The sequence below is a fragment of the Hakea prostrata genome, chromosome 6 (assembly GCF_041222555.1).
Source record: "Hakea prostrata isolate BN-2017 chromosome 6, UWA_Hpros_2, whole genome shotgun sequence".
NCBI classification, from domain to species: domain Eukaryota; kingdom Viridiplantae; phylum Streptophyta; class Magnoliopsida; order Proteales; family Proteaceae; genus Hakea; species Hakea prostrata.
The window spans coordinates 6,698,143-6,842,321 of NC_142605.1; the positions used below are offsets into that span (position 1 = coordinate 6,698,143).

The following is a 144,179-nucleotide window of genomic DNA, read 5'->3' on the forward strand; positions in this document are numbered from 1 at the left end:
TGATGCCTTCAAAGACTATCATGATTAATTGATGACATTGTTAGGATGAGTCTAGATTGCATGGCTAGGTACCCCACATGCTACTACCCTTTCGGTAGGGGAATTGAAACCGAGTGACCCGTGATGACAGTGATGTGACTTGGTGGTCCACTGTTGGTCATGAAATGGTAGGGTTGCATATGTTAGGGTTGGGCTCATGGATGTCCAAGGACCGGACCGGGTGTCGGGAGGAATCATGAGAGCATCCGCCCCAATGATATGTGGATGACCATAGGGTTAAGGAGTAGAGTCCAACAGAGGTAGCCAGTCCGTGAGGATTCTTACTCCTAGGTTGCGAAGGATACTGAACCGAGTTGGTCGGTGCCATAGGGGATGTATTTGGACTTCATGTAGACATGTAACCATTATGACCTTGCATTGGATTAGAAACCCAGACATGCGCCAATACTCATTACCAATGGTCGTGGTGAGAGAGTGTGGACTTAACCCCTAACCATGGTTTGTGAGCCAGGTGTGGACTTTCCCTTTTTCCCTGGATCCCTACAGAGGTAACCAGTCCTTGCCGGATCAGAGTGATGAGACTTACCCAGAGGAGGGCTGGTGTTTATCTTAAAGCATGTCAGCTATTAGAGACTTGCATAGTTAGAAATCATAGCATCATTCATGTTTTGCATTCATTCATATTACTGTTGTATCATGGCATTTTTGGATGATGGATGAGATATATGATTGTTTCTTATCGAGTTCTTTAGAACTCATTCCTTTATTCTTTGTATGTTTTTAGCCTATACGAAGAAGGATTTGTATTCGAAGATGGGCTGGTTCCCTATGAAGGAACCATCCCGTTTGAAGAAGATGTGGCACCGCCAGTGGGAGATGGAAATAGCATGTGCGGGAGTTCCTGCGGGTGCATGGAGTGCGCTTATCGCACCGGTTGATGGTCAGCGGCGAAAGGTGGTCAGGCAGTTCGCACTGAGACTGGAGATGAATTGGAGAACCCCTCACCTTATTAAACTTGAATCTAAGTTCATTGAGTTAGAGAAACAAACTGGAAAGAAACTGATTTAAATACTTTTATTCCGCTGCCCTCATTTTTGATTTATTTGTTATTCTTTATTTTCTTTCCTTTGTTATTGGAGCATTTTGGGCTTCTGTAATTCATTTAATTCAGTTATTGAATATTCTGGCTCATGATTATCTGTATTTGTCTTAAATATTGTTAATAGACTAGAACCTTGGATCTTGTGACGGATCGCACCCACGGGTTGTCGGGCGGGTAACCGAGACCGACGGGTGGGGTGTGACACAAGGTCAGACCTTCTTTTATTCGCATAAGACTTCTGTCGAGACTAAGCAGTTTTGATCCTTTCTCTAATCATATCCACCATGGTACCGGTAGTTTCGATTAGATCAGGGCCAAGAACACGCCTTTCCCCAACTTCATCCCAATACAGAGGAGTTCTACAAGTCTTTCTATACAGAGCTTTAAATGGGGCCATTCCAATAGTAGACTGATAACTGTTATTATAAGCAAACTCCACCAAGGCTAGGTGGTCATCCCAGTTACCACTCATATCTATGACGCACGCTCGAAGCATATCTTCCAAAATCTGTATGGTCCTTTCCGATTGGCCATCGGTCTGAGGATGATGAGCAGTATTCAAATTTAGCTGAGTACCCAGAGCTTTCTGCAGACTATTCCAGAAACGCGAAGTAAACCTCGGGTCTCTATCTGACACAATGCTAACAGGAACACCATGCAGTCTCACCACATTATCAACATAAAGCCAGGCCAATTTATCCATAGAATAGGTGATCTTCATCGAAATAAAGTGTGCCGATTTGGTTAATCGGTCCACTACCACCCACACTGAGTCATTCCCTTTGCTAGTTCGGGGTAGACCTGTGACAAAGTCCATAGCAATGTCTTCCCACTTCCAACTAGGTACTGGAAGAGGTTGCGGAAGGCCAGACGAAGGCTGCCGGACAGCTTTCACACGTTGACAAGTTCCACACTTAGGAATGAAGTCTTCTACATCATTCTTCATGCCAAACCACCAAAAATACCCTTTCATATCATGGTACATCTTCACACTTCCGGGATGAATAGTAAAGATGGACTGATGAGCATCAGTCAAGATTTCATTTCTGAGGTCTTCAACAGCAGGAACACAAACTCTCTCTCTAAAAACAAGAGCACCATCAAAGGCTAGGGAGAAATCTTCCACATCCTTAGTCTTCGAAGCGATCAGGTCAATCTTCTTCTTCAATTCCGGATCAGTCAACTGCAGAGCAACAATTCGGTCCCTCAAACTCGGTCGAACTGACACAGCTGCCAATATAGCACCGGAACCTTCTGACAAAATCTCAAGTTCAAAACTGACAACGGAGAACAATAAGGGCTTACTAAGAGATGTCAGAACCACACTTCCTCGATTACTCTTTCTACTCAAAGCATCAGCAACCACATTACCTTTCCTGGATGATACTGAATATCACAATCATAGTCCTTCACCAGTTCTAGCCATCTTTTCTATCTCATATTCAACTCCTTTTGAGTAAAGAAATACTTGAGACTCTTGTGGTCAGTGAAAATCGATATCTTTTCACCATAAAGATAGTGACGCCAGATCTTCAGAGCAAAAACCACAGCTGCCAATTCCAAGTCATTAGTAGGATAGTTATGTTCATAGTTCTTCAACTGCCTAGAAGCATAAGCTACAACCTTCCCATTCTGCATCAAAATGCAACCCAAACCAACTTTAGAGGCATCGGTATACACTATCAAACCTCCAGAGTCATCTGGTATCGTCAACACAGGAGCGTTAGTCAACCTTTTCTTGAGTTCTTGGAAACTCTTTTCACAGGCTTCATTCCATTCAAACTTGATTCCTTTTCTGGTAAGCTTAGTCATAGGAGCTGAGAGTCTAGAGAAATTCTCAATGAAGCGCCTATAATATCCCGCCATACCAAGAAAACTTCGAATCTCAGTGATTGACTTAGGTCAGTCCCAATCGGCAACAGCTTGAACCTTTGCAGGGTCAACCTTAATACCGTAAGCAGAAACAATGTGACCTAGGAACATAACTTTAGGTAACCAAAAGTCACATTTACTGAACTTGGCAAACAACTTATTCTCTCTCGAACGTTGCAGAGCAAAACTCAAGTGCACAACATGTTCTTCTTCGCTCTTTGAATAAATCAGAATGTCATCAATAAATACAATGATAAACTTATCCAAGACATCCTGAAATACTCGGTTCATCAAATCCATGAATGCTGCCGGAGCATTAGTAAGACCAAAAGGCATAACTCAAAATTCATAATGCCCATATCTAGTCCTAAATGCAATCCTGCAGACATCACTAGACTTTACTCTTAACTGATGATACCCAGAATCTCGATTGATCTTTGAGAACACAGAGGCACCTTTCAACTGATCAAACAAGTCGTCGATCCTAGGAAGAGGATATTTATTTTTAAACGTCAACTTGTTCAATTCCCGATAGTCTATGCACATTTGCATACTACCGTCCTTCTTCTTCAAAAACAACAACGGGGCTCCCCAAGGCGAAACACTGGGTTGGATAAACCCTTTGCTTGACAAATCATTTAACTGAGTCTAAAGTTCCTTCAACTTAGTCGGAGCCATCCGATACGGAGCTTTCGACACAGGGGCTGCTCCAGGAATTAGATCAATTGAAAACTCTAACTCCCTCTCTGGAGGCAAACCAGACAAATCATCTGGGAAAACATCATGAAAGTCCCTGACAACTTCAATATCAGACAACTGTTTCACACCTTCCGAGACATCCACAGAAGAGGAAAGAAGTCCAACATCCTTAGTCCACTGCCTGACTTTCACAATCGCAGCCACTATCTTCTTGCTCAACTTCCCTTGACTACTTTGATACTCAAACGGACTATCATTCTTAGGATGAAACAGTACCTTCCTTTCAGAACAAAGGATGATTGCGCCATACTTAGATAACCAATCCATTCCAAGTATCACATCAAAATCAGACATATCCAACTTGATCAAACGGGCTTCAAGGGTTTTACCAGCAATAACAACCGAACAAGATTCAACCACTTCATCTAATCTAACAACAGATCTGGTAGGAGTACTAATAACTAATCCTCTTTCCAACTTTGCAAGTGTAACAGGAATACTGTCACATCCTCCCAGCCGGTACCCTAACTGGCATACCCGAGAGTGTGATCCACAGCCCTAAAGACCAAGTTTAGGAACGATCATATCCATTTCGCACAATAACATAATCAAAAGCAAGAACAAATCATAATGTTCAAGTAATTTATAATAAAAGTCAAGAAAGGATCTCAGAAGGATCACTAAGAATATCAGAGTGCAGAAAACAAGATACCAAATCAAAAGACTACTGTAGAGTATAGCGGAAATATACTCCACAACATATGCGGAAGGTAGATCGAAATCGAAGTAAACCTCTAAGCTAATACAAGTAAAGTAAAAGATAAGTCTAGAAGAAACAAGAGAAATCTAATACACATCTTCAGTCGGCTCTTCTTCACCTTGCGCTTCCTTATATGAACCGCCATCGTATTCCAAACCTGCAGAGAAGTCTAACAACAAATATGGTACAAAAGGAGTGAGTTTCGAAAGAAACTCAGTAAGGCAGTTAAATCCATAATAACATAAATGGCAGGATTTCAAAACAAACATAAATGCAATATGGTATGAGACAAACAATGAATGTATGAATCTAACTCTATGTATGCTGGTCTCTATTGGCAGACATGCTTTAAGTCATAGCACCATACTTCTTTAGGAAAGTCTCATTCACTCATCATCAGTTGGTAATGGGTCCGGCATCCCTCGGGACATTCCATGGCTGGGGGTTAAGTCACCTCTCTCTCACATCACCATTGGTCTAAGTACTGGCGCATGTCAGGGTTAAGCCTAGCCAAATGCAAGTCTTCTACTTAGTTATATCAAGTCAGATCCAGATACGTCCATTCCTCGCCCCTGGCGATCCTTTCCGGTATCCTTCACACTAGAGTCCTCATAGTCCCTGACTACGGACTCATCAACCCTATTGGTTATCCACATATGGTAAACGGGAAGCTCTCACGTCCCCTCACGGGTTGGTTACCGGTCTTGAGCGCCCGTGAGCCCAAGTCTATCCATATGCAACCCTCCAATAAATGGCCCCCACAATGTGATTCCTGTCCTCTCACGGGTTGGTTACCGGTCTTGAGCGCCCATGAATCCCCATTGCTACCACGGGTCGTTCGGTCTCAATACCCTTCCGAATCGGGTCTGATATAACGGGGTATTCCTAGCCAAACATTGCTAGACAGCCCTAGGTATGAAAATCAATAATTCAGGAAGGTGTCAATGGGCATCTTCGGAGAACATCCCATACTATTCCCTTCGATGTCCAAGGACAGAAGTGTCAAAAGGACACCTCTCCTTCCCGAACCATACTTAATCAATCACAATCACAAATCAATCATATCATGTACATTTACAATATATAGAAAATATACCATAATAAGATCCATCTCATATACAGTTGACAAATAAAGACTTTCATAAACTAAGGAAAGCAAGTAAATAATGCTATTGTAATTGAAGTAAATACAACAGTAATATATTCATAAAAGAATCTAATTATGGTAACAAATCCAAAAGATTCTAATGTAGAAACTAAAATCACACAATCTATGCTATTATAGAAGTAACCATCCTTACCTTATATAACTTGAAGAGAATCTCCAAGGATCAAGGAAGATCATCCTAAACTTGGCAAGAAAGTCCTAAACAAGTATACATATTATATTAGGAAAGAAACCTAGAAGGTAAGAGATCAAATCATCCAAAATAGACCAAATATGAGGTTACTGTCCTCATTGGTCGATTGACTTGGTCTACTGCCTCAGTCGACCAATGAGTCGACCAATAGAGACAGTGGCCTACAAAATCAGAGTTTTAATAATAAAGAACCGAATTTGGTGGTTCAAAAGGGTACTAAACAAGGGGGAAACTACTATGACAGTATCCTAGTATATAAAGGACTTCAAAACACTAATCAAATCAAGTCTTCAAGTTACAAATTAGGAAACAAAAGTTACCATAATTAGATCAATCATGGTTCTTGAAGAATTCATAGTAAAAATCATGGACAAGAACAATAGGATGATGGATCATTGATTGTGATAGAGAAATCATGAAAAGCATGCATAGATCCTCAAGAAAAATAGATCTAAGACTAAAGAACATGAATCTAAATAAGGAAACAAAACTTACCATAAATGTATTAGTCATGGTTCTTGGAGAAAGCATGGTATGATCAAGAAGAAAGAACTAGAGATTGATAGGTTACAACTCTTGTAAAGAAAACACAGCGATTGACTACTAATATGATCAATAAAACAGATCTAAGAAGAGCAGAATTTGAATCAAAAGATGAACAAAGACAAGATCATGATTTAGATCATGATTCCTTCAAAAGCTTGCAATGATCATGGTTAAGATCATCGCATTAGCCATTAATCCTTAGGAAGATCATGAGAGATGAGTAGAGAGATGTTTGCAACAGAGAATGCAACATCTTCTCTACTGTCTCAGCCCAAAAAGGAAATAAAAACAAAGATGGAGAAGAAGAAGAGAGTGTAGACATACCTTTGATGCAAGAGGAAGAAGATTACTTGAGTTCTTGCGAGGGATCAACCAAGGATGCAAGGAAATTGATTAGAATGGAGTTCTAACTCGTTCCGAGAGGCTTAGGAGGCAGAGGAGACGAACTAATCCCGAGATTGGACTTAAATAGAGCAAGAAAGACCTAAATCTGGAAAACAGATCTCATTGGTCGATTGGATTGGTCTATCGCCCAACGACCAATCAATCGACCAATGGAGACAGCAAGGTACAGATTGCACTGTTTTGGTCATAACTTCTTCGTTTGAAGTCCGATTGATCCGAAATTCGAAAGGGAACTTCACACAAACATACTAAGACTATCTAGCATGAATTGGGCATCATCCATGGTCCAAAAATCAGTACTTTATGAATTGGGAACATGAGTTTCTAAATTGGAAACAACATGGTTCTCATAGCAAACTCACCATGGATTCAAGGGAAGAATTAGAGAGAACAAGGCTTCTCTCTAATGGAATATCAAGAACATATCAAAGGCAAGAATAACTAAATAGAAAATCAAAAGAATACTAATCCTAGAATGAGAGGAATCAAAAATAGAAACTTACTAGAATGCTTATATCAATGGTCAACATAGAAGGCTAAAATGGCTAGAAAGAAAGGGGAATTGATTCAAGGAGATGAAACACATTGGAACAGCAGTAAAGGCTAAGATCAAACATGTTAAACATTAATTAGAAAAGAAGCTACAGTAGAATGATCATGCTGTCCAAAACTCAACCAAAATCAGTGAAGAATTGAGGAGTTTCACCATGTGGTTTCAAGGAATGCATAAAGTGATTGGGAGTTCACTCTAAGACATAAGGAGATTAGAGAATAGGTAGTTATAGTAGTGTAACACCTTCTCCACAATCAAAACATCAAGATAGAATAGTAAGAAGAAGAAAAGAGAGAAGAAGGAGACAGAACACTGAAATCAAGGTCCAACTTCAAGATGTAACATTAAACTAACCTTTCTTCACCCAAAATAGATAGGGTGTCCTGGCTAGGTTTGGGCTGGATTTCACAAATACGACTCACAAAAGAAGATACTATGAATGAATGAGATGCACCAGTATCAAATAATACGAAAGCAAAGGTAGATGATACTGAAATAATACTTGTCACAACATCGTGATCTGTCTCAGATTCTGAACCAACAACATTGAACACTTTTCCAGAGGGAACATTCGAAGCAGGCTTCAAAGCTGACATCTGAGAATTCGGCTTCTAAGTGCAGTTACGAGAATAATGACCCGGCTTTCCGCAGTTAAAGCAGATCAAATCCCTACCACTCACAGTAGCTGCTGAAGGAGGATATGCAGGTCTCTGGTTATTAACCACTGGAAGAGGGTTAACATAGATCGATCCAGTACCCTGACTACCTGCAACAGGACGCACCGGTGCACTGCTAGAACCATAGCTCGAGGCAGAGCTAAAACTGGAACTAGCTCCTCTAGGCTGAAATGAAGGGGCAGAATAAGGAGTAGGCCTAGAGAATCTCCGGTTACAGTCAACCAAATGATTCATGTTCGCAACAGAATGCTAGAGCATATAATTCTCTTTCTCATTATCTTCTACCTTCTTCGCATTCTGTACCATCTCAGCATAATCCACAATCGGATGAATCGCCAGGTAAGTCTTCAGTGACGACCTCAAACCTTTGAAGAACTTCTTTGCCTTCTCACGATCACCTTTGAAAGTGGCCGGGGCAAGGTAGAACAAATCTTCAAACTTCTTCTGGTACTCCAGAACAGTACTAGGTCCTTGTGTGAGTGCCATAAACTCAGCTTCTTTAGCATCTCTCACAGACCTCGGAAAATAATTCTTGCAAAATGCATCCTTGAAAATTTCCCAAGTAAGAACTGGGTGCGAAGCTTCCAAAATAGGTCTGGTAGCATTCCACCACGCATCAGCTTCATGCTGCAGTCTCTGTTCTGCACATAGAATCTTCTGAGCTTCATTGCAACGGAGGTTGCGAAAAGCTTTTTCCATCTCTCGGATCCACTTGTTAGGGAACAATGCATCCGACAAAATACCAGTAAAAGCAGGGATCTGAAGCTTCAAGAAATGCTCCATCAACCTTGCATGTGGACCAGGGGCAAAACCATCCACAAAAGTACCAGCTCCATTAGGGTTAAGAGATGCCTGGGCATTCTGCTGAGTTGTCGCAAAACCTTGCATCATAGTAGTAAATTGATTCTGCTGCTGATGCATCATGTTTCCCAGAATATTCATCACATCCTGGATAGAGACTACTTGTGGTGCACGCGGAGGATTTTTGCCAATAGAAGGAATTTCAACTCGGGGAGGCTCAGTTCCAGTGTTTACGACAGGTATCTCAACACGGTTCTGATCTTCTCCTTCTTCTTCACCACCTTGACCATTAATAGCACGATTCCTTAATTGAACCATTCTGCGAAAAGAATTCCAGAAATTAGCAACACTAGATGATCAAGTCCGGAAAAAGATTCCTCAAGTCAAAGTAACTCCACAACATGGTCAACATTCACAAACAGAAGCAACAACAAGCACAAAGTCCAAAAAGAATCATAACAGAGCCAAAATCCAAAAATATGTGCAACAGTAACTGGGCCAATCGCTTAAATCAATAAACCGCCCCAAAATACGGGCGACAGCAATGCTTCAACTACGGTTTTGGGCCTCATTTGCACTTCTACACCTCTCAAAACAGTACTAGGGCTCTGGGGATTTCGTGCTAAAGGTTAGGAAAGCATTTTGGAGACTCATTTGGCTTTGGATCTACTTCCCACTTGACTTCTACACGCTACATAGGTAATCTTCTCACAAAACCCTTCATTTCCATGGTTTGCATGTAAGAAACTACAATGTGTAACTATTTCTAGGTTTTCTTTGATGTAAAATGCTTCTTTCACTTCCCATAACATGTTTAGGCATAGATCTACAGTTCACTATGCATTTTTACGCTAACAGGTAATTATTGGACATCTCATGGCTCTCATTTTGCATCTTTTTTGCCTAAAAACAGATTTTCTCACTAGATGGCTGCACGCGGAGGTAGGAGAGTACCAATTCGCGGCCGAGGTCGTGGTCCAGGTAGAGGTGACGCACATGACCCCGTCCATCCAGACTACTTCAGGTCACTGGAGATGTACTTCGGCCACTTCAGTCAGCGCCAGATCGAGTATGGTCGACCGGTAGTGACTTCAGAGGTCGAGCAGTTCCAGATCGAGAGTAGATTTGCGGTTGTGGGCTGGAGAGGTACCTTGTTCTTGAATGAGGATGCCTATCCAAAGCTAGTCAGGTTATTCTACAGCAACCTGACATTCCACAGAGAGAGGGTGGGAGAGCATGACACTAGGCTGGTGATAGAAAGCCGGGTGAAGACTAATGACATACGCTTCACCACAGAGGAGCTGGCTCACATCCTAGACGTGCCATACATCCACAGTGATCGGAGATGGTTTGAGCTGGGGGCTGAGTTAGACGATGTCATCCACTGGGAGGAGAGAGCTCTCGTCTACTCGAGCATCTGCATACAGGAGTGCAGCGGGGTAGAGTTAGTGACCGAGCTACTTCCTTCATGCAGGATCATCTCACAAATCATACCACGGAACCTGCTGCCTAAGGTAGGTCATCAGAGTGAGATTTCACTCATGCAGGCTATGATGACCTTCTCTGTGTACACCCACTACCAGATAGACTTGGCTTACATAATCCAGAATGCCATGATCTATCAAGTGGCTTATCCGAGGGACGCAGACCTTGGATACGGGAGAATTCTGACACGGATCTTCGAGCACTTCGGGGTCGACCTAGAGGGAGAGGAGGCTATTCAGGTTGGGCATGGCTGCACGATAGGTCACAGATTGGTCGCTCAGATGCACTTACTGGGCGGACCAAACTCACCAGAGATGCCAGTTGAGCCGGAGGACATGGATGTAGAGGTTGATGATGAGGATCATGCAGACTCGCCACCACCTTCTCAGTTCGAGACAGGAGGCACATCCGGGGCTCAGGATACTTCGGAGGTCGCACTACCTTGGGCTAGAGGTCTCTTCAACCGAATGGACTAGTTCGAGCAGGGGCAGGTAGAGATGAGGGGCCAGATAGCAGAGTGCCTTGATATGCTCCGCCAGATGAGACTAGCACCACCACCTCCTCCACCACAGTAGTAGATAGACTTAGACTTTGATCCATTTTGATTCAGTACTGACTTTAGGGTTTAGATATGTTTATTGTAGTTTTTATTCAGCACATGTTCATTTCCTATCATTTTGTAAAGCGTAGAGTACGCTCCAAATTATGTAAAGCTTTATCTTATTAATGAAGTACAGTTATGTTTGTTGCATTTATATTATTGTCTCTTATGCACTTTCTTGATAATTAACATGTGAGAATATGTTTCAGTTGACTTATAGTAAGTTATCCAAAAGAAAGGTTCACTTACTTTCTTAGTTTGTTTCTAACGAGAGATGTTCTATTATTCACTCTAGTTCTTTTGAGTCACTTCTGGATCTATGACTCAGATTGCTCATCTAACACTTGTATTAAGTATTATTTGACTTTGTAAAACCATAGCTTTGATACCACTCTGTCACACCCCACCGCCGGTCTCGGTTATCCGCCCGACAACCCGTGGGAGTGATCCGTCACTGGATCCACGGTTTTAGTCTATCAACAATATTAAATACAAATAAAGATAATCAAGAGCAAAAATGTTCAATAAATGAATTAAAGGAATTACAGGAGTCCAAATACTCCAATAAAAATAATAAAAGAGAGAATAATGAATAAAACGAATACGAGTTCAGCGGAAGCAATCAAAAGAATTATATCAATTTCTTTTCAGATTCCTTTTCTAAGGTTAAATAGTGTTTTTCATGAATTTCAATATAGGGTGACCTCCAGTTATTCTCCATTCGCTGAGCGAACTGTCTAGCCACTTTTTGTCTCTGACCATCAATAGGTGCGATAAGCGCACTCCATGCACCCGCAGGAGCTCCCGCACAGGCTATCTCCATTTCCCACTGACGGTGCCACATCCTCTTCATACGGGATGGTTCCTTCATAGGAAACCAGTCCATCTTCTGGTACAATTCCTTCTTCTATGCAGGCTAATAAACATATACAAAATAAAGGAGTGAGTTCTAGAGAACTCAGTAAGAAACAATCACAAATCCCATCAATTATCCAACAAAGCATAAATGCATAAATGATATGAATGAGTGCAAACTATGAATGATACTATGATTTCTAACAAAGCAACTCTCTAACAGCTGACATGCTTTAAGATATACACCAACTCTCCTCTGGGGAAGTCTAGTCACACTGATCCGGCAAGGACTGGTTATCTCTGTAGGGATCCTGGGCAAAAAGGGAAAGTCCACACCTGGCTCTCAAACCATGGCTGGGGTTAAGTCAACACTCTCTCACCATGACCATTGGTAATGAGTACTGGCGCATGTCGAGGTTTCTAATCCAATGCAAGGTCATACTGGTAACATGAAGTCCAGATACATCCCCTATGGCACCAACCAACTCGGTTCAGTATCCTTCGCAACCAAGGAATGAGAATCCTCACGGACTGGCTACTGCTGTTGGACTCCACTCCTTAACCCTATGATAATCCACATATTATTGGTGCTGGTGCTATTTCTGCCGATCGCCTCGAACCATAGTTTTCCGCACCGAACTCCTCAGATCTGATTCGATCTGGTTTGCTCTTCGATCGATCAACCTCTCACTCCTGAAAGAAACAGAATACCAGTAAGAAATGGAGCCGATCGTCTTGATCGGCGTCTCGTCTCCGACGATCTAGTCAGTATGGTGTCGATGGTGTTTCAGAGCTCTCTGGAGCTTCTAAAATGCTAGTAATGGAGTTCAATCAGAGTGAGCTTAGAGTTTTGGTTGATTCTCGAGACTTACCTTCTTACGGATCTTCCCTCGCTTTTATACTAGCTTTCCCGCTTATAATACTCTTTCAATCATGGCCATCGGATCATCGCTCCTCTTTGGACGTCTTTGATCATCTTATTTTTATCTCTCAATCGAACCTGGCTGAGGTTGGTTTGGCCGGTATGAACCGGCAGTGGATATATTAGTTACAACAATTGGGGCGGAAGCTCTCATGATTCCTCACGACACCCGGTCCGTTCCTTGGACGTCCATGAGCCCAACCCTACCATTTATATGACTAACAGTGGACCAACGTCACATCACTATCATCACGGGTCACTCAGTTTCAATCCCGCTACCGAAAAGGTAGTAGCATGTGGGGTACCTTGCCATGCAATTCTAAACTCTACCTAAGAATGTCATCCAATAGTCACGATAGTGCTGGAGACATCAACAGGCATGTGTCCCATCCCATAGCCTTCTGATATCCCAAGCTAAGATATCCCAAAAGAATACCTCATCCATCAGGACCATATACTAACCATCATCAGTACATAACATTCATAATCAACAAAGTATATTTGTAAACAAGACAAACAGCAGTAATATAACAAGATTTATATATAAAGTATGACTACAACAACATATATAAAGAAAGACTAATGCTAACAAACACTGGACTAGCATGTTCAAGTCTATTCATAAAGATAGGACTTGAAAGTCCTTACCTACATATAAGTAAACTGTCCGTAAAAAGAGATCCGTTAACTATTACAAGACTTTCTTTTCAAACAGAGTATACCTAAACACAGGGTTACAATAATATATAAGTTAATTGAATCAAGGTGGATCAAAACCAAAAGTCATTTGGTCACTGTTTACCAGCCGGTCGCTCGTGCCGGTCGCTTAGGTTGAGCGACCGGCACTAGTGACCGCCCCAAAAACAGAGAGTTTGAATCCTAAACTCAAGCTTCTAATCACCCGTTTTCAATATGAATTTCGAGTGATCATGACCTAAACCTCGAATCTAACACTCCTAAAGCCAAAGGGTGAAGGAATCCTAACAATTACCATCATTGGATTACCCAGAACTCTCCCCTTGACTGGATTATCCTTTTCATGAAAGCAGGGTTTCGTTTTTGGATGAATCACATCAAGTAGATTGGAGAGAGAGAGTCACAATTGAATTAAAAGGGTAACCACCATGATGAGGGAATGGGTTAACACTAAATTAAAGACAAAGGAGATAAAGAATGAAGGGTGAATTCATTACCTCACTTCAGAATACCAGAAAAAGGGAAGGATTGATCTCTAGATCACTGCCAGCACTTCAGATCCACTTTTGGCACTTCTCCGCAGCCGTCTAACCTCCAAAATTAGTAACCACGAATAAAATATTCGTTAATTGGACGAGGGTTACCTTTTATAGAAGTCAGGGGGCAAAATAGGGCAAAACCCAGAAAACAGACCGGGCAGTCGCTCCAGGCGGTCGCTTGGTTTGATCGACCGCCACTAGCAACCACCCCCATGTAATTTGCCATACAAGGGTGCTTTTGCTAGGGGGTTGATATCCAAGTACAACCTAGCCCTAAAGAAGAGATGGGGGAGATCTTACCTTCATTCCGGACATCTCTGAACAACACTTGTCTTCCAGAAGACCAACTACCAAGCAAGGCAGGCTCTTCAGACAGAGGATCCAGATCCATGGGTTCAGGGTATAGATCATGGACTTCTATCCGAACACTCCACAAACTTACCCGACTAGACCTTCGGGTTCTCGGACCTGCAATACGGATCTTGGGTTAGAATTATGGGAGTTGTTACACTTTAAGTCATAGCACCATACTTCTTTGGGTAGGTCTCAATCACTCAAGCCGGTGGGAATTGGGTCCTGAAACCTTCCGGACAACCTTGGCTGGGGTTTCGGTCACTGTTCTCTCACATCACCATTTGGTCTAAGTATTGGCGCATGTCAAGGTAAAGCCTAGCCCAATTCAAGTCATCTACTCAGTCATATCATGTCAGATCCAGATACGTCCATTCCTCGCCCCGGGAGATCCTTTCTGGTATCCTTCACACTAGAGTCAGCATAGTCCCAGACTACGGACTTATCAACCCTATTGGTCATCCACAAATAATAGACGAGAAGCTCTCACGTCCTCTCATGGGTTGGTTACCGGTCTTGAGCGCCCGTGAGCCCAAGTCTAGCTATTTGCAACCCTACCAATAAATGGCCCCTTTCGGGTATCCGTAATATGGTTTATGTCCTTTCATGGGTTGGTTACCAGTCTTGAGCGCCCATCAAACCATACCCTACCACGGGTCGTTCGGTCTTAATGCCCTTCCAATTCGGGTCTGATACGACAGGGACATCCTAGCCGAACAACTAGACAATCCTATGTATGTCATCCAATAACTCGGGAAAGTGTCGATGGGCACCTTCGGAGAACATCCCATACTATTCCCTCCGATGCCCAACGACAGAAGCGTTAATAGAACACTCCCCAATCCCAAGTTATACATAAGCAACCACATACTCAAGTCCAACATCTCACATACATTTGATACATCATCATAATGGAAGTTCAGTCATAATATTGAAATGATTCATCATAAGTATGAGTGACAATAATAATTAATCATTATAACAAGAATATATGAAATCACAATACTACTGTTCTAAAGCATGTATAATAGTCCTATGATGTTCAAAAGTAATAAAGAGACCATGTTCACCAAGTTATGAAAATCAAGGCATAAGCACATAGCCTATGTATTTATGGCGATAACCATCCTTACCTTAATCGAATCGAAACTAATCCCAAAGATCACTTAGAATAGTCCCAAACTTAGTGCTTGAACCCTAAACAACACATGTGCCACATTAGAGAAGAAAACAATCAAATTGGAGGTCAAACGGAGCAATTAGGGCTAGTACAGAGTTGCTATCATATCTTGGTCGACTGGCTGGTCGACTGTCAGTCGACCAGAGCAACCAGTAACGGGGAGAAATGGAGATTTGGCCAGAAATTGATCTTCCGGTGCTCCGATCGATCCGAAACTTGGAGGGAATGATTATGGCAATATAAGAACACTATACACTAAGTTTCATCAAGATCCAATGGTCCAATTAGGAATACCCAAATTGAAACCCTAGGTTCTATATGCTAAACATCAAGAATTGAATTGGAATTGATTGCAATTGCAAGGAATGATGGGGAATCAATTAAGGGAATGATAAGAACTAACTTAGAACCATAAATCCATAGTAATTTAGACCTAGCATACATCTACTCATCGGTTTGAATTAAAGAATAGGTTGAAATGAAAGAAATCATGGAATTGCATGTAAGTAATCATAATGGAAGTATATCATAGCAAGAATGAAGTGAGATTGATGGAAATGAAAGGGGAAGCTCATGGCCAAATGTTTGCAAGGTTGCAGCACTTCAGCCATGGTCCCAAGAGTATAAATTAATAGGAGATTGAGTAGATTAGAAGAAGAAGAAGAGAATCCATACCTTGAAGAAGTGATTCAGATGGAATGCCAATGATTAGAGCCAATAATCTTCACAAACACCAAGAGATGGCCTAGGGAGTGTCACTCCTCGTTCTATGGAGTGCCAATGATTAGGCTAGACCTTCATTCACGAGTTCCAAAAAGGTAGGGTCAAAATAGTCAAGATTTTTGTTAATTTTCGAAGTTAACAATTTCTGGTTGACTGGCCAGTCGACCAGACAAGAACAGTAACTTTGGACAGGGATTTGGAGGGCTATACGGGGTCAAAATGAGTGGGGTTTTCTCCTACAAGTCAATCAAGAAGTCTAGTTTCTAGAAATACCTTCGGATTGAGCATGGGAGTTCATTAGGTCCACCAACTAAGCTCATCTTCATCAGGCTGCAGATTCTTAACTAACACTGACAATGCATCCAAGTATGGAGCACCATCAACCACATCCATGGGTTTCGGGTCAAATACCATGTTTTCCACCAAGAGGGCCCATAGAGACCTCTTCCTTCACTTCGAGACATGGACCTACCCTAAGGGAAAGATCTGACATGACTTCCTAAGGTTTTCAAAGATAGTAACACTGAAATCAAGGTCCAACATCAAGGTCTAACATTAAACAAGTCTTTCTTCACCCAAAATAAATAGGGTGCCCTGAACTAGGTTTGGGCTGGGTTTCACAGTTGCTGTAGCATCCACAGCCCAAATTCAGGGGAGGGGAAATTGATTCCCAATATTTATTCCACTTATTTTAGTTCTTTCAGTTGTGTGCTCTACATTTAGGATATATAGTTTAGTTAATCTGTCATTCGTTTATTTAGTTCATTCACAAAGTAATTTTGTCAATTTTGTTTAAATTAGTCTTCCTTTTACATTGATAGTTAATGATAAAATTCTCCATGGGATCGATATTCTACTTATTATTTACTACTTGATTGCGACATGTGCACTTGCGTAGCATTTTTAGACACAAGCAAACAAGTTTTTGTCCTCACAACTTTCGTCCGCTCCTTGGATGTCTATGAGCTGAAACCCTAACATATGCAACCCTACCATTGCATGATCAACAATGGACCACTGAATCTCCGCATGGACTGGTTACCGCTGTAGGATGAAACAGAGTTACATCGCTACTATCACGGGTCATTCGGCTTCAATACCCCTACTGAAAGGGTATTAGCATGTACGGGTACTTAGTCATGCAATCTAAACTCTCTAGGTATGTCATCCAACAATCATGATAGTGCTGGGGGCATCAGTAAGCATGTGTCCCATACCACAGCCCTCTGATATCCTAAGCTATGGATACCCTTCCATCACAATTACATCACATCACCGACCATTATAACATAATCATTCATTCTATATCACAAAGTAATAAAGTACATATAAACATCATTTACAGCATACATTCAACTACTAATCAATGAATATACAATTATAGCAAGTTACAATAGCAATGATATATATAAGAATTAAACAGTTCATCATAGAACATATCATCGCATTTATATAAGAATGTGTCATTACCTGTAAATATGTAAAAGCTTACGAAAATGCAAATAATCTTCACCCACAATAGTTTTAGAGAACCTCAGAGATCACCTAAATATAGAGTTGCAAAAATATATAGAAGGCATGAGTCAAATCAGAGCAAATACCAACTTCATAAAGCTATTGTGACCCAGTCGGTCGCTTTGGGTGGTTGGTTGGATCAAGCAACCGCCCCTATTCTAGACTACTTCTAAATCCGGAGCTTCGACTTTTGATCTCCCAAATTTAATCTGATTTTGGGAAGATTTAAATCCGAATTTTGTCCTTAAGGAGCCTATAACACAAGCACGAAACAGAATCCTAAAATTATAAAGAGTCAATATTCAAATCATCTCCTTCGATTAGATCTGTCCTTTATTCGAATGCAAGGATTTGTTTTCGGACATGATCTAATCAAATTCATTGATGGGGAACAGAACCAATACAATTAACTAACTACCAACCTAAAGGAAATAGATCCACACCACTCCAAAAGATGATGAAAGAAAATAGAGAATGTGATATTACTTATCTCCACTTGATTCGCAAAATTGAAGAAGTATTGGATCTTCTTTGCAAACTATGCTTCTCTCACCTTCCAGCACGTGTTTTCTGCCTCCTAACCGTCAACAACAGCAACCCCAAATAGAATAATGAGTAAAAAGGTCAGGGTTTGCTATATATATAGGATTGTGGGCAAATTAGGGTAAAAACCTTGCAAGCATACATGGCGGTCGCTTTGGGCAGTTGATTGGTCAATCAACCACCTTAAGAAACCGCCCCCTAGTTGTGAAATCCGGCCCAAACCTAGCCAGGGCACCCTATTTGTTTTGGGATAAAGAAAGACTTGTTTAATGTTAGACCTTGAAGTCGGACCTTGATTTCAATGTTGCTATCCTTGAAAGCCTTAGGAGGCCATGTTCGGCCTTATCCTAACCTTGACCCGGCCCGGAATCTGTTATGTTCGTAGGTCCGAAGACCTGTGGGGGAAAAAGAGACTTGTGGATCCTTTTGGTTGATAATTTGGTGTCGAAACCCAAGCCCATGGACATTGACGATGATGCCCCTCACTTGAGAGCATTCTCAGTGTTAGTTTTGAATCTGCGCACCGAAGAGGGGTGAATTAGTTGAAATACCTAATGAACTTCTATACTCAATCTGAAAGTATTTCCTAAAACTAGACTTCTTGATGGACTTGTGGGAGAAAACCCCACTCAATTTGACCCCATATAGCCCTCCAAATCCCTGTCCGAAGTTGCTGAACTATGTCTGGCAAATCCTGCTTGCGCATCGAAGAAGGTGAGCTTAGTTGGTGGACCTAATGAACTCCCTTGATCCAAAGGTATTTCTGGAAACTAGACTTCTTGATTGACTTGTATAAGAAAACCTCACTCAATTTGACCTTGTATAGCCCTTCGTATTCGCATCCGAAGTTGCTGAACTATTCCTAAAAATTCTGTTGAAACTACTTTGGGTCGATACTGTTGGTCGATACCATCAACCCAAGGATACCATCCATGGTACACTGTGTCGGCGATATATCGCCGTGTCGCTGGGAGGCGACACGACTCCCCCCAGCGACACGATATTTACAATATATCTGCAATATATCGGCCTGTGTCAGCGATATATCTCCGAAATGTCGATATATAGCCGAAAAATCGGTGATATATTGCTACATTCGCATATATAACAATATTTCATTCGTTTTTCGCCGATTTTTGCCAAAGTGACATAGGACCTCTATAGGCTCCGGGGGCGCTGCCCCCACACCCCCGCCGAGGTGGCCATGTCCGTCAACAACAATATGTGAAGTGTGAGCCATACTCAACATAATTGTATAATGAATTGTAAACTTTAATACATCTATTTACTAGTTGTGTATTTGTGTTCTGTTTACATATTTACATTAGTTTATATGAATTTTTCAAACTTCTAGTTTTGCCTGCATATAGCCGGACATGTTCTAATTATAAACTTTAGATTATGTGATGTTTTAGGTCAAAATAACACTCCCAATGTGTTTATTGGCCTCAAATTAGGCTACATGTCAAATTTCAGGTCAAAATGACTTGAAATACCCTTCAAAACAGGGGTTCGATTTTTCATCGAACCCCTGCCAAAAGTCGGCCGACATCTGGTGATTGTTGCCCGAGTCGCCGTGTCGCCATGGTCCGACACGGCGACACCGACCGACATGTCGGACCATGGTTCCATCCGGTTCCGATCTGGTTCATTCTTAGTCGACTCTGGTCGGTCTGTCTAAAGTCGATCCTATCACTTATATATCCATAATAATATAATTGTTACAGAAAAGAAAAAACCCATAATATAATATTTTAGCCAACACAGACTTCTCAGCTACCGAGTTGATAAACATGCGACGTAGTAAACCAAACGTGGTTGGGAGGTCAGACTGCCAGTGGGACCCACACGATCTTGGAAAGCAAAACAGACGTAATCGATGAGTCACAGCCAGCCTATGGAGTAACTAACCTTTCGTCTTCCAGATTTTGGCTCCTGAAATCCCTTTAATTTATAGTTTGCATGCCTTGGATATCATTTCTTACTCCATTCTTCGTTGACCAGCTGCGAATCTCTGAAAGCCTGAAAGGTGTGTGTTTCTTCTTCTTCTTCTTCTTCTTCTTCTTCATAAGTGATGTATTCTCTGCTTCGACCGAAAAACCAAAAAAAGTAAAGTGATGTATTCTCTGCAACTGTTGAAATGAGCTCTCTCATGATTTAATTCGGTTTTTCCCTCTTCCCCCACACTTTTTGCAGTTTATATGGTGAGAAGAAGAAAAGGAACAACTCGTGCATTTAAGGCAAACTACTACTTGTTCTTCTGCTCTAATTGTTGTCATTCTCTCTCTCTAACTCTCTCGTTCATGGTTGGCTTCAGTTTCTTCACTCGCAACTCATCCTTGATTAGGCTCTGTCGATTTCTAGTTGAAGCGTGACTGGAAGAAGTGGTAATGGAAGTGAAGGGGCGGGCCAGAAAAAAAGCAGTAGAAGAAAAGGGACTAGTGATGCATCTCCCACTTGGTGAATGCGCATCAACTTTCAATCTCGGAAAGGCTGTTTGCAACCATGGGTTCTTCATGATGGCTCCAAATCAATGGATTCCATCTACCAAAACCCTTCAACGCCCCTTGCTCCTAGCTGACTCCACAACCTCAGTGCTTGTTCGAATTTCTCATCCCAGAAGCAAACACCCTTCTCTCCATCTCCTCGTTCTTGGGATCCAATTCCTCTCCCCAGAAGACCAAACAGTTTTGTGTGTGAGCATTCTTCTTTATTGAATCCAGCAAAGTTTTACATTTGATGTCATGTATGAATATGAATCTGCATGCACAGTAAAATTAAGAAATACGTACCTGCTGCAGGATCAGGTGGCTCGAATGCTAAGGATATCAAAGGAGGATGAAGAGCAGAAAAGAAAATTCCATGAGATCCATTCCAAAGCCAGGAAGAAAGGGTTCGCCCATCTTTTTCGCTCCCCGTCCCTTTTCGAAGATATGGTGAAGTCAATCCTCCTCTGCAATTGCACGTCAGTCAGTTGTCTTACTTATTCATTTTTCTTCTCTCTTTATTGATTAATTCATTGCTTCAAGTAATTATATATGAATTATTTGCTTTGCTTCAATTACTGGTAAGTACTGATATATAACTGACCATATATACTACTAAAACTTATTTCGTTCTGTAGGTGGAAGAGGACTTTAGATATGGCTAAAGCACTTTGTGAGCTTCAAATGGCATTTAAAGGTGGTTTAGTTGATGAATCTTCGAGCTCAGATCCTAAAGGTGAATCCATGATGACGAGGGGGCTGAAAATAAAAAATGGATCCCATGAAGAAGCCACCATTATCAATAATACTGATGATGATAGACAGATGGTTACCTCTAACCCTAGCTCGTTTGAAGGAAGAAGACTATATGGAAATTTCCCTACCTCGAAAGAAATAGCTAAGCTTGATGTTGAACTACTAAATAAACATTGCAACCTTGGGTACAGAGCTAGCTACATATTGCACCTTGCCCAAGAATTTGAGAGTGGTGGAATCAAGCTGGATGAAGATGAAGACTCTTATGATGATGATGATGATGAATTGTATATGAAGTTGAAATGCTTGAAGGGTTTTGGCTCATTTGCATGTGACAATGTGATGATGTGCTTAGGATTTTATAAGAGGATTCCAATTGATACGGAAACTGTAAAGCATTTGCAGAAGGTATGTTTGTATTTCCTTTATTTTTTTTTTTTTTAATTAATTCCCTTCTGATTCTTCATTAATGCATTTCCTAAGTAAATAGGAAAATGACTACACTCTTAATCAAGTTTTGTGGCTGCAGTTTCATGGAAGAAAAGATTGCAGTTTAAAGAATGCAGAAAAGTACATTAAGAAAATATATGGGAAGTTTGAACCTTTCCAATGTTTGGCATATTGGTACGAGATGCACATTTCCACTTAGGTAGTGATGACTACATCGTAGATACTGGTCAGCTGAAACAAGATTCCTTGTTACTTTGTGTTTGTTTGTTTGTTTCTTTTACAGGTTGGAGTTATTGGAGTTCTACGAAAAGAAATTTGGGAAGCTAAGCAAGTTGCCTTGTTCTAGATATCATATTGTAACTGGTTCCTTTAACACACCGATATCTCCAGCGAAGATTAATCTTGAAGATGACGCAGAGATGTAAGCAATTCGCAACGGTTACTTACTAGTGCAAAAGCAATAGCTTATGGGCTTATAGCTATAGCTCATCTCAGGGCTAGCTTTCTTCTCTAGGTGTTTCTACCAATTTTGTGTCTGAGTTCTACGAATTGATCCTTGGGCTGGCAAAGGTTTTTCATGTAATGAAGTTTTGGACTGGAAGTAACTCAGTTGTGCGGGCAGCATGAAACTTAATTTGTCTGTTCTATTTTTTGGAAGGTAACCCAAAATAACAGAGAAATTAACCAATCCTGTGGCTGATTTGGCGAAACTGAAGTTACATTTTAGATGCATGTTGGATCCTTGAATTTCTTGGCTTGTGTCTGTGGGAGGTGACCTCAACATTGATTCTTTTCACCGTTATGGGTTTACAAAGTTTCCAAGTCTTGTTGTTTTTGTAGTTATTTATTTATTTTTTAATTAATCAATTAATTAGTTTTTACAATAACTCTCAAGGTTCGACATGTCGGCCGTGTCGCCGTGTCGGACCCTGGTGACATGGCGACTCGGGCGACATGTCGCCAAAAGTCGCCCGACTTTTGGTTTCATCGAACCCCTATTTCGATTGAAATTCACTCTGTTGCTTCTTGTCTGAGATGGCTCTTTCCATAACTCCAAGAGTTTTTTTCTCGCCGGCAACTGGAGATTTGAAACCTTCCTCTTTCTGTAGTTGCAAGGTTTCTTTTTCTTACTTGTTTACCGTCGTTCTTGGTGTAGGAAGCCGAAAGGTTGTGGAGCGACAACCACGGTCAGTGAAAGGATGGCGGTAGCAAAGTACAGAGGAACATGGATGAGAGAGAAGAAGCTGACGGAGATGATAGAGAAGAAAGTGATGGAAGCGGAAGTGTTGTGCGAAGGAAACGAAGCGTCGGATGAGTGCAGGGTTGGGTGGGATGAAGTGGAAAGTACCAACTTCTCACCTAACGATTCTCCATTGCATCGGACTCGGAGAGTACCAACTTCTCACCTTCATTTTGCTATCGCTGCCGCGGCCTCCGGTAGGTTGTGCAGGAGGTTCAAAGAAAGAAGAAACTCCTATCAATTTGGATCTTCTCATCGTCTTCACTACATATTAGGGTTTCTTATATTCTGTGCCTTCGTCTGTATCTCTTTTGAGATCTATTGCATTTGCCGGTGGAAATGCGAGAAAATTGGTTGCAAGGGGTTACAGATTCAGAAAGCCATGGAATTCGATATACTGTTGCAAACGGAGGAAGACTGCTTGAAATCTTCTTCCAAGGTCATCGATAATCTGCCTGTAAAGATGGGACCGAAGGGAATCCTGATTACGAGTGCCTGAGATCTGAGCTTAGAAGGTTATCGATGGATTCTGGTGATTCAACGGCGATATATCGACCATCGGCGATATATCGCAGATAAGTCGGCGATATATCACCGACTTTTGGTAAAGTCGGTGTTGCTGGGGGGTTTCGTGTAGCCCCCAGCAACATGGCGAAAAATTGCCCTGTGTCGGCGATAAATCGCTGACACAAGGTACCGTGATAACTCTCCATGATTTCAAGGTTTTTTTTTTCCTTCTTTCTTTCTTTCTTTCTTTCTTTTCCCGAAAGGGGAGAATGCGGTTCATCTGGGTTAGCTTACATTTAGCTAGAATAGGATTAACAATCATTTGCAGTTCAACAGCAGAAAGCAATGCGCAGAAGATGCAAAATATAGGGTTAAGATTAAAAAACTCCAAATCATAATGTTTAAACCCTTAGTGTTAAGCAGAGATATGTGCATAGCAAACAATTTTTATCCCTTCAACTACATCTTTGAGATAGTTCTTATTCAAATATACAGAAGTCCTTCGCCCCTAGCTCTAAGAAAATTCTTCTGACCATAAGGTGGGAATTGCCCATCCCCCCAGCCGTTTTTATTTCTTTATTACTTACTGTTTATCCTATTTTCCTTTTCCAACACAATCTACCTTTTAGCTAAAATAAAAAATAAAAAATAAAAAACAGTCTTGAGATCTATTAATTTGGCTTTAGAACTAGAAACACAAAAAAGGAAACCCCCAGTGACCATATTCTCTTAAAAGCTCTTCATTCATATGGCTGTGGCTATCATGCAAATGTATGCCCTTCCCTTCTTGTATATTGTACTCCTGTGCTAAGGAGTTAAAAGAGAGTAGAAAGGAGTGAATTGCATAATGTATCGGAATCTTCCTGTTACAATATGTCTGGGCCATGAACATTTCCTTGGGACTTCAATGCAGTATCTCATTGGGGGGGGGGGGGGGCGAATGTATGTGGCCCAATGTGGGACCCACTGTAGGTCCCATCTAAGAATATATTATTATATTTTAATGTGGAGTCTACATTAAAAATTAGGTAAATTAATAAAAAATTCGTGAGTGTGAGAGAGAGAAAAGAATAATTTGAGAAAGAGAGAGTGAATACTTGATGTGGAGAAGATTTAGGAAAATTCCAAAATTTGCCAACTACTTCAATATTTTGTGAGATGTGTGAGAAAAAATAAGAATAAAAGAGGAGATTCATGAGAGAATAAATAGAAATGAAAATATGAGAGAATATATGAGGAGAAATTCATGGATTCATGAGTTAGTTTTTAAGTTAGTTTTTAATTAGAATTTAACGTTTTATTCCTTAAAACTAGGGATTTAATGATAACCATTAGATAAAACAAGGATATTTATAATTTAAAAAAATCCGGGGGGCTTGGCCCCCTCTGGTCCCAACGTGGCTCTGCCATGCTTGCAAGCTTGATATAATATTTTCCTGCGTTGTTTGGCAACAATTAATCCATCAATTTGTCTGTTCTCAGAAGACATAGCTTGTATTTAAACCATTCAAAAATTTCAAAACTTCGAATCCATCTTAAAAGAAATTTATTAAAATTGTTATGAGAGGAGCGAATCCAGTGCCATATAGGCATCCGCTCAAGCAGAGACAAGAGAAGATAATTTCCCTAGCATTTTTTTGGCTGAGAAACACTGAAGACCAAATCTATGGTATGGACTGTTGTCTAATACCAATTTCTCTTTTTTTGGGTTGGTCTAATACCATTTGTTTAACTTCAAATTTTCAAATTTTCTCCTTCGATCGTTGCATTACCAAATAAATAAAGAACAATGAGTCGAGTGAAAACATATTATAATTAATGATTATATTTTTTTCATTATAAAGTTGATGGGTCTAAGATAAGTATCTCCGTTGAGAATGGGTCAATGATTTCAAGATAAATTTGAGATTAATTTATAGACGCCTATAAGAACATACATTTTATTAATAAATATCTTGTTTCATCAAAAAGAATTCAATCCTAGGAGTTATCTCAACCGTACTTGCGTAGTACAATTATAACTAATTAGCATGAACTCATTGATAGGCCGGTGTAATCAATTTACAATGTGTAATAGTATTAGGTCCCAGTACATTAGGTTGAATATGTATCTATATTGTATCGTATCAGTTGTATCTAATAGACTAGTATTGTATTGTATCATAAGATGCTTTTAATCTTGGTAAGAATTCTGTGTGTGTATTTTTGAATGCATGCTTTTGAACCTTCTAAGGAAGGCACTAACTTTACTTTGTTAGCACTCTGTTTCAATCTACCTCTCTATGATCTCTCGTTCTATCACCTTACTTTATTGAATATGCTATGGTGGGGGGGGAATCTACCTTATTAATATTCAGAGGTGAGTCTTCCACTTGAATATGCAATGAAGATGGTGTGATATCAAGGGTAGGGTATCCTTCAATATCCACTTGGATCTTTCAATAATATGGAGAGAATCATTCCATCTCTCATCCATATTTCACTAAAATCACGTTTAGCTCACTCAACACCTCTTAATGTAGAGATCAAGGATTCAATTCTCCTTAGATATATGTAATATTCCCCATTACCCCCAAAAAAAAAAAATGTAATATTCCCCACAACACCCACCCTCTTTTCTCTTTGACCACACCCCCCACAAAAAAAAGGAAGTCCACGTGGTATATTTTATGTGAAGGCCTCGTATCAGTTCACGTACAGTGTGATGATTCAAAGGAACTGCTTTCGTTTACAATCCCAAATTCTAAGAATCTAATGTTGTAATCTAACCAGTCAGACAAACGGGGATCTATTCCAAGCCTGTAAATGTACACAAAAGCCAAAACACTGCTTTCTGTTTACTGCCGGGAAGGAGCAAGGGCAACAGAAGATTGAACAGGTTTCAATATTCTATATAAATAAAAAAAAATTTAAAAAGAGAAAAAGAGAAAAAGACGATGAGAAAATTATAACATCAATTTACAATCAAAGCACCTGATCATAAGAATAAATCAACTTCCACGCAGGAGGAAGAATCCATGGCTTCAAAAAGCCTTCTCAGGAACGACTACCTGGATAGAAGTACTCAACACCATTTTCCTTGATGTTGAAATGAAGATTACATATTCTGTTCTCTAAACTCCCATTCTCATCAATAAGTCCCTTGTTAGTAACCGTCAACTGCAACAAAGAAAACCAGTACCGATTAATCATCAAAGAACAAAAGAAATAGAGTATGATTAGAATTATACCTAAATACCACACCTTATCCTAAAAAAGACCATGAACATGATCAACCACAATCCATAACAATCTCTATCAATTTCATAGTCAATTGTGTAAAGGATGATCAGAGTTCTACTCAAACTTCATCTTCACAGACATTATCAAGATCCCACTAAAACTCAAACTCAAACTCAAAAAGGCAAAACCTTGACTTGCAATCCATCTTGATTGTGTAACCGTAGTTACACTCAAATCATTATTTTCTTGTATTATTCATACTCTCAACTCTTTAATACAAACACTAAAAATAAATTTGGTCTAGCTGTGAAATCTAGCCCAAACCCTAACTCGGAAACCCATTTGTTTGTAGGTCCGAAGACCCGAAGTGAAGGTAGAAGACAATTATGGGTCATCTCAATGGAAGACATGGTGTTTAATCAAGAACCCATAAAGATTGATGATGGAGTTCCATACTTGCAAACCTTGTCAAAGTTGGAGAAGAAACTGCACCTTGAAGATGAAGAGCTTAATTGATGGACTTGAGGCCTAGTTGGACAAGGTTTGAAGGGTCCCTCAATGCTAGGTGAGTTGCTTGTTGAGTTGGGAGAAGCCCCATCAAAAATCTTGAGGTTTGGAGCTTCATTTCCCTGATTTGGGCTTGTTGTCAGCCTGGGTTGATTGGGCCAATTGACCCATCCAGTCAGCCCACAGTCACAGGGGCTTATGCGTGAAATTCTGATTTCTAGGGTTTTTTATGCTCTATTTAATGGAATTATGTGGTTTTCAACCCCAACGTGGGAAGCCTCTCTCAAGCCTATTCTTTCGAGTTGTGGAAGATCCTTTGCGAATTCTCAAGCTTTTCGGCGAATTTTCTTCATTAAGGTTAGTAATCACTCATAATCTTTCATTGATCTATTCTTCTTTTGATCTCTTCTTATCTCCGTGATTATGGAGATGGTTTTGTATCATTACAAATACCTTTTCCTTAATCTCTATTGTTGTGAGTGAATTTCCATTCACTCCAATGCTTCTGTGATCTACACACCTGATTTTAGGATGAGATCTTATGAGATTTTCGTAGATGTATGATCTTTCAATGTTTTTGAATTCTAAAGCATGCTAGATTCATTCCTATATTTATTTCTATCTAAAATCTATTATTCCTTTCTTTCTAGAGTGAATTCTCGTTCTCTCTAACCTCTCTGTATAATTCAAGATTGTTTTCTTTGAAAACCTAGTTTTGATTAATTTAGAATTCTATCATTTTGATAATTGTTGATGCCTAATCTATGCTAGATAGTCTTAGACTACTGTTCTAGAGTTTCCCTTAAATTTTCGGAGTGTTTCGAATCCCGGAAGTTGAGTTTCGGATCAAAATTGGGTTTTTCTTCCCATACTTTGTTGCACAGGTCGACTGCTCAGCTGCCTGCCAGCCCGATCAGCCCACAAGGATGAGTTGTTTTTGTTGTCTTTTTTGATCCGTTTGACTTCCAATCTTTGAGGGTTAGTTTCTAATGATTGAACTATGCTTATATAGGGTTTATTTGCTAACCTTGGACCTATCCTCTTTGTTCCTCCGGAATTCTTCGAAGCTAATTAAGGTTAAGGACGGTTGATTTTCTAATAACCTAAAATGCATGATTACTTGTGTTTGAATTCAGATTGCATGATCATACTGCTGTTCTTATAATTTTCATATAATTATATTACTGCTGTAAGTATTGTAATTACAGTAGGTCTTGTTCATGTAATTCTTTTATTATTTTGATAATGTAGGAATGGTTATTTCCCAATGTATTGATTCATCAGTTGTGTTTGTGAATGACTGATTGGGAATGTGATTGCTTAAGTATAATTGGGGAATGGAAAATGTCCTTTTGACATTTCTTTCTTTGGACATCAGTGGAGGTGGTATAGGACGCTTTCCAATGATGCCCCTTAACTCTTTCCCAGATTATTGGTTGACATACCTAGGGCTTGTCTAGCAGTGTTTGGCTAGGATGTCCCTATTATATCAGACTCGGTTCGGAAGGATATTGAGACCGAGTAACCCATGGCAGCAATGGGGTTTGTGGGCGCTCAAGATCGATAACCAACCCGTGAGAAGACATGAATCACATTATGGGGTCATACATTGGTAGGGTTGCAGTAGTAGACTTGGGCTAATGGGCGCTCAAGACGGGTAACCAACCTGTGAGGGAACATGAAAGCTTCTCGTTTACTATTTGTGAATGACCAATAGGGTTGATGAATCCGTAGTTTGAGTTGGTTGTAGCCATAGGACACGCTGACTCTAGTGAGAATGATACCGAAAAGGATCGCGAGAGGCAAGGAATGGAAGTATCTGACTCTAAGTTGATATAACTAAGTAGAAGACTTGCATTAGGCTAAGTTTAACCTTGACATACACCAATACTCAAACCAATGGTAATGTGAGAGAACGGTGACCTAAACCCCAGCCATGGAATGTCCGAGAGGGATGCAAGACCCAATTACCACTGAAGAACCCAACATACCGAGATGGTTGAGAGAGAGTGATTTGAGACCTACCCAGAGGAGTGTGGTGCTATGACTTAAGGCATGTCTACCAATAGAGACCAGCATACACAGAGTTAGAATCATACTTGCATGTCTATTTTATATCATATTGCATCCTGTATGTTTTGCTATCATGCTTTATTGGGTTATTGTGGAATGACTGATTTGCTGATTTCTTTTGAACTCACTCCTTTTTACAATTTTGTTAGATCTATCTGCAGGTGTTGATGATTATGATGGATCAGTATATGAGATTGCCCCGGATGACTCATACTACACCCAAGGTGCTAGCTACGATGATTACAACGGTGAAGACTATCATGGTGACGGAGGAGCGTATCATGATTAGTCGTACTCATGTGCTAGTATAATGTAATTTGGATATAGAGACCTTTACTTTTAGAAGTGTTCTCTTTAGACTTGAAGAAAAATTAGTTTGGATTTTAATTACTTCTTTTCTTTTCCTTTTATTTTGGGAATAGGTTGTAATCTTTCTTTTTAGTTTTGATATACTTTTCCGCTGCTACTATAGAGTGATTTTCCACTACACTCTACATTTTATTTATTCTATTGGTATCATTTTTCGCACTCTGATTATATTATGTATTCTTTGAATCTTATCTTGATCTCTCAGTTAATATAGTTAACATTGATTTTGCCTTGTTTATGATTATATTATTGTAAATGTGGGAGGTTGATTTTCTTGATACTGATCTTTGGGGCTGTGGATCACACATTCGGGTATGCCAGATAGGGTACCGGTTGGGTGGATGTGACACTAGCTCACATACAACTAACGGCCAATACAATATTTTCTATTCCGTAGCATCATCGTGTCTTTGACCATCATCCAAAAAAATAAAAAACCAAAATAGAAGAAGTGCACAACAACGTTCTTCTTCTCTCTTCATCTTTGGATCACATTGTTCATCTAAATTCTCTTCTTTTCTTCTCCCTCACTCAGATTGGTGCAATTACTGCAAATTGTTGGGGGGGGGGGGGGGGACACACGTAGACACTTGCCTCCTTGGTGCGGTTCCTGTTGGGGGGGGGGGGGGAGGATAGAAGAAGAAGAAGAAAAAAGGAAAATTGTAAGGCATCATGTCTACCACCACGTCCTCTTCTTCTGTGACTTCTCTCATCTATCCCTCAATCACGGCATCTTCCCATTAAACTGGACAGCACCAATTTTCTCCAATGGTGTGCACAGTTCATGCCTTTACTTCTTGCTCACGACTTTTAGGGTATGTTCATGGGAGCTTTCCATCCCCATCGCCTACAAATCCAGAACACGCCCTCTAGAAATGATAGGATCAGCTCATTCTAAGTTGGGTTATTTCTTCTCTCATTGCGCAATCCATGGCTCATATTGCTGGTTTATCCATTTCTCGAGCAACAAGGCTCCCTCTTGAACGCACCTATGCTTCCCACTCTCAAGCACGAATTATGCAGCTCAAATGTCAGCTAATGCAAATTAAAAAGGGCTCCTCCTCCATGGTTGGCTATCTTCAAAAGGTCAGAGAAATTGTTGCAAATTTAGCTACTGCTTCTCACCCTGTTTTTGTTGCATACACTATTATGACCATTCTATGTGGCCTTGGCACTGAATATGAATCTTTTGCGACCTCAATCACAACTTGTACTAATCCTCTTAGCCTTGATGACTTCATTGGTCCTCTTTTTAGTCGAGAAATTCTCAAAGAGTAGCATTCTCCTATTTTGGATCTTCCATTGGCTGAAGCAAACATAGCAGCCAAACCACCTTCCTCTCAACCATAGGCCGCTTACAATTACTCTTCTGGTCATAGCCGCAAGTACCTTGATAGCCATGGATGTGGCCATGGACGCTTCCTGCCTAACCCTACTCATCAAGGAGCCTCTACTCTTTGTCGGATGTGTCAACGTGGCAATCAATCTGCTCTCAACTGCTACGACAAGTATAATCGAATTTTCAAAGGCCACTAGTCATGGATCTCCTACAAGCTTGCTAGCAACCCCTTTTGTCAGATGCAGCGTGGTACCCTTAGTCAGGCCTGCTTCTTCACTGGACAATTTACATACTAGAACTCTCTACAGTGGATCTGACCAAGTTAAAGTTGGTAACGGTGAAGGTTTGGCAAAAACACACACTAGACATTCTATTCTTTCCACCCCAACTCATTCTTCTCATTTATATGATGTTGAAGTATACGCAGGGACTGTGGACTATTTTACTGTTCATCTGAATGTTAACGTGAACAGTATTATGCCAATGATGTTTGTTTCCTTTTTAGATATGCAACTCTACTTTCTATTTCTAATGTAGGAATCTTGCTACACAAGTTTTGGGAGTTTCAACAAAGCATAGTTTCTATTTTATGTTAGTTACTAATTTCAGAACTTTCATTTTTTATTACTTTCTATTTTAGACAGATTTTAGGAATTAGAAGACTAGAAAATTATGTCCATAAGTCGTACTCTTCATTTCCTTTTTTAGAGGGCAAGATGGCTTGCTTCTCAAGTTGTAATCTAGACTATTGATATCTATAAATAAGAGGCTATGATTCTGGGAGTGCAAAGCTAGAATTGCACGCTTTTGTGATTTCTATCATTCTTTTTCTTTCTTCTTCTCTTTTCTACTTATCAATTCTTCTTGTCGCTGCACTGTTTTGGTTCATTAAAGTTTATTTTCTAACAAATGACATTCTTCATGTCCCTAAAATTACAAAATATCTGCTCTCTGTTAGTAAATTCACCTCGATAAACAGAGGGACTTGAGATCCTTCCACCTAAAGGAGATACAAGAATATGTACCAACTGTACAAGCAAAGTGGAGGAGACAACACGTGGACGGCTTTGTTGGTCCTGCACTATTCCAGGATATTTTTCCAGTGAATTGGCCAAACTGCAGCAACCAAGCCAATGTTGGAGTTACCAGGCTAAGTTTGCAAAATATTGTCAAAGGTGGGGTACCTCCCTCTGAGTGAACAAATTAGTTCTTTTGAAAGCAGCCTTCAAGACACCATCAAGGCTGATGCATCGGCTTCACAACCATCACCCCATGCGGATGCCATTGGCTTAGCAATTAGATTATTTGAGGCTAAACTATGTCACAGAGGTGTTCCACCCATCCATTGAGCAGCATAAGTTTATACAGAACAATCAAAGATTTGTCGAGTGGGGCTTCCCTGTTGTCTGTTAACATATGATGGCCACCAAAATCCAATAACAAGGGCCAGTGGTTTGTATTATAATTGCTACAAATGTTTCATACTGGTTTACAAATGTAAGAGACTGCTCAATTAAGCAATGTGAAGCAATGAAGAAAAATAACCCAATCTAGAGGACAAAGATGTTTGGGCTAAAGTTTTGGTGAAAGCTAGTACAAGATTGAGCCAGGCTCCGATTGATGGTTATGGTGGGTTTTAAGGCTGATTTTGACGAATTTTTATTTGCAGCTGCTGCTGCTGGCAGCAGCTGACGGTTGAGATTCATCCATGTCATCAAACTTACATTTAATGGTCCAGATTAAAACTGAAAAGTATTATATATAAATATAAATTTCTTTTTGCATTTTAAGGGTTTCAGAGTTTTTAAATTTACAAACTCAATCCCTGGTAATAGCCGAATCCAAACCCAGTTGAAAGATTGATTCTCGCGGTTGGAAAATCCGCCGGCACTGATACCCCAACAACATTATGAGATCCCTGTGCCAAAGATTCCGGTAATTCTGGCGACCTTGCATCTTCTCTATTGCATCCTTCGACACCATGGTTGCTTTACTTGGAAGTTGGAACCTTCTTCTTCCCTGACACTGTCTCAGAGATTTAACTTTCTGTCTCAGAGATTTTTAAAGAAAGAGTTCTCTCAAGACTCTCTGGGTCTGGGAGAAGGTTATGAAACGAAGTAGATCAAGAACGTGAAGCCCTCTCCTTCTAGGTTCTCCACTTCTCCTCCAACGAAGATGAAGCAAAAAAGAATAACTATTGGTGTTTTAATTATAAGCTTTTTTTCTTCTTCTTTTCTTACTTGACTTCGCCATTGCCGAATAGCAAGAAGGAACAAGCAACGACAGCTAAGAAATCGTTGGGAAGACGGCCGGCCGTCATGATCTTATGCATCGTCGGTTACAAGCTACATGGTGACATCGTAAACCGTTAGATATGCGATCAGTTGAATGTTGCCGGGGTATCAGTGGTGGCAGATTTTCCGACCACGAGAATCAATCTTTCAACTGGGTTTGGATTCGGCTATTGCCGGGGACTGAGTTTGTAAATTTAAAAACTCTAAAGCCCTTAAAATGCAAAAAGGTAATTTATATTTATATAGAATACTTTTCAGCTTTTAATCTGGACCATTAAATGTAAGTTTGATGACATGGATGCATCTCAACCGTCAGTTGCTGCCAGCAACAGCAGCTGTAAATAAAAATCCGATTTTGACATTGTTTTTGGTAGACATTCTATTTTAAGGCCACCAAACACATTTCTAAAGTTATTATTTACTAAAACATAATACAAACTGGTCTACTTGATTCTCACATGCTTGGTTGAAGTACAAATTAACATAAATGAGAAGCAATTCAATTGAAAATCAAGAAAACATTGAAACTTCATTAAAATGTGCATGACAAACACATAAAACATAAGCAAAACATTCCAGAAGTAATCAAATGTTAATACAATTTACAAGTACAAAACCCCCCAAAATTCTTGAAATTTCACTGAGATTTCACTGGAATTTATGAGACCTCATCGAAATCCAAGTTTTAGTCAATGGCAACATCATTTCATAGTTGTATCTTATCTTAGTGACCCCGAGATACTCAATCTCATGAAATTTCAGAGAGTTTTCATACCATGGTTGGGACATGAGACAATGCATGTCACAGAGAGGTAGCATCATATGGCAATCATTGTTTTGATACACTAGGGCAAATTACACAATTTCTTGAGTTTGAAATTGACAAAAAAGAGGCTCTCTCCAAAGCAGCCAGCCATCAGAGGTCATCGTTACCTTAGGTCAAAAATTTTCAAGCCCTAGTATGTGTATTAAATGTTGTTGTTCAATTGAGTTTCTATTTGTGTATTAAATCTGTGGAGATTGGGTGGTTATGAGCATGGAACGAAGTTTCGATAATTTCGCCCGGTTTGCTACCCAGCGAACCGGGTGATATGGCGAAAAATCGGCGAGATTTCGCTGCCATTAAAAGCTTTATTCAAAAACACTGCAGTTTGAATTTCGCTAAAACCAAAACCTGCATTTATTGTTCTGACTTCTGAGATGTATTGTACAAGTTATAAAAGTATTATTAATTATCCATTAATGTAAGAATGAAGCAAACACATACAGAACTCTTCATTAATTGCGTTTTTTTTCTCATTTCTTCTCGCAGGCAGAGTGCGGAAACCCATCTCAAACCGCCATCACCGTCGCCATCTCCGGCAACCAACCTCTTCTTAGTCTCTCCATCGCCATCTCAAACCTCCATCGTCAGTCTCTCCATCGTTCAGAGAAAGTTCTCTCTTTCTTTCTTCTTCTTCTTCACCTTCAACGATCCGGCAGCGATGTTCGTTCGTTTTCAGCGACGGGCGATGGCTTACACACAATACAGGTCTCCGTTTGGTGACACAACTTATACGAAGGTGTTCGTTGGGGGTTTAGCTTGGGAGACCCAAACTGAAGAAATGAGGAAATATTTTGAACAGTTTGGAGATATTCTTGAAGCTGTTATCATCACAGATAAGAACACCGGAAGGTCTAAAGGCTATGGATTCGTAAGCTTTCATCGATCCGTCAGCGATGAAGATGAAGTTTTGCCGACGATTTTCCAGCGAAATCTTGAAGTTTCGCTAGAAAATCGTGGTATCGCCGGAAAATCGTCGGCAAAAAGTTGAAATCTCGGTTTCGGTCCATTTTTTATTTCGCCCATTGACGATATGGGCGAATTTCGCCGATATTTCCGCGAAATTCGCCGAAATAAAGTTCCATGGTTATGAGGCAGTATCAAGCATTGAGTGGTTGCAATTTTGGGGCCTATTACTTGGGACTTCACCAACTTCATTATCACTTTTGAACTAAATGGCAACCTAATCAACCTTAAAGGGAAAACCATTGGAAAAGATAAGGTTGTGGCTGATCCTATGAACAGGGTTTTGTTACAACTTTGCTCCATCGCGGCTTCCACTCAACAAGTAGAGGGATCCACTTCTGGATCACTGAAACAGTTCCTTGACAATTTCAGTGATGTGTTTGCTGAAGCTTAATGCTTACCTCCCAACCAGCTACATGATCACTGAATGCCTCTCAAGCCAGGTTCTTAACTAGTTTGCACAAAGGCGTATTGTCACCCCTACCTTCAAGAGAGAGAGAGAGTGAGAGAGAGAGAGAAACGGGGTGTCTGAAATGCTTTCAATTGACACCATAAGACCCAGCAATAGTCCTTATTGTGCTCCAGTCATATCGGTGAAAGCATGACAATTCTTGGCATGTTTAGTGTTGCTCTGTTTGCCTAGGCAATGCCTTAGTTTTTATTCACCCTGGCACGCCTTGACATCTAGAAGCTGTGACAACTATGATAACTGTTGCAGGTGGCTATGGATCCTTGTAACATTTCTGTAATGGCAAGCTGGCCTAAGCCTAAAAAGGAGAGGATTGCAAGGGGTATGTGGGGATTTCTTTGCCTAACATGATATCACCAGAAGTCTATTCAAAACTACAGTAAGGTAGTCGCTCCTCTAAAAAAGACGCTCAAGAAAACCATGCTCTAAACTATGTTTAGCAGAAACCTGAACCATTTGACAAAAACCCAAATCATGTCAATTCTGGGAATCTCTGAAATGAAAAAAAAAAAAAAAAAAAACTCGGTTTACCTTGGAACCAATCTTCTCCAAGGGAAGGCGAGATAAAAAATAAAAATAAAAAGCTTAATTTTTCTTTGAAAAAGATCACAAGCCGATTTGCTTCATGGAAAGCCTCCTCCCTCTCCTTTGCTAGAAGAGAAGTTCGCATCAAATCTGTACTACAACCTCTGTCTTTGTACCATATGCATTGCTTTAGCTTTCCAAAGACTTTATGCAGGCAAATTGATTCCATGTGCCAAAGATTCTGGCTAGGGAATCCCAATAAGAGTAAGCAGTTAACTCTAATCTCTTGGGACCGATGCTGCCGTCTAAAATGTCTAGGAGGACTTGGGTTTAAGAAAATGGAAGATGTCAACAGTGCTCTCCTCCTGAAGCAAGGGCGGGGGATGATTAATGAGCCCCATATTCAGTGGGTGAAATCCATAAAGGCCAAGTATTTTCCCAACTCTCATTTTTCTTTCCAAAAGCAAGAAAAAAGAATGGATTTTGGCCATGGAAAAGCATTTGCAGCATTATCCCATTCCCAACTCTCGAGAGCATGGTACGTAGACAGGTGGGTAACAGGAAAGACCTCCTTCTGGTTCGATCCATGGTGTCAAGTACCATGAGTGTCCACAAAGAAAATCAAGATGCAGAAATCTAGGCACCTGAAACAACAATGGCACAAATGTCACAAAATGTCAATATGAACAGGGAGTATCTCTCAGCTCTTACCAATCCCAGTTCATTTCTATCTATTTTATCTCTTAACCAATCTCTTGATAGATGGCTTTCCTTAATATCAACCATTGGCGAGTTCTCAACCAAACTTGCGGGACAAGCATTGGTGAAAGAAAAACTCCGCAATCTTTCTACTGAATTCAAGCAGTGGTGGAATTGCCTCTGGAATTTACCGTTACATCCTAAATTTGGATTCTTCTTTTGGCATCTCTTGAATGCAGGGTAACCAGTTAAATCTACTTTACCCAAATGGACGGAGATGCATCCTATATGTGAATTTTGCGGAGATAATGGAGAGAATCTTTGGCATGTTTTCTTATTATGTGAATGGACCAAGAGAATTTGGACAGCAGAACAGCTAGGACCGTGAACAAAAAAGTTATCCCAAGAATCAATGTTGTATCTGTGTAACTCCTTTCTACTCATAGACTAGATAACAAAACAAAACGGTGGTTCTTTCAGTTTTAATCATAACCTACTATTTCCTGTGGCTAGAAAGAAACTCTTTGGTTTTCAAGAAGTTGTTACATAATATTAGCAATTGAATGAGCATGCTTAATGTAGATATATCTAAGAGAGAGGAAGTTAGAGATGCACGAGCTTAGATAATGAAACTAACAGTGTAGTCTTGCCTATGTAACCCACTGCATGACATAAACATATTTCACTCGCGTCTTATTATATGCAGGGAAATCTAATGAATGCATGAGCAACACAGGGTGGAGTGTGGAAATTGTTGGGAAAAGAAAAGTTCAGTTTATTAAGGCAGAGATAATGAAAAATGCCAACTGTTAGGAAGCCGTACTCCTAGCGGTTTGGGATGGTTAGACCAAGCTCAATTACTCAACCTACACACCAAGGAAATCTAGTGCAATTGTGGGGAGCTGATCGAACTACTACCCAAACATACACATGGTGCATGGCCTTTGGAGCCAACTCTGGTTTTGGTAGAAATAATAACATCATCTCATAATACCCCCTTTTGTAACTTCAAATCCCCGCACTACTAGATAATCTTATTAATATAGCTAGTAAGGCTGCAAGAAGCTATAATGGAAGTACGAACCTAGATGACATATGTAACTGTAACTGCACTTAGAGACTTCTAATGAATTTCTCCTCATTCTTAAAAAAAAAAAAAAAGGGGAGAAAGAAAAAGAGAGGATACTAGTGGCAAAAGAAACCTTTCAGAGGTTGAAGAATGCCAATGATGTCTACACCACTCCCAACATTACCTGAGTTTTGATTACCCTTTATATGAATACAACATAAGTGAGTATCGGTGTTGTTAGTCCTGAATCTGCTCAGCTCCTGGGTTGGTTCAAAGATATCCTGAGTCAGCTCCAAACCAATTACGTGCAAACAAGAAGAACCGCAAGAGTGGGCCGCCTCTGTGGACGGGAAGCCACTTTGGACGATCTAGTCAGATTTCGGATAACACATTCCCTCTTAGTGAGGAGTTAAAGCTTCAAGGATTCTTGATTCCTTGGATGGTTGCAGAAAGTTAATGTTCTGATAATTCTGGCTTACCTTCTTTCTTTAATCCTTGGCCTTTATACTAAGGTTTCATATCACACCCCTAGAGAAGACTCTCTCCTCTCCTTAGATTAGCATATACCAAATAAAGGGCCTGGATTGAACGTGACGCCAAACTTGTTGGAGAAGACAAAGTCCAAATCTTCGTGGAGAAGCTAAGAGCTTGATACACTTGGCTCCAAATATTATCAAGAATCCAAACCCATGTAACCCCTTGATTTGACGAGTTCACTTGCAAACACCTGACAGGTCATCAGGAAGCAGTCCCAAGGAGATTAGGATGGATTAGTATCCTTATGATGAATGTTAAGTACTTAGGGTAGTGGAGTAGAGGCATTAAATGCCGAATTTAATGCTTTGATGCGTCTTTAGCCAAACTCCAGTTGTCCTCCATCTCCCTGTTACCTCTTCCGAGAAGTAACATCTCAAAAGATATCTTTTAAACACCCATACCATCATGTCCCTATGTCCACATGGCACCGTTGCAATGGTGGCCTTTATGAGAAGTCACTTGACAACAAGAATATGCCCCACTAGTTTTCCCACGCTCTTCAAATTGGGTTGAAATCAAAACAATTTGCACCAAACTGAATGGTCCATCCCGATTCGTTGGTTTAAGAAAATATGGCATAACATAAGCCCACTTAGTTTCTGGGTTTGGAGCATTGAAATCCAACTGTCGCCAAGTTGAGGCAACTGCAAGACTGGAGGGAGCTAGTAGTGAGCTAGAGGTGGCAAAGAAAAAGTTGGGTGAGGTTGTAGCCAACTCCAGATATCATAAAAAGGGAAAGGAGGAGGCCAGGAAAGGGGAGAAGGAAGCCCTTAAGCCCAAGGATGCTGCTACCAAGGAGAAGGTTAAGGTCCAAGCTGATCTGGCCAAAAAAGCGGAGGAGGTAGAGGGTCTAGAGCAAGAGGTGGTCAAGCTCCAGAATGATAATGCATTCCTGATTGCACAAAACTTGAGGTTGGGCTCTGAGAAGAAATCTCTCAAAGATGAACTTCGAAGACTCAATCACCAAGTTACTGATCTTAAGGAGAACGCCAGCAAAGTTGAGGACAGGGTTATGGGGAACTTAAAGGCTTCTCAAGAATACAAGGATGAAATCATCAAGGTAGCCATGTTAGGTTTTGAGCAAGGCCTTGACACAGCCTTCTCATTTCTAGTTGAGAAGCTGCCTGTAGAGATGCTCAAACAGTTCAATCCATTTCCCTTCAATGCCAACACCTGCCTGAGGCTAAACATGCCAATGTTTAGCTGGATGGCTCCTCCTACAATTGTTGCTCTGGGCCCCTTAACCTCTAAAGATCCATTCCAAGAAGGACTTCCCCCTTTCACGCCTTTTCCTGATGTGGTGGAGGAAGGCCTCCTTGAAAATAAGCCAGAAGAAGTGCCCCCAACTGAGTCTGGAATGAAAGATGTTGGACTAGGAACCTGAGAATGCTCCCAAGGAACCAGATATTTCTACCACTGCTGTTGTGTGAAGACCCATCTTTTCTTTTGTTGCCCACAGTTTTTGTAAACCAGTACTTTGTACATTTGTACATTTTACTTCAATGGCAATTGGATCTTTTTGTTGAATTATATCTATATTGTATCTATCTCTTTTATTATGTCATTTCTCTAAAACTATGCCTTTCTTTAGATTAGATTAAGCAACTTGGCACTCTAAGTAAGTAGCCAGTCAAACATTGGAAAGAAAGGGAAAATGAAAGGCTAAATTTTCTAAGTATACATACCCGGCAAGTTTCGAGTAGCTACTTTACAAAACATTAAGGTACGTCGACAAGTTACTTATCAACTGCCACAAATATGCCGACAAGTTGCTTATCACTTGCCACAATTTTATTGATAAAATTTCCTCAGATGCATGGCATTCCATGCTCGAGTATGTGACTTACTGGTCTTAGGATCTTGAAGCTTGTACGTTCATGGCTGCAGCTCACGATCCACCAGATAAGGACCTTCCCATCTTGGGGATAACTTATTCCTCCCTCGTGGATTAGAGATGTCAGCTTGGCGGAGCACTAAGTCACCTCTCCAGAAAGTCCTGCTCCGCACTCTAAAGTTATAATACTTAGCAACCCTTTTTTGATAAACACATTTGAAAGAAAGCAGCTTCTTGGACTTCATCCAAAAACTCCAAAATGACTCTTATACCCTCTTCATTTACCTTTTCATCATATTGAGATGACCTTAAAGAGCCTACCAACACTTCCATAGGTACCAAGGTGTCAGTTCCATAGGATAACTTAAAGGGAGTCTCCCTTGTTGGAGTTTTTGAAGAAGTCCGATAAGCCCATAGTACAAGATATAACTCCTCCAGCCACTACTTGTTGCTTTTGTCAGACGCCTCTTAATTCCATCAAGTAAGGTTCTATTAGTGATTTCAACTTGACCATTACATTGCGGATAAGCAACTACTTCTCTTCTGAAATCAATTAGATACTTCTAACAAAACTCCTTAAAAGATGTATTGTCGAATTGAGTTTCATTATCTATGATAAGTATCTTTGGAAGACCAAGTCTATAGATGATTTTAGTTAAAACGAACTTCTCCGTTTGTTTTTCCGTTATGGAGGCCATAGGTTCAGCTTCCACCCACTTAGTAAAATAATCAATAGCTCCTATAAGAAACTTTCTGCCTATTGATGTTGAGGGAAAGGGACCTAGTATGTCCATTCCCCACCTTGCGAAAGGAACTAGACTTAAAATTGACACCAATGGTACTGTTGGGGTCCTCTGAATAGGCGAATGGACCTGACAAGGCAGGCAACTTCGTACATAATCCTGAGCATCTTTAAGCATAGTGACCTAGTAGATTCCTTGCCTCAGGATTTTGAAAGCTAAGGCCTTGGCTCCCATATGTCCTCCACAGATGCCTTCATGCACTTCAACCAAGTCATATTGAGCCCTTGCAAGCCCTACACATTTTAGGAGAGGTCCCTCAATTGATTGTTTGTAGAGTGCACCCTTTACCATTGTGAATTTAGTTGCTCTCCTCCGAATGGTACGAGCTTGCTCTTTATCCTTTGGCATATGTTCATCTTTGAGATAAGAGATTAAAGGATCCATCCAAGAGGGGTCCTCTTCATCTATATCCATCAATTCCAACTCTTCAATACTTGTTTCTTGAAGTACTTCTTGATAAGCTGATGCCTTAATATCTTCGAACCCCGCAGAAGCCAACTTAGTCAATATATCAGCCTTAGCATTACTTTCCCTGGGGATTTGATTGATGACAAAGTTCAGGAAATGACCTCTTAACTCAGTGACTTTGGCTTTAATATTGAGACATTCTTTACAGTTGAAGAACTCAACTTAAGCTTAAGATCTTCAAAAGCCTTCTGACACTCTTTAGTCCAAGCTATCTCCTTTGTCGAGTTGAGAGACTTTAAAGCTATAAAGAAAGGTAGGTTTTATCTCTGAAGCATGAAATGAAGTGGCTAAGAGTAGCTATTCTTCCAGTTAGACATTGAATCTCCTTCACTATTCTTGGGGGCTGCATTACAAAAATGGCCCTAATTTTCTCCAGGTTGGCCTCAATGCCTCTTTCTGAAACCATGAAGCCTAAGAACTTTCCACATGAAACTCCAAAGGCACACTTCTCGGGATTGAGACACATTTCTGTGCTCTAAGCACCCCCAAAGACTTCTCTTCTCGGGATTGAGACACATTTCATGTCCTCTGAGCACCCCCAAAGACTTCTGTCAAATCGTTGATGTGATCTCGTCACTTTACACTTTTCACCAACATGTCATCGACATAAACTTCCATGTTACACCCAATCTGTTGGCAAAAGATCTTGTTTACAGCTCTTTGATAAGTGGCTCCAGCGTTTTTCAAACCAAATGGCATGATAGCTTAATAGTAACTTTCTCTATTGGTCATGAAGGCAATATGAATCTCATCGTTCGGATTCATGAGAATTTGACTGTAGACTAAGTAAGCATCCATGAAGCTCAGTGCTTCATGACCGGCAGTGGCATCAATCAACAAATCAATTTTAGGAAGTGGATAACAATCTTTGGGGCATGATTTGTTGAGATCTGTATGATCAGTACACATCCTCTACTTCCCATTTGCTCTCTTCGCCATCACAACGTTCGCCAGCCACTTAGGACATTCAATGGGTTGAATAAAACCATATTTCTCCAGTTTATCAACTTCTGTTTGAACGGCTAGATGTTTCTTAAGGGAAAGATTCCTCCTTTGGATGATTGGTGTTACCCCTTTATCAATCCACAATTTATGCTCAGCTACATTTCAATCAATTTCGAGCATATCCATCGCTGACCAAGCAAAAACGTATGCATTCTGTGCCAAAAATGCTGCAAGCTTTTGCTTGAACTCCTCCTTTTGCTCAGAGCCTATCATGGTGCCATGCTCTCGGTTGGAAACACTTAGCAGAACTCTCTGAAGACTTTCCACTGGCTCTCCTATCTACATCTAACTTTCATCCGTATCATCCCGTACCTCGACCTTCAGCACAATGCCACCTACTAGTGTTGATGGTTGTTTTTGGATGAAGTTGAAATAACAGTTTTTGGACTGCCTTTGATCAGTCTTACAAACGCCAACACCTTCCTCAATTGGGAGCTTGATCATCATATGTCTGGGAGAAACTATAGCTCCCAACGCACTCAAGGTTGGCCTCCCTAGAATGATGTTGTAGGCTGAAATATTGCGCACAACCATAAACATAGTAGGCAATATCACTTGACCTGGATAAGTGCCCACTGTTATATCAAGTTGGATGTTCCCTTCCACTGTGGTCAAACTTCCCGCAGACCCATAAATGAGGGTTGTCGTTGGCATCAACGTCTCTTGATCTATCTTGAGGAGACGGAAAGCATTTAGAGATAAAACATCTGTTGATGATCCTGAATCCACCAATACTCTGTAGGGTATATGGTTGGCCAACTTGACCTTGATGACTATAGCATCATCCTACGGAGTACGAACATCCACTAACTCTTCTTCAGCAAATGTGATTGGTTTGCAGTGAGTAAAACGTGTTTTTGGAGGGCCCAATGGTGCCCACCACACGCATGCTCCTTTTTGCTTGGCGAAGGGTTGGTCTCCCAAAGATTGTATTGATATTGGGAAGATCCTTGTCCTGAGAGGTTGTTGGGGCCTTCCCTCTAAATTCATCTCTTTGCCTAAGAGGAATTTTGTTGCGTCTCCTCGAAGGGGATCTTTCTCCTTGATGGCTAGACTTAACGTACTGGTTCAAGTGTCCCCCAACAATTAGCTTTTCTATCTTAATCTTGAGCATGCAGCAATTTTTGGTATGATTCGCTTTGTCCCTATACTAAAGACAATACTTTGACAAGTTGGCCCTATTTTCTGGCCTGGCATGTAACTTGCCGGACTTCTTCAGCAATCCTATGTCTCAGATTTGCATTATAATGGCATATCGTGACCTATTGAGAGGAGGAAAGGCCTCATCACATCATCATCAATACGTTTGCTCCGTCATTCTTGCTTCCCTTTCTCTCTTTTTAGGGGTTTTAGGTTAAAGCTTCCCTCTCGAACAGTCTTGTAATCACTTTGATTTGCCTCCCAGACTTCTTCCACTGTCACCATCTCGTATCCCAAATCTAAAAGTTCAGCCAAGGTCTTGGGCTTTCTCTCCACTATGGAAGTCAACAATTTTTCGTTGGTAAAAGCTCTCTTAAATGAGGTGAAAGCCGTCTTGTCATCCAAGTCCTTGATAAAAATTGAGATGTTGTTGAAGCGAATTATGAACTCGCAAATCGACTCAGAACGCCCTTGCTTTAAGGCCAAAAGGTTGTCTTTTGTCTTGTCTTTCTTGATTCCACTCTTAAAATGAGCTGCAAAGGCATAGCCCAACTCAGTGAATTTTTTAATGGAGTGCATTGGTAGACGTGAGTACCAAGTTGTGGCCGGACCCATCAGAGATGAAAGAAAACATCTACACTTTAACGCATCTCCTCCTCCACACATCGTTATGATGGTGTTAAATGGCTAACACGAGCCATCGGATCTGTTGTCACATCATATATTGTGAAGGTAGGAGTGCGAGATCCCATAGGCAGTGGGGCTGCCATAATCTCAGGAACAAAAGGATCTTGGTTGAGAACCAACTGTATTTCATCTGGGACCTTCTTATCCAGTTGGTAGAGACAATCATTCAAGTCTTTAATCTATTGATAGAGGTGATCGTCCCATCTCACCGGAGAAGCTTTAGACCCTCCATCAGCCGCCATGGATGCACTTGATTCAGCTAAACGTTCCCTGGGAGCCTTCCTAACCTTTGGGAGTTGGCACCCATTGGCAGTGGCTTGGGGGAATGAGTGTCTATCATGCTGAGTGCCCAATCTGTCGAAAACTAAACGATGGGCCACTTCATGGTGATCCTTCCTACAATCATCCACTATGTTCTTGCCTGAAGTAGTGGGGAGCAAAGGCACTCCATCTCCCTGGGCCCCATCTTGGTGATCGATTGGGGAGGGGACCACTATTTCAGGCAAAACAACAGTTGGGCCTGTCAGAGGCATAAGCCGACTCTACTAGTGTACCAGTGTCTAGAAAGAACTCATCATATCCATCATCTTCACTTGGAGCGCTTGTACTTGAACAGGATCATACACAGGGGTTGATGTTGTTCCTTGCAAGGGAAGTACTATATTTTCTTTTGTTCAATGTTCAGGGAGTTGTGTCTCACGTGATGGCCAGTTGGAGATATCTTTTGAGGTTCCCTCTTTTCGAGTATTGGCCTTCTTCTTACCACATGGACGTCCCTGAGACTTGGAACCACTATTATTTGAATTGTCTCCAGCCATCTCTGCTCAGCTAGATAAAACACAAGGGAAAAAGTTATTATCTTTCCCACACACATCACCAAATGTTAGTCCTGAATCTACTCTACTCCTGGGTTGGTTCAAAGATAAGAGTCGGCTCCAAACCAGTTACCTACAGGCAAGAAAAATCGTAAAAGTGGGTTGCCTCGTGGGACGGGAAGCCACTTCAGATGATCCAGTCAAATTCCGGATAACACACTCCCTCTTAGTGAAGAGTTAAATCTTCAAGGACCCTTGATTCCTTAGGTGGTTGCAGAAAATTAATGTTTTGATAATTCTGGCTTCCCTTCTTTATTTAATCCTTGACCTTTATACTAAGGTTTCATATCACATCCCTGAAGAAGACTCTCCTCTCCTTAGATTAGCATATACCAAATAAAGGCTTGGATTGAACATGACGTCAAACTTGTTGGAGAAGCTAAGGGCGTGATACACCTGGCTCCAGATATTATCAAGAATCCTAACCCATATAACCCCTTGATTTGATGTGCTCACCTGTAAACCCCAGAAAGGTCATCAGGAAGTAGTCTCAAGGAGATTAGGATGAATTAGTATCCTTATGATTGACGTTAAGTACTCAGGATAGTGGAGCAGAGCATTAAATGCCGAATTTAATGTCTGACGTGTCTTTAGCCAGACTCCAGTTGTCCTCCATCTCCCTGCTACCTCTTCCAAGAAGTAACATCTCAAAAGATATCTTTTAAACGCCCATGATGTCATGTCCCTATGTCCACGTGGCACCGTCGCAATGGTGGCCTTTATGAGAAGTCACTTGATGGTAAGAATATGCCCACTAGTTTTCCCACGCTCCTCAAACTGGGCTGAAATCAAAACAATGTGCACCAAACCGAACGGTCCATCCCAATTTGTTGGTCTAAGAAAATATGGCATAACAGGTGTCATGCTTCCACAAAAACAATAGCCTACCAAAGTCATGCATTGTGGGGCCATAATATTGATGTAGTATCTAAGACCTCCAAGTCTAAGACCAAGTGGACGGCCAAGAGAACCTGCCCAAATCTCCCAATCAAGAAACCTACATGTACCAATCCACCCATCCAAAATCATTGAAACTTGAAGAGATTATCCTGGGTAATAAGATCTAAATTCAGTCCATGTTTCACCCAATTCTTTTGAGTTATCATCCCATATCTCAAGATCTAACCCATCTCAACCAAAGACCCTATACAGAAAATTTTAACCACCAATATCCCAACAACCAAACCAAACCCAAGCCAGGGAATTATAAGACATTTATTTAGAATCAATTGGGAATTGCTTATTGTAGCAACCCATACATCTTAACTAAAAATAGGTTTGGGCCTGGAAGACATGTACGCTGGAGAACTTGGAAGCTACACCCCTAATTGAATAAGGTTGCATCACAACGGCATGTTATCAGACTTTTACAATCTCTTTCTTGGCAGTGGTCTCTCCTTTCTTGTTGTACGATGTAAGATTGTAAATAGGTGAAGACAGCATCAGCTGCGGATATTAATAACATCTGAAATCTAGCTACACGTTTGTCCATGACCAAATGATGAGGTGCAACTTATAAGGTAGCAACCCTTGTCATTCTCTTTCTTCCCCGTGGTACTTAAATCTCATGAAGAGTTCATCAATCTTGATAACGTTGAGAAACAAACAAGTTTCCCTGCACAGTGCACTGTGCTGTCTGGCTTCTTCGTGATTCATTTCAATCTTATGATCCTTTTCTAAAGAGCCAAGAAAAAAGGCCTCTATTATTTAAAGTCTCTTCTTCTTCTTCCTCAATTCCTTATATTCATAGTTTGGTTTCTTACATTCATGCCTTCTCCAGAAACTTCCTTCTGCGTTTTTTCTGCTTCATGACTCGTAGCTTTCAAGAAATGTGAAAGCTTGACCCAGTTTTTTCATATTTAAAATAAAACAAAATGTTCTCTTTTCCAGTTTCCTTCTCTTACAGGCAAAAAAAAATGGTATGAAATATGAATGATCTTAGCCGGAGAAACTTACATCCTCTGGTTCTCTGGGACAAAGCCATTAGATTTGTCCTTAATTTGCACCGTTCACATTCATAATAAGCAATAATTTATATCATTTTTATATTGTTTAATACTGCATATGTACCATTTACATGTACCTTTTTCATACTGCAACCATAGTATACTGTAGCAGTACATAAAAAGTTTGACAAAAACCGGGGTACACTAGAATTTTGGTTTTGGATATACATTTTCTTTACCATACTAAAACGGCACCACATTATGGTAACTGTGCTGCTTGCCACCCTTCCTTTAATGGACAAAATGAAAGATGGCAATAGGGCACAGAATGCACAATATAACAAAGATCTTGGACTTGAATCACTAAGACAACTTAACCACCCCAGCACTTGAAACAACTGAGATCCCAAGGTTGAAGTTTAAGCACCAATCCCAACCAAAAGCAGCACTCTTAAGAGATAAATTACAAACTGCATAGCAGTATTTAGCATAAACTAACTGATACTTTACTCTACCCCTCTAAATTAGGGGTGAGAAAAGAGAGAAGTGGAGAGGAATCACAACTGGTGTTGGAGCTTCATAGAAAAACTTCTGAAGATTCCAGAATCAAGGTTCTTATTTATATCTGAAAATTACTAGAAAACCAAGAGAGAGTAGGATTAGGAATCCTGTTTCAAATTGTTGAGAATTACACCAGCCTTGGTGCACAAGTTGCACAAGTTTCTATTATGGAGATGCTGCCTTGGTGCACAGGTTTTGGAGATGCAACTTGGAGTTTCCTTTTTGGATACTTTCTATTTTGATTACTTTCTATTTTTCTTATTGCTTGGTTGACAAATAATCTCCCTAGACCAGTTTCCTTCTTTAGTAGATCTGGGATATTCTATGCAATTTTTTTATTTTTTATTTTTTTTTTGCTATAACCAAGGAACGAACTTTCGGCTAAGTTCGCCGTTTCGCCCTCTGGCGAAACCGGCGAAACTAGCGAAACTAGCCGATAATTCGCCGAAAATCTCGACATTTCGATGATGCCCAAAATAAGGTGTTCGGTGAATGGGTGATCTCATTAAGATTTAAGAGTTTAAATTTTAAAACCCCACTTCCTTGTCCCACATGCTGACATGCATTTAATGTTTAAAACCCTACTTTCTAGAATTGGTCCCACATGTTGATATTTAATGTTAAAACTTTTATGGAGAATTACACTAAGGCGGTGAGTGTTTCAGTCTTCAGTTTCACTCTTCTCTAGCGTCCGAAAGCTGAAAGCATATCAGGCGACCGGCGAGTGAACGAGAACATCGATCAGATCAGAGCTTCCTTCTTTCTCATAATTTTCTTACAGTTCTCCTCCATCCATCATTCTTCTTTCTTCTTACCTGAATAAACTCAAACTTAGGGTTGCACAGTGTAAAGATCAACATGTTTTCCCCAGAAGAGCTTAAGATCGAGATTGAAGGCGTCGTAAATGAAAAATAAAAAGCCAAGGAAGCTCCATCTGTGACGACTCTTCACCCTTCGTCGAACGGAACAATGGTCGTCGAATCGTACGTTGTGGATATTCCATCTGGGAACACCATGGAAGATACCTGTATGTTTGTTGATACAATCGTTCGCTGCAATCTACAATCCCTAGCCAAATAAAAGAATTCTAATGGTGATTTCGATGAAGAAAAACAAAGACTAATACAGAGTGTTGAAGATCGTTTCTTTTTCTTCTTTTTATTTTCTATTTCTTCTGTCGTTGGTCCCCTTTCCGGCGAAAGGTTGATGTTTCCGGCGGAAGGTTGCTGTTTCCAGCGAAAGGTTGATGTTTCGCCGGAAAATCGGCGATTTTCCGGCGAAAAGTTGTAATTTCGATATCGCTCCTCTTTTTAATTCGCTCTTCATCGAATTGGGCGGATTTCGCCGATATTTCGGCGAAATTAGCCGAAATTGCGTTCCTTGGCTATAACTTAGTTTAGGAAACTTTCCTAAACTAAGACTTGATTTTACATTATAAATAAAGTACCAAGGGAGAGCCAACATATACATGCAATCTCTCTCCCTTCTATTCTTCTTCTTCAGTTTTCTATTATTCTTTTTCTTTCTGAATTTCCTTTTAGTTCCTAGGCTGATTACAGCTGATATTCTTACATGGTATCAGAGCAAATTTAATCAGCCTAGGAACTGCTTCTCTCTCAATTTTGATTAATTTTGTCTGTTTGCTTCCTATCTAGTGCACAATGGTATAGCTATTATAATCATGCGGTAATAACTTCACCAACAACACATATGAAGTCATCTACCATTCCTGCCATTGGAGACCTAGGGTAATATGTTTTATTATTGAATGAGATCTGAATCTGTGCATGAGAGTCTCTGGTTTTTTAGATCGATCTACTGTTTTTTTTCATCTGGCTAATGATGGATATGATGCCTCCTCATTCTGCAATCAATGTTGATGCTGCTGAAGCTTTGAGGGATTATTATATCTACCTAGAAGGAAACTCAATCACAATCTAAGAAGTTTTTGGTGGTTTGGTTACTATATCCTATTGCCCTCTTTTCTTCTGGCAGAGATTGTTTTGCTGGAATTTTCTAGTTCATCTTTTGGTTCATGATTTGTTGAATCAGATTATATTTTCTCGTTTCCCAAATATTGAGAACATATTGTTGGTTATTGCAAGACCAAGGTATTGCTGCCTCCTTCCTAGGTTTTTTGGTAACTAAGTTTGAACTTCACCTTCTATTTTTCTATTTTCCTTCAAAAACCTCTACTTGGTTTTTCCTTTTTTTTCTTTGGCAGTTTGTTTGCTTTCCTAATTGAAGGCTAAAGATTATCACATTACTAACCTGCTTTCAACTTTTCTTTACTCAATTACCATAAATTCTCTTCCTTTATTTTATATTCATGATATTCATTCATCTTCTTGGGTTTCCTTATTCATAATTACTTCTAAAATTGTTTTCCAATTATTGCTCCTCCATACAGCCCCTCTTTCCATTATTAGTGCTCCATCTATTACCTTTCTTTCCAGCATAAGTTCGTCTTTCCTTGTTTAGTATATTCCTCATGACTTGGTCATTGCTTAAGTCATGCTATTTGCCTCTCTTTATTTAACTTCCTTTTTATACTACTCTTTATTTGGAGACCCCAAAAAAAAAATTCATAGAACTGCCATTAGGGTTATTTTGAAAGGTGGATCCCTCTTTGTGGTCAAAATTTACAGAATAGCCATTGGGCATGTCTGTTAACCATTTTGTTTGATGAGCTCCTATTAGATTAGCTTGTGAATACAGTGCATACATCTTATAATCTACTATGAGGAGAGTTTGGAATTATTTCTTGAATTTAGACTTGCTAAAAAAATGAAGACTATATCTACCATAAAAGGGCACATTGGAGATTCTTGCTTGGGATCGTCCTGTACTAGATATTGGTTGTCACTAATCGTCAATGTGTAATGCTACACATGAAGGGGAGAATGGATGCTCCTTATATATCTGCTCAAAATGGGTTGAAGAATATTATTGATGGAGAACTTTATCCTCCTAAGATGGTATTCTATAGCAACACCCGTACTATTTTCACCTATCTACTTACCTACTTGCAGTCCGTAACCTATACTAACTGTTACCTACCTACTTGGTCTGTAGTAACCTCTACTACTTTCCTACCTACTTACCTACTTGGTCCATAGTAACCTATACTATCTTTTACTACCTACTTGGTCCGCAACGGCTTATAATGCCTTTTACCTACCCATTTAGTCCACAGTAGCCAATATTGCCTAATACCTACCCATTCCTTTGCCTACTACTTTACTTCTTGCAAGAGATTATGTGTGGACGTTGAATCTACAATTTTTTTTCTATTAGAGTGGAGATTCCTCCCTGCTACTGGCACTTTTTGATAGTGCTTTTGATGTTGCTATATTATGGATCGCCGATTGTTCTCATTATTAGATGGGTTGTCCAACTTGAAGAATATAATTTTTTTTTCTTAAGTTAGTTATCTCATGGGTGAACTACTCTTAGTCTTTATTGGCATCTACCATTGCTACATTGTTCAAGACTGAGTGTTGCCTTTCAAGTTTATTCTTATTGTGCAAGCTATAGTTTTCTTTGTATATACTCCAGCTTGAGGGGGAGTGTTGAGAATTATAGCAGCCTTGGTGCACAAGTTGCACAAGTTTCTAGTTTGCAAAAGTTTCTATTATGGAGATATTGCCATAGTGCACAGGTTTTGGAGCTATAGCCTAGAGTTTCCTTTTTGGATACTTTCTATTTTCCCTTTGTTTATATTTTAGTTGTTTTCTATTTTGATTACTTTCTATTTTTCTTATTGCTTGGTTGACAAGTAATCTCCCTAGGCTAGTTTCCTTTTTAGTAGATTTGGGAAATTCTATGCAATATGTAATTATTATTTTTTTGCTATAACTCGGTTTAGGAAACTTTCCCAAACTAAGATTTGATTTTACATTATAAATAAAGTACCAGGGGAGAGCCAACATATACATGCAAGCTCTCTCCCTTCTTCTATTCTTCTTTTTCAGTCTTTTTCTATTCTTCTTTTTCTTTCTGAATTCCTTTTAGTCCCTAGGCTGACTATAGGTGCTAAAATTCTAACACTAATTAGGGATATCCTATTATAATAAGAAATCCAAAATCAACTAGGACAAGGGGATCTCCTATAAATAATTAGCACCTGCACTAATCCTTGATGGGAGCATTTCCTCCCATTTTAGCCTTCTAATACTCCCCCTCAAGTTGGGGCATGTTTCTTCATGCCCAACTTGTTACAAATATAACCAATCGTTGTACTCCCCCAAGCCTTGGCAAATAAATCTGCTAGCTTTTCCCTTGTACAGACATGATTGGGAGATATTAGGCCTTATTATAGTTTCTCATGAACAAAATGACAATGTACTTAAATGTGCTTGGTACATTTCAAGAAAAACAGGGTTGAATACTATGTGAACAGCAGCCTGGTTGTCCCACCACAACTTCATAGACAAATCATCAACAAAGCTGAGTTCCTTAAGTAATTGTCTAATCCGTATCAGCTCATAAGTGGTATATGCCACGGCTCGATACTCTAACTTAGAACTTGACCTTGCAACCACTATTTGTTTCGCACTTTTCCACAACACAAGATTGCCTCCAACAAATATACAATAGCCTGTAAATGATCTTCTATTCAATTGGAGATCCAGCCCAATTAGCATCAGAAAAACCTTCAAGTCGCCTTTTCCATGGTCAGTGTAGAGACCATACCTACGAGCTTTCTTAGGATACCTTAAAATGCGTATAACATCATCCCAATGAGACATTAGGGGAGTCGGCAATTGTAGTGAACTGGCCAAACCATGCCTGAGACGATTGTTTTAGTCCATATAATGGTTTTCTGAGTCGACAAAACATATCACTCCCCCTCCCCCAAGCAACAAATCCAAAAGGTTGTTCCATATATACCTCCTCATGGGTATCCCCATTAAGAACACATTCTTCACATCCAATTGATACAATAGAAGAAAATTCGACCAAAATTGTCGAAATTTCGCCCGCGTTTCTCAAAACCAAAACAAAATACAAGGACAATCACACGAAATGTTTTGTATCAACCGAAATGATATGAAATTTTGTATCGACCCGAAACGGTACCCCATGTTATAAAAATGCATCTTTTCAACAGAATTTCAACATTCTACCATTTCAACCCATATCGCCCATTGAGATTCAACCGATTTTGACTTTTTTTTCTTGCTTTCATCCCTCTTTTCAGTTAATTTCTAAAACTCAATTTCATTCAAACGCTAGATTTGGTTCTTCATTTGTGGATTTTCTCAAATCTTGCATAGTGAGTAACCAACTTCCTCATTTTTTTTATTTTTGTTTTGTTTGTGCCTTAAATTTTCTTGGATTGCTTCCAAATTTAAGTATGTTTACTTTAGACTATTGATCTATGAATTTGTAGTGTCAAAATTAATTTTTGGTTTTTCCTACTATTTTTTTATTTTTCTGTTATTAAAAATTATTTTGCAAATTATGTATACTGCTAAAAATGTATATATATATATATGTATGATCTTCAGATTAATGTATGTGAGAGTAGATTTGTATTGTCATTTGTATGGGGTGCATACGAAAGAGGGAAACATGGAATAGAGTAGACTTGTAATTGGTAGCATTCTCACTTCTTATATTTAGTATATACTCGAATGTTATATTTTCAATGGTTTTTCTGATAAACTAGTAGTTTTATAGTGTTTATTATGCTAAAAAATAGGTAGTGTGCAAGAATCCAAATCATTTTGAGTCCATATGAGGCCCGAAATTGAAGTTCAAATTTTCAAAAAAATCATGTTTCGACCAAAATCTGTTAGGCCTTTTTCAATGTCAAAATTCCTGTTTTGACCGAAATTAATTCCTTGATTGATACAAGGACCAATGGTTGATAATAGCAAGAGAAATCAAAATTCAAACAAAAGTCAACATAGTGACAAGTGAAAACATATCCAAGTCATCAATACCGTACACGTGCATAACTTTTTGCAACAAGTTTGACCTTCAAACAAACTAGAGAATCATCTTGATTAACTTTAATGACAAAAACCCACCATCAGCCAATAGAGACTTCTCTGAAAGTAACAGAATAGGATTCCAGTCTAATTTGCTTCTAATGTCAATAACTCTTCAGTCAATCCAATAGTCCACACACGATCAGATAGAGCTTCTAAAACAATCTTGGGAATAGGATGTTGCTCAATGGTAGACAAAGAGTTTGTACAAGTAATTGATAAACCAGCATACAAGACAAAATTAGAGATAGGATATTGTACACAACTACGAGTACCTTTGTGAAGGGCAATCAGAGATAGGAAGGAGGTAAAGTCCATGGAGCAGAGGAAGCAGCAGCTGTTTTTGGGTGGCGGACATATACTTTGGTGATGGCTGGAGGTGTAGATGGCACAGTGGTAAAGGATTTGTAACTCGTGCAATCACAAATTGAATAACATCATAGAAAGATCATCGTCAAGATTGGTTAGACTAACATATTCTATACAATAAGGAGTAGATTCAAAGAAAGAGTCACCAGTAGTAACAAAATATTTTCTCAACTCAAAAGAATAACAATGATAACCGGTTTAAGTATAAGAGTACCTAATGACGAGACATTTAAGTGCACGGATTCTAATTTAGACTTTCCAAGACGATGATCATGAATGAAACAAACACTACCAAATACACGGAGTGGTAAAACAATAAGAGAGAAGAAGGGAACAACAAAGAATGTGGAATACTACCTTGTAGGATAGAAGATGGCATACGATTAATAAGATAACATGCAGTTCGAACATCAACCAAAAGGGTTTGGACAACTTCATCTCAAATACAGAGAGCAGGCAATCTCCATCCATTAAATGTATATTCTTCCACTTCGCTAAACCATTTTGCTGAGGAGTGTCCTCACAAGATGATTGATGAAGTATTCCATTTGAAACCATAAAACTATAAAAGGGATTTGAAAGGTATTCCTTTGCATTATCACCACTAAAATTGAGTGTGAACATCAGCAATGAACTCAGAAAATATTGAACAAGTCTGGACAATTCTTCATTAAATAAATCCAAGAAACCCTATAAAAATCATCCACAGACGTAACAATAAAATGAAAACCCAAAATAGAAGTAATAACACAACCACCCCACATTGCATACTAAAAAGAATGGTTGGTCAAACTGTTTATTAACACGAGGGGGATAGCTCACCTGGTGAAGCTTCTCAAACTGGCAAGACTAATAACTTAAACTAGAATGAGAATTAGAACGGTTATCTAATAATTTTAAACTATCTAATGAAGGATGCCCAAGTCAAAAGTGACTTGATGTGGAATGGAGATACTAGAACTACCCATAAAGTGTTTTGATGATAACAAATACATATTACTGTGTGCTAACCATCAACTTGTGTGATTAGCACATATCATGGAATGGACAATTGAACCTCAAGGTCATCGTCTTCTCAAGAATATGGTTTCCTCAAAATGACCTGAAGGCTCAACTGTCCCGCAAGCTTTTTGACCGCCATATGCTTGAGAAGAGGATGTCATGCTGAGAGAAGCATTGAAAATAATTGTTGAAAGCACTCCTCCAACCCACTGATCATTAAAGCAGCAAACTCGATGAGATATTCAGTTGTCGGAGGAGACATTCACGCATCAAGTTTGGCCTAGGTTATGAGGATGAGTTATTGAAGCAGAATAAGAAACTTGAAGGCAAAGGCACTGTTAAAGATCCAATAATACTGGCAAAGATGCAGATGACAGCACCTCAGAGAAAGAATGGAAGCCAATTTGTACATAAGAGATCTAGGAGGAGCATGTATTTATGGCTACTGTTACACGAGATATGGTTATGGGCATATTTATTTACCACAAAATTTCAGTTTATTCATTTAAAAATTGCTCATATAACGAATCTCGGAGCATAAGATGAACAGTACCCTCAGAATTACTTCTCTGTGAATCATTTCTTCCACTGATGCAGAACACAAGGTCATTCAACAAATGTAACGTATGGTCCGTATGGACATACTACTAAGTACAGAAGAAGTACGTTTCACATTAAACATATGCAGGAGAAAGAGAAGCCTTCTCACCACCAAGACAAACAGACAAGTCAAAGCAGCTGGTATAAAGATTGCTCCCATCCACTTTTAGGGATTCTAGGAGAATGCCAGCAGCATAATTCACAAGACACATCACAAAGGAACACCATATCCTCTAAATTCCCAAAATCCTAGCTGAACCTAATCCTAGACCTATCATAAACTAGAACCCCACAACTAACCCATTCCCTTCAACCACAGGGTATCCTAAACCCTAATTGACTGCTGATTTTAATGAAGAGGATCCTAGAGTGAACCTAAATTTAGGGCAACATCATTACAAGGTAAACCTTAGACTTTTGGTTCACATGATCACATCAACAACCATATGGTTTTACTTCTGATTCTAGGAATATATTCTGTTATAATCCAAGATCTCTGTAATCAGCAAAGGAACTGAGAAAGAAGAAAGAAGTTGATGTTGCAAGCTATCGAAGCAGCCTGTGACTAGGTTGCTTTTCTCCTAGTCGTGGGGTATGTATTTATAATATTATGAAATCAGATACAATGCCAGTTCTGCCCCCAACTAATGGCAGAAAAATAAGACATAACACAAACAACACTAGACTAAAAAAGAATATAAGGACCAAAATACCTCTACTATCACCAATAGGACTGGTAAGTCCTGGTAATCACAGGACTTCAACATGTTCTAATAACAAGTGTTATGTAATGGAAGGTACATAACTTGTGTACTGTGGTAGTGGCATAGTGCACATGGGTTATGACACGGTTTTGACCCACATATCTTTCACATCTTTCTATTCTTTCTATCTACATTTGTTTCCATTTCTTTGTAGCTTGACTGCTTGAGTATCAAGCAATTCTTAGGATGATTAGTTTCTGTTTTTGAATGTAACCAGTCTCCAAAATCTGGATTTCCTTTTGGTTATTAAAAATAAAGCAGCTGCATGACGGGAAGGACTGCATTCAGCACATCTTCTCCTCTCATTTTTTTTTCTTCGTCCTTTTTTCTGTGGTCTTCTTGCCTCTTGTTTCCTAAAATTGACATATTTCTTTCCAGGTTTGCCCAGCACATTCTTTATTAACCCCTATTGTCTTTTTTTTTAATCTCCTCTTCCTAGTTTACTTATCACCAGCAGTTGCATTACATTCACTTAGACTTCGATTACTTATAGGTCTGCCACTCTTTTGTAAACTTCAAATCCATGTACAGATATGCCACCCCACTTAGGATTAGAGTATTTGCTTGCTTGGGTGGGTTCATAAGCAACCATATAAAAATTATCCTAACCTGGGCTTGCATCAAAGTCTTAGACTTTCATTTGAAAGTGAGAAAACTCAATTGGTCATTAGAAACCCCGATATCATTTACCGAAGACTGTTTAAAACTACAGCATGGAAAGCATCCAAATCAAGAGTCTACATAAAGGCCCATAAATAGAACATGTGATTGTATGTGTGGGTGTGTGTTGGGGGGGGGGGGGGGGGGCTGGGGGTGTGTGAGAGAGAGAGAGAGAGATGGCATAAGTGCGATGAAAAACATCAAGACAGACACCACAAATGATACCTGTCCATGCACATCAGTAGCTAAACCTGTAATCAAAGGCTCTGCCTTTATCACAACATCTGCAAGATATTCCATCTGTAAAATAAGTGAAGGTCCCATCACGTCTGAATAGATGTCCTCATGATTAAGTATTATCAGTGAGCAACCCTAATTAAAATTGGAATAATCAGTAAACTACTAAAAGGCAGATGAAAGGATAAAACATTAAAGTTGTCAACAAGCTCAAAAACATGTTTTAGATTCTTACATGTTCTGAGGTTAAGGTATGACAGTAATGCAGAAAGTCCATGACATGATTTGAAGTGCCATTAGCAGCTACCTCCATAAGAGATATATCATCAATCACAATGGTAATGCAGCTCTTCTTGTATACAGGAGAGACACTACTTTCCAAAGCTTTCTGAATTTTCCCATACAAATTAACCATTGGATCTTCATCACTATTTCCTATACCATCTATTCATGGATCAAGATGACAATGAATTACTGTGATGCATGGATTCAAAATTGTGAAGTTCAAAGAGAAGAACGTAACATGGATTCACTATACAACATCCAAAGCAACATCACTATACTGACCAATGCCTGACCACTGAAATATTTGAGAAAAAAGAGTGCAGCAAATATTAAGAAAGACAGCATGTTTGGCTATACATCTTATCAACCAAACAAACATGGATCAACATCTCGGTTTCGAGCATGTTTCGACCAGATGGAAACTGAGATATGGCTGAGATGGGTTGAAAACATGTCAAAACCAGGGAATTCCGGGATAAAATGCAACAAGTGATGGGTTTGTTCAAACTGGTCAAAACCACTGAAACTTGTCGAAAGTACTGAAACTGGGTTGGTGCAATTAAAATTGGTCATAACTTGGCATTAGTTAATCAAAACTACTGAAATTTTTTATGAGTTGGTCATGAGTTTGTCAACACCACCAAAACTTTTGAAATATTGGTCAAAGATACGAAATTTCTGAAATTCTATTGAAACTCATTGAAACCTGGCACTTTTAAAACAACCCATGGTTTCTCTCGAGATTTAACCAAAATTCAGCCCATCTCAGTGAAAACTTGAACCATGACGCAAGTCATATAAAATTAAAAAGGTCATCTCTCTTGAAGAATACCAGTAAACCACAGAACACAACAAAATATTTATTAGAGATTAAATAAAAAAAGGGGTAATATTTAGAAAGACAGCATGTTTGGCTAGATATCTGATCAACCAAGCAAGTCATTTCAAATTAAAAAGGCCACTGAAACATGGATGAAGAGATTCTTTTGGGTGTAGGCAACATTGTGAGGAGTAAGGTTTAAAATCTTGTCTCATCACAATGTTTTGACCATGTCCGAGATACTGACATATTGAGAATTTGGCTGAAATTCAGGCGAAACATAGCACACCACTTACTAGGGGTTTTAGGTGGTTTTCGGGTTTAATTTTAGTGTACAGTCTAATCTGAGTCCAATAAACACAATGGCAACATTATTTTTTACTAAAACCTAATAGAAAGTGATGTTCTTGATTTGCACATGCCCGGCTGTATGCAGATGAAATTGGATCATATTTTTTCACTAATGCAAACATCGATATACAAGAGAATATTCAAACTTTGATTCATATGCAAGTACAAATATTGAGTAGTAGTTAAATACAATTTACAATTACAATCCCTTGAAATTCTTTAAATTTCATCAAATTTCACCAAACATTCCCAAAATCTCATTTTAAATTTCGAACCATACTTAGTCTCGATAGGCTCAGGACAAACAAAATATTGCGAAATTTTGGTGATGTGAAATTAGTACTATAGTGGGAAAAACTATTTGGAAGTGTGGCTCCTAACCCCTAACACAAGATGGGGAAAGATGACTACCTCACCCCATGAATGGTTGAAATTCTGCCACTGTTGATGATTTGAATTGTGGTCCAAGCAGGGATTTTGCTCTCAAGCACTGATCGTTTTCCCGCAAGGTAAGTGGGTCAAGGCATAAAAATCACCAATTGTATCAAAAGGGTGATTCTAAGAAACTTATCCTGTCATATCAGAGAGACATAAAATATGCGTCTGGTTATATGTAATATATCCGGTTGCTTACACATACTAATAGCAATTTTTAAACATTTTGTTGGTATCGTAAAGTAATATACATAGTAGTTAGCATTGGGAGATATCAAATGATGGGAGCTTTTTTTTCTCTTTTAGAAGGGGGGTTGTAAAGAGGGAAACTAATGAGTAGAGGTGGTGAAGAGAAACTCTCCAAGCCATATGACCATTGAGAAAACTTGTAAAGACCTTTCATCTTTGACATTTTGACCTAAAGAAGGCAATAAGTCATGAATTCCCTCTAAGGAGGAATTAGTCCTTTTTGTGGGCAAGAAGTCATGAATTCCCTCTAGGAAATAGCTTTGTTGGGGTTTGAGTGGTATAAAAATAAATGGTAAAGATGCACCCAACTTGAGAAAGAAAGGCTAAACTCAATGATGGAAATGAAGGCTGAACTTGACTAGAAAAATATGATGCCTAATAATCTAGACAACACTATCATCAACGAAGATGAAAATGTTGAGAACATTGTTAAATAGTTAAGAGAGACTGTTGGATGATGTGGATGATAGCATTGTGTTGCTATCCAACTCAATATCTCAACCAAGATTTCAACGAGACCAGTTTTATTCTTCCCCTTATTTTTTCCCCAGAAGTGCATCAAAATACTGAAATCAAAAGAAGGACCAAAATATCGAGATTTCGCAAACTTTTGTGCTTTTTCATTTCAAACCCCCCCCCCCCCCCCCACATCTTGTTTTGGTGGGGTCGAATTTGGAAATTCTTGGTAGAATTTCGCAAAATATCTTCTCCATGGTTGTACATGCAAGACACCATGCTTACTCCTAGAATTACTAGACTAGAGGACAAGTTCTTTTTTCAAGCCAGGAGAGCTGATACAGAGTCCAAATAAAACTATAGTCCACAGAAGGGGCAGAACCAGGCTAACTGAATTTTGGCATTGGTTCTGGCTCTGCTTTGCCCCAGTTTCTTGCATAGACCAGAACTAGTTTTTATAACATTCATGGGTCATGGATGCTAATAGAAGATCTTTACATGCTCCTACAATCTTTTGTGGAGACTAGATAAGCAAGTTTCTATTGTGTCAAAGAGTTGTTCAATATATAAGGCTATCTTTGGTATGATTTTTTATTTTGTTTTTTACTCATTTATCAAAATAAAAAAACATTACTAAAAGTCACTTAGTGAAAACATATAACTCGTTTGACAACCAAAAGATACACCAGGGTTTAGAAAGAAAAACCACTCATCACATTAAATATGTTTAACTTGTGGGTGAAAAACATTCTTCTTCACTCATCTTCCACCTTTCTCAAAGCTTTCCTTCCTCACTGAATCCATGTGCCATCCACCCCAATGTCTCCTTTTCACTAGGCTGAACTTGCTGGAGAAAATTTTTGCTACTTTAAGCTTGCTAGGAAAAATAAAAACCACTGGTTAATATTCCAAGTGGTGGGAGGGAGGGGTTGATGCAGATCCAATACTTAATTGGCCTATTTTCCTTTGCGATAAAAGTAGGGTTGATAGATACAGGTATTGGGCCTTCGTTCAATATGTGCGTGTGATCATGGACCCCCTATTCTACAGACCCAAAAGTTCAGTGCTTAGGCTAAGTACAAAAATAGTTTAATTAGTTGCCTTTTATTAATGTCAATTCTACCTAAGTTAAGTTTTCCCTTTTTTTTTTTTTTTTTTTTTGGGGGGGGGGGGGGGGGGATCACTAAAGTTGCCTAAGTTAAGTTATAAAGGCAGAATAGTCTTTATGTGTTTTTATTCAATTTTAAGTATCCTACTTCAAGTTAGTTTCTGTTTTGAGTTAGGGTCCAACTCAAAGTTCAAATCAGATTAGGTCTAGCATAAATAGACCCCTCCACTTAATGAGAAGAATCATGTGAGAAGAATCATGTTAGAATCAACCAGGTATTAATACCAAGTTAGAATCATGGAGAGCAACTTTAGAATCAAGAGGCTTTAAACTAAGTAGAACGAAGACAAAATATCTAGTTCGTAAATTTAGTAATTATCGGGCAGACGATGAGTTGGTGAAACTTGACGATAAGAAGATTCCTCAGAGTGATTGTTTTAGGTACCTAAGTTCAATTATAAATAAAATAGGTGATATGAGGGATGATGTTAGAATTAAAATGGGGTGGATGAAATGGAGAGGTGCGTCCGGAGTCTTATCTGATTGAAAGGAAAATTCTATAGGACTGTCAGTCAACTAACTATGATGTACAATGCACAATCATAGAACAAAATTCCCTCAAAGCTTGCGAAATTTCCACCGAAATTTCCCATTTTGGGAACCTCAAAACGAAAAACTAGGGGACCGGAAAAAATCCCAAGTTTCAATCGAAACTGTCGAAATTTGGTCTAAACTTGTTGAAACCTCAAAACCTGGTTCAACCCAACTATACCAGCTGGTTCATGAGAAAAAAATTCCCAAATTTCGTTGAAAACATGGAAAATTTCGTGGAAACTTGGGAAATTTTGTGGAAACCTATGAAATTTCATGGAAACTTGGACAATTTCGTGGAAACCTAAGACTTTTTCCTACAAGTTTCGTAGCTTTCCCATATTTTCAATTTTTTTGTTTCTTTCATGTTTCCCAAATACCCCCTCCATCAGGACTTCCCTATCCAAATTACGTATTCCCTCAGACTATTTATCTTGGGCATGTTGATGACCAGACTTATAAAGTTACAGTTGTCGATTACCTTGACAACCATAGGCATAAAATGTCATGGGATGTCTATGTTCATTGGTTGGAGGAGAGGATGTTACGAGCATAGTACTACTCGGCTCACAGAATGGATCCACCGAGGCACTGCTCTTGTCACTGAGTTGTACTTTCCTTTTATTGTTAGTTACTTTCTATTTGATGTTTTGAAGTTAGAAATTATATATTGAATGTTATGTACATAAGTAGATAAGTTTATAGTGTACTTCTCGAACAACACTACATTGATGTTATGTACATTAAATGACATATCTACATTGACTTTTTTAGCAAAAAAAAAAAAAGGAAATGTGTTCTTTATACTCTAATTAGCTTAAATGCAGAGTCCCACCCTAAAATACTCCCTAAAACCTGTCAAAACTTGTACAAAAAAGTCCTAAATTTCCTCGAAATTTTCCAGTTTCCCACCTAGGTTTCCCATTTTCACCTAGTCAAAACTTAAGTTTCCCTCGAATTTATTTCTATGTGCACAATGTAGATAAACTCAATGTAGCAAAAATGAGGATGCTAAAATGGATGAGTGGAAAAACTAGAAAGTATAAGATAAGGAATAATCATATTAGAGTTGGTCTAGGAGTTGCTCTGATAAGCTACAAGAAAGTTGTTTGGGTAGCACGGCCATGTACAACGGGGGCCTATAAATGCCCCTATACGAAGGAAGTGATATAATCCAAATTGAAGGAATTAGAAGAGCTAGGAGCAAACCTAAGCTAACCTTAAGAGAAGTGGTGAGAAAGGATATGCATAGCTTAGGCCTTGTATCTAGCATCGCCTCAAACAGAACTAATTGGAATGCAAGAATCCGTGTAGCCGACTCCATTTAGTTGGGACAAGGCTTATTATTGTTGTTGCTGTTTGTACTCAATGAGAACATATATTTGAATATTGAATGAAAGCTTCCCTTCAAGCACTTTGTATGTGTTAGTTATAGTTTTGTCAATTAGTTTGAGAATCCATGAAGTGGGAGTTCTGATTCTTTTAGGACCTGTTTGGTTACATGAGTCTGAAGATTTCAAATATCTAGAGATTTCAAATTTATAGATTTCAAATCTATAGAATCATAATTTATAAAATTAAATGTTTGGTTGTGGAATGAAATTTGTGAATACATTCTAAAAAAACTATTTGATCGACGTGATTTTTGTGAATGTGCAAATGTATAACTTTTTTTGAAATCTCTGGATTTCACCCCTTACCCATAAATCTACAGATTCACGTTTTTAGTGTAAAAATGTGAATCTCTAAATTTCATGAATCTAGAGATTTTTACAACCAAACGGGTATAATTCTCAGATTCATGAATCTGGAGATTTGAAATCTCTGGATTCAAGTAACCAAACAGGCCCTTAATAAGTTTGAAGATCCAGATCTTAGAAAAGTTCTAACTAAACGCTAGCTCAGATCCTTGATATGGCTGTAGAAGACAATCTCCGACCACTGTCTTCAACAGAATTCCAGCTCCAACAAGGCTCCATTTAAGGTCATAAGCAAGGTACGAAATTTCGTGAAATTTTGCCAAAATTTGCAAATTTGGATTATGGCAAAACAAAATATTGTCCGAAACACAAAACTATAGAACTTCGGTGAAATTTCGACCGTTGTCGAAATTTCAATAGTCATTCAAAATCTCGTGATATTTTGGGATAAAAAGCGTATATAAGCTGGACTTTGAGAGAATTTAGCTTGAAATTTCTTCCTTGAACTTGGATTTCGGTGATTTTCTACTCAAACTTCTTGTTTTTCTATGTTATTGCGTTGATCTTGACCGCAAACGTGTGAATCGGTTGGATCGAGCCTCGTTTTAGTTAGACCTTGAAGTTTTCATCTCTGAGGTATACCATTCTTCCCTAAACTAATTCTTTTGAAAATGCATGTTAGATAGTTACGGGACACGCATGAACACCGTGAGCCAATCTACTAACTTTTGAAATTTTTTTTGGGCAAAGTGGATTATTATTATTTTTTTTCTACGTCAAAAATATATTTTCCTACATAAAAATATATGTTGAACTCCATGGGCCGATTTACAGTCTCACGAAATCGATACTTTTCCACACAATAAATAATTATTTCCTTTTTAAAATTAGTAAAATAATTATAAATAATTATGAAAAAATAGGGAAAAAGGTTTTGAAAATTATAAAAAAATATGAAATCGCTTTCTATATGTTTTTGAAGTGTTGTCCATATGGTTTCATTATCCATTTTGCTATTGGCAAGTAGGTAGCCAATTTTATTGTCAGAGAAATTTTAGAAAACGATTTTATATTTAAAAAAATATATATATGTAAGCATTAGGAAAATTACTAGCTAGGTACATCATTCATTGTTTCTTTATCTGAAAAAAATTATTATGACTTGTGAAATCATTATAATAGTGATCAATGATCATGTCTGGGAGTAGGAGGTGATCAGCTTTACAAATGCAAGGGGAGGGTGGTTCCCATCCCTCGAGGCACGCGATGACAGAGAGGAGAGTTGGAGAGAGTACAGAGCAAAGACAAGTTGTTGTTCCCTTGCATGGCAGTACTACACACATGTTGATGGTAATACGCAGAAAACCCAGTGTAACTTCTACGGCCCTAAGTTTATGGGTAGTGGCATTAGTAGGTTTAAGGCACACACAGCTCACCAGCAGTTCAAAGGATGTTCCGATGTGCAACATGGTTTCAAGAGAGGTTGTATGGGCAGTAAGAAAGTTTGGAAAGGGGGTAGGAAAGAAGAAGGAAGAGAAACAGAGAGTGTTAGTGAGGAGGCCTTCAACTTACCCCACTGAATATGATTCCGATGAGGATCCCCTTGACGTACATACCAAGGTTGTCAAGGCGGCAAGGCGGTTGGGTCAAATTTTTTCATACAACTACTTTTATGCTAATAAATTCCTATTATAAGCTAAACAAACATTCGAGAATCACATTCACCTAAAAAAAACAAGCATTTAAGAATCATAATTATGAAAGATTATTCAGAAGAGAACATAAACATAAGTTCATCTCATCAAGCATCATAGTAACATATGATTATAAACTATATCAAATTATAAGTATGAAAATAAAAGTATCAAATTATAAGTATGAAAATAAAAGTAGTAATTTTATATTTTTACTTACCTCTATAATAGTATGATGCCAGATAAGTGCCTTATCCGTTTAATTATTCATCGATTCCCAATTCCAAAATGATTAACTATTAAATTCGTATATGGTTTTGTAGAATAAAATTTGATTTTCAAAAAAATAAAGAAAAGATATTATCATGTACAAAATGTCAAAAATGTGACCATTTTGGAGTCTAGGCAGCAATAAGGCACACAATACAACAAAGCGGTAGCAATTAAGTGAAAAAGCAGCCAAAAAATTGCATGTTAATAAAGCGGTTCAAAACAAGGCAGTTGAAAAACTGCCTTGCCGCCTAGGCGAACGCTTTGACATATATGGTACATATAACCACAAAGGCCAGGGAGTTAAGGGGGGTGATGGCAGAGCCCAAGGCATTATTGCATTAAGTGTAAGGAGAGGACTAGAGGCAATGCAAGAGTTGGTCCTTTAGATCAGTAGAAGGTGGATCGTCTGGGCCTAGTGGTGTTTCTTGGATATTTAGGAGGTCTTAGAGTTGGAGGCTGGTCCTTCTCCATTAGCAGATATTCTATGACAACAGGATCCCATACTAAAGTAGGATCTAGATGTTTTCAAGAAGAAGGGGATAAAACAACCCAAGATCTCAGGGACTCAGAAGAATATGAAGAGCAAGGTGAAGGAAGTAGTGGCTAAGCGGATGCTCTTCAACACCATTCTAGCCAACACAGCACAAGGCCCCTACTATCACTCCATGATTGACACCATTACAAAAGCAAGTCCAAGTTACCTTAACCCCTCCCCCCATGAGATCATGAACAAGTATCTTACACAGCAAAAGGATGAGCTTATGGAGTACATCGCATCAATGAGGTCCTTCTGGGAGATATATGGGGTCACCATAATGTGTGATGGATGAAATGGTCCAACTAGAAAGTGCATCATCAACTGTATAGTGTATTGTGATGGGAGGATCATATTCTTAAGTTTTGTGGATGCATTGAGGTAGGTGAAAAGACCCCAGTTACATTTATGGGCTCCTATAGGTAGTCGAGGAGGTGGGGGTGAAGAATGTCGTGCAAATTGTCGTCAATAATGGTAGTAACTTTAAAAAGGCAAAAGAGATAATGATGTAGTCCATGGATTACAGTGTCTTTTCGACACTGTGTACGGCCCATTGCATCAACTTCATGTTAAAGGACATTGGGAGGATCAGGATTGTTGAGAGCATAGTGGACAAGGCTAGACAAGGAATGAACATTACATACGATCACAACTATGCTCTTCACATAATGTGAGAGATATGCAATATTGACATAGTGTGACCAGTATCACGAGATTTTCCATGAACTACATTATCCTACAGAGTATTGAAATTTGAAGGCAAGAGATCTTGGTTGAGATCCATGTTTTCACCACAGGATTGGTTAAATTGGAGAGGATCCAACACTCAGGGTGGGTAGAACACATGCTACTATATCATCAGACAAATTTTGGAAATAGTTGAGGATAGTGTTGAAGAATGATGGACCCCATTATAAAGGTCCTACATATAGTGGAGTTCTTTATGGAGGGGCCCACTATGCCCACTTGGATGCAACCATTGAGGTAATGAGGGAAGTCATATTTCAAGCAAATCAAAGAGGCACTTCCTGAAGATCATAAATGATAGATGAGCTGCACACCTTATGCATTCACTACATAAGGTTAGTAAGTAAATATGCAATTTGTTGGTAATTCATTCATTTGGTGTTAAATTCATAGCCTACAACTAATTGTGAGTTTTTAAATAGTGCAACTTACTATCTTAACCCCAAAAACCAATACAGCAAATGTTTGGGGTTAAATACAGACCTAATTTAGGTAGTGATGGCCATCATTGCAAATTTTGAACAGGACTCAACGCTTCAGTGCTATGTAACGATGAGGTGACTAGGTGAGAAGTAGGGACTTTGAACCTAGGAGTTGCATTTGAGTTTTGAAAGAATTTAGCTAACCATTCACATGATTGTAGATTAAGGTTTCAAGGGACATATTAGAGTCCTTTGGCTCAGATGCAGTTGTGCAAGGATGGGGAAGCACAGATCCAGGTTAGATCAATAACTTGCATAAAATTATTACATTTCACATATTATTAGATTATCTATAAAAGAAAAAACTTAATGCTTTTGTTATAATGCAGCTGGGTGGTGGGTTCTCTATGGTGGACTGCAAAGAACCTCAAGAGAGTGGCAATCTGCAGACTAGTTCTGCCTCTAGATGTGAAGGAATTGTAGTACCCTTTCCTTGATCCAGTCAAAGAGGCGAAACAAATGGGTTATGAGCACCTAAATGACCTTGCCTTAGTCCACTATAACATGAGATTGAAGTTGTAACACATACTGAACCAAGCAAAGGGTAACGGGTAGGACATCATCAATCTCGTAGATATCTTCCAGGTGGATTGAGATGATGAGGACCCCCTCATCGATTGGGCGAGGGACAAGGGTGAGCCAGCATTGGGCCAGCCTGGAGGGAGGCCTGACCCACATGTTGCTCAATAGGCTGGCGTTAATGTCAATGAGTTCATTGCTAACAAGTGTGGGTCGGTTAGATGCACAAGGCAACTGGTGCTACTATTTCAGACGAGGATTGGTCGATGCCCCCATGCAACGATGATGTTATGCCTTCCATATATGCATAGGATCTAGACAAGACTCCAGCCAAGGATGATGATGACGATAGTGGTGATGATCTTGATGGTGGTGATGACAATAATGATGATGATGGTGATGGGGGCGGAGAACTTCCAGAACGTATGGCAGTTCCACTACCAGAGACAGAGCCAAGCCCCATCAAATTCACCAGGGAACGACAGTTCATGCATGCCACCCAGGATGTGCACCATGGTGGCACACCTTGTAATAGGACCAAGGGCTCCACGTCTAGGGGTTACACTGGAGAGCCCTGTGGCTAGTTCCACCCAGCGCGTAAGACAAACACGGACATGGCTAGCTTGGTAGACTCAATAGGATCAATGAGCTTGGATGGTAGGTAAAGTGTGGGGTTTGCACCATATGGTGCTTATGAGCTTGGCTACGTGTATGGATATGGATATGGGGGAACGTATTGTGGGGCATATGGTGGCTCATCTGCTGATTCGGGTGGTGCCGCTACATATGGATCATACCGGCCTGCCACACATGGATTTGAGGATGGATCTACATTATTTATGGAGTCCATTTTTGGTTATACTGTACCATAGTTACCACCACAACCAAAGTCACAATACCCATTGCATTTCCCTTATGACCTATAGCCTAGGATGTAGGCTACTTTATGTGAATGATGCTACCAACAAAAGGGCAACGACTTACTTCATGGACAACTATAGACGACGTCCAATATGTGCAAAGCTCCAAGGGTCAAGGGATGGATCCTACCGCCATAATAGCTATAATTAGGTTAGAGTAGCTCAAATGCATATTGTAATTGTGGAGTTCTTAGTTCTTATATGTATCTTCCCAATTTATTGTTTGTAATTCATTTATTTACTATTATGTTATATTGTTTTAACCATGTACTCACTACTGAGTTCTACACTACCACTTGTATATTGAATGCTAGTAATTGCATTTTTTTTTTTTTTTGTTGCATTTCAATGAAATTCTTAGAGTTCTCTTGTATAATAGTCATATGTCAATTTGTTAAAATTCATGTCCTAGATTTCCAGTTTCGCCCATATGCATCTGGGCATGTGCCAATCAAGAGGACCACTTTGGGGTTAGGATTTGGGCAAAAATAACACTTCCATTGTGCTTATTGCCCTCAAATTAGGCTGGACACTGAAACCCCCCCTGGCACCCAAAAAAAAAACCCAAAAACTGACCAAAACGTTGCATTGAAATTTGAAAATATATATATGAAATTTCAAGTGCTTCACCCATTTCACCCTAGCGAAACGAAATGAAATTTTCAACTATACCCAAGTACTACTGGAAGCCCTCCTTAAAATCCCCATACCTAACATCTGTGACTTTCTGTTTTAATCCTAAAATCTAGTTCAAATTCTCTCCCCCACCTAAACCATAATACTATCATAACTCCCTAACCCCAGTTTTGCCCCATATTTTTACCATCAATCCACCATAATCCCTTACATTCAATTCTAGTTTCAGCCCAACAGACAGCCCAAATTTCAGATCTGCCCATTCTCGTTTTTATTGCCCTATTTCCCTCCAAAATTAAGAAACCTAATATCTCCCACTCCACCGATCACAAACTATTGAAACTTGAAGCACCCCTAAGTTTTCATCCCATGTCTAAAGATCTACCCCATCTCAACCAAAGACCAAACACACCAAACTCAACCACCCCTAACCCAACAGCCAGATCAAACACATCCCAGGGAATTAGAAGTCATTTATTACAAGCCGATTTGGGAACCACTTATTAAAGCAACCCATACACCCTAAGCGAAATCTAGGTTTGGCCTGGAATACAAGTCTAGCCCTATAGATCTCAGAAGCAACAGCTTATTCGAGTAAGGATATATCCCGGGGAATTTATCTGGTTGTTGATTCCTAACATCTTCACAAAAGAAATTGTGATGTTGCCAAGAAAGTTATTAGATCAATAACTAAACCGAGGGTCTTGGAGATTATGTAGAAGACTAAAATCTTGTGATACCAAAAATGAAACTCAGATCTTCAACGAACCTGCTCACAGCCTTCTTGGATTCTAGACTCTGTCAGATCAGGTCAAGATCTAAGGAATTCCTCAAGTCTCAACAGTCTTCTCGACTCTTCCTGTAACAACTCTCAAAGTTCAGATCTTAGTACCGAGACAATCCATCAGATCTGTTCCAAAGATACTGATCCGTTGCTCTTCAGATTCTGCTCCTTTCCTTTTGCCTAGCCAGGAGAAAATTGTTCCCGTATATAGAGGAACACCGACATTAACTTCAAGAAATCTTGCTTGAATTATCGTTGATAATCTTCATCACATCTCTGATATGCTCTTTTTACCACAGGAAGACCTCTTCGCAAATCATCACCTCATGGCATCTCTAATGTGTGTCGGGAAAGAGTGGAAGGTTTGGCCAAGTAATCTTCTGAACAAGTGGGCATTTACATTTTACAAGTTAACTACACATGGCTGTTAAACACAGTAAATAATAGTGGGAAACGATTTCTATTGAAAAAGATAAAACAACTCTCTAGCTGTTTTCAGTATTAGTATTTTTTTTCAGCTTTTTATATATAAAAATAGGTTATAGGTGGTAGCAAACATAAGGAAAATTGCTCATTTAGGTAACATTAAAATGAAAAAATCACACTGAAGATAGCGTAAGTAGATCTTCAGTAATTCCTATTTAGTAGATGTTGTTTCAGGGACATTACTATCTTTTAGATTTCCTATTTTACATGAAGTTACTAATTGCTTTTATAGGGAATTTCTACAGATCTGCTCCTTGGTATTGTTTGTACTGAAGCATATTTCTGCAGGGTGTAAGCACTATTACATCTATCCTCAACCCCATGAAAATGTTAGGCATTAAGTCCTCAAAATGAAACGGGCATACTTTATCCAGCATCCTATCACTGTGCTCCTTTCTTGTGGTCTATTGTATAGCAATCTGTCGTACAGGTTAGTGTCTTCATCACTCTGCCATTGACAGTGTATTGAGTAGTGTGATATACTAACATAGTGTTTAAACTCCAGGGTTTCCAGAAATCTCAAGTTTTTGTATTATAATATTTTTATTTTCCTTACTCTTTCTCTCCAGTGATAGGATAGGCTGTACCTTCCCGAACACAAGTTAAGAAAAGACAGCTCCTTGAGTGCTGCGAGAAATCTAAAAAGGAGTCCACCATAAATATATTCGACATTCTAGAACAAAATGATTTAAGAAAAGACAGCTCCTTGAGTGCTGCGAGAAATCTAAAAAAGAGTCCTTCACCATAAACATATTCGACATTCTAGAACAAAATGATTATAAATAACAGACAAGACTAGCTAGTCCGATCACGTGGAAAGACCATAAGTGACTCAATCATAAGGAATCATCAAAATTGGAACACCGGGATAGCTAAGGGCTAGGGGCTCAAAGAACACATAACCACCCACACACAGAGGATCAGAGTAAAAGATTACATCAAGACAAAGGAAGTCACTCATAGATCATTCCCAGGAAAATTTGTCTATGCTGCTAACTCTCAATTCGGTCCACTTCTAGTTCAGTTTGTTACTGAATAAAATAAGGAGAGGTGTATGTGGGTTTTGGAAGCCTGATGAAAAAACTAAGAAAGGACGTTAGAAGGTGCAAAATCATTAGGTACCAAGGCTCCTTCAGTGCTTCTGGAGGAACATAGGGGCCAACCAGGCATCATGCGTTCCCAGGCGGACGTTGTCAACGGAAATATTTCCCAACATTTTTCAAGTTGATGAGGTCCTATCTGGTTCAGATGCAATATTCTCTGATAAGAGAAATTCCTGATTGTGTGTTCTACCTCCCTGCTTCCTCATTTGTGAATGAATTGATCTAGCTTAATGGGATAGACTCATCATCAAATTCTTCTCAATATTATGATTCAAGAAGGCAAGGGAAGGGATTTTAGTTCAGAATCAAGCAAATTCGGGTGCACTAGCATCTCAGAACCCAGTTGAAGAAGCAATACCCTTAGACGGCTATGGACCTCACAAGTCACAATTCTTCCAGCATGAACTCCAAAAATAAATATAGATGTAAATGGCTACTAAGAATAATCTTTACAATGCCTTCTCACCTGGATAACCCAGCTTTAGCATGTCAAAGAAAAAGAATCCACCCTTCTCCCTTTGACTGACTAAGTTGCAGCTCTGTTTCAGCAGCCAAAGAACATGGTTCATTTTTGAGGAAGAAGACCAAAATTATTGATCAAAATATATTACAGCCAGACAATCTGAGAATAGATTGCAAGTCCTCAGAAAAGAAAATCAAGATATGATCACAATATGCCAACAGGAAGATAAACTAATAGATATCAAACACACATAACAAAAAATCAAATATATGAAACACGTATTCCATAATAAATATCCAGGAATAATTGCCAAATCCAACAAACACAATTTATACCAAAAGATTCTGATTGTAGAGTCAGGGGATCAAGGAATGATAATTTCATAAGCCCAAGCCCACAAAATTTAACATAAAAAATATGGGTCAATACTGAATGTCAACCAGGAAAGCCAAACAGAGTCACTAGCAGACAGAAAAAAAAAATAACAACAATCTATTCCATTATAAACATCGTAAAAATAATTTTATGAAGTTTTAGGAATGAAAGGGGAAGGGCAAATCAAGTTTTCAGGGCAAGGATGGGAGGTCAAAGTCTATTACCCTTTTCAACTAGGAAAAATCTTCAACTTAACCAAGAACCAATATGGGAGCGTTTTACACTCAAATACAAATCTCATGAGTGCCAGGCCAGTATCCGCAAAAGAGGGTGAGCTTGGGCTTGTTAGGGTCAAGTCTAATACTGCTGGCATCATTAAGCTTAATTGGACAAATGTCTCTCTGAAGAAGAGAACTTAGAGTCTTGGATTGATTTCGCATACTCCAGATAACTCTAGTCTGAGCATATGCCAACTGCATCTTCTCCATTGGATGCTTCATGAGATGGGAGGAAAGCACTTGAATACAGAGGCCTTGCATGCAGATGAGTACTGATGATAGCTTTAATGCTTATATTTGGCTTGGCTGCTTGACAATTGGCATCCTAATGATGTGCTTATTTCCAACTATGATATGAGAGGAATTAGACATAATGCTGATTCTAATCAAATGGCTAAGGTCTTTCCCATTATACATGAAGCATTTGATTCTCTGGCTCTAGTACCCCTCTAATCTTGTTGAGCTTTGAAAGAAACTTCTTACTTCTTAGAATCTGATTGAGACCTAGAAATAATCGGAGACTGTCCACTGGCTCAGAAATTCTACGAAGATATCCCCTACTCAGAATTTGGTGATATCTAAGATCCCTAAGAATTCCCTGATGTAAGAAGGTTTAGTTTAGCACCAAGCCAAATAGATTTGAGTGTTCTAGGAGTAGTTGTCACCAACTTGTTCTTCGCTCCATGCTTCCCCCTCAAGTAATCAGCTTTTCATGCCTTTTAAGGAACTCTCACCATTATCCTAGATTCCTAGGGCTATTTTTGGTTCATGCTTAATGAGGAAGCAATAGGAAGCAATAGGAGAGCATCCTCTTTCCTTGTTGAGAGAATCTCTGCGAAGTACTAAGGGTTCCTAGACATGGTTTTATGTGCGGAGAGCTATAAGTCTATGACTAATTCTCCTCCTACTCAGGGATTCCTTCTCCAAAAAATTTACCCACCATCAGATGTCTTAGATCTTAGTCGAACTCCATGGAAAATAAGGATAACTACTTTTGACAGTTCACTGTCCAATCTGTATGGAAAGTCATTCTCAGAAAATGTCAGCCCACCATATTTATGCTTCACTTGGTTGAAATGCAGGTAAAAACTTGATGGCAAAACAATGAGTGATTCCCTTGGTAAGCTGGCCTTTGGTATTGCGATTCATTTTGTTGGTCGGAGAGAGAGAAGACTAGGACCAACATGGCATTACGGTGCAGTAGATCTAGGAAGGTATCACATTTGAGATTAATAACAATGTTGTAAGGCAGTAGCATTAGTTATTTCATTATTAATGGGACCAATTATCTTCGCTGGTCTGTTTCTCTTCTTGTTGGTCCTCATGATCTTATTAGCCATCTTCACGGGACTTCAGTCAACCTATCTCCTAGCACAGTGTAAGATAAGGGGGAAATTTTATTCATCCAAAAAAAAAAAAGATAAGGGGGAAACCGATGAGTGCTTGGTTATTGGATTTCTTCTCAATTCCATTGAACCAAGTATTGCAGAAAGTTATCACCTTTCTAATGCTACTACAGTCTGGAAGGTTGCCAAGGAGACTTATTCCAAGGTGGGAAAGATGCATAGTGCTTTGAGATTCGACAAAAATCCATCAGCTACAATAGAAGGAGAGTACTACAATACGCTTCGTGGATACTATCGGACCTTGGACTTCTATGTGCATTTTACTCCATCCTATGCTACTGATGTTGCTGCCTATCAAAGGTGGGAAGACAAACGTCGCATATATGATTTTTTGGCAGGCCTGAATATTGAGTATGATCAGATACGCACTCAGATACTTTCACAGGAACCTTTTCCATTGTTAGAGTAAGCATATGCTATGATTGATAGGGAGGACAACTGTAGGACGGTGATGGTGCACAATCAGATACCAGACAGATCTGCGTTGGTGGCTAGTATAGGCAATCAAAATTGCGCAAGTCACTATTCTCGCACACCAGTTAAATGTAAGTATTATGGTCAAGAGCGTCATACTAAGGACAAGTATTGGAAGTTGCATGGTCGTCCAGTTAATTCCCATGGATGAGGAAGGAATGCCAACCAAGGAGGAAACCAAGCATCTGCCCATCAAGTTAATTTTGACACCCTGAGTATTCCATCACCTTTCTCTCTGACGAGCTCCAACACCTTTGACAGTTGATGACCAAGCTTGATGTAACATCTTCTGCACCTATTCCCAATGCAAGTGTTAATCCTGCTATAGTTCCCCCTTCAAATACACAAAGTACCACAAGTATCTCCAGTTGTCACATTGTCAATATAACCTATCCCTCCTAGATAATTTACTTTAGCGCAACCAACCATATAATTGGCTCTTCATGTTTGTTTCATTCATATTATTTTGTTCCCGTGACACAAGTTGTTCGAACTACTAACGGGTCTCTTTCCCTATCTATGGAAAGGGATCTATTATCTGTTCACCTTCCCTAACATTATCTTCTATTTTGCATGTTCCTAAGTTTTCTGCTAATCATTTGCCCATTAGTAGTCTCACTAATGATCTGAATTGCAAAATAATTTTTTCCCCTTCTCATTGTGTGTCCCAGGACCCATGGTGGGAGATCTCGCGAGATATCTCGCTATTTCTGCATAGCGAGACGAGATCTCAAGCGAGATCTAAGAGATGGTAGATCTCGCTCAAGATCTCGCCATCTCGCGAGATCTCGCCGAGATATGGGCAAGATCTCGCCAATGGCCACTTTTTGGCTGTTTTAGGGGCTTTAAAAAGTCCTTGTCTCACTCGAGAGAGGCATATCTTGCCTCTCTCGAGCCTCGCTCTCGCCCTTCTCTCGTTGGAGCTTCAATTTTGGCCGAAAAACTTGATTTTTGGCCAGAATTTGTTGGGGATTCAACTTAGCAACATCATCAACTCATCTACAACAACAAATTCAAGCATATTTCAAGTGATTCAAGCCAATTTCAAGTGATCTTCAAGAAATGTAAGATTTTCCCCCAAATTTGAATTTTTTCAAATATAAGGTTCTACAATGATTATATGAGTGTGGTATAAATATATGTTGATGATCAAGCTTTGATCTACACTTTCATGGAAAAAATTTTAATTTTCTGTTCTTAATTTTATTTTTTTATTTTTTTTGAATTTTCATAGTTAAAAAATATATTATCTAAAAAATTAAATTAAAGATTATAAATAAATACTTATGATATGAATGTGATTATTATTTATGTTAAACTACATTTAGAGGGCTACAATCTCATGTATTAATATTTTGATTATCATGCTTGCTGTATTTTTTTATTTAAATAATTAAATAAAATAATATTTTATTAAAAATTTATCTTTTTTTTTTAAAATGATGCTAATATTATGTAGTTTATTTTAAAAATACAAACATGTCTTATTGAGCATTGTATATATGTTATCTTAGAAAAAAATGTGTTTTGTTGTTTTATAAATTATTTTTACATAAAATAATTATAAAAAATAATATGTTATTAAAAATTTATCTTTTTTTTTTTTTTAAATGATGCTCATATTATGTAGTTTATTTTAAAAATACAAACATTTTTGTTTGAGCAATGTTTATATGTTATCTTAGAACAAAGTGTGTGTTTTGTTGTTTTATAAATTGTTTTTACATGTTTTTATGTATCTAAAAATTATTCTAATGATTATTTGGGAACATTCATGTATGTATTTCAGACTTTAAGTGATGTACATTTGAATCTTAAATGACAACTAGTGGGAGTGGCGGCACTGGTAGTGGGACTCAAAACATTGCTTGGCAACATGGGGATCCACTGATTACTGACAAGAAGAAATCCCGATGCAAGTATTGCCTCAAGACTTTGAATTCTAGTAGTTCAACCAGATTAAAGCAACATTTAGATGGTGGTTACAAAGATGTTTCCAAGTGTCCCAAGGTTCCTTATGAAGTGCAAAAAGCAATTGCAGCAACTTTAAGGGGAGGGAAACAAAAAAAGCACGAGATGGCACAAAAGCAAAGGGAATTTGAGAATACAGTGCTATCTAGACCTATTCTTGATGTTGATGAGGAGTCAAGCGACGATGAAAAGAGGAGGGTTATGGGTGTTGAGTCACGATCCGAATGGAGACAGATGAAGGCTGTAATGGAAGCTAGCAAATAGTCCTTACATGCTGAGAGTGTGAGGCAATATGAACAAACAAGGGGAACAGGTGGTTCAGGGTCAGGGGCATCCATGCCACCTAGACATAGTTTTCAAGGAACTGAGACTGAGAGGACCGAAAGGAGGAGGAAGACTAGACATTATGTATGCGTTTGGTAACGTTTCCGTTCTAAGAAACCAGTTCTTATGCAAAACCATTTTTTAATGTTTCTGTGCTAAAAGACTGTTCTTTACTTGAAAATGGGCGTTTGATAAATCCGTTCTGAAAATATTTTTAAAACACTAAATAGAATATGTTAGTGTTTTTTTTTTTTTTTGGGAGTTGAAAAAGAAGTGGGTGTTTGATAAACTTGTTCTAAGGCTTCAATTTGAACCAATTTTATCACTTCCGTTTCTGTTCTTTGGTAAAAACATATTTTTTATGTTCTGCAAAAAGCGTTCTTTAGAACACTTTTCTGACTGGTCCGTTCTTAAAGAACAGAAGAACGAACCGTTTTATCAAACGCCTCTAACCCGTTCTTCCGTTCCCAAAGAACAGAAGAACGCCATAAACGTTTTTTAAGAACGTTATCAAACGCGCCCTATGATTCCACATTTGACCAAGACCCCTCCCTCTTCAACCAACAAGACATCTATCAAAGAAGCATTCCATATATGCTTGCTGGAGGTAGAGAAAGCAGTAGGGAGGAGAAAGCTAGGTTGGCAATCAACAAATTCATGCTCTACAACAACATTGCAGCCAATGTAGCCAAAACACTATACTATCAGGGGATGATCAATGCAGTTGCTAGGGCAGGTGTAGGGTTTAAAGGCCAAAGTGCTTGGGAAGTAATGAATAAATATTTACCCAAGGTAAAGTAGGAGGTGGATGAATACATTGGTTCATTAAAGGAAAAATGGAGTACATATGGTGTTACTATGATGGTTGATGGATGGACTGGTCCTACTAGACAGTCCATCATTAATTTCATGGCAAGCTGTAATGGAAAGATAACCTTCCTTAAGTGAGTGGATGCCTCAGATAAGATCAAAGATGCTGACTACCTTTACAAGCTTCTTAGAGAGGTGGTCTTCGAGGTAGAGTCAAAGAATGTTGTCCAAATTGTCACAGATAATGGTGCTAACTTCAAAAAAGCTGGAGAAATGTTGATGAGGAAGAAGAGCAGGATCCAAATCTTTTGGACACCATGTGCAACTCATTCGATTGATCTTCTGTTGAAGGACTTGGGGAAAAGAAAGTCAATCAATACTGTGGTTGAGAGGGCTAGAAGGGTAAGTAATTTTATTTATAACCATGGTTATGTGCTGAAGATGATGAGGAACCACTGTAAGGGTGATCTAGTCAGACTTGGATTGACTAGATTCGCCACCAACTATGTAGCTCTGAAAAGCTTCCAGAAGAAAGTGGTGGGTCTTCGGCACATGTTTGCAAGTGAGGAGTGGTTTGGTTGGCGTGGATCTAGCCATCCTGATGCAGTACTAGCCCAACAAACCATTGCTGATTATTCCTTTTGGAGGCAGCTGAATAGGACACTTGGCATTATAAAGCCTATTGTGTTTGTTTTAAGGATGGTGGATTCGGAGAAGAAGCCCACAATGCCCCACATATATGCTGCCCTCCAGCAAATGAAAGAGTTGGTTAGAGCTGCTGCCCCTAGCTCCTTCAAATCCTACAAGAGGATCATCTGATAATAGATGGGAGATGCACTTGATGCATCCTTTGCACTTGGCTGGTGAGTCACTTTTAAGTCTTTAAGTTTTTGTTGTATACTTCAATTTACATTCTTTATTTGTTATAACTTATAATTTATAAACAAGTAAACAACCAAATCACTAAGTCACTAACCAAATTTTTTATTTCCACAATGCAAGCTTACTACCTCAACCCAAAGTACCATTACAAGAATGATCTGGAGCTTGTTGTAAAGTTGATGACTGCGGTGCAAGACGTGGTGGAGAAGCTTGTGTCAAATCCCGTCATGCAAGGGACAATTAATGGAGAGGTGAGAACTTATTCAATTGTTTCTTCAACTTCTTGCATTAGTGCATTAAGCATATACATAATACAATAATTAAATAATTGGTGTACAGATCAGGGAGTTCAGGGATGCCTCTGGGAGTTTTGGAAAGCCTTTTGCAGTTGCAACTAGGCAAAAAACTGATCCTGGTAAATAGTCCACTACTCTATAAGTCATTAAGTCTATAACTCTATAACTCTATAAATGATAACTGATAAGTTATATAAATATAAAGATTTACTTGCCTAATGCATTCATATTTTTGGTTATGCAGCTGACTGATGGGTGCTATATGGAACTAGTGCGCCAAATCTCAGGGACATAGCAATTAAAGTACTCTCACAAACATGCTCATCCTCTGGTTGCAAGAGGAACTGGAGCACCTTCTCGCTCATCCATAGTAAGGTACGGGAACAGTTGGGGAGTAAGAGGCTCGAGGACTTAGTGTATGTGCATTAAAACATGAGATTGAAAGTAGGGCACATACAAGATGATATAGATGACGACAATCGTGAACCGATTGAGTTGACTGATGTATTCCACGAGCCCCCCGCAGAAGATGAGGAAGATGATGTCATATATCAGTGGGTTAGGGATCGAGGTGGTCCAATGCTGGATGGGCCAGGAGGGCAGCCGGATCCTACCATTGCTGCTGCTATGGGCCTAGATGTTGTGGCTGAGCACGTATCTTCTGATGAGGGTCAGGCTGCTGCTGTAGCGGCATCAGAAGGACGACCAACTGTACCATTTGAGGAGCCACCTGGTCGACTTAAAACAACTGAGGTGACAACTAGTAGTGGGGATTCAGATGATGTTGATGATACCAGAGGGCCAAGTGGCCCAAGTCAGCCATCGAGTTCGAGTCATGGAGGCAGTCAGGCTGGTCGTGTTTCTAATGGAAGTCAGTGTCAACAAAGGGAGTCACCTCCACCAGGTTCGAGTCATCCGAGACATGCGACCCACAGTTCCCCTATCTCTCGAACTTATGCTAGGAGTAGGAAGAGCAGATCAAACCAGGGGCAAGGGCAACTAAATGATGATGCGAGCATGCATGATCTTGAATTCAACATGGGAAGCATAAGCCTAGATCATGGTCAGTAATTAATAACAGCAGAGTTTGGACACTTGCCTGTCATCGGGGTACCAATACGGGGATCACAGCACCGGGTCAGATTACAGTGGGTATTTCATAACTATGATTAGATTTGTGAGAAGATAACCCTAACTAATCAAAGAGGTTAGCCCAAGTCTCTAACCTTGCATTTCACAGAATTTCGATTTTACACATAGGGTCGACTTAGGAGACATAGTTAGGGTTATTTTCTCACAAATTTAAGGTCACCAATGTGTTCAAAAGGCCTTAAATAGGCTAAATACCAAGTTTCAGCCCAACAAGAGCCTTTAAACCCACCGAGATGGGCCACCGAGACTACCGCCATTTTTTGGGTAGATCCCGACCGAGATCTCGCCATCTCGATCGAGATCTAGCTTTTTTTTAGTGGCGAGCCACCATGACAGGACCTTGAAACAGGGTATATGATGGGCAGCGAAGATAACAAGGGAGATCTATTTGTCGGACAAGTCTCCGTCGGCTTTTTCTACAGCCTTCAGTTCTGCGTCTTCTACTCTTTTTACCTTGTTATTGCGGCATCATCATTTAAGCTACATTCCCTCACTTACGTTATCTAAGTTTTTTCCCTGAGTTACTTAAGCGCTGTAATTTGAATGATTTTCATTGTGATGCTCGCATTTTAGCCAAGCAATCTAGACATGTTTACCCAGTTTCACATAATGATAGTCGTGTTTCTTCTTCTGTTATTCACTCTGATGTGTGGGGTCCATCCCAGGCTATTTCTATTTTTGGACATCGGTGGTTTGTTACCTTTATTGATTGTTGCACTAGAACCACGTGGGTCTACTTACTCCACCAAAATTGTGTTGTATTTTCATGCTACCAGATTTTTCATAAAATAGTTAGTATACAATTTGGGGCCACAGTAAAAATCCTGCAAACAAGTAATGGAATTAAGTATTTAGGTCGGGCATTTCTCTCTTACCTAGCTAACCATGGGATCATACACCAGGCCAATTGTGTCGACACCTCTCCTCAAAACGCGGTTGGCAAACAAAAGAATAGACACCTTCTTGAGGTCGCATGTTCCCTGATTTTTCTACAAATGTGTCTCCTCAATTTTGGGGGGATGTTGTCCTTATTGCAACTTATTTGATTAACCAAATGCCATCCCGAGTATTGCAACAACTTTATCCCCTTGTTCTTTTCAGGACAACAACCTTACTATTCCACCTAAAGTTTTTTCATATATAGCCTTTGCCCGAAACCATCATCTTCATGGCAAGTTGTTGGACCCACGAAGGCTACGGTGTATTTTCCTTAGTGACCCTGCTACCTAGAAAGGGTATGAATGTTATCACCCTACTTCTCATCATATGTTTGTTCCCATGGATATTATGCTCTAGGAACAAGTTCCCTTCTTTGCCCCTAAACCTCTTCAGGGGGAGAGTGTTAGTGAAGTGGTTTCAGTCCTTGTTCCTCCTTTAAATATTGCTCTTGAGATTCCTGTTGATGATCCTTCCTTAGAAGATGGAGTGACTACACAAGAATAGCTGGTGGATAAAAATACTAATATGCAAGGGGAGCAATGACCTCCAAAGACTTATCAAAGGTGTCCCGTGAGAAAATACCCCCTTCTATACCAAGCCGGTTAGAAGCTCTTACTCTTAGTCCTGAGGTAATAGTTCCAGGTGAGTTTATTCCTGAACCATCTCTTGATCCCAATTTGGATGTACCACTTGCATTAAGAAAGCAGCCATGCACATGCACCAAATATCCTATTTTCAATTTTGTTTCATATCAGTCCCTATCCCTTGAATTTCAAGCTTTGTTTCCTCTTTGTTCTCTACTTTTGTTCCTAACACGTGGCAGGAAACATTGTCTCACTCAAACTAGAAAGAAGCAATGGATGAGGACATTAGAGCTTTGGGGGGAAAAAAGGACATAGGAACTGGTGTCTTTGCCCACAAGAAAGCAAACTATTGGGTGCAAACAAGTAATTGTCATCAAACACAGGGCAGATAGGACCGAAGAATAATACAAGGCAAGATTGGTAGCCAAGGCTTCACTCAGACTTACAGGATAGATTATCATGAAACATTTGTGCCAAGATGAATACAATTTGGGTTGTTCTCTCATGTACAGTAAATAAAGGGTGGAACTTGCAGCCAAGGAAAAAAATTCGACCAAAACACGAATTACGAATTTCGACCTTGCAAAAGGCCGAAATTTCGATTGCATCGAAATTTCGGTCCAAACTGGACACTTTTTTGGGAAATTGCAACTTCAATTTCGGGCCTCATATGGACTCAAAATGATTTGGATTCTTGTATACTACCTAATTCAAGCATATAAACACAATGGAACTAGTATTTTGCCCCAAAAAAGAACCTTTTTGAAAATTTATCATTCAAGTATACTACCAAATGACTTGTTCCAACAAGTGCAAACTGTATTGCATACAGGCAGAGAATCATCAACATACATGAATTGTTTGGTAGAATGGTTACATATACAAGAAGTCAACAAAATAAAATGACCAACTAGATCAAGCGATGGTGTCTCACATATATTAAGTTGAAGCCTATATATCATACATACATAAAATAAAAATACATAATTTTAGAAAATAATTATTAAAATCAGAAAATAAAAATATGGTAGTAAATAATAAAAAGATAAGTTTAACAAAACACAATCATAGATCATAGTCATAGCCTAAACATATATTAATTTCAAGGCAATACAAGATCATTTAAGGCATGAACGAAACAAAAATAAAAAAATGGGAGGTTTGGAACTGTTGGGTATGGGTCATGCTTCACATTCTATTGTTGCCAGAGTTCCTTTGTAATTGTTGTGGCTTAGGAGGTGTTTGGAGGCAAAAAAAAGAGTAAAAAAGGTTTGAAGGCAAAGGAGTCGTGGAAATTAGGTGAAAATGGGATAGAAATCAACAAAAACTAAGGAAAAACAAGTTGAAATGGTCGAAATTTCGGTCAAAATTTCAGTCGAACTGGTCGAAATTTCGGTCGGAATTTGAAACTTTTCCAAAATAATTGGAATTTCATTTAGTTTTTTAAAAATGCAGACATTTCAACCAAAATTGTCGAATTTTCTTCTATGCTTGCAGCAGCTAGATGTGAAGAATGCTTTCCTCTATAAAGAAATTCAACAGGAGGTATGCAATGAATGTACCACTGAGATATGCTACTACTAAGACTCTTGGGAAAGTGTGCAAGTTAACAAGGGCATTGTATGGGCTAAACCAATTTCCCAGGGCCTGGTTCGGAAGATTTCATAAAGTCATGGTTTTATTTGGCTACAAACAAAGCAATGCAGATCATACCCTGTCTATCAAGAGAGAGAATCCCGATACTATTGTACTTACTAGTATACGTGGATGACATTGTAATAACAGGTAACAATGAGGAGGAGATTTCAGCCTTGAAGACTTTTTTGGGAACCGAGTTTGAGATCAAAGACATGGGGAAGCGCAGATACTTCCTAGGACAGGAGTTAGCATATTCAGCCAGTGGTTTTTCCGTTTCTCAAGGGATATATACTCTTAATCCACTGAAAGAAACTGGAATGTTGGGGTGCAAGCCAATCGAGACTCATGCTGAGCCTAATTTATGCTCGAAGGCAAAATAAGGAGAACTGGTTGACAAGATGAGTTGTCATAAGTTGCTCAAGAAGTTGATCTATCTTATACTAGATCAAATATCACGTTTGCTTCAGTCATATTAGTCAGTATATGCATAATCCCTACTCCTTAGGACTTGAATGCAGTATACCGAATCTTGAGATACTTTAAGGCTACTCAAAGAAAAGGAATTTAAATTTCAACCGATGGACACTTAAAAATTGAGGCATACACAAATGTAGATTGGGCAAAATGTCTTGATGACTGAAGATCCACCTTTGGCTACTGTACATATGTAAGAGGCAACCTAGTGACTTACAGGAGCAAAAAGTAGGCAGTGGTTGCAAGGTCTAGTGTTGAATCCGAATTCAGGACAATGGCTCAAGGTATTTGTGAAGTGCTATGGTTAAAAGGGCTACTTCAAAAGCTTGGATCAAATTCAGAGATACCTATACAGCTGTACTTAAAAGTAAATCAGCAATTAGCCTAGCTCACCATCCAATATAGCATGATAGGACCAAGCATGTAAAGATCCAAAAGCACTATATTGAAGAGAAGATTGAGGCATGACTTATTTGTATTACTTTTGTTACCTCTAACTGTCAAAGGGCTTTCAAAGGGCTGATATTCTTACAAAAAACTTGAGTATCAAAGTCTTCAGTATTATCATTAGCAAGTTGGGAATGATAAATATCTATGCTCCAACTTAAGGGGGATTGTTGTAATGCAATACTAGTTATTCTATTATTACTGGTAGAATTGTCTTATCAAATTATTTTCATTATTTTCATTGTAATAGTCCCACATTAGGGAGACATGTTCTTGTTTTGGCAAGTTACTAATATAAATATAAAGGCATTGTTATGTCACTCAGACATAAGTCAGGATTTCTCATATCTTTTAACAAACAAACATCTTCCAAAATGTTGTTTAAGCCTTGCTGAGGTGAACCAAATTCAGGGCCAAAAATAGCCCCTAGGGTTGTTTCCATGAGCCTTATGGCCCCTAGTACCAGCAAGGTTATTTTGGTAACATAGCACTTTTTTTTAGTCAAAATTAGGGTTTAGTTGGGTCCATTATGTTTGTGGAACCCTAAACTTATCTTTGTTTTTTAATTTGAGTCCATATATGTTAAGTTATTAAAGAGTCCTTGTTGGATTCCTAAGTTGTGAAGGCGTCCTTTAGTTTTGTTTTGCTTTTTACTAGGACCCCATATCTACTCTTAGAATTCAATTTGGATTCTTCTACAGTGAAATATGAAGGTTCCTTGTTTGAGTTAAAGCAAAGAATAGACTAAAAGCAGTAATGGCTACCAGAAGAGAAGGAAAGAGGGGTTGAAGTTGTTGTAGGAGCAGTGGAAGGGGATTTGGTGCTCATAGGAGCAAAGGGAGGGGATTCAGTGCCCCATTAGAAAGGGAATGCATCAGTGTTGTCAAAGTGTCCACATCTAGGTGGCAAAGCAGTTTTTCAACTGCTTAATTGACGCTCCCCCCCCACCCCCGCTTTGTCGCCTTGTGTGCCTTATTGCCACCTATACGCTAAAGCAGCCGCTTTTTTGACATTTTGTACATAACTTTTTTTTAAATAAAAAACTATTCTACAAAACCATATATAAATTTAATAGCTTAGTCATTTCATAATCAAGTCCCAAATTGCAATGGAATTCCGAAGCCCAAAGTGACATAGGACCTCTACAAGCTCCGGGGTGCTACCCCCACACCCCTACTGGGGCGGCCTCCCCGGACTCCGTGCTTGTCGGCAATAGAATGTGAAGCATAAGCCATACTCAACATTGAGAATCAACGAATCATTTAATGGACAGTGACTTGGAAATCAGAATAATGAGATCTATTAATTTATCGTGTTTGTCCTGTGAGTACATAGTCATTGTTATGATGAACTTATGTTTGTTCTTTTTTTGGATAATTTTCATAATTATGATTCTTGAATGCTTTTTTTTTTTTGGATAAATGTGACTATTGAATGTTTTTTTAACTCATTATAGAAAGTAGTTGTATTGAAACATTTTGACCTAACCGCTTTGGTCGCCTTATTGCTACCTAGCCGCCACTTTTTTGCCTAATCGCCTAGGTGGAGCCCCAATCGGTTTGGTTGCCTTGACAACCTTGGAATGCATCAACTATAGAAGAGGAAAACCCAGGATCAATCAAATTAGCTTGGTGGAGCTTCGAGAATTTGCTCATTAGAGCAAAAGAATGCTCTTTGATACCATATTATCTTGGAATCCAAGATCTTGCTACACTATGGAGGTTCATCCTTTATTTATAATATATCTTATAAGATACAATATATTTCTTTGGATATGGAAGAACCAGAGAATACATAAAAGGACAATACACATTGTGAATGAAAGGAAAGATAGATTATTATACATAATAAAAGATGTTAGACATAATAAAAGGTGCCACCAATGGAAATATGGATTGCCAAAATTGTGAGGTGAGGCAGCTGAGATCTTCAACTGAAATAATGGAAAGTGGATATCATGCCATCTGTAGAGGATTTGCAGCATATGGAATGAGAATATGCCATCCGTAGAGGATCTACAATATATGGAATGAGATTATGCCATCTATGAAGGATCTGCAATGTATTATGCCATCTATGGAAGATCTGCAATTTATGGAATGAGAATTCCAAATCCACTGATACTTTACAAGAAAGTGGGGACTTTAAATAGCCTCACTTGGAGGGAAAAGACTTGGACTTAAACATGGAAACCAAATTGGACTCAACTAAAGAATCCTTTACAGACTAGGATCCCTTTACAACTCAATATATAACCACTAAAAAGGAATTTTCAAGAAAACAACTTGCAAAATTAATAACTAATTATCCAAAAGGAATCTCACTTTAAAAAACAAAAGTAGATATGGACTCACAAAAATATAAGGAAAATTACTAGACTCTTTTAGTGTCCAAAAGAAATGGAAAAAGGACCAAATTACACCATGTAGGGTTCGGCCAGCCCATTTGGTGCGCCCATTTGGTGCGCCCAATGGGCTTGGTTCTTGGGCCCAATTTGCTAGTTTGAGGAAGGGGGGCCAGCCTGCTTACATCAGAAACCTAGTCCTAGACTTAATTCCCAGGTCTGAAACCCAATTACAGCATAGTATTAATCCCTAAAACCCACATTCCTTCAACCCTCGGCCTGGCCAAAACCTTCAAGACCTGATACTAACCTTTGCCAACCTCAATTCCTCCTAGAGATCTTCAATTGCAAGCTTCCACAGCCCCAGAAGACTGTTTGTTCACAGACAGAGGATCCTGGACTAAGTCCAATTTTAGGGCATAATATTAGAACTCCAAACCCTATAATTTGATTTACATCATTCTCCCTTCCCTTAAGCTTTATCATATCATCCTTTCACCGAGTTTTCCCAAATTTTTCTCATTAGAGGATGACCTGGTGTAGTCTTAGATTGATAGGAGATCAACTTGAACTCAATAACCAGGATTTGGGATGAACAGGTAAGCTTGAACAAGTCAGAATTGAATGTAGCATCCCACTTAAGAGCTAGGGTCAGGTCAGCGTTTGTGTTTGATGTCAGGTTTAATAAAGTTGCAGGGTGGAATATATTTTGGAAACTACAACTAAATCAGGTTAAGTTTGGGCTCCTAGTACAAATAGGATTGAAGGATAATTTCAGGCAAATGTCTGGGTGGACGGAACTCAAATTTAATTAGAATCTCCCTTACAACTAGGAAATTATTAGACCAAAATGCCAGTAGCTTTAATGGATAGATAATGGCTGGGCAGAACTCTCACAGAAAACACCTTATATTTGACCTTCGAGAATCAAATAAAGATAGTAGCAAGTTTACCAATGCAGCAGCTTACTTGAATTTGGAACCCAAGGATGGATTAATAAACCCTTATGGTTGGATGGAGCAGTCGATGGGAATCGTGTAGGGGATGTGAACAACTCCTTGAGCCCTGCTTCTCAAATCTCCCATTATCTCATCCTCTTCAAGTTTGCTCTCCCACCCAACACTAAGGTGCACACAGTATTTCACGGATTGGCAGTTGAAGAAGGTAGTAGACACCAACATAGTCATTCAGCCACCTCCCCTCCTGTTTAGTTGAGGACTGAGAATAGTGGCTTACCCCGGAGAAGCTGCTTGATATTCGCCATTCACCACGGGAAGACTTTAGCTGCTGATTCAGTGGAAGGCCCTCTTGTGAGAACACTCGGGAGGATTTTGGAGAGGTGTACACAGCCAATTCCCAGATTTTCACCATGAGGACAAGGTGAGACTCAAAAGAGGGAGTGTTGATATGCCCCTAGTATCATGGGCATCCAAGCGAAAGAATAGGATGGGAAGCACTGGATCACCACTAGCTGCTATAGGGGACATTTAAGAAACAAGGCCAGCTAGAAGAGACGTGTTTCAACAGGAGATTGAGGAGAAGCCACACCCTGGGTATATGCAGCAGGATAGAGAAAATGGTCCAGCTGGCAAGAGAGGATTGGAGAGGGAATAGTAGTTAGTTAGGAAGGTTTTGGGTTACGTAAAAGGGAAAGGAAAATGGTTAGGGTTATGCATGGAGTCTATAAGTGAAACAAGAGGGAATTCCTGGGGAGAACTCAGCTCTCAGGTGAGTTGTTAGGGTCTATATGGTGTAAAACCCAAACCTAGGATTTGCCTTCAGAATCTATTAAAGTGAACCAGCAGTAATTTAAGAGTTTATAAGCTTGTGCTTATGGGATTAGGGCTGAATAGGGTGGTTCTAGGAATAAAGTTAAGTACGGTCATGACTAGGAGTGAGGGTTGATTAAATTTCAATCGTGAACCTTGCTGTTATTTTAGATTCAGAATTGAAACTACATGTTTTAGGATTCAGGATGTAAGGACATTAAGATTTAGGGTTTCTAGGAGGTGGCTAGGGCTAGGGTTAAGGTCGAAGGTAAAGGAGGAGGGGTTAGGGATGATGAATCTAAGCAAGAGGTTGGTTTTAGGTAAAGGGTTTGAAAAATATAGGTGAAGGAAGGCTAGGGTTTCTAGGGTTTTGGGGAATTACGGCAGCAAAGTAATTAGGATTTAAACTATGGTTTGGTTTGTCCAGTAGGGCTGGAAATCAGAGGTAGGTCATTAGGGTTGGGGGATGAGGTTCCTAAAGTTTGGAACAGGATCTAATAGGTAGATTAGCTTAGATCTAACCTTGAATCTTTGGTCTTTTGAGAAGTTCAAAAATTCCAGAAAATTTCTGGGGAAAAGAAAAAGGAAAAGAGGATTGGGGTTTAGGGAAGAAGAAGGGATTCAGTCTTTCTAGGGTTAAGCAGGTGATTTGGGCTAAAGTTGCAATGCGAAACTAGGGGAGGGGAGAGATGAGATTCCCTAAAGGGCATGGGAATTGGGGGAGGGTTAGGATTCAAGGAGAAACTATGGCTGCTGAAAGCTAGGGGATGGGGAAGAAGGGCCGCAAAAGAGAAACAAGAAAGAGAGCGGTAGGCTGCAAGTGTGAGATTGTTTGCAATTACTTGAGGAAGAGAGAAGAGGTTGAAAAACTGCAGTAACTAGAACACCAACAGCAGCTGCAGACCTCCTTCCTCAGGAAACACACAACTCGAATACTCACCATCAAATTCCAAGTTTATTCAATAATCAAGTTTGACCTTTTTTCAAGTTAGGCCTTATTTATAGCATTACATTAATGAACTCGCACTAGGACTCAACATTAGAAGGTGACATAGACTAGGAGTCTTAACTAGGACTCCTATTCTAGCAAGGATTCTGAATTAGCTTATCCATAAATGATTCTATAACAAAAAATGCATAAGACTAGACTCCCTGTAGAGCCTGAACTACAACTAAGGGGAATCCTCTCTAATTAGGACCAGGACTCTTCGATAACTTGACCAAAACAAAAGTAGAACTAGCTTCTCAATAGAACTTGGGCTACCACTGTGAGGAATCCCTCTCTAATTAGGAATCCTAGCTAGACTAGGAATTTTGATAACTTAACAGGGAAGTACTCAAATAACAAAATAAAGATAGACTTGGACTCCTGAGTCCTGAGAAGATTTGATTTGAGCTAGATCAACTTGGATTGGACTAGGGGTACCCAAAATGACAAAAATACTCCTATGCTAGCCGAATTTCTCTGGGCTTGCTGGCTGGGCCGTAGATTACTGGCAACCTCCCTAGGCCCTCTTTTTGGGTGGTCCTGGAGCAGGCCCACATCAATTCTCCTCTTCTTAGGGAAACTTTGACCTCAAATTTTATGGTGATTTTGGGGAAGTAACATGTGTGCATCAGTTTGTACGACCCCTAGCAAAAGTCAAGCAAGGTAGGAATGCTAGGAATGGAGTCTTCGACTCTAGGGACTTTCTCGAAGAACCATGGGGGCAAGACAAAGTCGGTATGTTCATGCTTGAAATCCCATCATGTTTTTAGAATCTTCATTATTCCTAGCTTCCACTAGTATGGTGATCTTCATCATGTTGTCATGAACATCTCTAGTACCATCTCCCACCTTGTGCTTCTCATGTCCAGAGTTGGAGGCTCATACTCTAGGACTTAGGTAGCTTATAGTGGAGTACTCTCAATTTCTTCCTCACCTTGCACCAAGTCACCCTTGATTGTCCTGGTCTCTTCTTCTCCAAGAACCTCATCTACTTATATAGCCCCCCTCATTTAGTTTCAAAGATTACCTCTTCTTTGGATAGAACAAGATCAGGAGCTATGTTAAAGGGATAATGAACTTCAAATAGAGAAATTACTTCTTCAGGCAAACCTTCAGCTGGTGTTGCTCAACCTCGTCCTTGTAAACTATAGCAGTATCATGTTCAGCCTCCATAACCTTTTTATCAAGGGCTTAAGTCAACTCTTGGTCATCCACTGTCTTAGCCACGTTGCCCTTGTCAATTATGTTACTAACTCTGGGAGGAGCTTCTAGATTGGTGAAGAAGGTTCACCCTCTGGTTATGGAGTTTCAGCCTCAATGATTATGGTGAAGCAAGGGTTGCCTCCTTGGCTAGGTCCTTCAGATTCGTTGGGCAGAACCACCAAGTACTGCGGTGTGGTACTAGAGTCAGTCTGATTTCATTTTGATTTATCCTGAAAGCTTACATTCCTTGATATCTGCTGGAAGGTTTAGCAGTAAATGTACAATCATCTGGCTTTTATGGACGAATTTGCATGTATTCTCCCTACCTATAACGTTGACCTCGTTGTCATACAACCATGGTTCCAATTAATGATATCAGAAACCCTCATAGGAACAAAATCACCCAGATCTCCTCAGAGTAAAAATGGAGACTGATGGGCATCTAAGATTTACCTCCAGTCTGTCATCGTTGAGGAAGGACACTCTATAGGGTTGGGGTGCCTTTCAATTTTAAGGTTAGCCCTCTTAATGAAGTACTTAGAAACCACATTAACACTACTGCCATGGTCAACTATCACTTTAGCTAGGGACTCTCCTAACCTGAGTCTAGATCTAGTATAGAAACACACTTCTCCAATCTTCTTCTCTTTCTGCTATCAAAATCTTGACATGTATGAAAGGGTTATATTCAAAAAACTCATCAAATGAGGGTAAGTTCTTGAGCACTTATTTGTGGTCGCCTGCAGAATCACCCATGGCTCTGGCTACTGCTGATTTATAGCCCTGATACCAATAGATGTAAACCCCAAACCTACGGTTTGTCTTCACAATCTATTCAAGTGAACCAGCAGTAACTTTAAGCCTGTGGTCACAGGATTAGGTTGAATAGGGTGGTTCTAGGGTTGGGGATAGAGTAAACTAGGTTTGGTTATGGCTTGGAGCAAGGGTTCATTGAATTTCAATCTTGAACCTTGCTGTAATTTTAAATTCAGAACTGAAACTTCAGGTTCTAGGGTTTAGGATGTAACGGTTTATTAAGATTTAGGGTTTCTAGGGGTGGCTAGGGCTAGGGTTAAGGTCGAAGGTAAAGGAGCGGTTAGGGATGATGAATCTAATAAGAGGTTGGGTTTAGGTAAAAGGTTCGAAAAACTAGGGTTTCTAGGGTTTTAGGGAACTATGGCAGCAAAGGAATTAGGCTTTAAACTGGGGTTTGGCTTGTCCAATGGGGCTGGTATTGAGAGGAAAGGTCCTTAGGGAAGGGGGGATGAAGTTCTTAAAGTTTTGGACAGATCTAATAGGTAGACTGGCTTAAATCTGGCCTTGAATTTTAGGTCTTTTGAGAAGTCCGAAAATCCCAAAAATGTAAGGAAAAATTAAAAATTAAAATTAAAAAGTGTCAAAAGTATGGACTGAGGTTTCTAATTAGAATAGAATTCCGTTTCCTAAAAAGTCTATAGTTAGCTTATTATTTCTATTTTTTTGTGTTTCTTTTTCTGGACTCAACTAGATTGTAACTATAAATACACTATTGGGGCCTATGAATCAAATAGCTTTAAGCAATATCTCACCAAATTACAACATGGTATCAGAGCTATGTCAGACCTGAGACACCAACAACCCTTCACAAGTCATAGCAGGCCTTTGCAGGTTTCAAAGAACTAGAAAAGCTTCCACCACCATCTCTCACCTCTGTAACTTCATTCCTGCCTCTAACGAAACCTCCAACAGACCTTAGTCACCTTAGTCACCATAACCACCATCGCCTACCCCTGTGGAACCATTCCAGCCCAATCAAACTCCAATAGCCCTTCTTTAAACCTAGCGATTGATCCTAGAAGAGTCGCCACAACTTTCTGACTCTTCTAGGGCCATCGCCTGCCTTCCCAACTTACCCAGGATCGCTCCTAGGAATGTCGTCTACTTCTTACAACTCTCCTAGGATGATCTGAACTCTAGAAACAAAAGAAAAAAATATTTTCTGTTTGTTCTTCAGTCTGCGATGGTGTTTAGTCTTTTTTTTTCCACCCAAATAGCCTTCATCAATGCTTAAAAATGATTCTTGGTACATTGTAGGTAGCAACGAATGTTTTCTGAGTTCGCATGGGCCTGTTTTGTAAATTCAAATAGTTACAAGGGGGATGTTTCGTAAATTCAAGCAGTTACAGAGATCTTTTTGTAAATTCAGATATTACCAGGGGGTTTTGTGTACACTCAAATCCAAGGATCTGAATGTAAATTCGAAAAGTTTCAGGGATCTATTTGTAAAGTTGAATGATTTCTTCCTACGATGGTTGATCCCACATCACCCTTGTCTAATACATCTAAAGAGTCTCTCATGTCTTCCATTTATAGGGATCGTGAGTTTTCTCCCCTCCAAATTACCACGCTTCAGTTTCCCTAGCTGTTAGTGCTCATGGTCTTACTGGCCATCTTGATGGGACATCTACCAAACCTTCCACACCTGGTCTGCAACTTTCCAAGTGGTACACAGATGAATGTTTGGTCATGGGTTTTCTCATCAACTCCATTGAATCAAACATAGCAAAGAGTTATCTCCTCCTTCCTAATGCAGCAACTATTTGGAAAGTTGCTAAGGATACATACTACAGAGTAGGCAATGATGCACAGTGCTTGAAATTAGATGGAAGATCAATCAGTTGCAATAGAAGGACCTTGCTCTTTCTTAGTACCATAACACTCTTCGAGGATATTACCAGACTTTAAATTTCTATGGGAAGCTTATACCGAAGAATGTTGAAGATGCTATTGTCTATCAACAATGGGAAGATAAACAGAGAGTTTAAGATTTTTTGGCAAGATTGAATATAGAATTTGATCAAATTCGCGCACAGATCCTTTTTAGAGAGCTATTCCCTTCTCTAGCTCAAGCCTGTGCCATGGTAGATACAGAGGATAGTCAACGGACAATTATGGTGCAGACTCTGACATCTGATAGATCTGCATTAGTGGCTGGTTTTGGCAATAATAAACCCGATTCTGGTGATTTTTGCCCACTAGTAAAGTGCGAGTATTATGGAAAAGAGCGTCATACAAAAGACAAGTGTTGGAAGTTGCACGGATGTCCAGCAAATTCCCGTGAAGGAGGTAGGGATGGGAATAAGAGCAACAATCAAGCATTTGCAAATCAAGCTTGTTCTGACACCCTAAGTACTCGAGCACCTCTTTCTTCAGATGAGCTCCAGCATCTTTACCAGTTGATGTCCAGACTTGACTCATCTTCTCCAAAACCGACTTCCAATGCGAGTGTAGCTTCGCCATTGTTCCCTCTTGCTGATCCACAATTCCCTATAGGTATTTTTGGTTGTCACAATGTCGATTTGACTTATCCCTCCTGGATTATCGACTCTGGGGTAACGACCATATAACAAGCCCATCTACTTTGTTCCATACTTATTCATCTATTCCTTTTGCTCAGGATGTTTGAACGAATGATGGGTCTCTTTCCTGTATCTCTAGGAAGGGATCTATTATCTGCTCGCCTTCTCTTACCCTATCTAATATCTTGCATGTTCCTAAGTTTTCGTATAACCTGTTATCTATTAGTAGCCTTACTCGTGATATGAATTACAAAATAATATTATTTTTCCTTCTCATTGTGTGTTTCAGGACCTGAAAACGGGCGTATGATCAGCAGTGGTAAACAGAAAGGGGGGCTTTACTTGCTGGATGGGTCCCCATTAGCTCTTTCTACAGCCTCTAGTTCTGTCTCTCCTGCACTTTTTACCTTATTGCAGTGGCATCATCGTCTTGGCCACGTTCCTTTACCTATTTTGTCCAAGTTATTTCCTGATATGATTAAAAGATGTAATTTGAATGACTTTTATTATGAGGCCAATATTTTGGCCAAACAAACCAAATATGTATACCCTATTTCAGATCATCATAGTAAAATTCATTTTTCAGCCATTCACTCTGATGTGTGGGGTCCTTCTCGAACCGTGTCTTTATCTAGTCATTGATGGTTTTTTACCTTGATTAACTATTGCACTAGGACCACATGGGTTTACTTCACCAAAAAAGTGACGTTTCCTCATGTTATCAAAATTTTTATAATATGGTTGGGACTCAGGTTGGGGCAACAATCAAAATCCTTCATACAGATAAAGGAATTGAGTACTTGGGTGGAGCATTCCCTTCCTACTTAGCAAACCATGGCATCAAACACAAGACTAGTTGCGTCAACACTCCATCTCAAAATGGGGTTACCGAACGCAAGAATAGATATCTACTAGAGGTAGCACATTCCCTTATGTTTACTATGCATATGCCTCCTCGTTTTTGGGGTGAAATAATTCTTACTGCACCATATCTAGTTAACCGAATGTCTTACTAAGTCTTAGACTAGTGCTGTCCCCTTAAAGCTCTTTTAGGGACAACGGCCTTTACAATGCCACCTAAGGTTTTTGGATGTGTCGCCTTTGTCCAGAACCACCATGTTCATGGTAAGTTGGATCCTCGCGAGTTAAAGTGCATCTTCTTGGATTATCCTCCTACACTGAAGGGGAATAAGTGTTATCATCCTAGTTTCGTCATTTCTTCGTCTCCATAGATGTTGTGTTCCAGGAACAAGTTCCTTATTTTTCCCCTACAACTCTTCAGGGGAGAGTCTTAGTGAAGAGGTTTAATGTTGATTCATCCTTTCGATATTTCTCCTGAGATTCCTACAGATGATCCTTCTTTGGAAGATGGAGTGACCAGACAGCAACAGCTAGTGGACGATGTGCAGGGGGAGCCTAGACCTTTAAAGACCTATCAAAAAAAGCAACAAGTGACCCCTTCAGAACCAAGCCAGTTAAAAGCTTCCGTTCCTCCAAGTGATTCTGTCTTGAACCCTGCTTTTGATCCTACTTTGGACTTACCAATTGCATTAAGAAAGCAGCATCGAACTTGCACCAAACATCCTGTTTTCAATTATGTTTCATATCAATCCCTATCCCCAGAATTTCAAAGTTTCATTTCCTCTTTGTCCTCTCCGTTCCTAACACTTGGTAGGAGACATTATCTCACTCAAACTGGAAGGAAGTCATGGATGAGGAAATGCAAGCTCTAGACAAAAACAAAACGTGGGCTTGGTGACTTTGCCTACAAAAAAGCGGACTATTGGGTGCAAATGGGTGTTCATGAACAAGCACAAGACAGATGGGACCATTAAGAGGTACAAGGCAAGATCGGTGGCCAAAGACTTCACTCAGACTTATGGCGTTGACTTCTAGGAGACATTTGCCCATGTTGCCAAGATGAACACAGTTCGTACTATTCTTTCATATGTAGTTAGTAAAGAATAGAGTTTACAACAATTAGATGTGAAGAATGTTTTTTCACATGGAAAACTCCAGGAGGAGGTATACACGGATGTACCACCTAGGTATTCTACTGCCGAGACTCATGGGGAAGTGTGCAAGTTAAAGAGGGCTTTATATGGGTTGAAGCAATCTCCTAGAGCGTGGTTTGGAAGGTTCCATAAGGCAATGATATCTAATGGCTATAAGCGGAGCAATGTAAACTACACTTTGTTCATTAAAAGAGATGGTTCCCAAACTACTATACTTTTAGTATATGTGGATGATATTGTGATCACAAGCAGTAGCAAGGATGAGATTTCAACATTAAAGACTTCTTTTGGAACTGAATTGAGATCAAAGACACAGGAAAACTCAGATATTTCCTAGGTTTAGAGTTGGTATATTCTGTCAGTGGTGTATCTCTATCTCAGAGGAAATATACATTGGACCTTCTTGAAGAAACTAGGATGCTAGGATGTAAGCCTGTTAAGACTCTTATTAAACCTAACCTATACTCGAAGGCAAAGGAAGGAGAACCAATTGACAAGACAAAGTATCAAAAAATTAGTGGAAAAGTTGATCTTATCTATCTCAAACTAGGCTTGACATCACATTTGCAATTAGTCTTCTTAGCAAGTATATGCATGATCCTTACTCCTCACACTTAGATGCAGTATATCGGATCTTGACGTACTTGAAGGCCACTCTAGGAAAAGGGGTTTTAATTTCAGCTCATGGACATTTGAAGATTGAGGCATCTACATATGCAAACTGGGCAGGATGTCCAGATGATAGGAGGTCTACCTCTGGGTATTGTGTCTATGTGGGAGGTAAACTTGTGACTTGGAAAAGCAAGAAACAGGATGTGATTACGAGGTCCAGTGTTGAGGTCGAGTTAAGGGCGATTGTTCAAGGCATTTGTGAGGTACTGTGGCTGAAAGGGCTACTTCAAGAGGTTGGGAAAGATTTGGAGGTTCCTATACAGTTGTACTAAGATGGTAAGTTAGCGACCAGCATAGCTCACAACACAGTACAATATGACAGGACTAAGCATGTGGAGCCTGACAAACATTTCATCAAAGAGAAGGTTGAGGTTGGATTGATCCATATTACCTTTGTTACTTCAAACGAGCAGCGAGCTGATGTGCTCACAAAGAGCTTAAGCACAAAGGTATTCAATAGTATTATTCGCAAGTTATGCATGATAAATATCTATGCTCAACTTGAGGGGGAGTGTTGAAAGTATGGACTAAGGTTTTCTAATTAGAATATGATTCCATTTCCTAATAAGTCTAGAGTTAGTTTCTTATTTCTATTTCTTTTTTGTAGTTCCTTTTCCTACTCAGAGTGGGACTCAACTATATTGTAACTATAAATACCTTATTGGGGCCTATGAATCATATACCTTTGAGCAATATCTCTCCAAATTACAACAAAAAGGGACAAGGGGATTATGCTTAGGGGAAGAAGAAACGACACATTCTTTCTAGGATTAAGGGGGTGGTATGGGTTACAGTTGAAATCAAAAACTAAGGGAAGGGACAAGGCGAGATTTCCTGAAGGGGATGGGAACTAGAAGAGGGGTTTGGGAGACATAGGGTTTAGGTTTCAGGGAGAAACTACGGCTGCTGCAAGCAAGGGGATTGGGAAGAAGAAGGGCCGCAAAAAAGAAAGAAGAAGGAGAAAGGTACAGGCTGGAGGTGAGGAACTGTTTGCACTTTCTTGAGGGAGAGAAAGAGGTTGAAGAACCTGAAACACTGCAGTAAATACAATACCAGCAGCCGCAGGCCTCCTTCCTTAGGAAACCCATGACTCCAATATTCAACTTCAAATTCCAAGTTTATTCAATAATCAAGTCTATCCTCTTTACAAGCTAGAGGCTTTATTTATAGCCTGACATGAATAAACTCATACCAAGACTCAACATTAGAAGCTGACTCAGACTAGGAGTCGTACAGGACCTAGGACTCATATTCTAACAAGGATTTTGACTTTGCCCATCCTAAGATGATTCAAATTACAAAAGATGAGTAGGACTAGACTCCTTGTAGAACTACAAGAGGAATCCTTCTCTAATTGGGACTCCTAACTCGACTAGGACTCTTTCAATAACTTGACCAAAACAAACCAAACTTCAAATCAAAAGTAGAATTTGGGCTACTACAATAGGAACCCCTGTCTAATTAGGACTCCTAGCTAGACTAGGACCTTTCCATAACTTAACAAAGAAAGACTCAAATAATAAAGTAAAGATGAACTCCTAACAAGATTCTGATTTGAGCTAGATCAGATTGTGTTGGACTAGGTCTACCCAAAATGCCCCTATGCTGGAAGAATTTCCCCGGGTTGCTCATTGGGCCACAGGGCACTGGCAACCTGCCTGGGCCTTCTTTGGGTGGTCCTGGATCCAGTTCACATCACTGTAGTTGTTCCTTGCTGTAGTTTTGTGTTTGATGTTAATGGAGGATGCGAAGCAATATTGTTAGTTCTATACTTGATGTCTATTCAGCAAAATATTATTGAAGTAATACCTATTCTCTGCTGTTTTAGTTGTTCTATACTCTTTTGTTCCCTTATTCATGTTTGATTGTGAGCTATATGCCATAAGTGGTGTCAAATTTGCAGTAGCAAGTTTATTAAGGTCTTAACAGTTTATAACCTCACTCATAATGAAAATTGAAGTTGCTGTCTGCAAGCTTGTTCCTGTGGAATTCCCTTATGTTTGATCAAGCAAGCTTGGTATTTGAGCTAGTCAATCCCTCTAGCAGTGTGAAACCCAGGTACAATTTTGGCTGTTCTTATTATTCCCTCATTTTACTTATCCAAAAACAAATCTGTTTTGGTGATTATTTTTCTTTCCAGTTGTTAAACCAAGTCGATCCATCCATTTGATGTCAGAGTTTCAGTGTACATTTTCATTTCTAATTGGTAAATTTGAGTTCAGCTTGGTCCAACTTTAACTCACACATCTGCTCCTGCTATGAACTTAAAATTCTGCCCTATTGCTATGATCTTGAGATACCATTTATACGTCAATTCTGGCTTCAGTCTTATTTACCATATGATTATGTGCTATTGGAAACCTTTCCTTTTCTTAAGTTCATTCTCTCTGAAAAGTTATTGGTTGGCTATTTTTGAACATTCAAATATAATGTTACACTAAGAGGGCTTATTTCCCACCGTGAATATCCACCACAGCCAAATATCATTCTTCTTCCGACCACAAACCTGACGCAACAGAATATCCTAATAAAACCAACCATGCTTTTAGTTATTTTTAACAATAAAAACCAATAATGTCTAAGACAGCAATAATCAGGTCATTCGTAGCCCTGTGGACCACTGGTTTTGCTAGATGGCAAATGACGTGCTGGTTATAATGCCCAAAAGAATCCATAGGGATGTACTTATAATATAAAAGGAAAACTTACCAATTTTCTTAAAATGCGCTCATAGTGAGAGAAGGGTTGGGCAAAGGCGAAAAAGAGCACGATGCCAGAGTTGTTAGGAGACAAAGCACGTTTTATCAATTGGTGGAGAATGAATGCTCCACTGGTCTCAACGCAGTCCTCAATGAGTATGACTCTCCCAGTAAATGAAACCATATTTGCATTGTTGAATCTTAAGGCTTCATCAAGCACATTGAAAGAGTGATCCATGTCTCTTCTTTGAAGCTGGTCAAAAGACTAAAGTAATTGATTAGAAAAACGCAATAAGAAACAACGGCAACAACCATAAACTTATCCCAACTAAATGGCGCTGGTGCATGGATCCTATAGAGGTTAAGATAGTAAGAATCAAGAAGGCTAAAAGGAGTAAAAATAAGCAAAAAGGGAGGGGGTGTGGGGGCAAAGCAAAAGACCATAACTCTTTTTGGTATCATTTTTCATTCTCATTTTTACCTGATTAAAAAGAAATTCGTTGCCAGATACCATTTTTGACCAAAAACTGTTTGGGTAGTCTACAACTAGAATTAATTATGGAATGACAATAGATGAGGTGATATATAAATAGCTTTATCATATCCATTTTGTCCTATTCTGCTCAGGCAATTTTTTCAAACAACTCATAAGCATCTGACATTAAACCACACTAAATACATCTCTAGGACCTTGTGAACCACCACCACCACCACCCCGTTGTGGAGTCACCAAGGGCAAAGCCGAAATATGGCTTCCATGTCGGCTGCTCCAGGGAATGAGTTAAGATTCATCTCTAGAGAACAAAACCCAAATACAACAACTCATGTCAATTAAATCCAAACACACAGTAGTCTGTTATTATCATATTAACCTTTAACCTCTGAAAAACAAACCACCAATGACGTAAGAAAACGTGCTAATTGGAACAAAAAATTCAAGTTTTCCAAGCGAAGGGGATAAAAACCCAAGAAACCTAGCAGGTGGATGGGGTTGCAGGTTGAGGAGGAGGAGAAAAAAATAGAAAACTGAACAATGGTTTCTCCAAATTAGTTCTCAAATCCACAGAAGCTGCAATCTGACTGGTGAGCGGGCATGCTTGAATCCAGGAAAGCTAACGAGAAGAATAAGCTGAAGACAGTGATACTCACTTAAGGTTCAAAGAATATGATTCCTCAATACAAGACTTCGTCTGCAAAACTGCATTTTTGCCATAAAAACCTGCGTTATCCATGAGACCGCCTAAGCGCACCCCCCCCCGCCAAAAAACCCCAGCCAAAAAAAAAAAAAAAAAACCCTGAAGAAGCACACAGAGAGGACGAATCTTACCGTTATGAGTACAACACTAAACACTGTGTGGTCATCAGAGAAACCAACCACAACGAAGTTAACATTCAATAATTGATTTAAATGCGAGAAAGAATGACACTCAAGTCTGTGCGAGGAGTGTAGGGTAGAACTATACAAACTCTTTTCTTTTCTTTTTTGACCGTTTCAAAAAGAATAAATTACAACCTTGATGTGCGAAAGGTAACAAGCTGGGCTTGGGATTTGGGGGGGTGGGAAGAACGGCTAGGATTATTTATTTTTCCCCTTTTTGTCGAAAGAACAAACTTATATTGTGCTCTCCAATTGCCCGTGGTGTGTTCAGAAAGCAGTTTTATGCACGTATCCCTCCCTCACTCATCCATGAGTCCGGATCAGCTCCCCAACGGTTTCTGACCACACAAAGCAGTGGGGCCCACGGTGAAAAACACTTTTTGGAAAAACACACAAAAAAAATTTTAAATTTTACCCGTGGGCCCCACGTTTTGTGTGGTCAGGAACCCGTCAGGGAGCACTCTGTGCTACCCCGACGGGGTGAGGATCCAAATTCCTCATCCATACCTTATGATATCCAATCCAAATCTAACTTCAAAAACCAACAAAACCATGTAAGTCATTAATGAGTTGTTCAATGTTTGGTATTGGAAATTTATCTTTAATAGTTTTTTTTTTTTTTTTTTTTTTGGAAATGATGTTCATCCGGGCCAGCTTGCGCGCACCACGACTACATCCTCAAGGTGCTTTTTACATAATTTATATAGGCAGGGCACCCCTAGCCCCAAGGGGATTCGAACTCTGGAAATTTATCTTTAATAGTTCGAACATTAAGTTGTCTATAATTAATACAAATCGCCAAGTATGGACTCTTACTCAAGTATGTGGTAACAAAGGAATCTGGTAGTTGATGTCCCTTGGAGGGCCAATCCTCACCTTCATATTTCCAAACCTCTCCATTAGCCACCACATCCTCAATAACCTAAATATGAACCAACAATCCTTTTGTGAAATCCCTCACCACCCTAACCCGAAAATCTATGTAATAGGTCCGAAAATCCGAAGTGAAGATAGAAGACAACTGTGAACCATCTCATTTAAACCCATTGGGTCTGACCTATAACCAATGGATGTCGATGATGAAGATCCTATTATAGAAACATTGATTGACTTTGGAAGAAGATGCAACTTGAATGATGATGGACTTGGAAGATAGACTATGAGTACAGTGTAAACACAATTTGAGGATCTTACAAAACCAAGTAAGACTCTTTCATAAGTTGGAAAAGGACCCAAGAGGAGCTTGTGGTTTTTTTGGACCAAAAAATCATTTTTGGCAAAAAATGTATTGTTTGGTCAATTGCCCTAGTCACCCCAAACGACTAAAGCTCCCCGAGACAAATTTGGTACTTTTTGGAAACTAAGTTTCCGAACCCCTATATATTCAAACTTCGATCTAATTCGAATCACTTTGTCATTAAGCTATTGGAAAATATCAGAAGAACTCTGGAATACTCTCTCCAAGGCCAAGGAAGATCCTCAAGCATCCGTGAGACTTTTCACTCGAAGACTCTTCTTCTTTAAGGTTAGTAGATATTCTCATTCCTTCTAGATCTATATTCTCCATTGAGTCTATCCATTGTTGAGATCATGAGGAAGGGCTTATGTTATTGTAATGGCCTACTCCTTCATTCTCTAAGTTTTAGAGTGAATCTCCATTCACTCTATTCTTTTAGTGAGTATCATGGTGTGATTTTGGTAAAAGCCTAGCATAACTATCATGATTGTTTTCCCTTTTGATCTTATTGATTTCTTATCCATGCTAGATCCATTTTGAGGTTATTTTCTGACCATGATCTAATGTTTTCTTATTCCTACTCTAGTTTATTTGTGAAATTTGTAGACTGATTTTTGACTAAACCTATTATATAACTCGTTAGATTTTTATTCTGATGACCATGTTTGATGCCTAGATCATGATAGATAGTCTCCTTATACTATTTCAAAATTTTCCTATTAATTTTGGAGTGTTTTGAAACTCGAACGATGAATTTCTGATCAAATTAGGGTTTTATGTCTGTACACAGAAGGCTTGGTCGATTGGCTTGGTCGCCCTAAGCGACCAAAGGGTACAGTGACAACAACTATCCCTATTTTGGTCGTGTTTCATCTCCAATCCTTTAGGGTTTATTCCTAATACTTAATCCTTGTATGATTAGGGTTTCTTTGGTAACTTTGAACCTACCCTTTGATCTATTCTCCATAATTTTTGAATATAGCTTAAGGTGAGTATGTTCACTCACAATTAACATAATTGCATTCTTCATTATGTTAGAACTTGTATGTATGATTTAACTATTGTCTACTATCTTAGGACTTGTTCATTACTGTTATATCTCTGTAATTTCAGAATATGATCCATATGTTGATTTGCATACTTGCAAGAATGTGATTGATTGATTCTATTGTGAATGGACCAATGATATGATGTGTGTTTCAGAATCATATTGAGATGTGATTGTCTAGGTTGTAATTGTGGGATGGGAATGCCCTTTTGGTTTCTCGGGACACCAGTGGAGGTGGTATGGGACGCCTTCCTATGGTGCACCTTGGCCCTTTTCACGATTACTGGATGTCATACCTAGGACTTGTCTAGACGTGTTTGGCTAGGAAAAACCCCATCATATTTCACCCTATCAACGTGGTTATTGATGCCAAGTGACCCTTGGTAGCAATGGGGATTGTGGGCTCTCAAGATTGGTATCCAATCCGTGAGAGGACACAATCACATTGTGGAGGCCATTCATTGGTAAGGTCGCACATAATAAGCCAGGGATCATGGATGCTCAAGACCGGTAAGCAACCCGTGAGAGGACTTGAGAGCTTCTCATTTATTATATATGGATGACCAATAGGGTTAGAGTCTGTAGTCCGAGTTGGTTGGAGCCATATGATACGATGACTCTAGGGAGAAAGATACTAGAACGGATTGCCTGGGGCATGGAAAGGAGGTATCCAACTCCGAGATTGATATGACTCAGTAAATGATATGCATTGGGCTAGGTATAATCCTTACACCAATAGTGGAGTGAGAGAGTGGTGACATAAACCCCAGCCATGGAATGTCTGAGATGGATGCCTTGACCCAACTACCGTGGAGAACCCAAGATACAGAGATTGTTGAGGGAGTGACTGAGACTACCCAAAGGAGTATGATGTTCTATCTTAATGTGTGTCTGCCACTAGAGACTAGCATATATAAAGTTAGAAGCATAATTGCATTACTGTCTTATATCATATTGCATCATGCTTGTTCTGAACTGTTTGTAATTGTTATTTGTGATTAAACTACTTTTTGAGTTCTTTTGAGCTCACCCTTTGGGTTTGTTAGATGACTTTGCAGGAGAGGAAGAGATCTTGAGCTCCTGTGGTGAGGACTCTTCCCTATATGATGCAGCTACGGAAACAGTGGGAGAAGATAGTGGGCCATGGTACGACCCAAGTGCCAGCTTGGACTACTATGACGACACCCATTAATAATGACAGACATCGTCTTGTTCGCCATTGGGAACGTGATCTGGATGTATATCCTTAGATGCAAGTGTACAAGCCCAAGGAGAAGAAGGCGAAGGTTGAAGTAGAAGAAGAAGAAGAACTAATGGAAGACTTAGATTGATTCTTAGACTTATTTATCTCTTTTTTTCAAACGGTTGTAATACATTAGAGTTTTGATCTACCTTTCCGCTTTAACTTTAGAGTTATCTCCACTATATTCTATCAGTGATTTATAATTGATATCATTTATTCTGCACTCTGATATTTGTTAACGTCTTTCTTAAGATTCATCATTGATTGTTTCTTTAATGATATTTATACAACGATGATTCTTTGCTCTTGATTATATTGTTGTTCTGTGTGGGAGGATGATTATAGAGAATTGATCTTCGAGGCTGTGGATCACACCTCCGGGTATTGCAGTTAGGGTACCGGCTGGGGGGATGTGACACCTTTGCCATAAGATTGGACCAAGAGTTCTGAGCCACTAAGCTCCAAGAACCATATCACAACCCTCTAATGGAATTAACAAAGAATCAATTGCAAAATGATAAGCATGTAATTGCATTAGAATAGCACAACAACAACATAGACTTGTATGTTTTTCCCCATTGGCTACTATGGTGTGCAACAACTTCTCTTTTCCCACTTCTTGGTTGATGTGACTTAGTAGATGACGTGCATTGGGCTTGGTATAACCCTGACACGCGCCAATACTCATACCAATGGTGGAGTGAGAGAGTGGTGACCTAAACCCCAACGATGGTGAATGTCTGAGATGGATGCCCTGACCTAACTTCTGCGGAGAAACCAAATGACGTGCTTAAGAGCTATAAGGGAGAGTGATTGAGATTGCCCAAAGGAGTATGGTGTAATATCTTAATGTGTGTCTGCCACTAGAGACTAGCATATGTTAGAGTTAGATGCATGCATGCACATTGTCTCATATCATCTTGCATCATGCTTTGTACTTGAACATTGATTGAAATGGTTATTTGTACTTGAAATACTTTTTGAGTTCTTTTGTGCTCAACCTTTAGGGACAACGTTTGTTAGATGACTTTGCAAGAGAGGAAGATATCCCGAGCTCCTTTGGTGAGGACTCTTCGCTATATGATGTAGCTATGGAAACAGTGGGAGAAGATAGTGGGTCGTGGTACAACCTGAGTACCAGTCTGGACACACTATGATGGCACATATTAATAATGATAGACGTCATCATCTTCACCATTGGGAACGTGAGTTGGATGTAGATCCTCAGATGCAAGTGTACAAGCGCAAGGAAAAAAGGTGAAGGTCAAAGAAGAGGAGGAAGAACTGATGGAAGACTTAGATTAATTCTTAGACTTCTTTAGTTTATTCAGTTTTAATGCTTTAGATTTTGATCTACCTTTCTACATTTGAATTTAGAGTTTATTTTCACTATACTTTATACTTTGGTTCTATATTGCTATTATTTTTCCGCACTCTTGATTATTGATTTTTGAGATCCTTTTGAGATCCATCCTCGATTGTTTCTTTAAGTATATTTATACAATGATTTATCTTTGCTATTGATTATACTATTGTGCTATGTTGGAGGTCGATTGATGAGAATTGATCTTCAGGGTTATGGATCACACCTCCGGGTATTGCAGTTGTACTAGCTAGGGGGATGTGACAGTTAAAGGCAAAGATTGAGAAATTAATCTCTCAAGAGAAATTGAAGAAGTATATTCGAACAAAGGAAAGAGCTCCTCAACCACCCAATGGAGATAGGAAAAGAGCTGGGTAGACCAGCAGAGAAAGGCATAGAAGCCCCTAACAGAGTTCTACCAAGGAATGGGACGACAATTGAAGAGAACGGTCCCCAATATATACATTGCCCAGTGGTCCAACAGAGGAGTCGATCTGGCAGGCAAAGAGAAAAGCTCGTTACGTAGGTAATGCTAAACCTGAGAGGTCGAACAAGAGGGTAGTATCAGAGCCGATCACCTTCTCCTACAAAGATATGCAAGATACAAAGACTCCCCATGATGATGCCCTGGTGATTAAAAGTCATTTTGGTCAAAACTAAAGTCCACGGGGTCCTAGTTTGTACTGGTTCATCAATAGACATCTTATCCTTAGATGCTTTTAGAAAGCTGAAACTAAGTGAAAAGATGTTTATCCCATGTGGAGCTCAGCTATATAGATTCACAGGATCCTCTACTCGGGCAAAGGGAACAATCAGGTTATACCTTCGAGTTGGCGAGTACCCATGTGACAAGGTCGTTCAATCAAATTTTATGGTTGTTCGTGACCTGTCGACCTACAATGTCATCTTAGGACTACCAACCATTTGTGCTCTAGAAGTACTAGTGTCCACACTACACATGAAGATGAAATTCTTGACTAAGAATGGTATTGGAGAATGCAGTGCCAACCAAAAGTCTAGTCAACAGAATTATGTCAACTACATGAAGAAAAGAGCAAAACTAGTTCGACCATGGATGTTGAAATTAGAGATGATTGAGACGAAGAAGCAATGTAGAGAGCCAAACTGGTCGACAAGCTAGAAATAATTTGTCTCAATCCCAAATAATCAAATCAGGGAACAATGATTGGAGTCGAACAATAAACAAATTTCAAAGCCAAATTGACTCAGTTTCTAGAAGAAAACTCGGATGTCTTTGCCTGGTCGGCAGATGATATGCTTGACATAGATAGACGAGTATCCGAACATGTCACACCCCACCCAGCCAGATCCGGTCATACCGAATACTCGTGAGAGTGATACACCGCAAGACCTAGGTTCAGTGACAACTCCATACAACATATGGTATAGCATAATAAAGACAAGAATAAATCAAGTTAAAGTATAAAGTTATCAAATCTGAAATATTAATAGATTGCAATCAGCCATTATCTAAAGTTAATCAAAATGGATATCAATTTTTAAAGGAAGAATAGTTTGTTTCAGCGGAATTTAATCTAAACTAATTCTCTAATGGAATCCAACCCCATAAGAACAGTCCTGGCAGGGGCATGAAGCTCCATGCGAGTCTACATATTCTTCATTCACTCCTTCAAGAAATTATGCCAACGACGAATCCTCCATTTGGAAGGAGTCCTCATAACTTGCAATATATTCTAATGGAGACAGATATATAAAAGGAATGAGTTCAACAAAACTCAGTGAGGTCAACTCAACATCATATCATGGATTCGTTCACAAGATTTCCACACCACACATATAACATTAATATCGATAATGTAATTACTGATAATGATATGATATATGAATGATTTTGATATTATGCTCCTAACTCTATCATGAAGTCTCTATGGTAGACACACATTAAGTCATACACCAGTCTCCTCTAGGCGGTCTCAATCACTCTTCCCTCACAACTCTGATGCATGTCTTTTGGGTTCTCTACGGTTGTTGGTTCAAGTCATATCAAACCGTGGCTAGGGTATAAGTCACCACTCTCTGTCATCATCATTTCATATGAGAATTGGCGCGTGTCAAGGATTACTCTAGGCCCAATGCATAGTCATATGGTCTCGTACTACATATGGTCCAGATACTTCCCCTATGGCACCAACCAACATGGTTCAATATATTTTTCCACTTAGAAATGGGATCCTCAACGGGAGACACTTGTTGGATTCCATTTCTAACCCTATGGTCATCCACATATAATGTACATGATGCTCTCTATGTCCTCTCATGGGTTGGTTATTGGTCTTGAGCACCCATGAGCCCTTATCTATTATATTCTACTCTACCATCTCATGATGGCAATGGGCCTGCTTGATGCTCACAGGACCCATCCATTGACATCACGGGTCAACTGGTTTCAATACCCCTATCGGAAGGGTAGTAGTACTCATGAGGTTATCTAGCCAAACACTTCTAGACACCAAGCATCCATATACTTAGGTCTAGATGCATACTCATGTAAGTTCACTAGGGTAATGAGAAACCCACAACTCTTGTTGTTAAATAGATATAAGAGAATCTAAGTCTCAAAACCAAATCCCACACACATTCTCATATCATCATTCAAAGAATATTGAAAAATAGAAGTAAACATACTTTCTTACCTTTCATTCGTGCAAAGTCACACATATAATCACAAGATAATAAATACTAAAGCAAGGCAAGATATCAATAATGAAAATTAATTGACATCATTATACATGCAAGATAAGGTTAAGTATATTCCTCACCTTTCAATTCGATTATGTTCTCCAAAGTCCCAAATTTCACACTCATGAGTCAGTGATTAAACTCACAAAAGTCCTAATCATGTAAAAATATTAATAGACATAAATTAGAAGTCAATTGGATTTCAATAGAGTTCCCAAAGTCATCCCACAAAAGCTTAATATGTCATATGGGTTCAAATCCGCCGTTCTCCACCTAGTTTTGGCGAGAAGTCAATATTTCACCACCGATTTAAAGTTGAATCAAAACGAAACTTTGGGAATGTCTAATTGGAAGCAATAGGGTCCTAAGGGTACCATCAATTTGACCTAATTCGTTCTAAATCAAAAAACCCCAAATTTGGCTCTCTGAATTGTCTACGGGCGTCTCAGAGAGTCAAAACGCGAAGTCTTTTGCAATCATTTGCACAAACAACTCACATACTAGAGGGAAGCATTAATACAACTATTTAAGAGCATTAAAAATACCTAACATGCTTCAACTATCGAAAATTCCACATTCAAAAAGAAGAAAACCCCACAAAACTATGTTTAAAGAAGAGGGTTTAAGGATTCTCACCTTTTTCAATGTTCTCGGACGATCTGGGGTCACAAAGCACCTTTGGTTTGATGGAATCTATTCTTATCCTTGGTTTCTCCTCTCCCCCAAGCCTCAGCCCCACTCTAGCATTAGAAAATGCGTTTAGAGGTGAGTTGAAACATAAAATAGGATTTTAAAACCCGAAATCTCGATTTTGTCCCGTCATTAAGGAGGGGTGGGCGGTTGAGTCACCCAACCGGCCACTCAACTTGTCCATAATTGGACCCCCATACAGAGTTTGGTTCCAGTTATTTTCAGCTTGAATGAAAGGTCTTCCAATTTTCTACGTTTGGATATATTTACCTCGTTAATCGGACTCTCCATCATCAGTCTACGGATGTGCCAACATCGCCTTTTAATTCCTTCATGACTAACCTTCTCTCTAATTTTAAATTCTAGGAGAGGTGTCGAGTCATCACTAGGGACATTCACCAACCTTGGGTCCACTTCCAAACCTTTGGGCTCGACTCAAATGGCCCATAGTCGTCATTGTCGACTCGAGGCTTGGGTTCTCGGTCCTGAAACCATGGGTTAAAAGGTTAGAAATCTGGGAGATTTCACATTCTCCCACCCTTAAAAGAAATTTTTTCCTCGAAATTGATGTACCTGAGGCACCAAAGAGGGTAGGATACTTTACTCGTATTTCATCTTCTTTCCCCCACAAGGCTTCCCCCAACATCATCATTTTTCAACCCAACCCACCAATGGTGCTCTTTCAAGTCCTTGTACATCTTGGTGCTACCGGGATGCACGGTGAACAAGGAGTGATGTGCTTCACCCAAAATCTCTTTTCTAAGATCTTCATTCGCCGGTACACACATTCTTCCCTTGTACATTAAAGCATTATCGGAAGATAAGGAGAAATCAATTAGCTCTTGAGGATCCGAAGTACTCTTCTCTTGCTTCTCTTGCAACAATGGATCTAAAGGCTGTAAGGTAATGATCCTATCTCTTAGGGTAGGCCTTGATATCAAAGCAGCAAAGATCACATCGGAACCTTCCAACACAAATCTTTAACTCCAATTCCATGATGGAGTTCAACAAAGGCTTGCTAAGTGCATTATGATCGATCACTTCTCTGGTGCTCTTCCTACTTAAAGCATTGGCCACTACATTTGCTTTATGTAGATGGTACTGGACATCACAATTGTAGTCCTTTACTAGATCCAACCACCGACGTTGTCTCATATTCAACTCCTTCTGAGTGAAGAAGTACTTCAAGCTTTTATGGTCGATGTATATGGCTATCTTTTCTCCATAAAGGTAATGGCGCCATATCTTCAAAGCAAAGACCACTGCTGCCAACTCAAGGCATAAGTGGGATAGTTATGCTCAAACTCCTTGAGTTGACGTGATGCATAAGCTACCACTTTCCATGCTGCATCAAAACACAACCAATACCGATCTTTAATACATCAATATAAACTGTCAAGCCTCCAGATTTATCTGGTATAGTCAAAACCGGTGCATTGGTCAATCTCATCTTCAACTCTTGGAAGTTCATTTTACAGGATTCCCTACACACGAAGTTCACACCTTTCCTTGTCAACCTTGTCATCAGGGTAGATAATGTGAAATCCAGCCCTAACCTAACCTTGACCTTGACCCGGAAAATCGGTTGTTTGTAGGTCCGAAGACCCGGAGTAAAGGAAGAAGCCAGCTGTGGGCCATCTCAGTAGAAAACATGGTGTTTGACTCTGAACCATGGATATTGATGGTGGAGTTCAAATCTTGGAAGCATGTGCTGATCTGGAAAGAAGGCTGCACCTGTCTGAAGATGAGATTAGTTGAAGGACTTGGAGTGTTATCTGACTTGGTTTGAAGGCATTTCTATACCCTAGGTATGTAAAATCTGACCTTATCCTAACCCTGACCTGGCCCGAATTTTATACTGTTGCAGGTCCGAAGACCCGAAGTGGTGGTAGAAGAGACCTGTGGGCCCTCTTAGTGGATGATTCAATGCTTGATACAAAGCCTATGGACATTGACAATGATGCCCCTTACTTGAGCACATTGTCAGTGTTGAGTGAAAATCTGCGCATCGATGAAGATTGAATTAGTTGAAGCACTTCCTGGAACCCCGTGATCAATCCAAAGGTATTTTCTGAAACTAGACTTGTTGATTGACTTGTAGAAGAAAACCCCGCTCGATTTGACCCTGTATAGCCTCCCGAATCCACTCTTGAAGTTGCTGTCATGGCTTGGTCGACTGCTTGGTCGATTGAGAGTCGACCAGCCAATCGACCAAGAGTAATGGAATTCGAATATTCACTAAATCACTTCCCAATTTGCCCCTACATTTTTGGAACTCTTGAATGAGGACCTAAACTAATCATTGGCACTCCAGAGCTCGAGGTTGGACACTCTCTTGGGCTTTTCTTGATGTTTGGGAAGATCTTTGACTCAAATCATTAGTGCTATACATTAATCATCAACTAAAGGTATGATTACTTCTATTCTTCTTCTAATCTATTCATTTTCTATCAATCTATGATCTTGAGACCATGGTTGAAGTGCTGCAACCTTGCAAACACTTAACCATGAGTTTCCCCCTTTTCAATTCCATGATCCTCCCCCACTCATGCTATGTTATGATTCCATTGAGATTACTAGCACTTCATTACCTTGATTCTTTTCGATTTAACCTATTCTTGATTCAAAACTGATATGTAGATACATGTTAAGCTCAGATTATTATGAAATTAAGTTTTTAACTTGATTCTTAGCATTCACTTGATTGATTTCCATCATCCTTTTCAATTCCAATCAATTCCAATTTGATTCTTGATAATTAACATATAGAACTTAAAATTTCGAATTGGGCATTCCTGATTGAACCGTTGGATCATCATGAAAATTAGTGTGTAGTATCCTCTTACTGTTATAAACATGCACTCCAAATTTCGTGTCGATCGGAGCACCGGAAGGTTAGTTTCAGACCAAGTTTTGATTCTGCCCTGAGGATAACAAGTCTTGGTCGATTGCTTGGTCGACTGACAGTCGACCAGCCAGTCAACCAAGATATGAGATCACCCTGTTTGTGACAGAATTGATTCGTTTGACCTCCGATTCGATTGCTTTCTTCTCTAATGCTACTTGTATGTTGTCTAGGGTATCAACACTGATTTTTGGGACCATTCTTGGTGATCATTGAATTTACTTACAACTCGATTAAGATAAGGATGGTCGTTAACTCAAGTATGTTAATTATATCAACATGCTTACATTATGAGAACTTAATGGTTATGTTCCTATATGTATTTCTTTACCATACATGGTTACTATATGCTTTCTCATCAGTAGTAGAATGTTACCTATCATTTAGAATATCATGTTCAATTGTACTTTATGATTTTATATATATGATCAATCATGCTATGATATGTCTTGCTTATATGATGAATCATTTATTTAGTATGATATGATGAGATTGAGCTTGTGATTGACTACGTATGACTTGGGATTGGGAAGTGTCCTTTCGACACTTCTGTCCTTGGACATCAGAGAGAGTAGTATGGGATATTCTATGAAGGTGTCCATCGACGCTTTCCCGGGTTGTTGGATGACATGCATAGGATTGTCTAGGTGTATGGTTAGGATATTTTCCTTGTCGTATCAGACCATAATCAGAAGGGTATTGAGACCGAACGACCCATGGTAGAGTATGGTTGAAGGGCGCTCAAGACCGGTACCCACTCCGTGAGAGGACTTGAACCATACTGCGGATACCTGAAAGGGGCCATTTATTGGTAGGGTTGCAAATGATAGACCTAGGCTCATGGGCGCTCAAGACCGGTAACCAACCCGTGAGAGGACGTGAGAGCTTCCCATTTACCATTTGTGGATGACCAATAGGGTTGATGAGTCCGTAGTTCGAGTTGGTCGGTGCCATAGGATACGCTGACTCTAGTGTGAAGGATATGGAACCGAGTTGGTCGGTGCCATAGGGAAAGTATCCGGTCTGACATGATACGACTGAGTAGATGACTTGCATTGGGCTAGGCTTCGCTGCGACATGCGCCAATACTTATACCAATGGTGATGTGAGAAAGTGTTGACTAAATCCCCAACCATGGCTTGATGAGGACCTTACCCAATTACCACGGCAGACCCAAGATATCTTATGACTGAGGGGGAGTGACAGACGACCCACAGAAGTATGGTGCTATGGCTTAAAGCATGTCTACCTTAGAGACTAGCATACTTAGGATTAGAATCATATTTCATCATTGTCTCATGTCATACTGCATCATATTGTGATTTGTATCGAATGAACTGTGTATTATGAAACAACTTGCCTTGCTGAGTTCTTTTGAACTCATTCCTTTCGTGCAATTTGTTAGATTATTCTGCAGGTACAGAAGACCTTGATGGCACGTCCTATGACCCGAGCTATGATCCCGCATACTACCCTTCAGGTGATGGCTACGCTGAGAGTTAGGATTGCTATGCCAAGGAGGATTATGGTTCATACCAGGGTTAGCCCCACCTTAGTGAGGGAGCGGCCACGTTGGGTTTACTTCATCCACACTTATGAAGAAGAAATCATTAGGATAGAAGAAACCTATGTGTAGGCCCCATTTCCCTGGATGACTGTAATCATTTGGATATTTTCTCTCTAGTTCTTATGGATTTGTTCTTGACACAGGTTGTAATTTAACTTAATTAACCACTTTTCCGCTATTGCTGAAGGAGTGACTTTTGATCACTCTTTCTCTTTGAGATTACCTCTATGAGAAGTTGACATTTGATATTCCGCACTCTGATTAATTATCTTTTCTTATTCATTTGATCTATTTATTGCTTACTTACTTTATACATTGATTATGTTGTTCATGATTATGTTATCGTGTATGTGGGAGGCATGGCCGCTCAATCTGGATCTTTGGGCTGTGGATCACATCCCGGGTATACCAGATAGGATATCGGCTGGGTGGATGTGACAAGGTATGTCACTTGATATGTGTGCAAAAGCCCTTGAGGTTTAGAGCCCATTTGATCCTCCATTTCCCTATTTTGGCCTTGCTGGTTTGCTTGGTCGACTCGACTGGGCCAGTCGACCAAGCACTCGACCAAAGGTTTGCTAAATTCGAGAAAATGCAATTTTAGGGTTTTTCACTTTTATTTAAACCCTACGTGTTTCTTAGTTATGGCAGCCTCCTAAACACTTTTTGAACGTGAGAAGACCTCTCCGAAACTCTCTCTGGTGATTTGAATGATTCCTCTGTAGATCTGAAGCTTCTCATCTCTGATCTGGCAATTCAAGGTTAGTAATCACTTCGACATTACAAATTTCTTTTCTTTAATCTTATTCTTGATTGAGATTAGGAAGAAGATGCTGCATCCTTGCAACCATCCCTTCGTGATCTCATTCTATTCTTTAGGATCTATGATCATCGTCATGATCTTAACCCTAGCCTGATTAATTTCTTGAAACCTTGACCTTGTATGACCTTTCTGGAAACCTTTGGTAACCTCCCATGCGAGGGAAACCTCATGGGCAATGTTTAGATTAATCTAAACTTGATTTTCTTGTTATTTTTGGCCAAGCAATTTATTCCCTGTCATCCTGTGATCATAGCCTTTTCATGGGAACCATAAGGTTGAAACCCTAGTTTCTTGGTTCAAATCAAGAACCCATATTTTGACCATGACTTGATGTTTTTATCTTCCTAAATAATTCTAATACGTTCTAGGAAGCTCCCCTTCGAATTTCGGATCAATCGGGCTTCAAACGAAGAAGTTATGACCAAATCAGTCTTTACATTTCCTTACTGACTTGCTTGGTCGATTGGGTCAGTAGACCAAGCACTCGACCAAAGGAAGCAGTAGCTTCGTTTTTCGCCCGATTTGATTCGTTTGCTCTCTGATCTTTTAGGTATCTTTCCTAATGTTGTATCTATGATTGTTAGGGGTTTATTTGCTAAGTTTGGTGTTACTCTCTTTGATCTTTGGATTATCTTCGGCGATAATCAAGGTAAGGACAGTTATTTCATAATAACATAGATTGCATACTCTCTGGCTTCTACTTTAAGAAACTCTGAGTTTATTTACTGTTCTTGTACTTTATACTTCTGATGTACTACTGTAAGTACAGTAGCACTTCACTTATGTTTTCTTTTTTCATTATTCAAGCTTATATGAATTGCTTATTACTATATTGTTTAATGATTAGATAATGTTTATATTGTGTATGACATGACTGATTTGAGAATGTGTTTGATTAGGTATGGTTTGTGATTGAGGGGTGTCTTTTTGACACTTCTGTCCTTGGACATTACCGGAAATAGTATGGGATGTTTCCGGGGTTGCCCATTGACGCTTTCCCGAATCATTGATTGTCATACCTAGGACTATCTAGCAGTGTTTGGCTAGGATGTCCCCGTTATATCAGACCCGAATCGGAAGGGTATTGAGACCGAACGACCCGTGGTAGCAATGTGATTCACGGGCGCTCAAGACCGGTAACCAACTCGTGAGAGGACGGGAATCATATTGTGGGAGCCATTTATTGGAGGGTTGCATATGGATAGACTTGGGCTCATGGGCGCTCAAGACTAGTAACCAACCCATGAGAGGACATGAGAGCTTCCCGTTTACCATATGTGGATAACCAATAGGGTTGATGAGTCCATAGTCTAGGACTATTAGGACTCTAGTGCGAAGGATACCGGAAAGGATCGTCAGGGACGAGGAATGGACGTATCTGGAACTGAGTTGATGTGACTGAGTAGATGACTTGCATTGGGCTAGGCTTAACCTTGACATGCGCCAGTACTTAGACCAATGGTGATGTGAGAGAGTGGTGACCTAAACCCTAGCCATGGAATGTCCCGAGGGATGCCGGACCCACTACCAAAAGGCGTTGTGTGATGAGACCTTCCTAAAGAAGTACGGTGTTATGACTTAAAGCATGTCTGCCAATAGAGACCAGCATACATAGAGTTTAGATGCATACATACATTATCTGTTTCATACTGCATTGCATCTTGTTATGATTTGCCGCATGTTATTTATGTTGTTATGAGTTAACTTGCCTTATTGAGTTTTTTTCGAAACTCATTCCTTTTTGTACAATGTCTTGTTACATTATCCTACAGGTACTGACTACTATGAAGGACAGTATGATAAAGCGTAAGCCAATGAAGCGTACTACACGCAAGGTGTTGGCGAAAATCAAGATTACACTGATGATCCCGCAAGTGATCAAGTTGTGTACTACGATTAGAGACAACGTGGAATTGGAACATCTATGTTGGACTGACAAAGTCCACTATAGGATAGAAAACTCTTAAGTTTAGTTTGTCTTTCTTATTTTCTTTTGACTCGGTTGTAATTCTTTCTACACTTACATACTACGTTCCGCTATATCTGTGGAGTGAGTTTCCGCCTTTCTCTACTCTATTTTTATATCTTTGGAAATCTGGTATCATTTTCCGCACTCTGATTACATTATTTATTCATTTCCTGATTTGGATATTTTGTTTATAATATTAAACATTGATTTTTTCCTGTTTATGATTATGTTATTGTCTATGTGGGAGGATGATTTCCTTGATACTTGCTCTTCGGGGCTATGGATCACACACTCAAGTATGCCAGTTAGGGTACTGGCTGGGTGGATGTGACAGATAACCTAGAGAAGTTCTTAATGAACCTTCTATAATAACCTGCAAGTGCTAAGAAACTTCTAATTTCAGTAATAGACTTGGGTTGGTCCCAGTCTACCACTACCTTGACCTTATCTAGGTATACCTTGATTCCGTCTATAGATACGACATGAACCAAGAACACCACTTGTGAAAGCTAGGACTCACACTTGGAAAAAATTTCACATATAGCTTATTTTCTCTTAATGTCACATCCACCCAGCCGGTGCCCTATCTGGCATACCCGAGTGTGTGATCCACAGCCCCGAAGATCAGTATCGAGGAAATCAACCTCCCACATTCACAATAATATAATCAAGAACAAGAATAAATCAATGTTAATTGTTGGTGCAACCTAGAGGGGGGGGGTGATTAGGTTGTACCTAGTGGTTTATACCAATTTTCTGGTTTAGTTGCAATTTCAAAATGAGTTGACAGTTTAAGATGAAATCTAAAGACAAACAGCAATCACAAACACAGAATTTATAGTGGTTCGACTCTACGAGTCTACGTCCACTCCTCTCTTAGTCTCAAGAGAGTATTTCCACTAACGGATCTCTTTCAATACAGTGGGTAGAGAAACAAACCCTTACAATCTTCGTTTCGGGGCAAGAGTACTCTTTACAATCTTCGTTCACGGACAAGAGTATCCAATACAATCTTCGTTTACGGACAAGAGTATCCAATACAATGAATTCTAATCAACCTAGACTAGAATTAAAATAACCAATTCACAATACGAAAAGTATTAGATATTACCTATCAAAAGAGAGTAACCCTTTACCCTTTGAGTGCAAATGATGTAATGAATGAACCAAGAGTCAATATACTTCAGCGGTTTCAATAACTCCAGACTTTGCTTTAGTGAAAGCTTTAACTTTGGAATATCCTTCAAAGTTAACCGGAGTTGGGAGGATAGCAAAAATGCTAAAAACACCAAAACTTTGCTTTTTCACTTTGTGAGTGAATATGTGCTAGATGGGGGAGAAGGATGATTCTCAAATGGGGATGGTTGGGCTTTTATAGACCCCAAGTTACTGCTTTCCCCATTTCCCCAACGGATATAAAATCTTTGCGAGATTTTGTTCTAGACGGACGTCCGTCTGCCCAGACGGTCATCCGTCTCAAAGGTATCCGTTAAAAACAGCTGTAGAAGATATTCTTTTTAAAATAGCCGTTATAGTCAAATCCGGGTCGGCGACGGACGTCCGTCTGGCCTAGTTTGGCTCAGACGGGCATCCGTCTGGCCTTCTGTTGTTTCTGAGAAACAGAGTTATGAAAACAGACGGACGTCCGTCTGCTCAGACGGTCATCCGTCTGCCCTGGACTGGTTCAGACGGGCATCCGTCTGCCAGACGGAAATTCCGTCTGACCTTCTGTTGTTTCTGAGAAAACAGAGTTTTGAAAACAGACGGACGTCCGTCTGCTCAGACGGACATCCGTTTGGGCTCTGTTTTTCTAAACAACTTTGGGCTGGGATATGGCTTGGATTTTTTGATCGTTTTGACAATCCTAAGCGTTGTACACCTTACTAACACGTCCTAGGTCACTCTAGTAACATGAATTACATATTATGGATGTATTTACATGTGTGTGTATGCAAAGGTGTCCTAAGCCCTGATTTAGTCTAAGTCTTGATCTTTGACTTGGTCTTTGACTTGATCTTGATCAGTGATCTTGATGCTCTCCTCTTGACTTTGGTTCTTTGTCTAAGATGGTTTGATCTTGAGCTTGACTCTCCGGAATTTTCTTTGAACCGGATGTTTACATCGAGATTTTCTGCAGTGATGAGCTGGAAAAAAAACATATCTTTATGGAAACATTAGTAGAGTGTTTGTCATCATCAAAACTGATTTGAGACTGATGTGGCAAATGCTGACTTGGCATTTTCCAACAATCTCCCCCTTTTTGATGATGACAAACGTGCAAGGAATAAAATGATATAAATCGTGAGACATTTTCATTTATGTATTTGGATGATTATATAAGCATGAAGTGTGCTTATTACTCTTAGTAAGAGTCATATAACCCATCATGTGTATTTTATATAAACCAAATCTTTTAACTAAAAAGGTTTATGGGCTGTATATTTTCCCCCTTTGTCAGAAACAAAAAGGAGGAAAGACAAGAGCAGGGCATGCTCCCCCTACGTATGAAGCTCCCCCTAAACAGGAGGATCCCGTTGTTATCACTGGCAAGAAAACATGAAATAAGAAGAGAGAAGAGACATACAGATGCAGAGAATATTATAATTAAGGTAAACAACAATAAACATAATGTGTTAGCAACCGAGAAAGGTTTTAACAGCAGCAAATGTTCATCTAAACAACATAAAAAAAAACAGAAACAGTAACCCAAAAAGTAAAGTAAACATGGCAGCTAGTCAGTAGCGTCACGGCCGTCTGCATCATCGGCACTCCCATCATCATTCCCACTACCACTGCCACTGCCACTGCCTTCAATGTCGTCAGCGTCCGCATCGCTTTCCTCGGCACCGTCCTCATCGTCATCGGCGCCTTCAGAGTCGGCGACCCCTGGTGACGGGAGAGGGGGAATCTGAAGGTGAGTCATCATACGGTGTATCATGATTGTTTGATGAGCAATCATGCTGTCACTAGTATCCAAGTGATGGCTGATGGAGTCAAAGCGGGTGTCGAAGTGCTGTTGCATATTAGTGAGGCACGAATCAAGAGCTTGAAACCGGGAGGCAGTGGAGGAAGAGTAGGAAGATGGCTGTTGTGGGCCAGCTGAGGTGCCTTCGACATCCATGGGTTGAGAGGTGCTCTTTCGGCGGGCTTGGGCAGCAGTGCGCTTGCGGGAGGGAACAATGCCTTTGTTGTCTATCCGGGAGGCAGGTGGAGTAGGGTCCTCATTTTTAAAGCTAACGTTGAAGTGTCTGAATATTTTGGTGAGTAGACTGCCATAAGGAAGACATTTGTTCCCGATCCACACTGACTGGATCATGTAAGAAAGAATGGCATATGGGAGGCAGAGAGGAATATGATGAATTATGCAATAGGTAACATAGGTTTGAAAGGAAGTAATGTCAGAACGATGTCCCTTTTTAGGGATGACGTTGCGTTGAGTGATCTTACTTACAACCTTAGCTTGTTCAATGAACATGGTTTCTTGAATGTCCACGTGGTAGCGAGGAGGGGTCTCAGGTGGGAGAAGGCTTTGGTAGACAGTATCTATCTGGACATCCTCAGGAGGTGTATCTTTGTAGGTCCAAAAACGAAGAGCACCCTCCGTGGAGAGCTGACAAATTTGGTAAAAGGAGGGGATAGTGAGAGTGATGTCCACTCCTTTGACATAGGAGGTGACTGTGAGGTTCTCATTTGTTCCCACATGCCGAAGATTTGCATAGAAGTGATTGACCAAGCGGGCATAGGTGATTTCCTCAGCATGAAGCATAGACTCCCAACCTAGGGCTTCAAACATGTCCTTGATGGGGAACTTGGAGAAGGCATCAAGGTCAACAGTGGAGCCTTGTTCTATGGTACGGGCAGCAACTCTAGGGTACAGGCATTGAGCCTGTGCATCACGAAACCATTTGTCGAGCCTAGGTGGGCTCGCAGGAGGTGGGTGTCGGGAAGAGCGAGGAGGATTGGTGCTAGAGGTGGAGGCACCACCGTGGACGGACGGATGCTTACGGCGAGGCATGGGATATCTGTTGAAAAACAAAATAACAACAAGTATAAGAAAAACACACTACACAAAGAATGGGTGAAGTGGGATAAAATAAAAGATGGAGCCCTAAGGGCATGTAATCTTCATAGGGGTGAAGATTGTAGGTTGTTTGTACTCATTTGGAGACTTGTTTTAACCAATAGGGATTCCATAGAATATGGTTTCAACAAGGAGCTCAGAGTAACGAAGTGAAGACAAAGAGAGACCGAGAGATAAAGGATGAGAACCAAGAAAAAAAAAAAAAAAAGGGGAATTTTAAGGCTGGAAAATACCAAAGCTGGAAACGAAAAAACCTGGACCTGAGTTGATGTAACTAACTAGATGACTTGTATTGGGCTAGGCTTTTCCTGACATGCGCCAGTACTTATGCCAAATGGTTGTAAGAGAGTGTGTTGACTTAACCCCCTACCATGGTTTGTCCGAGAGGGATGTAGGACCCATTATCAACCGGCTGACCAAGATACCTTAAATGGTTGAGGGAACCCAAGATATCTTATATGGACGGGAATCACATTGTGGGGGCCATTTATTGGAGGGTTGCATATGGCTAGACTTGGGCTCATGGGCGCTCAAGACCGGTGAAATGATCCGTGAGGGGACATGAGAGCTTCCCGTTTACCATATGTGGATAACCAATAGGGTTGATGAGTCCGTAGTCAGGGACTATTAGGACTCTAGTGGAAAGGATACCGGAAAGGATCGTCAGAGCGGACTTTCCTTAAGAAGTATGGTGCTATGACTTAAAGCATGTCTGCCATAGAGACTAGCATACATAGAGTTAGGGAAGAAGTAAAAATGCATAAGAAGGGTCAATAAGAGAGTGCAAGCATACTATGGAGTTGCAGTATGACAGCATGTTAATGACCCAACAATAAACGAAAAAAAATTGAACTCATGTGACAACCATAAAAATAAGAGACAAACAAGCCAGAAATCGAATAAACACCTCATACGTACAGGGGATGTGAGAGATCAATCGTGTGAAAAATAGAAAGAGAAAGAAATTTGAGAACTTACCAACAGAGATGCACACAAGGGGGAAAGCGTGAGTTGCGCAAGAGAGAGAGATGGTGCTGCTGGAAGGTGTGTCGTTTGCAAGGTGTGGGAGGGTTGAAGAAGGAAGGTGAAGGAGAGATATGGGGAGAAAAGAGAGAAATTAGGGATTTGAAACCGTTTGAAACCGTGAGGAGTGAGTAGAGGAAGGAGAGAAGTGAGGGATTAGAAAAAAAATCATCGCGGAGAGGGTTTTGAGGTTTTTTTTTTAAAAAAAAAAAAGCAGACGGATGTCTGGTTGAACCAGACGGGCGTCCGTCTGTTTTACGAGTCTGTGTATTTGTGAACACAGTGAGCCAGACGGAATTTCCGTCTGGCAGACGGGAATCCGTCTGGACTCTGTAGTCAGACGGACGTCCGTCTCGGCAGACGGACGACCGTCTGAAGTGCTGAACTACCCATTTGAGAAGATGGAGTTTGAGAGCGAATAGAGTGGATTATGCTACTCTGAGAGATCAAGTAACCCCAATTCTCGGCGTAGGTCAACAAAGCGGTCTTCACTGAGGGGTTTTGTGAAAATATCGGCTAATTGATGGTTTGTATCAATGAATTCAAGAATGACTTCATTCTTTTGGATACAATCTCTAAGAAAATGATGTCGGATGTCAATATGCTTGGCTCGGGAGTGAAGCACAGGATTTTTGCTTAGATTGATGGCACTAGTGCTATCACACTTTATGGGACATTTGTGGAGTTGAATCTTGTAATCAAGCAAGGTTTGTTTCATCCAAATGACTTGTGCACAGCATTTTCCAGTTGCAATGTACTCTGCCTCTGTTGTTGATAGAGCAACACAGTTTTGTTTCTTGCTAAACCATGACACTAGGCAGGGTCCAAGTAGATGACATGTACTGCTTGTGCTTTTCCGATCAACATGACAACCAGCAAAATCAGCATCCGAAAAACTTAATAGGTCAAAACCTTGATTTTTGGGATACCGAGTCCTAAGTTTGATGTGCCTTTCAAATATTTGAATATTCTTTTAACGGCACATGCATGGGATTGTTTAGGATTAGCTCGATAGCGTGCACAAGCACGGACAATCGAACATGATATCTGGTCTACTAGCTGTTAAGTATAGAAGACTCCCAATCATACCTCTATATTTGGTGGCATCAAAAGGTGTCCCATCCTCATCTTTTGATAATTTCAAAGATGTGCTCATGGGAGTTCCATTTGCCTTTTGAGAGGTAGCATCAAATTTCTTGAGGAGTTCTTTAATATACTTTGTTTGACTGATAAATATGCCATTTTCATTTTGTTTGATTTGTAGACCAAGAAAGAAAGATAATTCACCCATCATGCTTATTTCAAACTCATTTCGCATGCAAGTACTAAACTCATGACATAAGGATTCATTGGTAGCACCAAATATGATATCATCTACATATATTTGAACAATTATAATATCATTTTTCTTATGTTTTACAAATAATGTGGTGTCTACTTTACCCATTGAGAATTCTTTTTGGACTAGAAATTTACTTAGTCGTTCATACCAAGCACGTGGGGCTTGTTTGAGTCCATAAAGAGCTCTTTTTAGTTTGAAGACATGATTAGGAAATTTTGAGTTTTCAAAACCCGGAGGTTGGGCAACGTAGACTTCCTCCATAATGAATCCATTTAAGAATGCACTTTTCACATCCATTTGATACAGCTTGAAGTTTTTATAGCAAGCAAATGCTAATAACATCCGTATGGATTCTAGTCGGGCTACGGGTGCATAAGTTTCATCAAAATCAATGCCTTCCTGTTGATTATATCCTTGGGCAACTAGGCGTGCCTTATTTCTAATGACTTGACCATTTTCATCAAGTTTATTTCTAAATACCCATTTGGTACCTATGATGGTATGGTCTCGAGGTCTTGGAATGAGTTCCCAAACATCATTTCTTTCGAATTGATTTAGTTCTTCTTGCATGGCCATAATTCAATAATTGTCAGTTAAGGCCTCTTTTGCATTCTTGGGTTCTATAGTTGACATGAATGCAGCATAGTTGCAGAAATTTTGGGTTCTAGATCTAGTTTGGATTCCTTGACCTAAGTTTCCTATGACTTGGTCAAGAGGATGATCTTTCCAAGGAACTACCTCTTTAGGTAATTCTTGAGAGTGAGTTCTATTTTCTTCTGGAATGGTTCGAGATTCCTCTAATGATTGGTCATCCACTTTTTCCCTAATGACCTGTTCAGTCCTTCCATCATCTTCCTCGTCAATTAAAGGTTTATATTTATCTTTAGGTGGAGAGACATCACATGTGACATTCATGGATTCTTCCACAACAAGGGTTCTTCGATTTAGTACTCTATATGCTCTACTATTCTGAGAATATCCTAGGAAAATTCCTTCATCAACTTTTTCTTCAAATTTTCCTTTAGGATCTCTAGTGTTTAATATAGTGCACTTACAACCAAATATTTGAAAGTGATCAACTCTAGGTACTTTATTATGATAGAGTTCATATGGTGTCTTGTTTAGAAATTTTCTAATTATCACATGGTTTAAGACATAGCAAGCAGTACTTGTGGCTTCTGCCCAAAGGTATTTGGGCATTGAGAATTCACTAAGCATGGTTCTGGTCATTTCTTGAAGGGATCTATTCTTTCTCTCTACTACTCCATTTGATTGGGGAGTTCTAGGAGCAGAAAAGTTATGAGTTATGCCTTCTTTGTTACAGAATTGTCCAAAGTAGTTGTTGTTATCAAATTCTCTTCCATGGTCACTTTGGATGGTAGTTATAAGGTATCCTTTATGATTTTGAATTTTCTTAATAAGAATACTGAATTCTTCAAAAGCATCATCTTTATGTTTTAGAAACAGAGTCCAAGTATACCTTGAGTAGTCATCAACAATGACAAAAGTATAGTATTTTCCACCAAGGCTAGCTATGGAAATAGGTCCAAATAAGTCCATATGTAGTAGTTCTAGTGGTCTACTAGTAGAGACTATGTTTTTGGACTTATGGGATACTCTAGTTTGTTTTCCTTTTTGGCATGCATCACAAAAGTAGTTTTGGTCAAATTTCATTTTTGGAAGATTTCTAACTAAATTTTTTGATGCAATGATTTCAATTTGTTTTTTATTTATGTGACCTAGTTTTCTATGCCAAATTAGAGTTTCTTCAAGAGACATGAGACAAGTCATACTAAGAGATGATTCATTGAATACACAAGTGTAGATGTTGTCTCTCCTAATTCCTTTAATGATTAATTTGTCATTCATATCTTTCACATAGCAAGAAGAGACATCAAAGGTGACTTTATAACCTATACTACATAATTGACTTACACTAAGCAAGTTATATGATAGTTTATCAACTAGATATACATTTGAGATAGATGTACCTCCAATATTAACTTGACCAATGCCAACAATCTTTCCTTTACTATTGTCTCCATAGGTAACGCATCCTCCATCATATGATCTAAGCTTTGTGAAGATCTTTGGATTTGATGTCATATGTTTGGAACAACCACTATCAATGTACCATTCACTTCTTTGAGTATTCATTAAGCAAACCTACAGAGGAAAGGATAGATGTGCATTGGTCCCCACATCTACATGGGTCCAAATTGGTTAGTTCTTATTGGTTCCATGTTGAACCAACTAGGTTGATATCCTTTTGGTCTTTGAAACCTTGGATCACAAGTATCAAATGGTTCTTGGACTTGAGGTTTTTGTCTTCTTGGTCCATTGAAGTTTTGACTTCTTTGTCCATTTATCTTGTTTGTATTGTTGAAAATATTTTCATTTCTTCTAGGCATATGTGACATATATGAAGGTTGAGGGATATGCTCATAGGGTGCAAAATAGGGATATGGCCAATTATAATTAAACATCATTTGGTTTTGGTTTGGCCAAAATTGATGATGGTTTTGGACATTTTGATAGTTTTTGAATTTTTGCTGCTTATGTTCATAGTTGTTTTGATTTCTATCATTTCTTATTAAATAATTTTGATTATGATAATTTTGTCCTTGATTATTCCTTTGTCCATTCTTCTGATTTTCATTTACTCTTTTACTTTGAATGTAGTAATTTTGCTTTTCATTTTTTCTTCTAATTGTTTGAGGTTGAGTCTTGTTCCCACCTTGAATGTTTCCTTGAGTATTTTTGAATGTGGGTAAAGGGTTCTTACTAGATGTTCCTTTTTCAAAACGAACTTCTTTACCTTTTCTAGGAGTTTCAGTTTCACTATTGAATCCTAATCCTTCTTTGTCTTGGGGATTCTTTTTGGGGTTACCTAGAAGGCTATCTAAGTTCTTTTGACCATTTATGAATTTCACAAGAGAGTTGTTTAAATCTGTATTTTCTAGTTCTATTTTCTCAATATGTTCCCGTAATTCAGTTACGGTGTTGTTGAGATAATGTACTTCTCCTAGAAGACCATCTAGATCTTCTTCCTCACTTGTGGATTTCACATTATTTTCTTTTTCTATTTTTCTAATGTACTCTTGTAAGTTGCTTACTGTTTTATTTAGAGATATTACTTCTCCTTCTAGAATTTTGTTTTTCTTTTCAATTTTCTTGCTGAACTTGTATAAAGTTTCAAAGCCACTAGCCAGATCTTCTTCATCAATATTATCTATATCATTTTCATCAAGTGTAGAGTCAAGACTATCATATATGGAACTTACCTCATGATCTTGTTCTTCAAGTGAGCTGGCCATCAAGGCTAAGTTGATCTTTTCTTCATCGGACTCTTCACTTTCTTCTTCATCATCACTTGTAGTGTAGACTACTTCGGCTTTGTAAGCCTTCTTTTTCCCTTTGGTAGGACATTCGTTTTTGAAGTGTCCTGGTTTTCTACACTCAAAACAAATAACATCCTGATTGTTAGTAGATGCAATTTTACCTTTTGATGAGCTTTTACCTTTGAATTCTTTGGATCCTTGTCCTTTGAATGGAAACCGTTCTTTTCTTCCTTTTAGAAATTTCCTGAATTTTCTTGTGATAAGAGCAATATCACTGTCGGAGTCACTGTTGTCTTCATCGCTTTCATCGTCTTTGATGGAACTTTTAAGAGCGATGGACTTCTTCTTTTGTTCTTTTGACTGGCATTCCTCATACTTCTTATCTTCTTCAAGTTCTGCCTCATGTGCAAGTAGAGATCCCATGAGCTCATCAAGTGTGATATGTTCTAGATTTCCCACTTCTTGAATTGCTGTTTTCTTGGGTCTCCAAGATGGTGGAAGTGCTCGTAGGATTCTTCTTGTCACATCTTCATTTGCAAATTCCTTGCCAAGACTATGCAATTTATTTATAATGTTAGAAAATCTAGTAAACAAAGAAGTTATATCCTCATTATCTAACATCTTGAAATTTTCATATTGAAGCATATAAACATCCATATTTATCTTTTTTATTTGGTTTGTTCCTTCAAATGTAACTATTAATTTTTCATAAACTTCCTTTGCATTCTTGCAAGTACCACACCTATTGTATACTTTTTCACTCAAAGCACATTGTAGGAACATTTTTGCCTTGTGATTTGCTTGGGATTTAATTTTATCAATTCCATCCCATTCAATCCTTGGTTTTGGGACTTTGTTACCATCTTTATCAAGTTTGGTAATCTCATTTGGTCCATACACAATTATATCCCAAACATCTATATCAATAGCACAAACAAAATCTTCAAATCTATTCTTCCAATAAGCAAACCCTTCTCCATCAAAATATGGAGGTCTAGAGGTATTTAAACCTTCGGGTCTTGAGGAGAATTGGTTAGACAATGATGCCATGATCTTTTACTCTTTTTGAGATTGATTTTAATCTCGATTTAAGCTCCCACTCTGATACCAATTGTTGGTGCAACCTAGAGGGGGGGTGATTAGGTTGTACCTAGTGGTTTATACCAATTTTTCTGGTTTAGTTGCAATTTCAAAATGAGTTGACAGTTTAAGATGAAATCTAAAGACAAACAGCAATCACAAACACATAATTTATAGTGGTTCGACTCTACGAGTCTACGTCCACTCCTCTCTTAGTCTCAAGAGAGTATTTCCACTAACGGATCTCTTTCAATACAGTGGGTAGAGAAACAAACCCTTACAATCTTCGTTTCGGGGCAAGAGTACTCTTTACAATCTTCGTTCACGGACAAGAGTATCCAATACAATCTTCGTTTACGGACAAGAGTATCCAATACAATGAATTCTAATCAACCTAGACTAGAATTAAAATAACCAATTCACAATACGAAAAGTATTAGATATTACCTATCAAAAGAGAGTAACCCTTTACCCTTTGAGTGCAAATGATGTAATGAATGAACCAAGAGTCAATATACTTCAGCGGTTTCAATAACTCCAGACTTTGCTTTAGTGAAAGCTTTAACTTTGGAATATCCTTCAAAGTTAACCGGAGTTGGGAGGACAGCAAAAATGCTAAAAACACCAAAACTTTGCTTTTTCACTTTGTGAGTGAATATGTGCTAGATGGGGGAGAAGGATGATTCTCAAATGGGGATGGTTGGGCTTTTATAGACCCCAAGTTACTGCTTTCCCCATTTCCCCAACGGATATAAAATCTTTGCGAGATTTTGTTCTAGACGGACGTCCGTCTGCCCAGACGGTCATCCGTCTCAAAGGTATCCGTTAAAAATAGTTGTAGAAGATATTCTTTTTAAAATAGCCGTTATAGTCAAATCTGGGTCAGACGGACGTCCGTCTGGCCTAGTTTGGCTCAGACGGGCATCCGTCTGCCAGACGAAAATTCCGTCTGGCCTTCTGTTGTTTCTGAGAAACAGAGTTATGAAAACGACGGACGTCGGTCCCCCCAGACGGTCATCCGTCCGGCCTAGTTTGGCTCAGACGGGCATCCGTCTGCCGCACGGAAATTCCGTCTGGCCTTCTGTTGTTTCTGAGAAACAGAGTTATGAAAACAGACGGACGTCCGTCTGCTCAGACGGTCATCCGTTTGCCCTGGACTGGTTCAGACGGGCATCCGTCTGCCAGACGGAAATTCCGTCTGACCTTCTGTTGTTTCTGAGAAAACAGAGTTTTGAAAACAGACGGACGTCCGTCTGCTCAGACGGACATCCGTCTGGGTTCTGTTTTTCTAAACAACTTTGGGCTGGGATATGGCTTGGATTTTTTGATCGTTTTGACAATCCTAAGCGCTGTACACCTTACTAACACGTCCTAGGTCACTCTAGTAACATGAATTACATATTATGGATGTATTTACATGTGTGTGTATGCAAAGGTGTCCTAAGCCCTGATTTAGTCTAAGTCTTGATCTTTGACTTGGTCTTTGACTTGATCTTGATCAGTGATCTTGATGCTCTCCTCTTGACTTTGGTTCTTTGTCTAAGATGGTTTGATCTTGAGCTTGACTCTCCGGAATTTTCTTTGAATCGGATATTTACATCGAGATTTTCTGCAGTGATGAGCTGGAAAAAAAACATATCTTTATGGAAACATTAGTAGAGTGTTTGTCATCATCAAAACTGATTTGAGATTGATGTGGCAAATCCCCCCCCTCCCCAATAACCAAAAAAAAAAATTAATAAAAAAAAAAAAAAAAAAAAAAAAAAAAAAAAAAAAAAAAAAAATAAAAAACCCCCCCCCCCCCCCCCCCCCCCCCCCCCAAATTAAAAAAAAAAAAACAAAAAAACACCAGCCCTCCCCCCCCCCATCCTCCCCACCCCCCCCCCCACAATATTATTATTCTCCCCCTCCCCCCCCCCCCCCCCCCCCCCCTCACCACCCCCCCCCCTAAAAAAATAAAAAAAAAAATGTTTTTAAAAAAAAGGGGGTTAGGGGGGACCCCCCCAAGGCAAGTTATTCCATAACAACATAAATAACATGAAAGTAGAACATAGCATGATGCAATATGATATGAGACAGACAATGTATGTATGAGTCTAACTCTATGTATGCTGGTCTCTATTGGCAGACATGCTTTAAGTCATAGCACCATACTTCTTTGGGTAGGTCTCAAATCACTCTCTTTCGGTTGGTAATGGGTCCTACATCCCTCTCGGACATTCCATGGTTGGGATTTAAGTCACCACTCTCTCACATCACCGTTTGGTCTAAGTATTTGCGCATGTCAAGGTAAAGCCTAGCCATATGCAAGTCATCTACTTGGTTATATCAACTTAGATCCAGATACGTCCATTCCTCCCCTCTCAGGATCCTTTTCGGTATCCTTCTCACTAGAGTCAGTGTATCCCTCTCGGACTACGGACTCATTAACCCTATTTGTCATCTATAAATAGCAAACGGGAAGCTCTCATGTCCTCTTACTGATATACTCACCGGTTTTGAGTGCCCATGAGCTCAAGTCTACTACTTGTGACCCTACCAATGAATGGCCCCCACAATGTGATCTATGTCCTCTCACGGGTTGGTTACCAGTCTTGAGCGCCCACAAACCCATATTGCTATCACGGGTTACTCGGTCTCAATACCCTTCGGAATCGGGTCTGATATAATAGTGACATCCTAGCCAAACACCGCTAGACAAGCCCTAGGTATGACAACCAATAATCCGGGAAAGCGTCAAAGGGCACCATAAAAAATATCCCATACTATTCCCACTGATGTCCAAGGACAGAAATGTCAAAAGGACATTCCCCAATCCCAAATCATACCTAATCAATCACATTCCCAAATCAATCATAACATACACAACTGATATCTTGTCATATAGAAAGATACATATGAACATGATCAAATGCATATGTAAATGACAAGGATAAGTAATCATTTATGATTCAAATAATAAAGAAATACATGAATAAGGTACTACTGTACTTGAAGTACTTACAGCAGTAGCATCATATTAAGAAACTATAATAACAGTAGCAAATCTAGGAGTTTCCAAAATTAGAAACTAAGATTCACGCAATCTACGTTAATATGGAAATTACTGTCCTTACCTTAATTAGCTTTGAAGATATTCTGAGTGAACAAGAGAATGGGTCCAAAGCTAACAAACAAACCCTAAACAAGCATTATACAGTCATTAGGAGACAATCCTAAAAGAATAGACATCAAATGGATCAAGACGGACAAAGAAATCCCTTACTGTCATCCTGGGAAGATTGGCTGGGTTGATTGGTCCAGTTGACCCAAGCAATCGACCCAATGAACAGTATGCAACAGAAATCTGATTTTTTTATCCGAAACTCATTCTACAAGATTCGAAACACTACGAAACTTGGAGGGAACCTCTAAAACAAAAATCTAAGACTAACTAGCATAGATTAGACACCAAACACTGACCAAAACCAATACTTACTAATTTGGAAACATGACTTTCTAATTTGGTAAAATCATAGTTTTCAATGAAAACAAACTATGAACTCAAGAGAAGAACTAGAGATGATAAGATCTCATTCTAGTATATTAAAGTAGTAGATCAGGGATAAGAATAATCATGAAGATGTATCAATCATGCTAGAGAAATCAAATCAAGAGTGTGATAAGAATCATGGTTAAGATCAAATATGAAGATCATAGCACCATAAAAATGAATGGAGATTGTAGAAAAGATAATTGCAAGGATGCAATATCTTCTTCATATATCAGTACAGAGAATAGATCATAGTAAGAGTAAATCAATATCAAATAAGAGAGATTACTAACCTTTGATTGAAGAAACAAGAGAGGAGCTTGAGAATTTGCAAGAGTTCTTCACCAACACCAAAGAGAGGCTTTAAGAGGAGTTCTCCATGTTCTCTAGGGGTTTTAGAAACAAAGGAGGCTAAGAAATATGAAGTTCTATTATATAGAGCATCAAAAACCTAAGTAGAGGATCTTAAACATATTCTATCATAGTGGGTCGATTGGCCCAATCGACCCAAGCTGTCAGCAAGCCTAAGTCAGGGAAATGAAGGTCCAACTCTTATCAAAATCAAATGGCTTCTCACAACACAACCTACAACTCACCTAGCATAGAGGAATACTTTCAAACCATGTCTAACCATGCTCTGAGTTCATCAATCATGCTTCTCTTCATTAAGGTGTAGTATCTTTTCCAATTCCATCAAAGTCTCCAAGTATGGGACACTATCGTCAATCTCCATGGGTTCGGTGTCAAATACCATGTCTTCCACTGATATGGCCCATAGTTGACTTCCACTTCTACTTTAGGTCCTTGGACCTACAAACAATAGAGTTTCTGGGTTAAGGGTAGGGCCGAGTTTCACACTTAACCTTTGCAAAGCAAACCTCAAGTGTTCGGCATCTTCCTTCTCATCCTTAGAATATATCAAGATATCATTAATAAATACTATTATAAATTTATCTAAGACATCATGAAATATCCTATTCATCAAGTCCATGAAAGCGGCTAGTGCATTAGTAAGACTGAATGGCATCACCTTGAATTTGTATTGATCATATCGAGTCCTAAAAGCTGTTTTGCATGTGTCGCTTGCTTTCATTCTTAGTTGATGCACCCCACCCAGCTGGATCCGGTCATACTCGAATACCTGTGGGAATGATACACTGCAAGATTTAGGTTCAGTGACAATTCCGTACAATACATGATAAAGTAAAATTAAATGGATAGGAAAATAAATCAAGTTCAAGTATTTCATTATCAAACTGAAAAAAAAGGATTACAATTGTCCAAGACCTCCAATCAAAACTAAACACCAGAGTTCTAAGAAAAGAAAGAACGTTTAAAGTCTGCAGCGGAAGATAATCTAAGGAAAACTCTAAGGAAAGGTAACTCCATAAAAGCAATCCTGACATGAACAAGAAGCGTCATGTGCTTCCACTTCTTCTTCGATTACACCCTCCTGGTAACCACTTGCCAAATGATCCTCAATGAAAGTGGGGTCCTCATAACCTGTAGAGTAGTCTACGAACAAACAAAATAAAGGAAGGTAGACTAACATCCACATCATATATTCATCCAATTTCCATATCATAATTCATAAGACAATCATGTTTTCAATAATATAAATAAACATATGCATGGTGATGATATGAGGTTCCTAACTCTATAATGTAGTCTCTAAGGTAGATATGCATTAAGTGGAAACACCAATCTTCTTTGGGCGGTCTCAGTCACTCTCCCTCAACAAGAAACGTCTATTGGGTTCTCCGTAGTTTTTGGGTAAAGTCTTATCGAGCCATGGTTGGGGACTAGGTCACCACTCTCTCACATCACCATTGGTATAAAATCTAGCGCGTGTCAAGGATAATCCTAAGCCCAGTGCAAAGTCATACGGTCTAGTACTAAATATGGTTTGGATATCTCCCCTCACGCCTAGTGCTCTTTTGGTTCAATACCTTCCCACCTATGAATGGAATCCTCAACGGGAGGCATCTGTTGGATCCTATTCCTTAACCCAGTGGTCATCCACATATAATGGATAGGATGCTCTCCATGTCCTCTCACGGGTTGGTTACGGGTCTTGAGCGCCCATAAGCCCTTATCTATTATATGCTACCCTACCTCTCTATGATGATAGTGGGCCTGCTCGATACTCAGGACCCAGCCACTAACATCACGGGTTAACCGGCTTCAATACCCCTACCGGAAGGGTAGTAGTACTCATAGGGATTCCTAGCCCAACACTACTAGACACCTATCAATCATGCATTTGGGTTTAATAGCACCACATAAGGTTACTAGGGTAATAGGCAAACCCACAACCCTAGTAGAAAAATACAAGGTAAGGAGTATACTAACATTCCTCCTCTTCTTTCTCATACATTACCATACCACTTTCATGACAATATTATAAGATTCAAATGTAAAGAGCAATATCAAAACAACTAGTTTCATCTTCCATTTGCCCAAAGTCACACACAAGCATATCATGGTAGATAGAGATTTATAGAGATTTATAGCAATTTATATCATCAATGGAAACTAAAATAACAATAATTAATTTATGCATAAGATGGTTAGTGATTCCTCACCTTTCAATTGGATTCTTTTCTCCAAAGCTCAAAATTCACTCCCACAAGAAGGTGACAAATAGATAATTGAACCTAATCATGCAAGAGGATTAACAAAATAAAGTAGACATTAATTTGGGTTTAGAAAATATCACAAAATCTTCCCACAAAAACCCAATCTAAAAACTAGGTTTACAAAAGGTAGTTCTCAACCTCACTAGTGAATGGTCTCTATTTCGCTACCGATTCGATGTCAAATCGAAACGAAACCTTGGAAAAATCTAATCAGTATTAAAAGGATCCTAAGGGTGCCCTCAATTTGATCCAATTTGATCTAGATCAAAAAGCCCCAAATTGCTCTCCTAAATCACCCTTGGATGACTCAGAGTCAAAATGCAAAATATTTCGCAAGGGATCACACCATTATTTCTTATACTAAAAAGCAAACTCAACAAGAGAATTCAATAATGAACAATGAACCTAACAGGCTCCCACTACCAGAATCTCATCAAAAGAGAGAACAGAATTTCCCACAAATCTGCGTTTAAGAGAAGGATTTAAGAAATTTAACCGTTCCTAACATTTTCGCAAAGATCCGAGACACAAAGCACCTTCAAATGGATGGGATCCACTCTTCTCCTTGGTTTCTCCTCTTCCCACAGCCTCAACCTCATTTTAGCATAAAAAAATGCGTCAGAGGTGAGTTAAAACATAAAATAGGGTTTTAAAACCCAAAATCTTGATTTTGTCTCGTAACATAAAATGGGGTGGGTGGGGTTGGTCACCCAACCAGCCACTTGACCGGCCCATGGTTGGGACCCCAAATGAACTCTGATTTTGGTTTTGGTTTTTTGGAAAGGTTTTTCGAAAATCTTCGTTTGGATACCTTAATCTCATCAATCAAACTCTCCATCGCCGGTCTACGAACATGCCAAAATCGCCTTTTAACACCATCATGATTGATCTTCTCTTTTCTGTTAAACTCTAGGAGAGTTGTCGAGTCATCACAAGGATCATCCACGATCATTAGGTCCACCTTAGAAACTTCGGGTTCAGCTCAAATGGCCCACAGTTGTTGTTGAATTGATGCCCGGGTTTGCAGTCCTGAAATCATGGGTTAATAGGTTAGAAATCCGGGGATTTCACAGATGGTATCCCGACCTCAAGTCAATCTTGGAGAATACCGAATCTCCCTTCAATTGGTCAAAAAATCATCAATTCTCGATAGAGGATAACTATTCTTGATGGTGTGCTTGTTTGACTCTCTATAGTTGAAACGTAGCCTCTTGCTTCCATCCTTCTTCTCCATGAACAACATTGAAGCTCCCCAAGGAGATACACTAGATTGGATGAAACCTCTCCCTAGCAACTCATTTAGTTGGTCTTGAAGCTCTTTCAACTCTAAGGGTGCCATCCTGTATGGTGCTTTGGATACAGGTACAGCTCAAGTTACCAACTCAATGGTAAACTCTAACTCTCTTTTCGAGGGTATTCCGGGTAATTTGCCGAGAAAAAACATCCTTGAAGTTTCTTCACTACTTCAAGGTCTTCAATAGGTTTCACTTCTTTCTTATCTTCTATGGAAAAACACAGTTTAGCACCCCCAACTAGCTCCTTGACTTGAAGAGCCTATGGTCTTCTCATAGTGCTTTGCTAAATCACCTTGGAATTCAAAAATAGGGGTTCCCACAGGATGGAATTGGACTTTCTTCTCGAAACATGAGATGATGGCCTTGTGAGCTGTTAGTCAGTCCATGCCCAAAATTGCATCAAAGCCTTTCATGTCTAATTTCCAAGTTGGTCATCTAGGTTCTTCCCTTCTATAGTTACATGACATTGTCCAACTACCTCATCAAGTTTTACCATGGATCGAGTGGGTGTACTAACCACTTCATGACTCAACTTGCTAGATGATAAAAAGTATGCCTCATAAATGACGATACAATGAATGAATGCGATGCTCCAGTGTTAAATAATACAAATGCAAGAACTGAAGCAATAAGAAGTGTACCTGTCTCCACATCGTGACTCTGGTCTATCTCAGTCCCTACCTGTGAAATCCCTCGAATTTCTACCCCTTTAACCCGTGGTTTCAAGATCGAGAACCCGAGCCTCGAGTCAGCAACAACTGTGGGCCATTCAAGTCAAGCCCGAAGGATTGGAAATGGAACCAATGCTGGTGGATGACCCTTGTGGTGACTCAACAACTCTCCTAGAGTTTAAGTGAAGAGATAAGATTAATCACGATTGTATAAAAAGGATGATTTTGGAATGTCTGTAGATCAGTGATGGAGAATCTGATTGATGCGAATAAGGTATCAAATCGAATATTGTCGAAAGAACTTTCCAACGAGCCAAAAATCATTGAAATCGGAGTTTGTTTGGGGTCCAAACATGGACAGTAAGTTGGGCCGGTTGGGTGAACCAACCCCCCACCCCATTTTCTATTTAGGAGCAAAAACCAAAATCCGGGTGTTTTAGCTCTATTTTAAGTTATAACTCATCCGTAAATGCATCTTTGGAGGCTAGAATGAGGCAGAGGCTTTAGGAAGAGGAGAAAGGAAGGATAAGAGTATTTCCCATCCAATCAAAGGTGCTCTGCGACTCGGATTATTGCGGGAACATTGAAGGAGGTTAGTTTTCTTTAATCCTTCTAGACACAGTTTTGTGAGTATTTTCTCTTCTCTTCTTTTGAGAGATCTTAAAGGGAAGCATGTCAGGTTCTTTGGATGCCTTTATTTTATTGTATCAATGTTTCCCTTGTGTATGGGAGTAATGGAATGTTCCCTTGCAAAAGATTTTGGAATTGGACTCCCCGGGTCACCAACGGGTGATTTAGGAGAGCCAAATTTGGGGCTTTTTGATGTAGATTACATTGGATCAAATTGAAGGTACCCGTAGGATCCTTTTATTGCCAATTATATTTTTCCAAAGTTTTGTTTCGATTAGACTTCGATTTGGTGGCGGTAAGGTTGAGAACTACCCTTTGTAAACTAGTGATAAGGATTCTGTTTTCGTGGGAAGATTTTGGGATATCCTTTGAAACCCAAATTGACTTTAATTTATGATAATTATTTCTTTTGCATAAATAAGTTTATGTATCTTGTATCTTTAGTCACCAAGCTGTGGGAAGGATTTACTGATCTTTGGAGAAAGGAATCTAGTTGGAAGGTGAGGAATATACTTAACCTTATCTTGCATGTTTAATTATATTAATTAATTTTTATTATTAATATCTTGACTTGCTTTAGTATTATCTTGTGGTTGTGTATATGATTATTGAAAGGTAAAGAAATAAATTTGCTTCTAATTGTTAATATTCATTAAATGGTAATATGAGAATGTATGAGATGGATGAGATTGAATGGATTGAGTTTTTCTTTTACTTAAATTATTGATATGAAAATATATGGATGATATTGAATTAAATTACTCCTTTTATTTTATGTTGCTTACTAGCGTTGTGGGTTCACCCATTGCCCTAGTGACATTATGTGATTTCTTAGATTGTGATTGGGAATTGGGAATGCCCTTTTGGCATTTCTGCCATAGGATACCAGAGGAGGCGGTATGGGACGCATTCATATGGTGCCCTTGGCGCTTTCCCTGATTACTGGTTGACATATCTAGGGCATGTCTAGAAGTGTTTGGTTAGGTGACCTCATGAGTACTACTACCCTTTCGGCAGGGATATCGAAGCCGATTAACCCGTGATGTTAGTGGCTGGGTCTTGTGTGCCAAATAGGCGCACTATCATCATAGAAAGGTAGGGTTGCATATAATAGATAAGGGCTCATGGGAGCTCAAGACCAGTAACCAACCCGTGAGAGGACATGGAGATCACCATGTCCATTATATGAGGATTACCGCTGGGTTAAGGAATGGGGTCCAACAGATGCCTCCCATTGAGGATTCCATTCATAGGTGGGAAAGTATCAAACCCAACAGAGCACTAGGCTTGAGGGGAGATATTGGACACTGAACCGAGTTTGTTGTTGCCATAGGGAAGTATCTATACCACATGTAGTACGAGACCGTATGATTTTGCATTGGGCCTAGGATTATCCTTGACATGCGTCAGATCTTATACCAATGGTGATGTGAGAGAGTGGTGACCTAATCCCCAATCATGGCTTGGTAGGATTTTACCCAAGAATCGTGGAGAACCCAACAGACGTGCTTGAGTGCTGTGTGGGAAGAGTGACTGAGACCACCCAAAGAAGACTGGTGTATGACGTAATGCGTGTCTACCATAGAGACTTCATGATAGAGTTAGGAGCATAATATCATAATCATTCATATATCATATCATTGTCATTAATTACATTATCGATATTCATGTTATATGTCTGATGTGGAATCTTGTGAATGAATGCATGATATGATGTTGAGTTGACCTCATTGAGTTCTGTTGAACTCATTCCTTTTTTTATGTCTTTTTCTATTAGATTATATTGTAGGTTATGAGGACTTCTTGCAAATGGAGGATTCGTTGCCAATATTTCTTCTTGAAAGAGTGATCGAAGAAGAAGTGGACGCACATGGAGCTTAGTGTCAGTGTGGGTTCCATTAGAGAATAAGTCTAGTTTAATTTCCATTGCGAAGAAACCATCATCTTTTCTTTTCAAAACTCTAATGTTATACCTTTTGATTTGAAGTAATGGATAATTGTAACCATTATTTCAGTTTTGATAATTTATTACTTGAACTTGATTTATTCTTGTCCATTTAATTATGCTATATCATGTTTTGTGTGGATTTGTCATTGAACCTAGATCTTGTGGTGTATCACCCCCACGGGCATTCGGGTATGACCTGATCCGGTTGGGTGGGGTGTGACACTACCAAACTATAGACTCTTCCTGCTTGAGGATACTGAGTCGGCCTGAAAGTTGTAGTAGGTTGGTTCCCTTTCTTTGGGCATTTTCGAGCAAAATGTCCAGGCTTCTGGTAGATGAAACAAATAAGTTCCCTCGAACCTCGAACTATTGTAGGGGTAGCTGCTGGCCTAGGACCACTAACAGGATGGGGATTTGCATAGGCAAGTCCTAATGGTTGTGAGACTCCAACTGGGTGCACTGGGGTATCACTCATATGACCAGACCCTGTTTCTCTTGGTTGAAACCGAGGAGTGGGGTAAGGTGAGGACCTAGTAAACCTTCCCTGATTCCTGTTCACATAAGAGTTGGGTCCCTTGTTAGCCAAACTTCTTTGCAGAAGATAAATCTCTCTCTTTCCTTCCTCTATCTTCTTCGCTGCTTGCACAACTTGAGCATAACTCACAATGGATTGTATGGCCATGCAAGTCCTAGTGGTAGGTCTCAAGCCTTTTGAGAACTTCTTAGCCTTCTCCATATAGGCTTTCATGAACACCAAAGTGAAGAAGAAGAGCTCCTCAAACCTTTGCTGATAGTCTAAGATCGACAGAGGTCCTTGTTGGAGTGCCATGATTTCCTCTTCCTTAGAATCTCTTACCGACATTAGAAAGTAATTCTGAAAAAAAGCTTCCTTGAATATCTCCCATGTTACTACCAGATGTTGTGCCGCCAAGATAGGTTGTGTGGCATTCCACCACACATCGGCTTCATGTTGCAACTTTTGCTCGACACATAAGATCTTTTGTTCTTCATCACACCTTAAGTGGCGGAAGGCTTTTCTCCATTTCTCTCAACCATTTGTTTGGAAACAAGGCATCTTGGTGATTCCGGTGAATGATGGGACTTGGAGCTTGAAGAAGTGCTCCATGAGTTAGGTATGAGGTCCCAAACCAAAGTTTCCATCATTCCCTCCTTGAGTGGAGGTTCTAGTTCCTCGAGCTTGAGGTGCATGATGGTTTCCTATCGCCAACACCCCTTGTGTGAGTGCATTAATTTGTTTTTGCTGCTGTTGCATCAAGTTGGTCATGACGTTGAACACATCTTGTGTCATGACCATCGATGGTGCATTAGGTAAGTCACCACCTTGAGGGAGGGGTGTTTCAGTAATTAGTGGAGGAACTGCAATCCCTTCTTCATGGCTTGAACCATTAGATTGGCCTACGCCACTCCCGTTTCCAATGGCTCGACTTCTCAAGTTAACCATCCTAGCAAGACCGTAAGATTTCATTAATTCCCAATTCACAAAAGCACAAACTTAAAACACCCATCTCTTGTATTAAACTCAAGCAAACCAACCATTTGAACCATATAAATGCATTCGATTCATTTAAAACGCCAAAAACGACCAAAAACACACTTTTTTAGGGCCGGTTGGTTGGGTCGGTCGCTTATACCTAACCGGTCACCCAACTGGTGGGTTTCAGATCTCAAAAAGCCCAGAAAATTGAGTTCCAGAGGACTACCGGTCGACCAGCCTACTCAGCAAGTCCCCCGTGTGGCGTGCTATGCGCGTGGTGCACTTTGTGCTCAAGTGATTCTAGGTGTCCAAAAAAGAAGAAACTTCTCTGTTGAGAAATATGAGGCAATCCGAACAGAGGTTCAAAAATTGAAGCAATCAGGTTTCATAAGACATATTGACCATCCAACTTGGTTGGCTAATGTGGTAATGGTCATGAAAGCACATGGAAAATGGAAAATATGCACAGACTACACTGACTTCAACAAAGCATGTCCCAGAGATTGTTACCCGCTTCCTAGGAGTGACCTCCTTATAGATGCAACTATTGGACATGAAATGTTTAGTTTCATGGATGCCTACTCTGGGTATAATCAAATTCTGATGTACCCAGATGATGAAAAACATTCAAACTTCATGACTGACAGAAATGGTTACTACTATAAAGTTAAGCCATTCGGTCTGAAAAATGCAGGAGCAACATACCAGAGAGTAGTAAACAAGAATTTTGCCAATCAGATAGGTAGAAACATGGAGGTGTATGTAGACGATATGTTGGTGAAAAGCACTTTGAAGGCCGACCACTTAACTGACCTGGCAGAAGTGTTCGACGTACTTCGAACATATAGAATGAAGCTCAATCTTGAAAAATGTGCCTTTGGAGTGTCGTCCATAATTTTTTTTTGGGCTTTATGATGTCCCAAAGGGGAATTGAAGCCAATCCAGAGAAGATTATAGCAATTATGGATATGAAGCCACCAAGAAATATCAGAGAAGTGCAATGTCTCACTAGTTAGGTAGCAGCACTAAATAGGTTCATTGCTCGGTCAGGAGAAAAATGTTTGCCATTCCTCAAGGCTCTAAAGGATGTGTCCAACTAGAAGACTTGAATTGGAACGAAGAATGCCAAAAAGCTTTCAATGAACTGAAAGAGAAATTGTCACATCCGCCTCTGCTCATTTCTCCAACCCCTAAGAAGAAATTGCTTCTATATTTAGCCACATCATCAACTGCAGTCAGCGTCGTGCTCGTTTAGGAGGAAGGTAACATTTAAAATCCAACTTAATACATAAGTCATGTGTTGATTGATGCTGAAACCAGGTATCCCAAAGTGGACAAACAAGCATGGCTTTGGTGACTGTTGCACGGGAACTCTGACCATACTTTCAATCACACCCTATTGTTGTGCTTACTAACTTTCCTCTAAAGAAGATATTGCACAGGCCAGACTTGGCAGGACGACTTATTACTTGGGCTATCGAACTCAGCGAGCATCAGATTAAGTTCTGTCCTCGGATGACCATTAAAGGTCAAGCCCTAGCGGACTTTATTGTTGAAACCCAACATTCCATTGACGAACAAGCAGAGCAGAACTACTCCCCAAACAAGTAAAGAGATGGGTTCTATTTGGTAATTAATCCAATAATGCTCAGGGGAGCGATGCAGGATTGCTTTTACAAAGCCCAAGAGGGTTTGAAATAAAGTATGCACTATGTTTCAAATTCAAAGCTTCCAATAATGAAGCGGAGTACGAGGTGTTACTGGCCTTCTTAGAATAGCAACATCTCTAGGGATCCAAAACTTGGAGATCAAAAGTGATTCACAGTTGATTGCGAATCAAGTAAATGGGGTGCATGAAGCAAAAGAAAAGAGGATGGCCATATACTTGAGCTTGGTTGACCAATATAGACAACACTTCATAGACTTACTAGTTAGACAAGTACCCAAGACAGAGACCGACTAGGCAGATGCGCTTTCTCGCTTAGCCACAGAAAACTTGGACATCACAAGACCAATGGTTTACATAGAAGAACTATGAGTCTGAGCATCCATGTGGTCAATCATATGTAGATACAAGTCAAGCAAGGTTGGATGGAACCGATTGTCACACACCCCAGCTGGTACCCTATCTGAAATACTTGGAGGTGTGATTCACAACCTTTAAGATCAAGTCTCAAACAATCATCCTCCCACACCAGACAATAGTACCATCATGAGCAAGAATAAATCATTGTATTAATGTAATTAAAAGAACAGTGAAAGTATGGATCTCAGAAGGATCTCAAAACAAATTTCAGAGTGCGGAAGTGAAGTCAATAATCAGAGTAATAGAGTGCGGAAGTAACTCTAATAATCAAAGTGCGGAAGAATAGTCACTAATGTATTACAATTGAAAGAATAAAGAAGATTATCAAAATTAATCTATGTCTTCTAGAGGTTTGTTTTCTTCTAATTTTTGCCTTCTTCTCCAAGATCTTGTACTCTTGTAACTTGGGATTGATGTCTAGCTCGTAGTCCCAATGACGGGCAAGGCATCTTCTATCATTGTTGATCGGAGCCGTAGTAGTACTCCATACTGGTACCTGGATCGTGCCACGTGCTACCGTTGACTCCCATTGGTTCCTCAGTTCTATTATATAAGGAAGGGATCTCCGAATAGGAGCTTGGGATCTATTCTTCACTTTCAAAACCATCTAAAACAAACATTGTCCCCGAAGGGTGAGATCAAAAGAACTCAGCAAGTAGTTCACATACAAATAACAATTACAATCCAATTCAAGATCACAACATGATGCAATATGATATGAGACAATATGCATGAATGCAACTAACTCTAACGGATGCTAGTCTCTAATGGCGTACATGCATTAAGATGAAACACCAACCTCCTCTGGGAAGGTATCGGCACTTTGATCCCTCATGGACAGACTTCCTCTTTTGGGATCCCTAGTAATGGGTCAAGGCATCCCTCTCGGACTATCACCATGGCTGGGGTTTAGGTGACCGCTCTCTCACCACGATTGGTATGAGTATTGGCGTGTGTCAGGGTTATAACTTGGTGAAAAGGCTCTACGTGGCAAGGCCATATTAAGAGTCAAGAACTCTTGTCATCCTCTATGGGCGCAGGAACTCTACACACTCAAGGATCTTCTCAAGCCCCGGGTTGGCGGTTGGCTTGCCCTCTTTTCTGAGGCCTCTGTCACATCAACAGAAGGGTGTGATAGGCTCGTTTCTTGCTGATGGGACCCCCTGATGGCCAAGTCAACTCTTTGGTCGCATCTTGAATCCTTAACATGCAGAAGTCATCTCCACCCTCCATATCATCAAGGCAGCATCCAAAGGTTGTGGAGCCTGCCATCCTTGGAGGTATGAATCAGCTATATAATTCGTCATCAAGCCCAAACTAGGTAAGACCTAAACTCTCCAGCTACCACTCTCTTGCTTTCTAACCCTTTGAGGGCATGATCTTCATCATCTCTGGGGATTTTCACTCCTCAATGGAGTCTTTGGTTTGCTAGCCTGCACTAATTCGATTGTCGGAGGTGGCTTCCCGTCCTCAGAGGTGGCCCACTTTCACCTTGTTTTGGTCGTAGGAATAGGGTCTGGATCGAGCACAAACCATGGAGCTAAGATCATATTTTTACACCAATAGATAGTATTCAGCCTTCAGTCATAATCTTTGGGTCCTCACAAGAATTCAAAAGTTAGACACTTCTGATTTGATCTTCACTCCACTTTTTAAATAAAAAAGGGGGGAGGGCCTGGAAGACATGAGGAGTGAAACACATTTGTTGTTTAAGAAACAATTAGAATTTGGTATGTGTTTTGATGAGGCTGCTTCGTCTCTCATACATTAGCACAAAACATAGAACCAGATTGAAGATCCATCTCCCCTTTCTCTCCTTCAAAACTATCACTTTGACAAAGGTAGTTTTGCTTTGAGATGAGAAGGAAGTTAGTGTTAGGATCAAAACCGCAGAACAATCGCACAATGAAAAAAAAATGTAGAACACGAGATTTTACGTGGGAAACCCTTAAGGGGAAGAAAACCCATGGTTGCCAAACAATCCACTAATTTTCAGAAACTGAAAAAACTTATTACAGTGGAGGAGAGTTACATATTTATACCAGAAAACCCTAAACCGAGATATAATTAACATCGTCTATATCTCAGGTAATCAGGGCCGTTGGATGAAGACTTTCCATGTAAATTAGGTAAACAAAAATAATTTTCAGCACAAAGCTCCCTACCACCCCTTGTAGTCACGTAGAATTAGTCCCACATACATAACAAATCTCACACTTGGGACTAATTCTATATTGTTTCTTTACGTAGTTGATTGAGGTGATGTCTTGCCAAAAGTTAAGTAGCAAGACCAAGAGAAGTGGAACAAAACTCCAACCTCTCCCTTGAAACTGACTTGGTAAGCATATCTGTAGGATTTTTACTTGTGTGAATCTTCTCTAACTTGAAGGAATCTTCCTCAACCAAAGACCGTACGAAGTGATGTCTGACATTGATATATTTGGTCCTCAAATGATATGCAGAATTCTTTGCCAGGTGACTGTCATTGTGTAATTTCCAATCTACCTGCTTATACCCCAATTCAGTCAATAAACCCTGCAACTAAGTCATCTCCTTACAAGCTTCCATTGTAGCAACATACTCAACCTAAGTAGTTGACGAAGGAATAGTTTTTTGCAACCTTTGACACCAAATAAATTGTTGCACTGCCCAGAGTAAACACAAAACCTATAGTACTCTTTCTTCCATCAACATCTCCAGTCATGTCAGAATCAACAAAACCATGCAATTGTATATTAGTACCTAAATAGCACAATGCCACATCCTTCATACCTGCAAGATACCTAAGAATCCATTTTACTACATTCCAGTGCTCCAAACCAGGATTAGAAATATACCTGCTAACAACTCCCACTGTGTGAGAAATATCTGGTATTGTATAGACCATGGG

General features: G+C 39.5%; 1 protein-coding gene across 5 annotated transcripts; it reads right to left on the reverse strand.

Moving 5' to 3' along the window:
• Positions 1-26,284: 26,284 nt before the first annotated feature.
• Positions 26,285-100,727, reverse strand: ELP6 (elongator protein 6). 5 transcript variants are annotated; one of them, XM_089158574.1, is made up of 7 exons: positions 100,510-100,727; positions 100,332-100,380; positions 99,193-99,435; positions 72,108-72,180; positions 57,703-57,911; positions 57,456-57,602; positions 26,285-26,784 (listed from the first exon to the last, which is right to left on the reverse strand). In XM_089158574.1, the coding sequence occupies exons 3-7, from the start codon at positions 99,418-99,420 to the stop codon at positions 26,662-26,664; spliced, it is 780 nt and encodes a 259-aa protein (XP_089014700.1). In that variant the 5' UTR covers positions 99,421-99,435; positions 100,332-100,380; positions 100,510-100,727; the 3' UTR covers positions 26,285-26,661. The 5 variants fall into 5 exon arrangements, with proteins under 5 accessions (XP_089014700.1, XP_089014701.1, XP_089014698.1 ...); XM_089158575.1 differs by having other exon boundaries at positions 100,332-100,401; XM_089158572.1 differs by having other exon boundaries at positions 99,193-99,447; positions 100,510-100,726.
• Between the last annotated feature and the right edge of the window lie 43,452 nt (positions 100,728-144,179).

What these genes read in the sequence shown, in the direction of transcription:
- ELP6 (XM_089158576.1), bottom strand. Translation starts at nt 99,420, where the DNA reads ATGGATCACTCTTTCAATGTGCTTGATGAAGCCTTAAGATTCAACAAT. An exon ending in ATACCTTAACCTCAGAACAT is followed by an intron (nt 57,603 to 57,702) that starts GTAAGAATCTAA and finishes AATTTTAATTAG; the next exon opens with GGTTGCTCACTGATAATACT. An exon ending in CTACTGATGTGCATGGACAG is followed by an intron (nt 26,785 to 57,455) that starts GTATCATTTGTG and finishes TCTTTGTTGCAG; the next exon opens with TTGACGGTTACTAACAAGGG.